The sequence below is a fragment of the Danaus plexippus genome (assembly GCF_018135715.1).
Source record: "Danaus plexippus chromosome 13 unlocalized genomic scaffold, MEX_DaPlex mxdp_15, whole genome shotgun sequence".
NCBI lineage: Eukaryota > Metazoa > Arthropoda > Insecta > Lepidoptera > Nymphalidae > Danaus > Danaus plexippus.
This window is the reverse complement of record NW_026869849.1, coordinates 3,675,856-3,792,131: the sequence shown is the minus strand read 5'-3', so window position 1 is coordinate 3,792,131 and position 116,276 is coordinate 3,675,856. Positions and strand designations below refer to the sequence as shown.

The 116,276-nt window shown below is 32.3% G+C and overlaps 10 protein-coding genes across 19 annotated transcripts; 7 read left to right on the top strand and 3 right to left on the bottom strand.

Annotated features, from left to right (window-relative positions):
• The first annotated feature begins 9,015 nt into the window (after positions 1 to 9,015).
• Positions 9,016 to 16,204, top strand: LOC116770380 (uncharacterized). Of its 2 annotated transcripts, none has more exons than XM_061527812.1 (6): positions 9,016 to 9,169; positions 13,790 to 13,836; positions 13,992 to 15,095; positions 15,181 to 15,257; positions 15,330 to 15,497; positions 16,148 to 16,204. In XM_061527812.1, the coding sequence occupies exons 2-6, from the start codon at positions 13,815 to 13,817 to the stop codon at positions 16,190 to 16,192; spliced, it is 1,416 nt and encodes a 471-aa protein (XP_061383796.1). In that variant the 5' UTR covers positions 9,016 to 9,169; positions 13,790 to 13,814; the 3' UTR covers positions 16,193 to 16,204. The 2 variants fall into 2 exon arrangements, with proteins under 2 accessions (XP_061383796.1, XP_061383797.1); XM_061527813.1 differs by lacking the exon at positions 9,016 to 9,169 and adding an exon at positions 12,072 to 12,106.
• Positions 16,205 to 27,542: 11,338 nt separating this feature from the next.
• Positions 27,543 to 31,111, top strand: LOC116770194 (SREBP regulating gene protein). The gene is made up of 4 exons (XM_032661561.2): positions 27,543 to 27,991; positions 28,073 to 28,217; positions 28,753 to 28,904; positions 29,506 to 31,111. Exons 1-4 carry the CDS (start codon positions 27,815 to 27,817, stop codon positions 29,701 to 29,703), a joined length of 672 nt encoding a protein of 223 aa, XP_032517452.2. The 5' UTR covers positions 27,543 to 27,814; the 3' UTR covers positions 29,704 to 31,111.
• A 1,194-nt stretch (positions 31,112 to 32,305) lies between these two features.
• Positions 32,306 to 47,391, top strand: LOC116770193 (glutathione hydrolase 1 proenzyme-like). 2 transcript variants are annotated; one of them, XM_032661560.2, is made up of 9 exons: positions 32,306 to 32,434; positions 42,545 to 42,709; positions 43,632 to 44,039; positions 44,445 to 44,645; positions 44,903 to 45,158; positions 45,486 to 45,676; positions 45,755 to 45,995; positions 46,067 to 46,180; positions 46,621 to 47,391. In XM_032661560.2, exons 1-9 carry the CDS (start codon positions 32,427 to 32,429, stop codon positions 46,771 to 46,773), a joined length of 1,737 nt encoding a protein of 578 aa, XP_032517451.1. In that variant the 5' UTR covers positions 32,306 to 32,426; the 3' UTR covers positions 46,774 to 47,391. The 2 variants fall into 2 exon arrangements, with proteins under 2 accessions (XP_032517451.1, XP_061383827.1); XM_061527843.1 differs by lacking the exon at positions 32,306 to 32,434 and adding an exon at positions 41,374 to 41,534.
• Positions 47,392 to 49,362: 1,971 nt separating this feature from the next.
• LOC116770277 (replication protein A 70 kDa DNA-binding subunit) lies at positions 49,363 to 60,577 on the top strand. Its single transcript, XM_032661686.2, has 11 exons — positions 49,363 to 49,560; positions 49,650 to 49,888; positions 50,055 to 50,309; positions 50,579 to 50,741; positions 51,124 to 51,328; positions 51,449 to 51,561; positions 51,649 to 51,720; positions 52,501 to 52,655; positions 59,311 to 59,566; positions 59,723 to 59,917; positions 60,301 to 60,577. The coding sequence occupies exons 1-11, from the start codon at positions 49,528 to 49,530 to the stop codon at positions 60,409 to 60,411; spliced, it is 1,797 nt and encodes a 598-aa protein (XP_032517577.1). The 5' UTR covers positions 49,363 to 49,527; the 3' UTR covers positions 60,412 to 60,577.
• A 382-nt stretch (positions 60,578 to 60,959) lies between these two features.
• On the bottom strand, positions 60,960 to 75,314 carry LOC116769966 (transmembrane protein 47). 4 transcript variants are annotated; one of them, XM_032661206.2, is made up of 7 exons: positions 75,142 to 75,314; positions 73,827 to 73,888; positions 65,732 to 65,928; positions 64,728 to 64,867; positions 64,419 to 64,481; positions 63,825 to 63,955; positions 60,960 to 61,414 (listed from the first exon to the last, which is right to left on the bottom strand). In XM_032661206.2, the coding sequence occupies exons 2-7, from the start codon at positions 73,875 to 73,877 to the stop codon at positions 61,379 to 61,381; spliced, it is 618 nt and encodes a 205-aa protein (XP_032517097.1). In that variant the 5' UTR covers positions 73,878 to 73,888; positions 75,142 to 75,314; the 3' UTR covers positions 60,960 to 61,378. The 4 variants fall into 4 exon arrangements, 3 of the variants coding, with proteins under 3 accessions (XP_032517097.1, XP_061383735.1, XP_061383736.1); XM_061527751.1 differs by lacking the exons at positions 73,827 to 73,888; positions 75,142 to 75,314 and adding exons at positions 69,054 to 69,337; positions 70,871 to 71,265; XM_061527752.1 differs by lacking the exons at positions 73,827 to 73,888; positions 75,142 to 75,314 and adding exons at positions 69,054 to 69,337; positions 70,871 to 71,263 and having other exon boundaries at positions 60,960 to 63,302.
• A 670-nt stretch (positions 75,315 to 75,984) lies between these two features.
• Positions 75,985 to 88,186, top strand: LOC116769962 (DNA repair protein RAD50). The gene is made up of 22 exons (XM_061527720.1): positions 75,985 to 76,377; positions 76,458 to 76,641; positions 76,735 to 76,920; positions 77,057 to 77,270; positions 77,525 to 77,616; positions 77,704 to 77,913; positions 78,484 to 78,650; positions 80,537 to 80,685; positions 81,327 to 81,441; positions 81,558 to 81,794; positions 82,260 to 82,418; positions 82,944 to 83,057; positions 83,126 to 83,323; positions 83,402 to 83,548; positions 84,471 to 84,686; positions 85,054 to 85,214; positions 85,307 to 85,541; positions 86,067 to 86,273; positions 86,445 to 86,641; positions 86,719 to 86,823; positions 87,474 to 87,590; positions 87,815 to 88,186. Exons 1-22 carry the CDS (start codon positions 76,123 to 76,125, stop codon positions 88,059 to 88,061), a joined length of 3,912 nt encoding a protein of 1,303 aa, XP_061383704.1. The 5' UTR covers positions 75,985 to 76,122; the 3' UTR covers positions 88,062 to 88,186.
• On the bottom strand, positions 88,176 to 90,596 carry LOC116769960 (conserved oligomeric Golgi complex subunit 8). The gene is made up of 7 exons (XM_032661196.2): positions 90,400 to 90,596; positions 89,979 to 90,285; positions 89,739 to 89,904; positions 89,572 to 89,667; positions 89,302 to 89,485; positions 89,025 to 89,182; positions 88,176 to 88,952 (listed from the first exon to the last, which is right to left on the bottom strand). The coding sequence occupies exons 1-7, from the start codon at positions 90,455 to 90,457 to the stop codon at positions 88,260 to 88,262; spliced, it is 1,662 nt and encodes a 553-aa protein (XP_032517087.1). The 5' UTR covers positions 90,458 to 90,596; the 3' UTR covers positions 88,176 to 88,259.
• Positions 90,597 to 90,802: 206 nt separating this feature from the next.
• LOC116770185 (zinc finger protein 3 homolog) lies at positions 90,803 to 99,356 on the top strand. 3 transcript variants are annotated; one of them, XM_032661551.2, is made up of 17 exons: positions 90,803 to 90,928; positions 91,647 to 91,699; positions 91,773 to 91,844; positions 92,066 to 92,238; positions 92,566 to 92,653; positions 93,215 to 93,428; positions 93,700 to 93,782; positions 93,890 to 94,141; positions 94,412 to 94,571; positions 95,730 to 95,898; positions 96,243 to 96,377; positions 96,814 to 96,884; positions 96,992 to 97,129; positions 97,406 to 97,513; positions 97,605 to 97,720; positions 97,800 to 98,069; positions 98,243 to 99,356. In XM_032661551.2, exons 2-17 carry the CDS (start codon positions 91,658 to 91,660, stop codon positions 98,450 to 98,452), a joined length of 2,301 nt encoding a protein of 766 aa, XP_032517442.1. In that variant the 5' UTR covers positions 90,803 to 90,928; positions 91,647 to 91,657; the 3' UTR covers positions 98,453 to 99,356. The 3 variants fall into 3 exon arrangements, with proteins under 3 accessions (XP_032517442.1, XP_061383767.1, XP_032517441.1); XM_061527783.1 differs by having other exon boundaries at positions 91,498 to 91,699; XM_032661550.2 differs by lacking the exon at positions 90,803 to 90,928 and adding an exon at positions 91,114 to 91,130 and having other exon boundaries at positions 91,498 to 91,699.
• A 1,451-nt stretch (positions 99,357 to 100,807) lies between these two features.
• Positions 100,808 to 101,461, top strand: LOC116770143 (BET1 homolog). Its single transcript, XM_032661495.2, has one exon. The coding sequence runs from the start codon at positions 100,951 to 100,953 to the stop codon at positions 101,287 to 101,289; it is 339 nt and encodes a 112-aa protein (XP_032517386.2). The 5' UTR covers positions 100,808 to 100,950; the 3' UTR covers positions 101,290 to 101,461.
• Positions 101,462 to 103,329: 1,868 nt separating this feature from the next.
• Positions 103,330 to 113,036, bottom strand: LOC116769996 (uncharacterized). 3 transcript variants are annotated; one of them, XM_061527669.1, is made up of 23 exons: positions 112,907 to 112,942; positions 112,405 to 112,521; positions 112,185 to 112,318; positions 111,686 to 111,880; positions 111,480 to 111,578; positions 111,263 to 111,364; positions 110,536 to 110,720; positions 110,126 to 110,258; positions 109,929 to 110,011; positions 109,338 to 109,477; positions 108,953 to 109,102; positions 108,560 to 108,678; positions 108,439 to 108,489; positions 108,207 to 108,362; positions 107,829 to 107,960; positions 107,342 to 107,369; positions 107,154 to 107,257; positions 106,875 to 106,964; positions 106,592 to 106,735; positions 106,261 to 106,392; positions 105,715 to 105,819; positions 105,167 to 105,323; positions 103,330 to 104,666 (listed from the first exon to the last, which is right to left on the bottom strand). In XM_061527669.1, exons 2-23 carry the CDS (start codon positions 112,493 to 112,495, stop codon positions 104,557 to 104,559), a joined length of 2,640 nt encoding a protein of 879 aa, XP_061383653.1. In that variant the 5' UTR covers positions 112,496 to 112,521; positions 112,907 to 112,942; the 3' UTR covers positions 103,330 to 104,556. The 3 variants fall into 3 exon arrangements, with proteins under 3 accessions (XP_061383653.1, XP_061383652.1, XP_061383654.1); XM_061527668.1 differs by having other exon boundaries at positions 107,154 to 107,369; positions 112,907 to 113,036; XM_061527670.1 differs by lacking the exon at positions 108,953 to 109,102 and having other exon boundaries at positions 107,154 to 107,369.
• Between the last annotated feature and the right edge of the window lie 3,240 nt (positions 113,037 to 116,276).

Here is a 116,276-nt window from a genome sequence, read left to right as displayed (position 1 = left end):
TGCGTAATAAAACATCAAATTTAAATGATAAACTTTGAAAAATTACGTAAAAATAACAAAATGAAAATAGGACGACAGTTGAAAAGGAGTTCAATAATTCTTGGCAATTGGTAGCATATATAGTAGGAGTGACATTATAAAATTACTTTTAAGGAATTATATAGAAACACGTAAAGGCTCTTATGGTGACTACAAAAAAAATATACTACAGTTAATTGAAATCTGATTTTCTCCATTCGTCTAGTCTGTGAAACAATTATAATTTAGAAGATTTAGAAATATATAAACAGTAATTTATTTTTATCAGGACATCGTTACCAATAAGTTAACAAAATTTCGTGAAAAATTTTCAAAATCTTGAATGCTTTCCTGACCTAAAGGAAGTAATAATAGTAAGTAAAGTCTATACAAAATAAAACGTATTAAGATAAATTTACAAAAATAATTAAGTGAATAGACTGAAAGAAATAGGGACATCTAAGCTTATCGCACAATTTGATTATTAAATAATATATATATCAAAACTTAATATCTTAAAGAAATACCTTTTAGCAAAATTCTAAGAAAATAATTTCTTACCATCTTTTCCTCACATTTGTCTTTAGAAATTTTATCCTTAAATACCTTGTCCAATATCAGCTGGAAATATTTTTAATCTATGGTCTTCTCATTATTTCTGTGACAGATCTTATAACTACTTTACTATCTAAATATTAATTATATCACTTATTCCAAACTAATTTAAATTCTATGATTCAAATGTAATTAGTAACCCACTAATTCTTTCTTTATGATATCTATCAAATTGTGGAGTGTGTGTGTTTTCATTTGCATTTGCATTGATTTGATGCTATTTCTAATATAGAAAACACAAAATCTTTTATAATATTTTGTCCACATTTTTAAATCTATTATATTTCCATCTTCTCACTTCAGTGCAGCTGGTTAAGAATAAAACAATAAGGCAGAATAAAATTAGAACATGAAGATATAACACGTAATGCGATGATAAAATAATAAAGTAATTTCTTTCTTATATTCTAATTAAAAGCTTGTTTACTGTAAAGGAATGAATAAAGTAAAATAAAGCAGTAAAATTATTATGAGTTTCCATCTTCAAACTTAATACATTCCGTTTCTAAGTAAAATATTCATAATTTTGTGTACGCAATACTGGCGTATGTTTAATTAGATGAAAATAGCCCATGTAAACTCATATTGAAATATAAATTACAAAACACTAAAAAATTAATAATAGCGGAATAAAAATAATTTATTTATTTATGTACCAAAAGAAGAAATTTTTACAAAAGAAATGTGATGCACAAAGGATAACTTATCTCTTAAAAAAGATCTCTACCAGAAACCCTTTTGATAGAGGAAACTAGATAAGAAATGTGGGGTAGGTACAATAACAAGAGAAAAGGGAACAATAAAATAAATAGATTTACATACAAGCATACAAAAAAAAAGTGTGCTTTAGACCACACTATTGAATTTCATTTTTTCTTTCGCTCCATCTATATGAATATAACAATACAAAATCCCCGAAGATATTTGTGCGTCGGCCTCCAGACCAGACATATTTATGTATTCGCGAATTTTAAAGCGCGTTGTGATGATAGCGCTTACGGTTCCTAGAGAAACCAACATCCCCAAAGACCATACCATCAATGTCAACAAATATTACGAGCTCACTAACGAACTCACTCGACATAGGTTCGTCGTGGATTTATACGCGGTAGAAGTGGGAGCGAGAGGTATAACGGCTAAATCTCTCTACAACCTACTAAAAGACTTGGGCCTGTCCAGAACTCACATCAATTCATTCTTGGAATGTACTTCGAAGGCAGCCCTAGTTTCTTTTCAAATTTGGTTAGGTAGGGAGAGGAGCTTGGACAGTGGAGGTGAGCGTTTAACGCGCGTTAGTTAGGGGCCCCTTAAATCACACTTTGGATCGCAAGTCCCAGGCACTGTTGAAGCTCCTCTCCCTGTCACGCGATGGACCTGGCACCCGCACGGTGAATCCATTGAATGCTAAGAGGTTTCGTCATGTTTAAATATGTCTAATACAGACATGTATATACATATACACTATTAATTTTGTACAAATATTTGAATTCATAATGGGTTATCATTGATAAATTAATTTTTTTAAATAAATATTTATTTTTATTTATTATTATATTCACCATCGGATACATCAGTGTAGTATCGGTAAGACGTTGGATTGATACTTTTAGGATATAGGATGTAGTATATCTTGTTTATGAAATCACAGGTCAATGGTTATAATATAGATGTTTGTTTATTCATCGGCGTCTCAAGAGATGATCCGCCTTACATCAAGTCTCGGCTAGAACTAACTAACTAACTTAACTCTAAGTACAAGTACCTTATTTTTCTACCTGGGTCTCACCCCGCTCATACTGACTTAGGTATAAGAACAATACACGTTGTTCTTATGTACAAGAACAATAGACATTCCATTCCCTCGCAATCTTATTTTTTTAACTATCTAACTTATTTCAACGATTCACAAAACATCTTGCACATTTCATCCCACATCTGTACGCAGTATGCCCAGAATGCCAAAGCTCTAATCCTATGATTTATGATACCCTAACCCTGACAGTAATAAAAGCGAAACTTTAATACTAAAGTACACAGAATAACTTAAATTACTATTTTATAACTCCACATCAGTAATTACTGTGGTTGATTGTAAGACCGAAAAAATAGGCATGTGATATGAGAAATAAGATACATATGTTTTGGAATGAAGATTAGAAAGATATCTAGAGAAAACTGCATCAATTGTTGTTCCATGTCTTGCGGTAGATTCACTTTGGTTATTATTCATTCAAATTAAATTCTGTTCAAATTGAATAAGGGATGGTAAAATCGATTCCGATTCTACCCACTACCACTACCAGAATTGATTCTGTGGTCAAAAAACTCGATTATTTACACACGATTCCCAGTTATCAGAATCGACCCAGAATCGACTAGTTTTATTTCTTTAAAAAAAAAAACCCATAAAGTTTTATTTTTAAAAAATCTTATTCAGAATCGATTATTTGAAATAATCGATTATTGAAATTGATTAATCGATTCTGAGAATCGAAATTTCTGAAAATAGAATCGGAATCGAGAATCAATTCTTCAGCTTATGTGTCCATCCCTAAATTAATTGTTTGTTCTCTAAATATATATATTTCATTCACTGGCTATGATAGGAAGCGAGAAAAAAAATGTGAAAGCGCTCTGCTTTCTCCCTTGGCCAGTAATATACTACCTCCCTTGGCCAGTAATATACTCTCTCTATCTATCTTCACTAACTTATATCTCCCTCTCACTTTTATTTGCCTCACCCGATCACACTTTTCGTAACGCTTTCTCCAGCTCACCCCCAAGTCAAGCGTGCGTAAAAAAGTTTTACTTCAAAAATATAATAATAGAAAATTTAGATATTATACATACATAGACATATACATAAATAGACACATAAAAGATATACGTAACTATACGAATAAATATATACAAATAGTATAATTAAATAAACATTACATTTCAGAAGGTAAAGAAGATGCCTCTTAATAATTTTAAATAAAGAACAATACACTTATGCCTACGAAAGTGATTTCTCATTTCGTCACGTTCTATATGACGGACAAAAAGAAATGTATTAAAACAAATAATCAAAAGAAACGAACTGAAGAAATAATAGCAAACTTTGAAATTATAAGCAAATATTACGTAGGCGGAACACGAATGATAAGAAGTATAAGAAAGTAGAATATACTTATTTATATTTCATACATACATTTTTGCTAATATGTTCCATAAATTAAGCATAGTAAATGTATGTTTGGTGTGAAATGTTTTCATTTAACGAAATTAAAATATTTACTTATATCGTACGGTTCATAGAAGGTTATCAAAAATAACCTACACATCTAAATCGTCAACGTTAATCAACAGCACTGTAAGTTGTATACTAAATATTGCTCATTTATGTTTCGAATTCAAGTCTAAATACATTTCAACCTTTTGATGCAGTATAATAAGTCTAACCTATTGTGACCCATCCGACAAGACACCGCCGACCAGTCCACCCTCTCCCGCAACACGTCCTCCGGTCACAGGTTTCCTAAGATGTTTCCTTGGCATGATTTCTAGCAAATTGGCATGGCCTTCCAAACATCGGGGGCCCAAATGATGCTTGTCGACGGCTGTATACCGCGCCGTAGTGCTGTCGCATAGAGATTTTTACGACAATTTGTTAAACGGTTATTTAGTTGTGTTGATGTTTTATTTAGTTTATTTTAATTTAAAATAATAACACATGTATTAATTGAATCTTCTTTATTTATAAAAACAAACAAAGATTAATAAGACACAAATTAATACATAAAATAGTGAAATTGAATTTAAAGTTTGGGAACAAGATGTTCATGGAGACGCTTTGTATGTAGGTATGTATGATCTGTTTCACGGTTATCGGTAGACTGGTTGTAATTTCTTCAAAGTTTAATTTCGTTTCTTAATGTCTAAGTTACTGCATTTAGAACGGATGTTTTTACGTTTCTTGATTGGTTAAGAAACTTATAGGAGCTTCAAAGGGTGTTGTCAATATGACAATAATAGAGGTGACAAAGATAGAGAAAAATGCTTTGACAGAGTGAGATAGCGTTAGTGGCCCATAAGGGTCAGCTAGCGTGGGATTTATTTATTTATCTCATGCTCTTCACTGAGGTAATTATATAAGGTGGCAACCGGAGGTTCTAGGAAAACTACGAAACATACTTATATGTATAATGTAATAAAAATTACATATTAAAACTTATAACCTATACCTAAGACAAAGTGATTGCCCCGATGTTAGGATAGCAATGTCATTCCATTGCTCGTGTGATATCAGGAATCTTCTGGTTCACACAGCTTGGTGTTGGTTCCGCGGAGTCAGCGGCGTCACTCGTTATATGATATTCTATCCATACGATGTTGCCCCGGTGATGTTCATTTATTTTATAATATGTGGCGCGTACGTAACAAGGTCATAAACAATTTTTATGAGGGTTCCAAATATGAAACAATAGACGTCTACTTAGATAAAAGAGTCTTTTCTTAAAATTTGTAAAGAATAAAATAAAATAAAATAAAATAAAATAAAATAAAATAAAATAAAATAAAATAAAATAAAATAAAATAAAATAAAATAAAATAAAATAAAATAAAATAAAATAAAATAAAATATAAATTAAATATTTTTGGAAATAACAAAAATTATTGTATTTAAATGAAACAATATATTTAGAAAATACTACGCGAATTGTATTATTTTAAAACTACATAATCCCGAAGTTTCGGTTACTTTTCAGCAACCGTTATCACGGGCAGACGAGATGTGAATATCTGTCAGTTGGTCCTGTTATTTATCATCTACCGCCATCGATTTCTTAATTTTCTGGCGTACCACTCTGGATGCCGACAGAATGCGCTTAGGGTGTCGCGAGGTCCTGCGGTTTGGTCACGTACATGGGATTTCAGATGTTTATTAATTTCAATAGCCTCACGGATTAACCTCGGTATATACTTGTCTTCCCGAGCGAAGATTTGTGGTTTATCAAACCGAATATAGTGGCCTGGTTTGTCTATTGTGTGTTCACACACTGCTGACTTCGACGCGCGCCTATTTTTGATGTCTGAGATGTATTCCTTCACCCTTGTACCGATGCTCCGCTTTGTTTGTCCAATGTATGATAAGCCACAATCACAATCGAATTTGTATACATCCGCTTGTTGCAAAGGAATGGTACTCTTGATAGGTCTAAAGAATTGGCTAACTTTCCGTCTGATGCAGGTTTTCACCGGGCACAGCTGCTTCGGTGACTACTTGTGTCGGACGGCCAGGAGAGAGCCGGGAGGAGGCTGCCATGAGTGCGGCGCTGCAGTGGTCTCGGCCCAACACACCCTCGAGGTGTGCCCGAGATGGGCTGCGCAGTGCCAAGACCTTGTGGCGGCGCTCGGCGGAGTTGACTTGTCGCTTTCGAGTGTCGCGGAGAAGATGCTCGAGAGTGACAGGTCCTGGATGGCGGTATCCTCCTTCTGTGAGACGGTTATGTCCACGAAGGAGGCATCTGAGCGGGAATGGGAGGTTGCGGCTGATGCACCCTCCCTCCGCAGACGACGGACGGGGGTGCGCTGGAGGCGATATTTGCAACGCCTCCAATAGCGCCCCTGAACTCTGGACTGGGGTCGAGCTGGTAACCCGGTTCCTGTGCAAGCTCAGCGTCGTCGGGGCGATCCTAATTGCCGGGATCGCCTCCTTTCTCCGAGGGAGTAAGTCCGGTCTTTGCCAGGACCCGCCAGTCGCTGGTGTGCCCTATCGCTGACAGATCCGGGGTGCACCAGCATAGCGACTGATGGCTTTCGCAGTGGTTTTAGTGAGTAGGGACCTGCCCAGGTCGTGTCTCACACATCCTCTCCGGCCCCACCAAGTTCGGTGAGACGGATCGTAAAAAGAGTTTCCCTGCGTCACCATAAAAAAAAAGAAGGTTTATAAGATGGTGAGTCAATCCGGCTTACTATTTTATGGATTTTAGGTAACCCATACAATTTCGGTGGTTTTGCTCACGATGGTACGAGCCACAGGTTATTGTAAAATCATAAATTTAAGAGCATGAGAGAATTTTCTATTACATTTGTGTAGTATCGGATTAATGTTGGTATGAAAATAATAAGGTTTTATTATTATATAGATACTGTTGATTAAATGAAATCACAGGACAGGAACTAAGTTATAATAATATGAGCTGCATTTATTGAAAACAGAAAGAAAGAATTACATGGAAGAGAGTACCGACGTTGGTCAGCTCTCGTCAAAGACTAAAAACTAAGTACACCCTCAACGTACGCCTAAACTCATACCTGGGTTTATTACCCCGCTCGCACACGTACAATCTTTTTCTTATTTTCTAGATGGCTACAGTAAATTTTAATTTCACCACTTACAACTACGTTGCCTACATCTGGCGACCATCTGTCCGGCACATTTTGACAGTATTGCTTATCTTAATCCTTAAATTTATGACACTCAATAATAAAATAAAAATGAAATACAACATACTAAAACTAGTCCTAAAGACTATTTTTCCCGATCTCACACTCGGCCATCCAAAAAAAAAACATTTGCCCTCAAATGTTGTATGGATGTTAAACCTCATTGTCACTATTTCTGGCACCTATTCCCCAACGTTTCATGTGGTCAGCTGAAGTAGACGTCCATGCGGGCCCCTCGTGCTCGCCGACCTTTTCAACCAGGTATCGGTCGTTGCGTAGTACCCGAGAAACGCGATACGGAACCAAGAATTTCCCCTTTAATTTTAATCCGGGTCCAAACTGAGTACGCTGAATAGCCACTAGATCGCCCTCTTCATATTTACTTGCTGGCTTACGGTTTTTGTTGTACCCTTTACGATTTTGTTCTTGTATCTTCTTGATTTGTTTTCGCGCTGCTTGTCTCAACTCCTTACGCTCTTCTTCGAACTGTGCAGTCCACTCGCGCTCAAGCAACTCCTTCAAATTTACATCTTCTTTCAGCCTCATTTCTACGCCCAACAACAATTAACACGGCGCTTTCCCTGTGCTGCAATTTGGAGTAGCGTTCAAGTGCCTCTGTACAGCGTCAACATGCCTGTACCAATATTCGGGTGTAGGAGCCGTCATCTTTGTTAATAAGGGTATGAGTGTCCGATTAACCCGCTCCACTTGGCCATTTCCTCGTGGAAGCCCGGTGGTAATTAACGAATGCTCGATATTTTGACTCTCACAGTATTCCCGGAACATATTAGATGTAAAGGCGGTACCACGATCCGAGATTATTCTTCTTGGGTTTCCAAAAATATTTGCTTGACTACTTAGTCGAGCAATCACCTCATTAGCGTCAGTAGACCTCGTGGGATATAACCACACAAACTTACTGAAAGCATCAATAACGACGAAAATGTGATTATACCTTTTTTTTGTGTTGACCATAGGACCCACGTGGTCAATATGGTAGGTATCAAGCGGAGTATCACCCTTGTCTATCGAATGCAGCAGTCCCTCTTGCTTACCTTGTTTTCGTTCTGCCAAAATACAGTCCAAACAGTTTGACACTACCTGCTCGACCTTTTCTCGCATCCCTTTGAACCAAAAATCCTTTTTAACGATAGCTTCGGTCTTATTGATTCCGAAATGTCCTCGGTCATGGGCTCGGCGAATAACTTGTACCTCCATACTTTTGGGTACTACCACTAATACATCCCCTCCGACACTTTTATACAATAATTTATTCTTTATAATAAAATCATCGGCTTCATTGCGCGTTGCGGCCTCTATAGTTATTTTGCTGTTCTGTCGTTATGTTATTTTTTTCCTTTAATAAAGAGAATTTATAAAACAAACTGTCGATGAAATTTGTGAGAGTAAAAAAGTTGGGAGCATTTATGTAATATTTATATTCTAAATAGATTGTCCGTGTTCTTTTTTGGGCTATGAATAATGTACACAAAAAAAACAATAGATAGTGTGTGGAGCGCCTCCGCACGGAAGAAACGAAACATCGTAATTGTAAAGAAATAATATCCATTAAATTTGAAAATAAATAACTGCCCCATTAAATTATATGTGTAAAAAATCAAACTAAAGAAATAAAAAATTATGAATATTTATGTATATTTCTTAATCTTTCCCTCAGTTTAAATTTTAAAACGTTTAACGCAACCTTTTTGGAAGTTGCATAATAAATTTCACATCAAAAATTAATAAATCAACATCGATCCTGGAATCAGCTATGAAGTGAGACGTATAAATTACCATAGCGCCGCGCCGCCGTCAATGATGACTCATAATGTCAAGCTGAGGTCCAGGCTTGCGAACTCTAATAATAATTCACATAAGATTTAAAAACAACCAATCACAATGCAATGAGTACTGAATAGCCCATGCTTACTATACCCGGTCAATCCTCAGACCTCAGTAGCTCTTTAGCCTTCAAGTGTGACGGATGTTAAGCGATTTCAATGTTTTTGTGTTGTTATTATAATGAAACGAAAATAAAGTTTATAGTTTTATAATATAAGAAGTGTGTAGTGCTATTAATAATTAAAAATATATTATTAAGGTAAGTCGGGTTGTCACTGATCTTTTATTTATTGTTTACGATCTTTTATTCAATATCCAATTCAAAGTTATGTTCATGCATCTGCCACAGCCAGTCAATTATTCTAGGAAAACTACAAAGACTTGCTAAAACGTAGATTCTTTAAAGGCATTGCTTATCCAAAACTTACAATTCACACCTTAGCGTTCGTTATTGTTTCGAAGTTTTTAATATCAAATAGCAATGATTTATATATTTTGAAGCGGCATCGGGAAACTTTTGTTTCTAATACGAACGTGGTGGCAGTTTGAATTTATTATATTTTGTCAAGATAAAGTTATAAACGAGTATTACGGAAATGTAGTTAAGTGTTAACATTTTACCGGCTACGTAAATAAAATCGTTACTATGTGATACATATTACGTTATCAAAAAATGTTGTTGCTATCCATTCAATTTGTCATCCGCTTAATCTGTAATGGAAAAATAACACTTTGTATTTTAATTTCCAAACAAAATTATCTGAACTACCACTTACAGTTATTTTATAACCTTAAAAACTGCCAGACAACGACACGGACGTCTGTGTGTAAGTGTTTATTACAAGAATACTCTTCAAAAGCCCAAATCCGTTTTCTTTTAAAAGACTTATATTTTATTACCTCTATTTGTATTTTAGAAAATAAAAGCAAAAGATAAAAATAATGCTAGAACAAAACTTTTTTTGCATTGAAAAAAGATACATAGACGAATTGATAACCTACTCCTTTTTTGAAGTCGGTTGAAATTAATATTTGCTTCATTGACAGCAGCGTGTCTAATACACAGACAGATGAAATAGTAAAAATATTTAATAAATAAATTCGAAATAATAAAACCTAGCAAAGAATTACGTCGAGAGAAATAATATTTAATAAAAATTATATTTTCTTTAGTTCCAAATTTTGTATTAAAATTTTGCACTTAAAAATAACACAAAGTCATTGTACAAATTTCAATCTTGTGGACGAAGTTACTCCAATGTTATATCATTTTAAAAACTAGATAATAGTGTTTCAATTGAAACCAACCTCTTTAATTCAACTTTTTTAAAATTACTTTAGCATATATTATATTTTGCAAAGAGGCCTAGAAGTGGGTAAATTAATATAATATACAACACGACGTAAGACTGTAAGTGAACTTTCAAACTTATATCCGTCTCTCTCACTCGCTGTTATGATTATTGGAACAAGAGCATAGAATTATTGTTTAGCTTTACCTCTTTTCAAAGTACCACGGCACAATAGGTAATACAATAAAAATGTGATGAAATATATCATTCAGTGCTTGTAAAGTTTCTAACGAAATGTTAGTTCATGCCTGGTCAAAATAAGGATTCATTCTGTTCATACTTATACAGTAACATAATTATAATAGTGACCTGCTTCGCTTCAATAATAACTTTTAATTATAATATTTTATATACTACCTTTTTGATATATTTTTAATAAACTCTACTTTATCCCCCACACATCGAGGTTATTTATTCGAACTCAATAGCCATAACCTAAAATTCATCGTCGGGTAGGTGGGTGGTCGTCAAAGGAGCGTAAATACGGCATTTCCATGTTTCGCAATTTATATTCACAAACAAAACTTTATAATGAAATTACATTCGTATGAGAACTATTAATGAGCAACTACAATTAACTGACTTTAAGACTTAACGCTTTGAGACAATCAGTCTTATTATTATTATTTTACCACTCGATTATTTTTATCACGTTCTAGACTGCGGCTAGTTTCTTTTCCTTACAATAAGCTTCTGATTTACGATTATTTCGGCGCCAATTTATTTACGTCCGTTATTTGCAGACTGTTGATATCTTCAATTACATATCTATATTTGAATTTTATTGTCATCTATAAAGCTCAAGTGTCTTTTTATATCTTTTATAATTATATTTTCTTTAATCTATATTGTTTTTATCAAAAGTAAATTGTAAGCTCTGACCAAATTAATATAATATACAAATGCGGACAAACATAGCGAGGCGACGCTTCAACAAGTTCAAACATCTATCAGAATTTATATTTTAGAAGTCAAGGATAACTCAATGAAACGGGACAATGCGACGCGTGTTGTGCGTAGCTAATAGTGATGTGACAAATATTCATATTCTAATTAATGATAAATCGAAAAATAATTTTAGAAAACAAACAATATATTCATGTTTAACATACAACTTTAAATCAAACTAAAAATCTTCTTCTAACCTATAATTTTATTAGTCTTTAAATAAATTATCTATTATTTTTATAAACTTCTTTTATCAAACTATAATAATATTGGTTTATACAAAACACATGGTAACTTCCATAATTCTTCTTTGAATCTTAATAAAAAAGGTAATAATAATGTAAACGATTGCTTTGATGTTTGTGTAAAAGTGGTATAATATTCCTAATGCAGCATAAGAACGTTCTGGATCCCACGGCAAGGTGACGCTAGCGCAAAGTTAGCAACTTCACTCGTTACATGACACTTTATACATACATGCAACCGTGTTTCCCCGGCGATGTTCTTTCAATTAAAAACCTTTTCATATTAAAAACATAAACTTATATTTATAAACTTCATTTAAACATTTAAATTATTCCCATATATTTTGTTTATTTCTGCCTTGTAAATAAATAAAAACATAAACATGTTCTACTGATGTTAGCAAATTTTTATTATCTCTAATTTTCATTTACTGTATTTTATTTGTCAGTAAACTGTGATTAAACGCTAAAATCGTTTGTATTAATTTGATAACACAAACATTTAAATAAAAAGATACAATATAAAAACTCTTTTTGTTGTTTTTAAAACAAACTTTTACAAAAAAGAAGTAATATAATCAATCAACTATTTAATATATCACAGTGAACTCTTGACATCTTTCAATAAGATGTAAAACAAGCGGTTTAAACGTAAGTAATATTTTTTTTTATATTTTCTGGATCTAGTTATATAATTATCGATTTGCCTTACAAACGGACATTGTTTGAAGATAATACTGAATTCGTACCGTGGAAAAATTATTATAAATGTATCACTCATGAATAAACAACCAAAATAGTAATTTAGTAAAAACAAACTATATTTATTTGCATATCTGACGAAGAATGTTCAAGGCCATCCAGTTTAAAAATTTCGTCTGGCCAATGACTCCACTACGTATTTCGTTACTGACCTTCGATACAAAACTAAACATACATGCGTAACGCTTGCCAAAAACGTAATAATAATGTAAACTTTAATAATTACTATAGTTACACATCATTTATAATTTCTATGTTTATGGTTTTACCTAATCACAGCATCTGCTGCAAACTTACAAACTGAGTCGTTTTTCTATTTATTAATTTTTTGGCTATCCCTAGACTAGGCAGAAGGTTAAGAACAAATTGAATAAAATAATTAATGATTGTGTTAATAATTTTAAATTTATTATTAATAGAATATATAACAGTACACGGAAATTAACGAAAGTTCCTAAAAATCTCCGTAGTAGAAATTAACAAGTCCCTCATCCTTATAAATCTTGTACATTGAAATGTGATAGAGCGTCTGCAACTTTGAAGATCATATATATACAAACTTTTGTTTACAAACTATCTTTTGGAAGTTGTACAATGGCCTTGAACGCCTCAATGTTTGGGTGGAAAGATTGCTTTAATCAAAGTTACTAACTTTCATACAAATTTTTTAATTCCATTTCTACTCCTTGTATGGTCAAACTTCACATTTAAAAGGATTTAAAATTAACACTTTTTATGCTCTATAATCTAGAGACAGTGAATTTTTTTGTCCATATTTTGTATAAATTTGTGTCCAGTACCTATAATTTTTGCACTTTAGGTTCTATTAATTTTGAAACTAACAAGATTTATCACACACTAAGAAGTATACAAGTGTGGTATCGGATAATCGGAGTCGTGTTGGGTAACTATTTAAAAAAACAAGTCAAAATTAAACACGTTTCAATTTACTACATTTAAGAACCAAAACATAAACCACTCGAGTGGGTTCGTTTAGGAAAGTCGCCATCGAACCTTGAGACCTAAGTAAAAAGGAGAGACTGCATCATACTTCCACATAAAGTTTGTTTACATTAATCTTATAATTTACAACCATCTATAAAACTCCACCCTAATTAACTTATGTCAATATCCTCACTTTTACAACTACACTGGTTATATCATTATATGTACATATATGCAGACATACATATACACATATACCCGTATATATAATAAGAATAATACTGAAATGTAATTTAAGTAGTATTATCTGTATGAGTAAGTTTAACAAAAATAAAAATAGTTTCAATCAATCAAAATCTTTCAAAATTTCCATATTACAGTCTCAGTCCTCTCGCTTAATACTAGTACTAGTAAAAACTTGTTGTGCGCCAATTGTGTTTAAGTTATATAGTATTTAATGTTTCAAATTAAGTTGATATGTGAAACGTTAATTACTTAGGGACTTGATGGCTTTGGAATCAAATTTTGTTTTAAGGCTTAAATAATTAAAAAAAAAATTAATATCCCACTTATATAATTTACTAAAATTAATAATATATATTAAAAATATATTTGTTTTTATTTCAGCAATTAAATAAAAAAAAAAAACAAAATGGACGAAAGTAATTTTAATGGTAAGAAGCTAACTAAATTTACTTGTTATTTTGCTAATTTAAAATATTCCTTATTATTTCTAAACATGTTGGATTCACAGTTCTGGAAAACAAAATCTGTTTTTAATAAAATTACTTACAAGAAATTATTTAAAAAGATATGTATATGTTTTTAGAAAGCCAAAAACTGATGGAGAAATTTAATTTTGATTCACCAATACAAGTCACGTTAGTCATAGAAGAAGATAACAGTCCAAATACATTTATATCATATAGTCAAAAAGCTTCACAAACATCAAGAATCCCAACGACTGATGTTGGCAACAAATTAAACCAATCGACAGCTAAAGAAAGGCAGATAACAAGATATAAAAGAACTAATAATAAAAACCTTCCAACAAAAAATGGTTTTAAAGATCTGAATACAACAAAGAATAACTCGTCGTCACTAGACAAAAATGCATTAAGAGGAAAAGGCGAAGTAAAATCGTCAGATTTCCCATGGCATCTTTTAAATCCGGTTATAGAAAATTTAATTCATATTTCAAAATTCCATTACCACAATATCCTCAGTGTTAACAAACAAAGACCTGATTACGAGACATTAAAATCCGAATACTTAATGTTCAAACATCATTTTTTCAATTTGTCATACAGCACTACACTTGCATTGCTCCTACCTTATGAGAAAGACGACTATTTTTTAAGCAGCTTTGTGGAAAGAATAATACAAATCGCTGATATGTATTCATGGAAAGAAATTGCCTATGAGAGAATTTATATACTTATACGAGATTTATTAAGTTGGACCAACAGTAAAAAAAATTACATAAATAAAAGATTTGGCCTCTCTAGTAGTACGGCTGAAGCCTTTAGTCCATCAATTACTTCACGTCTACGTAAACGTACTGTTAATCCGAACGAAAATATCCAGCGATTAAATATAAGCTCCACAGTAAACTATTCGAATAAGTCACAAAAAAATAATTTACAACAACCAACAAATCCATCTAAATTTCAAACATTCCAACGGACCCAAGGAAATAATTTATATCCAAATACTGCCTCAACAATCAGTGCAATAAATAATGATAGACAATATAATACAGAGCCAACGGCACTGGGTATTGTAAATTATCAAAATACACGACAAACAAAAGTTTTAAATTATGTATCTCAAGAAAACTGTAACTACGGAACGCCACCATCAAAGAGGATAAAACCAAACAATAGCCATAACATAGAAGAATACAATACAGATATCATTCAAACGTCTAAAGGTAGAAATCATTTTTAAAATCTTTAGCTGATGTGCAAGTGTTTTAAAAACTTTATGGCCATTTTTAAATAATTTTAAACTTTCAGATCCATTAAGGTCATCTATATCAAGAGACAGTGGATTTGCTAGTCCACCGTACATAAATTCTCCAGACAATGAATTGGTAAAGCATCAATTACATATAAAACTTCTAATTAGATATCTTAAATCAATTAAAATGGTTTTTTTTTTTCAGAATCCTATATTAAATCCTGAAGAGGTTATCCCAATTATATCTCATGTAACGTCAACAAACCCAAACGCCGTTAACATACAGAGCGGCAATTGTGTAGTCTGCCAAAGCGTAACTAACAAAATGTGTATAGGTTGTTACCAAAAATATTACTGTTCTCCTTATTGCCAGGTAAATTTTCCCAATCAAGCCTAACCTATCGCTAATTCTATAAAGTTAATATTTTTTACAAGCTTCTTATAACCAATATATGTACAATGATTGTTGTTTTGAATGTGCACCGCAAAGTTTCTTCGGCCATTTGTCACATGTCGCGTTACAGCCGGTCGCACAGTAGGAATAAAGTGAAAGCAGTCGGCAGAGCTGCCAAAGCCAATATGGCTATGGATCAAATTGACTGACCAAATATCATTTATATTCTTGCTTATTCTGCAATTACTCAAAGTTTTACGCAACTACTGTAGTTCACCAAACGGCAATAGCCACGTCAGTTAACACACGTATAAGTTGTGTCAAGTGGGGCCATGCTGATGTAGCCCTTGGACTTTGGCAAATAACGACAGCATTTGTTTGTTTTGAGTAATGATCCGTATATGAAAACTGTGTCACAAAAAAATATTTAAATACAAAACCGTTTTTTTTAGAATATAGTTAGATATACATAATCTATTGGCTAGATGAAATGAAATCAGGATAACATGTGCACAACCGTTTTGACATTATCACTGCAAGCTATTTCGAAGACTACACATAAATTATTTTTTTTTTTCACACAAAATCCTAGAAAGTAGTTTAATAAATAATGTTATTTTTTGTTACAGGAACTGGATTGGAGTTTGCACCAGATGGTCTGTAAAAATAAATGATTAAAATAGAAATTTCCTCTGTTTTCTTTACATCGTCCAAAAAAATTTTGTTACTTCAAAGATTTCGTTGTTTAAATCTTGGTAACAATTTACGTTTATGATATCAATAATAAAGAATTTTAAAGCGCGTTGTGATGATATAGCTTACGGTTCCTTGGGAAACCAGCTCCCCAAAGACCATACCGTCAAGGTCAACAAATATTACGAGCTCACTAACGAACTCACTCGAAATAAGTTCGTCGTGGATTTATACGCGGTAGAAGTGTGAGCGACAGGTATAACGGCAAAATCTCTATAACGTACTAAAAGACTTGGGCCTGTCCAGAACTCACATCAATTCATTCTTGGAATGTACTTTGAAGACAGCCCTAGTTTCTTTTCAAATTTGGTTAGGTAGGGAGAGGAGCTTGGACAGTGGAGGAGAGCGTTTAACGCGCGTTAGTTAGGGGCCCCTTAAATCACACTTTGGATCGCAAGTCCCAGGCACTGTTAAGCTCCTCTGCCTGCAACGCGATGGACCCGGCACCCGCACGGTGAATCCATTGAATGCTAAGAGGTTTCGTCTCTGATTTAAATAATGATTAAATTGCCAGTTTAAACGTTTAATAAGTGGTATACATTTTACATTCAAATACATATTTAATAGATTGAGAAAATCTTATCTCTCTGCTTGTGGTTATGGTTATAACTGTTCATTTTCTATGGTCAATAGATACAACAAGATCAAAGCTCATTTAATAGATATATTGGTCTATTTCCATGTCAATTGACATGTCAAGTGTAGATAAATTTCTATAGACGACTACAAATATTATCATGTACCATATCGACATAACTAATTCAAATCTTAATTTTGATTTTATTTCTCACAAACCATTGGAAATAAAATACCTAATTAGGACAACTAGATGAACTACATGGACGGTAATACTCAACATCTTAGCAGTCATCTGCAAGGGATAGTTTCTTAGTATACATTATATATCGTTTTGTGTAGTACTTCCCCGGTCGAGCCCATTTTCGACCTGCAGCTACTTGACCACAGCTAGGCGCTGTTACCACCTTTAAAATTCTTTTAGTAAGATTTAACAATTTCATTCATTGCAACAAAATTTCATACGCATTAATTATCATTTAACGAATCTACTCACACGCGTAAAGCTCTTAATCTAAAAATTACATTCATAATTCAAAAAAGCGGTGAGACTCTTATAAACCAATAACAAAGGAATATAGTAATGAAGAGAATACTACTTTTAAATTAAAAATATCTCATCGAAATCGAACGATCCCTTTAAGAGGCGTTTCTACAAAACACAAGTACGCGAGCACACACAAAAAGAATTTTGCGTGAAGAATTATAAAACTGTAAAGAAGTCTAGTCCTTATAATTAGAGATAGTGGCAAAGAGATTTAAAACACAACACATTTGTTATTTCACAATATAAACAGGATCAATGGTAGAAACTAACTATTTTATTGAACTCCGCTAACGTTAGAATAAAGACATTAGGATCGCATATTGTCGTCTATAAAGAGCAGCCTACAATTAGCAGCGAAAATTTTAAGTTCTCGAATAAGTCTAACGTGCTTAGTAGTTATTAATTATTTTTTTTAACAAACAAATCATGTTTTTCTAACCGTAATCAATTTCATAAGTACACTTGTAACTGTAAATAAAATATATATAAAGATTATTGTCGAATTCAATAACATACATTTGCATAAATTATAGCTTTCTATGAAATTACTGTCCGCTTTTAAATACAGAGCGATAAGGTCACTACAGCTTTGATATGGTGACGAATATTATTTAAATAAATATAAGCGTTATATGCAAAAAGTTAAGGTCTACAATTAAAAAACAAGTAAATGGAACGCCGGAAGATGATATCATCAGCCAAGCAAATGAATCGTAAACAACAATTTAAATGAAATGCGAAAAGCATGACAGTCTGCGTCTCGGGTTTATGCTTGCCTGCCACAGTAGCACCTCCTAGTTCGACTTACCTACCTTATTTTCCTTACCAAAATAAACTAAAACACTTGGAAGTTATATAAATACGTTTCTATAGAAATATCAAAAACAACGTTAACTTATTTAAGAATGGTAATTTGACACTCGGGAACGTAGCTTCTATTTCTCAAGTGTAAATCATCGCTAAGAAATAACCATAATTTATTTAAGTATAATAAATTGACACCCAGGAATGAGGTTCTTCTTTTTCAATTGTGTAAAACATAAACCAAAGTATGATGCCCATAGATCAGAAATGTTAAGTGAGACTTAAGAATTGTATAATTATACCAACATCAAACATTGTTAGTCCATTGAAAAGTTACATTTGGGGTTGCGTTTTTTAGAGGACGCAATTTTATTTTTTTGATGTGTAGGGGGGGTCAGTGTAAAGCTAAAACCAAGTTTGTGGGGTCGCCACCCTTGTCCCACGGCCGCCATCTTGAAAATAGGGGTTGAAACGGTTTTTATGATATATCTCTTAAACTATTTATTTGATAAAAAAATTTGTTAACATTTTTTGTTGCAAATTAAATTCTCTACAACTTTGGTCCTGTAACTTTTTATCGTAAAACTATAAATAAAAAAGTTATAAGCCTTTTGCCTTCACAGTTTTTATTTTATTTTCACCTAAAGGTTTTTTACAAATAAAACAATCACTCATGATGGGATAATAGAAAAAGCACGCTTAAAAAGTCTAAATGCTAATAAAAAAAATATAGTTATCACTGAAGTTTAAATCGTATCTAAAATCACTCGAAATCGTATTCACAATTAAAAACAGAATAAAATACATCCGCACGTGGAGAAATATGTAGCACAACTAAAAGATATAGGTTAAACGACAACTTCAACACAATGTTATTAGCTATTCTTACAACAACAGAGGTTAGGAATAATAATAACAATAGCAGGCAGCTGTTCTTTTGTTCCCTCATGGTCACTTGGGAATTTTCTACCTGAACAGTATTCCCGGTAACGGCCATCAGATTTAAAATTATTTTAAAAATCAATAATTGTTAAATCCTGTTATGGAGTGAGAAAGAGTCAATAATTAATTATTAATAATATTGCTAAATTTGTAATTAAAAAAGTTATAGTAACAAAAATAAAAAAAAAAAAACTGATGACATATTATTAGTACACACATATAATATAGGTATAGTTAAGAGTACTAAACAATAGTACTCACTTCGGAGCGCTGTAAAACCTTAGCTATTAACTTAATGAAAAAATGATGCAAATAAAAGTTGTTCCCCAAAAAACGATCTACAAAAAAGGTCTGATATTATTTTTTCGTAAAATGATAAAAAAAAAAGTTATATCGAAAAATATAAATTTTTTTCTCGAATTTCTGAAGATTTTCGCTTATAACTTATTTATTTATAGTTTTACGATAAAAAGTTACAGGACCAAAGTTGTAGAGAATTTAATTTGCAACAAAAAATGTTAACAATTTTTTTTTATCAAACAAATAGTTTAAGAGATATATCATAAAAACCGTTTCAACCCCTATTTTCAAGATGGCGGCCGTGGGACAAGGGTGGCGACCCCACAAACTTGGTTTTAGCTTTACACTGACCCCCTCTACACATCAAAAAAATAAAATTGCGTCCTCTAAAAAACGCAAGGTTAGGCCTAAAAAATGTAACATTTCAATGGACTATGTAGGTACAAGCTTACATCGAGTAGATCGTACATTAAGTTACATAGTAAAATTTATTTAAAAAAAACTTAGTTTAAAGTAATCTTTAGTTTTCTTTTGGCTTTCCTTCTGTAGCTAACGTAACTTGGACAACAAAAATTCGTAGACCTAAGCGACATACATATATTTTTGTATCGTTTTTATTTTGTTATAAATAAAATCATCATCATCATCAGCCTATAGGAGCCCACTGATGAGCAAAGGCCTATTCTCACATTGAAAAGGTTAGAGATTAATCACCACGCTTCGTCAAGACGGGTTGGCGATTTCAATCTTATAATTTGAAATTATAAGACCAGGTTTCCTCACGATGTTTTTCTTCACCATCCGTCAGTGGTGTCTAGTTACTCTTAGAAAGTACATATGACTCGGAAAAGATCACATTGGTACTTGCCAGGTTTCGAAACCGCGCCCTCACGTGTGAGAGGCGGACCTTTAACCTCCAGGCCACGACGAAATAAAATATCAAATACAAATTAAAACTAAAAAAATACAATACACTGTTATTGATGGAATCGCTTTCTATACATATTTATACATAAAAGCCTTAAATGATCTATAATAATTAGACCCTGAATGTTAAATAAATAACATTCCTCGACCGCAGTTACAATGATGCTGTGTTAAAAAACTATCAAGCTGTATGTATAAGCCAAATCAAAATAACCGAAGTACGGGACAGGTGCAGACGTTAAAGCAGCTGGTGTTCAGGTGTTAAGAGCAGGTGGTGAACAGATGTTGTAAACGTCCTTTATTACAAATAATGAAATGATTACTTAAAACACTGTCATGTGTAATAACATTATTGTTTCTTTTTACAGAAATAAACGTCTTCCTGTGAATATGTGAGTGTAAAATGTATCTCGGTCCACAATGGTAAAAATAGTTCAAAGCGGCGCTAAGACACAAAGGCTTTTCTAAAAAAATGTATTTATTGTAATAGAAAAGTTGTGTTTTAAGATAAAATAAACTTTCATTTTCAAATGAAACATTTTTTTTTAAAGTCCTTGTAATCTTGTATGAAATTCTAAGCATTATAAACAAACATTTGGCTTGATTGGCCTTCACTTCATCGTTTCTACATCAATTATTAATTTCTGTTGAACCATAGTGAAACAGTCTTTACAACTTATTTGGTTATCGAATAGAGATTATGGAGGATCACGATATATTAAACTATTTATATAAAATAATGATAGCAGACATAGATCTTTCTAGAATTTAAGATATACATACATTCACAAAGCACGAAAGGTAAATAAAAAGACAATCAAAAGTAAACTTGATAATAATCCTGAAGTTCAAGATGGACACTATACAATGTGAATGGAAGACAATAGCGATACCCACAGCAGATACTACGTTGAGGACAATACAGACTCTGCAATAGACGTTCATCAAAAAAAAGAGAGATGCACAATAAACAGGACATTGAAAACATTATGGGACCAATGTTTCTTCTTTAACTTTTGGGCAACTACTGAGTCTTCGGAGTCAACGTGTCACCGCTGATACCTCACTTATACTTAGCAATAAACACATTACACGCAATGCCTATTGGACAATCCCTGAGGCTGCACTAGCAACCCTAATTATAACTTAGTAGCACCATAATTGCAAATTCCAAGAGAATACGATTCATTATAGGAAAACTTCTTTACTTACAATCTTTGAGGAAATTAATTGAAAAGCTTGAAGGTAAGCCTGTGGACCACAGCTTCGGCGAGTTTGATTTGCTCGCATCTCTCAAAATTTGTGCCATAAACAATGGTTTGTCCATTTTATCTCGTGAACAATGACAGCATCCTACAACTACCACAGTCAATTTGCTTGAGGTTTAATAACGATTATGACCTACGTAGGTTTATTGGCTATGACCAATTTATTTCAATTAATGTTAATGTACCATATGCCGCTAATAACAGACGAAACCTCTTAGCATTCAATGGATTCACCGTGCGGGTGCCGGGTCCATTGCGTTGCAGGGAGTGGAGCTTCAACAGTGCCTGGGACTTGCGACCCAGGTGTAGGTTTAAGGGGCCCCTAACTAACGCGCGTTAAACGCTCACGTCCACTGTCCAAGCTCCTCTCCCTACCTAACCATATTTGAAAAGAACCTACTAGGGCTGCCTTCGAAGTACGTTCCAAGAACGAATTGATGTGAGTTCTGGACAGGCCCAAGTCTTTTAGTAGGTTGTAGAGAGATTTAGCCGTTTTACCTCTCGCTCCCACTTCTACCGCGTATAAATCCACGACGAACCTATTTCGAGTGAGTTCGTTTGTGAGCTCGTAATATTTGTTGACCTTGATGGTATGGTCTTTGGGGATGTTGGTTTCCCAAGGAACCGTAAGCTCTTTCATCACAACGCGCTTTAAGATTCGCGAATACATAAATATGTCTGGTCTGGAGGCCGACGCACAAATATCCTCGGGGATTTTGTATTGTTTTTCATACGTATCCATCATTATAGTCCAATCCGTAGCCGCTTTAAGGATGGAGTAAGGCTTGACATTTGTTTTTATAGCCCTAGTGCCCTCTCTCACAAAACCTACTGATCGCTCGTTTGTGGTTATTTCCTTTTGCGCTCTGGCTACCGAAAGACTAACCGCTTCACGTATGATTTCCTATCCTATCGTGACGACGCGAGTATTGACCGCTATCGAGGAGTATCTTACATCCCACTAACAAGTGCCTAGCAGTTCCAACTGCCTTCCCACAGATATAGCAGGTCTTTTCGGTACCTTTACCCCATCTTACTAAATTACTCTGATCTGGGAGAGTCATCTGGAACGCATTGAGATAGAATTTTAGCAATGCTGGCGACCAATCATGGATTAAGGTGCGCCATTTTAGTGCCAATGGGATGCAAAAATCTCCTATGTCTAACCACTCGTTCTGCATTTCTAAACTTATTGCATGGATCTTATATTTATCATTCTCGTCTTGCCGAATAAAAGACTTCAATATATTCGTATCTTGGACCTTCCTACTTGATCCTAACCCTACTCTGTTACTTTGCGCTCCTATCATAAACTGCTTGTGGAATTGAAGCCTTGACTCTAGTTCTGGGGCATCTTTGTCTTTTGGGAGCGATGTAACGACGTCATCCTGGGATTTCCCCAGGATGTATCTCTTGGAAACTCTTAGGTGTTTATAGAGCTCCGATGGCCTTTTTAGACTCATCCCAAAACTATTGCGATCCCTAAATAAAGCCGATGAATCAGCCGTTAGCGCGAGCCCGAGCCACAACTTCAACATCTTTATGACGCCTGCATCTAACTTTGACAAAAGGGTTTTTATTAAAATCATAAACGAGGAAAGGCCAATTTAAACGTGAAGTTAGATAATTATCGTATATCCAAGCTTTTTTAACGTTACTGATCTGTTGGCTATCTACCTTGTTGAGATCGTTTAAAAAGCTATCTACTATACCTTCTAAAGATGGAGTACGACCTATATTATCAATCTTCCGACCGAGAAATTTAAATGGTGCATTTTCTGTAACCGTAGAAATGCATTAACCGCCTAACAATAATCCCGGATCGTATGAGGTGTATCTTGTACTCCGCCTACCGAGACACAGACAGTGACATTTACTTGGTTTTGTCCTCAATCCATCGGTCCACTCACAGAATCTATCCACTTCATCTAATAGTACTTGACAGTGTTTGGAGTTACGTGTCAGTATTGCGAGATCGTCAGCGAAGGCTAAAATGGATTCCGTGTACTTATTATTAAACTTGAACCGATACCCCCATTTTTTCTCGTTGCTGGTTAATTTATCTACTAAGATGTTAATTACAATATTAAATACAATTGGAGACAAACAGCAACCTTGAAATAGTCCTACATTATAACTAAAAGTTTTTGAATGGCCTTCTTTAGTTGTTATAGAAAACTTTAATTTTGAGTAATACGAGGCGATCATATCAGTAACTAGCGGCGGAAAGTTGTACCATCTCAGCGCGAATAGCATCAATTCGTGTTGTATCGACCCGAACGCGTTCTCTTAGTCTATCCAACAAACTGTAATTTGCCTCTCGCTTTTCCTAGCATCTTTTAAACTCTCCGACAGCAAAGTGTTGTGTGCTAGGCATCCAGAAATTCCGGGTAGAAACCCTTTCTGGTGATTTGGCCTAAAATACCTGTTGCTCAGCATGAATCGCGTCATTCTCGTTTGTAGAACTGAGAAAAAGATTTTGGATATAGTATTTGTTAAGGCTATCGGTCTAGTATCTTTCGGATCTGTGACTCGATCTTTTTTGGGAATGAGGACAAAAATTGCTTTCCCGAAGCACTCCGGGATTTGCTTCCTTGACCAGATTTTATCGTATATATATGTGAGATGTTTACGAACCGATGGACATTTTTTAAAGACTATATATGGGATACCATCGGGTCCCGGCGCAGATTTAGACGATTTTTTCTTTATCTCAATACTTATCTCATCTAGCGTTGGTGGGATGCCGTGGAAATCGAAACGAGGAATTCCAGGTTTTTATTCGTTGGGATCCGCATAGAGTCTTACACTTTTAGGCACTTCGTATGTGCTCTTAAAAGGATCGTAAATTTGTTCATTGGTCAAGAGAAGCTGTCCGCGTTCTTTCTTAAAAATGGTTTTCGAATACTCAAAAGGGTTTTTATCAAAATCTACTTCCTGTTTTGCCCGGTCAAAATTATCGCGATTTTCTGCGGTTAGCGCCGATATTCCTTGAATTAATTTTAGAATTGATCTTAACGCCCTAGCTAGTTGATGACTAAGGTGATTGTAACCTAGGGCTTTGGCTATATGTAGATTTTTTATTAATTCCCGTAAAGGAATATGTTCAAAACGTAATTTTTTCAAAACATTATGTACACAACGTTAAAAAGCGAAATAAAAAATTACGTTGTGTACCGACGTACCAAGGGAAAAATAAGAGTCATATAAGGTTTATATTCATATGTATGACGCCTTAACAAGGAAATTAGAAACAAGAAAATACATTTGGCCTTCTCTGAACAAAGACTTCTGAACGTGGATTTAAAATTACAAGGAGAGCTAAAAAATCACTTGCCTCTAATTAATTCTGTCTGCATCCAGTTCTGTCTGTAATGTGACAAATAGGTAGCACTTTCATCTAGTCTGTCCGTGATCACGGTTGCTGTAAAGCTATTAAAAGGTGGAAAAAGATATAAAATAAAATTTAAAAAATGCGGGTATTACAACCAAAAATCATAGTTTCATGTAAATGTTGATTAGAACTTAATAAATCGTCGCATTGCAGGGATAGGAGCTTTAACAGTGACTGGGACTTGCGACTAGTGTTGCCCAAAATCGGTCTTGGTATTGCAGTCTTGGTCTTGGTCTTGCATTTTTGCATAGACCGTATATTTTTAGCAAGACCAAGACCAAGACTGACTGTGCAAAATTTAAGCAAGAACAAGACCAAGCCTGCAAGACTTGCAGTTAGGACCGAGGTCCGTTTTAGGGAGTAAGTATAGGAGTTCGAGTTATAGGCTTAGGGACTATGAGACCCAAAAAATATATGTTTTTTTGTTTGGAAATTTGGACTAATACGAATTACGAATACTAGGTACCATAAACAAATGTATATAGTGAAAGAACATATCCATTAGAAGAAAAAAGAGTGCATCTCTAGTTTTGACCATCGGCATTGTGTGTGATAGTGAGCGGTGCCTTGTCGGCATCATGAAAATTCGGGTACTGAGCGGTGCCTTGTTGGCATCATCAAAGGTAGGGTACTGAACTTTTAGAGAAATTTTGCAGCTATTCGGAAGTACAAGGTCTACGGTCAAGGTGCAGTGACTTCTATTGCGCATATATACTGTTTGATTGCCGCCACAGAGTACAAGTGTTCCAAAGAATAAAATAAGTTTTCGGGAGCTTAGAATGGACACGAATACTTTATGCTGATCTGTTCTGTGTTATTTTAAAACAAAAAGTGCTCACCCATTATGTGGTGGTATATGTGGTCACCCATTTAATAAATATTGAAGACACTTTTAATACATTTCAAACATGTAAAAAAATTCTATAATAGTAATCGAATAATATAAAAAGCGTGCAATAAGATGTATGTACTGTTTAGGAGCAGGAATATAATAATATATGAGAGAACTGTTTAAATAAATAAATTGATATATTGACTGTTACATCACGTTATATCTTTGCATACGTTCATTTACATTTAAAATACAGTCAAGTTCTTTAAAATCCAGTAAAGTGAATGTCCTCCATTTGTTTTCTACATGTTTAAACCATGTTTTAGTACATTGGAGATTATTAAATGTTAACGTTTAGTAAGAAACAGACTAACTCCCACGGGACACAGTTGACAGCTCACTTGGTAGTTAGATCATCGGCACATATCGCTTAGGTCGTGGGTTCAAACCCCAACCAGTGTCAGTTTATTTTTTTAATTTCTCATGAAATGTTAAATATTAATTAATTTGGTTGGTCTTTACCACGGGTATATTAATTCAAGCTCAAAATATACCTACTCTGTTCCGTTGTAATAATTTCTAAAGTAACGTTTAATAAATAACGTCAGGCTAATAATTGAAAGACTGGCAAGGCTCTTGCTGCAAGAACAAGACCAAAACTGGGAGTTCAATACCAAGACCAAGACCAAGACTAGGTATATTAATAAAAGACCAAGACTAAGACTGGCCAAGTCTCGTTTTGTTCTTGCATTTGGGCAACACTACTTGCGACCCAGGTTTAGGTTTAAGAGTCCCATATCTGACGCGCCCTTAACGCTCTCCTCCACGGTCCAAAATTTCTATCTCTACATAGCCAAATTTGAAACGATCCTATTAGGGCTGCTTTCGAAGTTCATTCTAAGAGTGAATTGATGTATGTTTTGGATAGGCCCAAGTCTTTTAGCTGTAGAGAGATTAAGGTGATATAACTCTCGCTCCCACTTCTACCGCGTACAAATATACGGCGTACCTATTATTAGTAAGTTTATATCAATGTCTTTGTGGACGTTTGTTTACCAAGGAACCGTAAACTTTATTAACTCACCGCGCTTTAAGATTCACGAATACAGAAATATGTCTGGTCTGGAATATCCTCTTGGATTCTATATCATTTTTCATACATATCCATCATTATTAGGAAATGATCCGTCAAAGTTTATATTTTATGTCTATTTATATCTCTTTTAAATATTAACTTCACATAATATTTAAAAAAATTTTTTTTTTTTGGAAGTTAAGGGTTTTATATCAAACTTTAACATTGAAATTATAACAATAATGAAGAACAATCCGAATTACTAATAAATACTTAATATTTTTAAAAAGCACATTCAAAATATAAAGAAAAAGTTAAATGATTTCAATAACATAGTTAATAATACATAATTATGAAACATAGTGAAATAAGACATTAAATTTTTATAAGAATAATGCTTACTATCACTGACAATTATTTAGATCTTAATCGTTAAGAAAGACTATTTGTAAATAGATTTTTGTATTATCACATTATATTATACAGTCTATTTTGTTGAAGAACCTAAACAATAAATAATTTTTAAAAGTACATGTAAGCTGTCACAATTTTCAAATGTATACTGTCAATGTCAATTTTCTATATTTATTAATAATACAAGATACCTACTTTATATAGACAATATTTACCAAGTTAACATGTTTCAAGTATTAAATATTTTAAAATCACAGGGTTTATAGTTACCGATTATGTCGTATATTCTTGTAACATGTCAATAATAGTTGCTTCGTTATATGTATTGTTCTTAGCATTATAAGCTACTGTTTTTTTTGCAATGTATGAATTTTAAATGCTGAGGAAAGTGATAATAAAAGTCTTAAAGCTCTAAACTGACCGAAATAATGGACAAAATAATAATTTATATGACGAAGGGATAAATGAAAATGTTATTATATGTTTCATGCTTGGTTTGTTATTATAGTTTAAAAGAGTCCATTTACAGTAGGTTTAAGATGTGGCATGCCGCTCTTTTGCGGTTTATCAGGCGACGATTGGTTTTAGGAATAATTTTTGCATCATCATTGACCTATTGCATTGTTAGTTTCCTTAAAGAGGTTAGTTTATAAAGTACATTATTCATTCGAAACACTGTTACTCAGGCAAGATTTAAAATTAAATATTTTTATATATTTCAGGGTAACAATAAAAATATGGTGTATCAAGATGTTTCTATAGAACATAAACCATTTGTGTGGAGAACACTTCAAGAGCACAACGAAACTCAAGATACTTTGTGTAGAAACTCAATTCAAGGAAAGTCTTTACTTGTGGATGACCGAGGTAATTTGTAATTCATTACACATAAAATTGTAATTTTTACCCACAATTCATTCATTCCATCTATGTGGATGGAGATCAGAGAGAAGTTTATATATTGCGTCAAAGAAATAGATATCGTAAGATACCAGCAGCAATATCCAAAGTCTGTCGTGTGATTTCTTACAAAATACAACTGTTATGCCATGACCTGTATGAACCAGATGAAATTGCTTGGTAAATTATAGATATATCTTTAATGATATCTAAGATTCATTGGTTTCATCAAAAACCATTACATAACTTTTCAGCAAAAGAGCTGTAAACATTTATACATCCCCACAAAGCATAATACAACTAAGACTAGTTTTTACCCACAGTATGGCTTGCTTGTTTAAAATTTGCAATAAAATAATATTAAAAAATTTTACATATTTATTTAATGGGTTCTTTAAACTTGTTTCAATGCTTTTCAAATATTTTCATGTCATTGGGCAAGAACAAACAATATATTTATGTTACAATAATCTTAAATAATAATAATTTGCTTACATTTAAGGTTATGTATGCCAAAGAATGGATTTGGCTAAGAATGGCTGTTGTAACATAGAAGCTAAACACACTCAGAGGTATAGCTGTAAATCATGCAAGAATAACAACTGTTGTGTTATATATGAATATTGTGTGTCCTGCTGTCTTGATCCCAGTAAGGTAAACAGAACGAGATTATTATGTATATGTCAAAGTGATAGATTTATAGAAAATCACTTCTGGATTATGATTTATATGATTCACCCATAATTGATTTTCAATTTTAATAAGTCTTTAAGGTAAAATTTTAATTATTACTACAATAATAGATTTAATAGAATTTTTATATATTATTATTCAGATTTAAGTGTTTTTGTGAATATAATATAACCAACTAAGCTTACTTTTTAATAAAAAAATCTCCAGTCATTGTCTTGTTCCGATGCAATTTTTGAGTAAAGATAAGTTTGCTATAAAATATGCCACATACATGCCTTCCAGCTCTTAATATTAAGTGATGTAACGAGTTTAAAAATTCAAACAATATTTCTTAATTACTGAGAAGATTCTATTAAAATGATAAAATACACATTTTTATGAACCAGGGTGAAAATACAATATGGCATTTATTTAAGTTAGGCCATGGCCACAAACTAACTGGTCAAATAATCATATTTTAACAGCAACTAAAGCCATTATGTTGTAATGTTTATGTTTTAATATAATTTCTATTCATGAAACTATTTATTTCTAAAATAATGTTAGTGTTTTATTCTTTCAGAGGAGTTTGTTAGAGTTGGTGCTGTCAAAGCTGTCAGCCGAGGAGAAGGTTTTGTTCCGTTCAATAAGCGACGATTATGAATTATGTCTAACAAAGTGCAGAACGAGTTCTCATAGTGTGCTTCATGAGAATTCCTATAAAGATCCCAGTCATAAGCACTGTTTTGGTGACAGAACAAATTCAAAGCCAACGGACTAGCAGTTAATACACAGATTAAAAAAACATTTATGACAAATGATCACAAAGCTGTTTGGATCATGACCTTAGTGAATTATTAGAGTGTAATATATAATATTATATTGTGACTGGATTGTGAGTGAAATATTTTTTAAAGATATCATATATCAAGTGAAATGGATTAAATATTATCAGGTATGTAATAAAATATGAATAGTAGATTTTTTATTTAAACATATTATACTTACAAGTGCACTTAATAATGAACGAAGTTTTTGTTTAAATTACTTATAGAAATTTTAATACAAGAGGCTATATGTATATGAAAAACAACAAAAATAAAAAAGATTATGAGAATGTTTCACATAATTTTTTAGTCTTAACTTAATTATAGTTACCAATTTCAAAGTAAGTTAGTAATGTTGAGGAATGTGAGCACAATATAGAATCACAAATATATTAAATAGTCAATTATTATGCTAATCTTTATAGAAAATGCATACATTTGTAATTTATTAGCTTTAAAAGATATGTTTAGTTAATGATCACACTATATATTGTATAATTTTAGATAGTAACTAACATCTGTATCCTACAGTATCCAGTTTTACTATGATTCACTCATGTGACAAACAACGTGATTATTTTCAAATAAAACCATCGTAATAGACTTAATTTATAGTTATATATGATTAAGAGTGGCTTTCCTAAACCGATACTAATAATTTCTGTTTCTCAACTGAGATGTTAAATATGTATGATAGGATGAACCCATATATAAGTTTTTATTCAAATGTGATGTCATGTACCTAACTTTATTAATGTATTAGCTTTATTTATGGCTTTTTAATAATATTCCATGGAAATAAACAAAAAATTTTATTAATAAAACATTATTAAACTATTTTAATACAGAGATAATTTTTTTATCAATAGAAACATATGATGTAACAACTTAATTTTCATTAAATAAATTGCTATTTATAATGAAACACATTCTATCATTGTAATGAATATTTAAAAAAAAAATGTTTTATTCTACATTTAATTTTAATACTTTATAATGTTTTCATATAAGAGACTCATAAATGACTTCTGTTTCAAACAATGTTATAGTTATTAGTAAGAAATTAGGGTTATTAGTAATTATTATTAAATTAATATTACTTCGTCCAATCCAATACTTTAATTTTGAAGTTAAGCGAGTTTTGATATTGTAATGTTAAATAGTTTTATTCACAATAGATAGAACATTTTGATAGAAATTGTGATATGTATTTAAATTGTATAGATAACAGCTCAGTAATCAGCGTATGCTTGTTATAAGTGTGCTCTATGCTTAAAAATAACGCCTTACATTGTTATGTGAAAGTTAAGTAATTAATATTTATTTATTTGAATAAAATATTTTTGTACTAATTTTATTAAATTTTTTTTTTTTGTATTAACCCCTAATAAGATCACATTTTTTTAAAGAAATAAGTCTAAAATGTATATTTTAGACTTATTCAATGTTTATTAAAAAACAATACTTTCCATGTCTATTTAATTAATATATATTTAAAACAAAATTTTTAATTCCGTCTGCTATCTCAGGGACATTAAGTCTATTCTATATAATGGTGCATATAATTTTGATGTTAAGATTGATCAGAATTATAATGATTAATGATTTTTATATAAATTTTAGCTAAACTATATAATTAATATTAAAAACTTGGAAAAATATCATAGATGACAAAGATTATTTGTTTTTTTTTTGCTAATGCTATTGATGAAATGTAATACGTCGTTGACGACTCCAGCGCCATCATATATGATTTGTGGGCGTCTTCGCGAGTTGTGAATAGCCGCTCATTAGTTGTGAACCTTAACAGATTAGTTGTGACTCGGTATAGTTGTAGTTCAACTTCACAAACGATTGTCATATTCAGTTCCGGATTTAGAATTTAAAACTTATTTTTTTTCCAATTACATAAGAGGTAGCTGAAGAGGCATTTGATTTTCTTCCCCTCTTTTCTCTACATACAGACGGATAAAATGATAAAAAAACTATTCTGTAATATTTCGGTTCAGGCCGATTCAAGAACAGAAATGTAAAATCTTAAACTATGCTTTTTAAATTGAGGACAGTTTCAGACATTCTGATTAACACACTGAATTTTCCGCGCTTATTATTGAACGAACTTTTGGACGTGTCCGTAATTTCAAATAGAATTTAATTTCTGAACATTAACGAATTGTTTTACTTATTTAAATTAAATAAACATCAAATAATACAAATTATTATTAAGCGAAACAAATTTTAATCTGCGTGACTTATTGGTTTCTAATAAGTCACGCAGATTAAAATTTTTAATTCAAATGTACATTAACAATTATCTATAGTTATAAATGAATATCAAAATTTACTATTAAAAACGATTATATTTACTATAACATAATTTTTACATCAAAACTTTAAGAATGTTACCGAACATGCGTGTTTATAGTATGTTAGACATTTTTATTGAGTTATTATGATTTTGCAAATATAATATTGACATTATGTATTTAAACATAATTCATTTAGACCAATATTTAGTACATTCCTTGTCAGTATGTCAGATAAATAAAAACAAACTGTTGCGTCACTGAGAAGCGAGGTGTCAGACAATCATTGTGAAGGCGAAACTACACGGCGGCCTTCCAGCAAGTGTACGCGCGATCAGTTGCTTTGTAACAGTGAATGGGAACGAATCATTATGCTCAGGTGAGTTTTTAAATATTATATATCGATACAGTCCGCTCGTGAAAAATAAAACACGTCTCTGCGATAAATTTAATTAGTTTTTAAAGTTATTACGGACAAAGTTTAAAGTAATTGTTTTTTTTTTTTGTTGTTAATTTAAGGACATGGTTTTAATAGCGACTCTTAATAACCTATTTCTCTATCAAAATAACACTGGTTACACTCTATTCTAAAGAATACTATAAAGAAATATTTGTTTATATAAACCAGTATTTCTTTACATAGGTTTTAACTTTTTCTTTAAAGCTATTTTTATTTCGTTAAATATCAACTATATAATTAAAAAACGTATCGAAAAAAAATTTAACACCTGGGCAGATTGATAAGTTAGGTAAAAATAAATGACACGGTAATACTAGTATACAAGTTATAACAGGTTTAGACAGGATATTGTTTTGAAGATGCATACCCGAAATTTCATACTGATATTTGAGTAAGTATTGCTTTGTCAAGCATTTAGATTTGACAAAATGTTGTTTCACTGTGAAAACGGAAAAAAGTGAATTTCGAGTGTTGATAAACATGTTTTTTTATTTAAAAAAATCTATCATCAAACGAAAAAATTATGGTGAATCTTCGCCGTCATTTAAGATGATTTACAAGTGGTTTACTGAGTTCCGTTGTGGTAGATCCAGCACGGAAGACGCTCCTCGCTCAGGAGATCCAATCAAGGTAACCACTTCAGAAATTATCAATGAAATCAATGATATAGTATTCTGAGATCGAAGAATTAAGTTGAGAGAGATAGATAGTCAGTACCTAATGTAAACAATTTATATGAGCGAGTTTTCAACATTGTACATAAACATTTGCTTAGGAAAAAAGTCTCTGCAAGATGGACTCCGCGTTTAAGTTATATCTTCTCTAAGGCCTACTTGAAGGCCTTGGAAAAGATTACTACAAAGAAGAGATCAAAAAACTCCAGCATCGTTATACCAAGTGTATAGCTCTAAAAGGTGATAACGTTGAAAAATAACCGACATCATTTCAAAAAAAGTAGCTCTTTGTTTAATTTTTAAAGGACTTATCAATCAACCCTCGTAAATCCATGCCCTTTAAACTTTATGTTTTACAATTTTTTTTTCTATTAAGTGGACAAGAAAATATAAATGCAAAGGAAAAAGAACACGTCGGTGTTAATAATAATAATAATAATATTCTTTATTGTACACCCTTAAATTAACAAATATTAGGATTACATTAGATAAAAATGTACAACTTGGCGGCCTTATCGCTAAAGAGCGATCTCTTCCAGACAACCAACAGTTACGGTGTTACCTACAGAACTAAAATTGTATAAGTGAAACGTGACCAATTTTATATTTTATAAAAATACATTAATAAATAAGAGATGAATTAAATACTATTGAAAAATGTTCCAGTATTAACTGTGGAACAATAAAAATAACAATAAAATAAAACAAAATGTAGCGATGCAATTTAATCTCACAAGATAACGGTAAATATACTATGTAGGTATTAACGTGTGTCTTATTTATTTGCATATGTATGTTTGGAAAGTAAATGGCACGTGTTATACATAAAATTAATTATATAAGGTTAATTTCGTTGTTTAATAGTACAGTACGAGGATAGTATTTTTATTGATCCAGTTATCTGATTGACTGCTAAGATAAATAATATTTTTTAGTATGTCATGTTTGTTGATCTAGATGATAAAGATTAGAAGCCCATGTATGAATCAAGAATATTGTATGTAGTTTCTAGAGTTAAATATTTATTGTAATGTCAACTTCATGTGATCATAAAAACGTAAAAAAAACACGTAACGTCAAATAGAAACTCTTTTTCTATTATTTATAAAATGCTGACAACACTTTGCTACATCAATTTTAACTGTAAGATATTCATAAAAGCAAGTGAACGAGGTGTTCACTTATTTTTAATGAACTGTTATCTCTTACCTGTTAGTTTTCCTTGTGTTAGGTCGTTTATACACTGGCAAAAATGTAAAATAATTACAAGCCAGACCGTTCAAGAGAGACGAGAAACTTGACATACTAAAAAATATTTTTATTTCATATATTTAATAATAGAAATAAGCCTCAGTGTGCTTAACTCAAATTTGCACCGTCACATTACATAGGCATCGTTAAGTTGTTAATTCATAAATCTTTTCAAATTATAGTATTAACGTGGGTGATTAAATGAGTAAATAAAGGAAATGTTCGTATGTAATCTGTAGATAAAAATTTGTGCTAAACATATGTGCTGATTATAGCGCAGGACCGACAATATCACATAATAAAATACATCAATAAAAAATAAGGAAAATAAATGACCGTGACAGCACTTCTAACTTTGAAACCAGTGTTTGAATTTCAATTATGTAATTATATTAAGTCAGTACCGTGAATCAATCAAAAAACAATTCTTCAATAACTTATAATTACTAAAAAAGACAACCTAATATCTCTGAACCTCATTTAATATAGATTTTGACATAAATTTAAAATAGTACATATACGGGTGAATTCAGAATCAGTTCCTATTATATATTAGATTAAAATAATAAAGATGAAGTTTTCACACACACCTAGACGTAGCTTATGATACTATAAAGAATATCACTTATGAAATAAGAAATTCAATCGATTGATGCATATATTATATTCACACGTACCGTTCCTGATAAAATCTTCGTAAGTGGCTGTCCTATCTTAGTTGAGTTCTCTGCCTGGTAAGAAATTGTTAAAATTGGGAAAATATAATGAGTTTTTCGCGAGTTTTATTCATTTAAATGAAACTAGTATTATTCGGATATACTATGCGGATTTTATTATTTAAAAACTACATAATCCCGACGTTTCGGTTACTTTGCAGAAACCATGATCACGGGCAGACGAAGTTTTAAATAATAAAATCCGCGTAGTATATCTGAATAATACTAGTTTCATTTAATTCGGAAAATATGTATATAGCTGGAATAAAGCCTTATAAAGACGATGGTTCTCGGGTATTTTACAATTGCAACTTTTCATATTTAGTAACCAAGTGACATAAATCTGGTGACGTCATTAAAAATCTGTAAACTTAAGTAAATTAATAGTTTCAGCTAAGCATTATATCGAAAATGCGAATTTCACCTTATCATAGAGCGAGATCTTAGGAAACTTCAGCGTTTGGTACTATGACTCGCCATTCTATTTCTCTGAGTGAGTCTTATTGATTATTTTGTTAGCTTTCAAATATTACAAATTTTCTATTTTTTTATCGCAAATAAGATTTTATTTAACATTCGATTTTTATTCTGGAGCTTCGATAAAGTAAGCATCTCTCAATGTTTGTAAGTGAAATACACGCAATTCTTGAACATTATTTACTTCAAATTAATCAAAATTGTTTTGATTAGTTCTCCTATTCGTAACAGTGAGAAAACGGATTCCATGATTATATTTAATTTTATATTGTCAATTTGAATTTCTGACCTTCCGTGGTACCTTGGTATTTGTTATGAAGGTCAAAAACCAATCAAAGAAAACGTTTAAAGTGCTTATTCTTCTTACATTTCATTACCCTATATGTTCTTTTATGAGCACTTGTACGAGGATAGAACTCATTCTATCTTTAACAATGCAATATTGAAATATTTTATTTTTCTCAACAAAAGGATGTTAAGATGAAACAAATTAATTACTACATATCAAAACAATTTATACACCTTCCATTAAATACATTTGTATTTACAAACACCCACAATTTATGACAGTCAAAAAGAAAGAGTGTTTTATTATTTATAAGAGTAGGTACGTATTACCTCACAAACACTGCATTTACTTACACTACGCTTGTTAAAAATTATAATGCTTCCAGTAGAATTACCGGAAAGTAATAAATAAAATAAAAAAGTTACTTTTTTTATTTCTTTTAACACAATACTTGATTAAATTGAAAAAATAAAAAGTAATATGTTATATATGTAATTATTTCGTCTACTTAGAACTATGGAAAACACTACACTGCTTAATTTTACTTTTATCAAAATCGAATGCTTTAATAGTAGACTTTAATAATACAATGATTTATTTCCGGTGACATCTTCTATACGACATAATGGGAATGCGGCTCTTCATGGTCAACTAATTCATTCAGTATAACTTACAATTGTCGACTAAAAATAGATAATAGAAAGGCAGATAGATACATACATGAACTATATAATATAAAAACATTAAACCTAAAGTAAATTAGGATTTAAACTTTTAGAATGATGTACACTAGTTTTTCCAAAAACAATTTTTTTTTTAATATTCTCTTTTAAGTCTTAAGTAATGATATATTTATGAGAAACCTTTGGAAGAGAACTTTTTTAATAGACCAAAAAAAATGTTCTTTCGAATTTTTGTCGAGGAGTTGTATTCTCAAAAAAGCCTGTTTTCCAAGAAACAGACAGGCTAGTGTTTGATAATTATGCATTCTATCTGACGGGTAAATAGAAATGAAGCCGAAGGTCGTGAACACTCCATTCTAATAAGAGCCTATGCACTCTTGGCTTAAAGATATCTTAATTGGAAAAGGCCTTCCATTTCCAATTCGGATTTCCTTAAACTGGTAAACTTTTTCCAATCCATAGTTGTGCGTATGAAAAAAGAGAAAGCGAAACGCTTCAAGAAAGATTTACAAAGAAAGGGTGGAGTCCAATGCTTTTCTGGTTGTTTCATAGTAGTTGCCAAAATGGATTTTGCACTTGTTGCAGAGTCTCGTTATAATGTAATCTAGAAAATGTCGAGAAGCTTACGCCTGTTACCAAGGTAAGGGAGGTGGTATACGATTGTGGTTTTCAACATGAATTTTGGGTGAAAAGAGGGAGAAGCGAACAGTATTGCTTTCTCCATTGTGTTTGGGGTGAGACTTCTTTTATGACCATTCTTTACATCTTGGAGGTTTTTGTTTTTGGTCCCGTATCAAGAAGGTCTATACGGTTCGACATCGAGGTTAAAAGGGTTACTTTAATTGCAATAACACTGATATGCCAAAGTAACTGAAGTCTGGAACGTGGATTACACTGGATGACAGAAAATGGAGCCAATTTCATAACGGAATAAGTAGGTAAATCGAGGAGACTACTGTTCACGATGACAAACGGAACACAACAAGAATAGAACGATATAACCCAAAGAGTCAGTGCACTCCTGGCTAGCCACCTTGTGACGCGGTCAACGTATTAAAAGTATATGCCACAATAACTCTCATATCACTCGACCCCCAGATAGCGTAATGTAAAAAACATTGTAGAAAAAAATAGTTTCTTACGACGTAACACTAAACTGGTGTCGGATAATGACCATCAAGATCTTAAAACTTCGTTCACAATTAATAATACATATATAATATTCATAGTTATTCATGCGTCCTCAACTTCCTACTCACGGATGCCGAATGCGATCCTATATCAATGGAAAGGGATCGGCGTTATAGTTATATACAAAAACTAGGTCAAGTATTAAACCTATCTGACAGATACCCTAAACTACTCAATTGCTTAGAAAAATCTACGAACGGAAAATATATAGGCGTCACCCTGAACATCACGCGGTTAAGGCCGTTCATAATAACAGTTTCAGAACGATACGCAACAATCTAGTGAACAGGGCAAAAAGTAAATAGCGCTCTCCCAAACAGTGCTGACAGTTCACAGTAACTAATTGAACAATTCATAGGAACCGCCCAAGCCGTTCGGAGCCTTCAAATGAAGCAAACCAGAGATTCTCAATCTTTGAACGTCGAATGGAATCGTAGCGATTGGAACCAAACCTTAGTACAAAGCAGCCATACATAACCATGATAAGGAAACCTTTAAATCGATTTAATACAGAGAATTGTGTTTTAAGTTCAATATTTAATTTATCGAGTAATCTTATTAATAATAATACCGTTATGTTTGGTATAAGCTTAAGCTGTCCTGACAATAGTTTATGATTCCAATTCCAAAAGAGCTGCACATCTTTTTGCTTTGAAATAATTGAAACAAACTATTTTTATTTAGTCCACCAAAAAGTTATGCTAAAAATTCATTTTTTTTTGTAAATATAAATATGACAAACATTCGTGTTTTGAATTGTTAATTTATATTACATATTTGAAAGTAGGTATGTATGATATTTAAATGGCCTGATATTCGTCGCTTAACGAAACCTATTGTGTTTATTTAGTGATAGGAAAACATAAAAAGTATATATTACAGCTCTGCTATAATCGTTTCAACAAATAATTGTAAAGATTCTGAAGAGTCCGTTTTGACGGAATAAATTTAAATGTGACACATATCATAAAAATTTCAGGCGTTTTTTAGTATTTTATTCATAATAAAATTATGACACATATATATTTTTTGTTTTAGCTTTAAATTAGTTATGTATTTCAATAAAATTCAGTCACGTACAATAAACAGTTTTTGGCACTTCACAGATACCTAGAATCCATATTTACACAAATGCATTAAACTCATTCATTAAAGAAAAACAAAATGGACGATGTTTTTGTTAAAGATAATATAATTGGTTATAAATATTTTAAATTTGTTTTCCACACTTCCCAAGAATAAACATCAAAGGTGGACATGTTACAAAAATTATAGGTACTTCAAAATGTTTATACTCATCTCTAGATGTTACGAATGGGAATTGGATTCTCAAATGATCTGACGTTTGATTAATAATTTGTAATTTCAATATATTCATTTAGTTTTGAAATAAAGGATTCGTTTATTTTTAAGCCATCAATCTTTGTTTTTGATATTTATGTATTTACATATAAATAATGGTAGGTATATGCCATATGGAACGATCCCATCCTATGACAATTCGTTAATTGTATTTTTTTGTGATTGAAATTGTGATTCATCTCAACTAATATTAGTTCCATCGTGCTTCCAGATCAAAGGAAACTTCGGACATTTAAAATATATTTTACCTATTAGTTCATATATTTTTGTATTAATACAAATATTTTTGTTAAATCAATTCAATGCCGATAAAGATCTAAGTCGTTTTGGAAAATTTTTAGATTATCACTTCTGATTTTTTTTTCACATTCATATCACCTATTAAATAGGAAAATTGTGTAGATAATAATGTTATCCTTCACTTTCGTTCATTAAGTATATTACTAAATAATAAAAGATTTTTAATTTTTTTTCTAATAAAATATTTACCCATAAGAAAATTGTTTTAAATCTACTACTAGGTGCTTATTTTTGAAATATTTATTTATAATTTTATTAGGAAACCTTGGTATATCTACAGAATAAAATTAAAAAAACTTTCCAAAGACATTATGTATAAAATATCATCCGTATTGTTGATTTATGATTAAATTAGAATAAACAATAAAAATAATACTTTAATTGTACTAAATACCACTCTTTATAATATAAAAGTTATATCATTACATTATCTTATTTTATCACAATTTTATCAAAATCTTAAGCCGCCTTACAATCTTTACTATTGTGGAGATAACACTGATAGACGTAAGTTTTATATTTATATTAAATATTTAATTCGCAGTACCATCACGGATCCATATGTTTATAAAACCTAGTTGTTGCCTCTACCAGTCTCATGATCCGAAATTTTTTATTGAGAAAATAATATGATTAGGCTGTCATTTTTTAAATAAATTAGTAATATTACTTATCTAAATTAAGATTTCCGTTGGTTCTTAACATCGGAAGTACCTACACGTCAAGTCTAGGGTTACATAACATGGTCCATGTGGTAGGGTAATCTTTTAATTAACATTCTTTGTAATGGGATAGCCATTAGAATGAATTTTACACGCATATGCGTGTCTGAGCTTTGAAAGTTTTTTGATAATGGCTATTGGCTATTGGCTTTTAATTTAATATGCACATTGGGAAGGAAAAATTTAAACGGCAACCGCAATTTGAGGAATAGAGATAATACTCCCTGTAAATATATAATATTGTAAATATATTATATCCCTGTATATATATATTAAGATTCATGAACATTTGAACTTTATACCATGACTATTCTTTTATTTACTTGAAATACGTGGATTACGAATAAACGAAACATTACTAAAAATGATTATTATACGGAATCCCGTTTATTTCAAAATCATGAACTTTATATCTGACTGACGAAAGCTATGAATGAGATTTTAGTGGCTATTGTTATTACTTTTTATTTTTTTTTAATTTATTTCTAATTAGAGCCCATACAGCGAGTGACAAACGACTTCTTTTGGTAAAATAAATAAAGCAAAAAGGTAAAAAGATAAAATATATTGTATTTAACCAACTTTGAATAAAGAATGTTAGTATTACAAATTTTGTGATTTTCATTTATTATATCCTACTCCAAAAAAAAATATATATTTTTCATAACATTTAATATTTACACGGTGTCAGATAAATCATTGGATATATACTTGAAATAACAGCAATATAATCAAAATAAATATATATGAGCATACATCTTACTGGCTACTAGGAATTACACTATTTATTGGATAAGTTATTATTGGTTATGTCATATAGATTTATAAAATAAAATAAAATAAAAAATAGTGCTTGCAGTTTCACTTCGTATTGTGGAAATGAAAAAAGGAAGGGGTAGAAATGAATTATTGTATAAATATTGTTTACAATTCAAAATTGACCCACCCATTTGCTCTTGCACCGACTTCCTACCCCCCTACCCGGGAGCGTTGAACGTTTAACGCAACCTCGTTGGAAGTCGCATAAGAAGATCACATCAATAATCTTCAAAGTTTTCTTACGTCTAAAATTTATATAAATTGTAGGATGTAATATTATAAGAACTAATACTTGTCTCTTTTATATCACTACCAACCTCCAACTTTCTCTATTACGTCATTTCACATTTATTGTCATAAATCAACCAGCTCGATTTTCCGTCTATGACATTAACGTCAAAACAAGGATTTCATTTACCGCTAGCCAAATTGTTTCCATATTTTCCGTTATTTTATTCAAATCTGAATATGCTTGGTATATATGTCTTACTGTTCCCTTTGTGACGATCTTAAAATCTTGGCATGACAAGTGAAGGTAAGTTTTATGAAGATGGAAAATAGTTTTGCTGTCGAATAAATTAATTATTATTTTATGTATTCATCCTTGAAGGAAATGAAAATTTTATTGAAAGTTTATATATATAGATGTATTTACTTGCTTTTACCGATTACTTAGTTCGCGCTAGATTTGAAAATATCAGTTAAATCTCAATATAATATGTAGGTGGCTTTTTACAAACCATTAAACTACCATGCGTAGCGGAAAATTTTGAAAATAATGTAAACTTCCTAAAAGTAGTTACTTTTACCTGTTTTTCACAGTTTTCATTGATTCACAGCTCCATATTTTTTTGTGATCATTGCGTTTATAGTAGGCAGTAATTCACAAGATAAATGAAATGAAAAATAAAACAAACAAACTTTATCTTCCTGGTATTATACTAATATAAAATTATAAAACAAAGTTTGAAATTCTCAGTTGGAATAACGGAGCAGCATGTTTTTTCTTATGCTCGTATGGTTACACTACATCCGGTCCGTTTTCTATTCATAAATCGTTGCACACCAAGGCTGGTCATTAGATGAAAAACGGGAAACTCTTCGTATTTAGTGTGAACATATGAACTTGTGCTAAGCCTACATTATACATAAGATAAAACAGTAATGGCTGTAAGCGAACTATGTTTTGTTGATCTGTTCCACAATATTGTTATCGTAAACACCATTATATCGCTGTTTCTTTAAGATTTGATGTATTTAAACCTTAAAATGTACTTTGGTTCAGTTAAATTTAAAATTTGTAATAATAAAAAAGACATGGTGTCTGACATACAGCGCCTTCTTGTTCGGTTGTCCGGTTCTTTCATATAGAATACAACTGTAACACCATTTTTTCGATATTTTATTCAGTTTTTCGTGAAGAAACAATCATCCACTCATTCATCTATCCTTTCATACAAACTCTGTTCATAATAATATCTAAGGATATAAAGACTGCTATATAACAAGCTATGTGGCAAGGTTCTATGTGTGGTTTGTTTCCAGTTGTTGTTCACGACGTTGTCTGCTAGTGAGCAGCGTGTTAACGGCGCTGTTAGTTGGCGCGCTGGTAGCGGTGCTGGTGGTGCAGCCGTGGGCCAACCACAACCAGACGCGCTATCGCCGCGCCGCAGTCGCCGCCAATGGATACGAATGCGCTTCTGTTGGACGGTGATTTATTATATGTCAAACAATGCACACCCTTGCAACTTCAACTGTTGAACACATACATATATCCTTAAGAAAGTAATCAACGGGACAAATTTTTGCTATTTACGGCCCATGACGGCGTAATTCGAACATTTCATCTCTTAAATGAATATAAGTTCTATCTATTCTATCCTTGGAAAACGTACTTATACAATATTTAGTAAAATTTACTTTTTGATTTTTATACTGCTTATCCACCTATGGGCTTATGTTCATATATTGTTTTTTTAAATAATATTGGTAGATAAGTAAAATTATATTGATTGAACACTTTGTCTATGTATCATAAATTTAGCACGTATGCAGATAAAGATTGGCAGTCCAAATATTACAAGTCCATTAATTTGTGGTCAGATAACAAATTATCTAAATTGTGCTTCCATTACAGCTTCTAAGTTTTCCCCGTTATTTTTATCTTTGATTTCCTTTATTTTAAAACAAAAAGCCGCATTCGAATATATATTTTGCCGACGACATGTACTTAAAATTAATTACATAATTCCGTTTAGTAGTTACAGATAGTAGCTTGTGTCATAGGAATTTTTAGCAGAAAATTAGATTTAAATAAGTGCTCAGTTTGTAACCTAGACTCCCTTTCTGTTGAAAGCAAATTCAACTCCTGAGTATATTATCAGGCATAGATAACAATCCTTTCGTCTCAGCATAGCGCCTGTGTGTCGTGTGGAGTATGCACAACAAGAGCCTTCGACAAACAAACAACTTTATGAGTACTAATTTTCACAATTATCTTTAAACATTTGTCTGAAATGGAATATATCTCCAACATGACCGTAATAAACTTTGGTCTGAGCCTAAGAAAGTAATACTCTTAATAAACTGTGGTAAATAATGTCTTAGCAATATATTTTTGGTATAATTTCAGCGCTATATTGGAAAGGCAGGGCTCTGCAGTGGATGCGGCTATAGCGACGTTGTTTTGTGAGGGAATTTCGTGTGCACAATGCATGGGCCTCGGCGGCGGATTCTTAGCAACCATTTACGACGCACAGACTCGTCGAGTACGAGTCATCAACGCGAGAGAACGAGCACCAGCAGCAACAACAGAAGGCATGTTCGCCAACGCGTCTTCAACCGTAGGAGGGCTGGCAATCGCCGTCCCTGGAGAACTGAGAGGCTATGGCGCTCTCCATCGGGAGTACGGACGCCTTCCTTGGTCGGAGTTGGTACAGCCGACGGCGGAACTGTGCCGGCAGGGACATCGCGTCAACGAATACATGGGTCGGGTCTTGAAATCATACAGCACCCGAATTCACAACGAACCTACAATGCGGTATTTATTTTTTTCTATACTTATTATAACATATTCTTCTACTTCATTAAAATAAATACACACATGTACGAAGCCGATAAACCTCCTTATCGGTTTCTGTTGTAAGACTTTCTTCGAGTTAATTTTAATATTTTATCGACTATAACGTCTTGTTTTAAGTACGTAACTTCAGAATAAATAAGTATCATATGGTTTGTGAATATCGTTTTGACTGGTACACAATTAGTCGATATAAATATCAATTTTTTTTTAGTACTTGATATGTTTTCATAATAAAATAAACAATGTTATGAAATTGATTAATTCTAAATACTAAATCAAATTCCTATAACGGATGGGTTGAAAGTCTCCAGTCTGAATGAGAGTATAATAAAAATACTTATGTCTATTATTATTGGCTTTCAGCGAATTATACGTCAATCCAGCGACCGGGGAGGTCTGGAACGAGGGCGATTACATTCGAGAACCAACCCTAGCTCGTACTCTCGATATCATCGCAGAGGAGGGCCCGGAGGCGATTCACAATGGTTCCTTAACGGGGGCGCTCGTCCGCGATATACAGAACTTGGGAGGAATTATAACAGAAGCGGACCTCAACAACTACAGGTATGAATCACAAAATATAATATTTACATTCCATACACTTCTTAGGCTTTTGTGGTCAGAATAAACCTTATACAATATGTACATAATATATGTGCCATTTACAAATTTCTTAACATTAAATCTTTAATAGGTTCCTTGTACGCACAGAATTTTTGTCGTTCTCTAGACTTATTTTATCTGTTATCGCTGATGTCTTTTAAACTGATCTATCGAGCTTCCCTTATAGTTAAAATTTATCAAATCGTCGTTTCCATCAGAGTGGAGTGGCAAGAGCCAATCGAAGTGCCTTTATCAGAGGAACACACGCTATACTCGGTGCCGCTGCCGGGCTCGGGCTCCGTGCTGGCCTTCATCCTCAACATGCTCAACGGCTGGGTGGGCGTCAACAGCGACGTAGCGCGCGGCTCCAACCTTTACTGGCACCGCGTCGTAGAGACATTCAAGTATGCGTACGCAAAACGAACCGGTCTAGGCGACCCTTCACGCTCTAATCTGACGTATCAAATTCGTGACGTAAGTTCTGCCGTTATTTTTTCTTGTGGTGTATCATAAACACTGTAATTTCCATTAAACTATGAGAAATTCCATATTTATTATAATTAAATCAGCAGTTAACCGTCTGATAATGTATGTACCTGTCTATATATGTCCAATGTGAAAAGATAGCCTGGTAATTTTCCTTTTTAAAACCAGTCTTTTACAATTGTATGATAATTTACATATGTATCGTGGTAACTAAAAACTTTATCTTTTGTTCGTCTCAAAGGCGGTGCGCCAAACAAAACATTTTTATCCTCTGTTTATATCTAAGTGTATGAACGCTGGGTACCTCATTTTTAGCTGGAACACAATCTCTCAAACATTGCATGGGCCCGATCGTTCCGAAATCTAGTGGATGACAAGCGTACTTTTTCTGATTGGAGGCATTATGGAGCCATATTCGAGGGCGCTGACGATCACGGCACGGCGCACATCGTCGTGATTGCTCCGGATGGCAGCGTTGTGTCGGCCACAAGCACCATTAATTATATGTAAATAACGCACAAATAAGCTCACTCATTGCTCATCACCGTCTAAACACTGAGACGTAACAATGCGATGACTTACAGTTGGGGTTCTCAGCGGAGATCCACAAGTCTAGGGATCATGTTGAATAATGAAATGGACGACTTCTCGATACCGAGCCGTGACTCCTCCTACGGAATGCCGCCGTCACCAGCCAATATGCTAGCACCGGGCCTGCAACCGCTGAGCTCCATGGTACCGAGTGTCGTACTCTCAAGGAACGGTACTGCAGATTTGGTGATTGGAGCAGCTGGAGGGACAAAGATCACAACACAAGTTGCACTGGTGAGACATAGTTGTATATTGATACTTTTTTACTGTCATAACAAACGTTTTATCGTCCTCTCTGTCACTAGGTTGCGATGCATTCAATTTTGGAAGGCGATGAATTGTCTGATATAATTCCAAGACCTCGTCTCCACCATCAACTCATGCCAATGGAAGTCGAATATGAATCTGATTTCAAACATGTAAGTCCAAATTTAAAATGTTTATTTTTAAATTTATATAACAAAAAAATGGTCACTGTAACCAACATAGATTTCAACATTTATAAAGGTAAGTTACTTCTACTGATGATACAAAACACTTAAAGAAAAACACTCCTTATTATTCTATTCACCATTGACAATACATCCACACAGAAGTCGTCAATAGATCTATGCCTTTTAACATATAATATTTTACATATATCTTAAATAGGTCTTACATTTTTTCACTGATTCCAGAAATCAATTGGTATTTCTTGAATTTTATTCAAGCTCACGCTTTTGGAAGGGCACAGATAATCACTTGTTTTATTTAACGAATTAGATCAAAAGAAGAAAAGTCTGAACAACAGACGAACTGAAGACTATTTCAAATACTATTATACAATTAACTAATATAATTAAAACTTGTTGTATTTCAGAGCGTGATTGAATCATTGCGCGCTCGAGGCCACGCGACGACAGAGCGAGGTCCGACGGCCGGGTTCGCGGCCATGGTCGGGGCGGCCAGAGAACACGGATTTATAGTCCCGCAAACAGACAGACGCCGCGTCGGTAGCGTTGATGGTTTCTAGCCTCTAGGCCTTTCACGATTGAAAATAAAATCGTGTGTGAATTTGATATGAAATTTTTAAATGTATCGCAAACAGAAACGAAAACACTGGATTCGGTTTTCCGTCACTAATTAAGCACATTTTTTTCATAAAAGCGCTGATTTTAATGGTGCCTTAAATCAGGTAACCCCGTGTTTGTTTATGAAAGTCGTGATTGTCAAATATTTTTTTTTTAGTTTTGTGACTGTTATTTGATTATCTGCAGTTTACGCTGCGTGTGAAATTCGTTTTATTTTAATATTCGTAGTATTATTTAACGTTATCATGTTAATTGCATTTTTCTGTGGTTTTAAGATTTTTAAGCTAATGCTAATCGTGTACTTAAACTTAAATTGCCTCGGTTTGATCTTCGATATTAATATTAACAAATTGAAACCGTCAGTATTAATTAATTCGATATGCCAAAAATATTCGTTATGGTCGTTTGTAAATAGTTTTTTTTTTTTAATTTATGTAAGACGCTGTGAATATATTTTAACTAGGAAATAAAGACAAATTGGACAGTAAAGATATTTATTTATTTTGTTATGTGAATATCTCGGATACTTTTGATATAAAATAAACCTTGGAGATTGTGAATAGTTTTTCATTACCTTACTTAAATTTAATGGACTTGAATCTATAGAAAGTCAATTTTGTGTCCCAGTGAGGATTATAGAATAGACCAAGTCCCAGCATCATTAAGGGCTTTTAAACTGTCTGCAAAAGTTCTACACGAGTTCCATATTTACATAAAGCATTTTGTATTAGACACCAACACAGTATCGAATCTTAAACCACGACTAATCACTCTCAGATTCTTTGATTTTGAGTCCTGACTAGAACGACTTTTAACAAATATCGTTGATTTTTTTAAATATTTTCTTCAAGATATATTTGACATTTCTTACACTTGCTACCCCTACCAGACACCCCTAAAATGTAATGAATCATAATTATACTCTGGTTATAAAATTCGTTATAAGTATAAAAGCTGACTTTTATATAGGTTACTTGGGGACCTACAAAAACATGTTACCTAAATAGCCAGACAATTTTAATGGTTTTTACATTTTTGCAGACATTGTAAGTCCACTGTAGCTGCGAAAACGAGTGAGATTGGGTGATTGAGTCTATTACGACCTTTTAATAATAGAAGTTTATTGTATAAAGAAATTATTGTACTAATTTATACAGCTTTACTATCTGTTCCGTGCCCAAGTCACCATAATCGAAACTTAATATTCGCATGTCATACTTTCAGAAACTTTCAGCTTATATACTCTTAATATAACGAAATGTTGGCCATCAAGGTCTCTTGGGCTATTATACTAATTTTATAGCATTAAAACCGTCTAGCATCTGACAGTCTATTAAAAAATGTATATTTTAATTTTTTAGTAAAAAATCAGGAATCTTGTTTAATAAATATTCCAATAAAACGAAAAAGTTCGTTTTTAAACACCTCATCTTTGAAATAATTCTTGTTAAGAGCATCTTTACATTTTTTGGAAAAATCTCAATTCACAAAATCTCAAATAGTCTTCAAAGGTTGAATATCGGCATAGTTTTACAAGTCTTCAATAACTCATTTGCTTTCCTACAATTACCTATAGTTAAATAATAGAACTCATCTCCCGTTACCCTAATTAACCGTTTTGGAATCAGAATTTATAAGTAATATAATGCAAACAAAATTAAAGACTTTTAAATGAAACTAATATTTTTTCGGATATACTACGCGTGCTTTATTTTTTTACAAAACTATATACTCCCGACGCTTCGGTCACTTTTCAGTAAAGTTTCTTACGAGAAATTTATTAGGTACTTTAGAGATATGCTTATAAGCACTAAATCACTTTCGACAGGTTCGTGGTCTAATTTATTTATCATTCATTTTATTTAAATATCAAATTTTACTGTTTATATGTCTTAGTTTGAATTTCTTTGTCCCAATGTAATAATTTCTGTAAAAGTTGCTCACCCTTTCAGCAATATCGTTAGAATATAATATTTTAAATTCTATTGGTATATATTTTTAGGATGAACTATAGTGGCTGTATCCTACTAATACATTATCGACTTAGGATCATACTTTTTTTACTCAAATATTGAGTTATCCACGGTGTAAACAAGATTGTCTTAGTAGAAGAAGCATACTGTTTCACATTCGTAACATTCAGTAAATTCGAAACACCACGCTTGGTAAATTTCAAAGTAATAATTAGATTTAAGTCAAGATGAACCATTTGTAACTTCAAATACGCGTACCCGTAATACATACTACACGTAGTATGTTTTTAATCTCGAACTACATTTAATTCTATCTACCTATAATATTGTTTAAATGGATACTCGCTAACGTCTCAGATCTCATTATAATATTGTATTCTTAATTTAGTATTTGCGACCTGACAATAGTAAATATATATAGAGATATATTATTAATATTGTATGTGTTTAAATATAACATTACTTAATAAATAACGATCTAAAATTGAAGAATCAATCTTATCTACGTTTTGTATAATTTATAATCTTTGGAAACATTTATGGTTAAATAGATGTCATGCCATACCTACATTTCCCGCTACAGTTTGACAATTCAAAAGTGTTAAATGAGAGCTTTAAATTATCAAACTTCATTTTTGCTTAAGCTGTAATTAATATAATCCAAAGCCCTTTGTCTTATAAATATTATTCTTTATTTACCAATTTCAATTTGCAAAATTCATAATGTCATATTCACTTTCGGAAGGTGCTGTGGAGGTAAGCTAGCTATAAGTAATATTTTCAAAACCATCATGCTATGTTAGTTCATTATAGATTTAATTTACATTATTTATTATCATCTTTAGATAATAATGAGTGGAGGCGAGTATGATGGCCCTGTAATACAAGTACTTGGACACAAAAAAATTCAAAGTAGAGGAGAAGATAGAATTCGCCTTATTGTTTCTGATGGAAAACATTCCCATAGTTTAGCCCTGCTCAACTCCCAGCTTAATAATAAAGTATTCAGTGGAGAGCTGTCAAACTATTCTGTAATAAAAGTAGATAAATATTTTATTTCCTCTGTTCAAAAAAAGGAAGAGAAGTGAGTATTTACAAGCTTAATTTCAATAGAATTATTTAATTTTTATAATAACAGCAATTAGAATTTATAATAAGACTAATTTTGAAGTTCTGCTGATAAATAAAATCTATTGCACAATAATTTTATAACTCCTCATATGCCATATAAACTGTTTATATAATTTCAGGAGAGTTATGGTGATACTCAATTTGACTATCATCGCTCCAGGAGCAGAAGTTGGAAAGAAACTCGGTGACCCTATACAGTGGTCGGAAGATATGACATCACCGTCATATGCAAGCACCACTAAAGCGGAACCAAAACCAGTTCCTACACCCATGAGCAATTTGTCAAAAACGACTGCTGGAATCAACTTGAATTCAAGTGTACTGAGTTCACAAATGACTCATCCTATTGCAAGTTTAAGCCCATATCAGAATAAGTAAGCAAAAGAATACAATTAATAAAGTAACTGAAATGTCTGGAGTATATAGTTAAGATAGTAAATTAAGTTAAGGTAGTAAATTCAAAATATTATTATTTCAATGACTACTCATGGAAGTCTTAGATCTCATCTAAGATCAAACTAAGGAGTTTTTAAGTAAAATTTTTGATGATTATTACAATTTAAGTGTTTCATTATTACAACATCTTAGTTGTGTAATCATAACAAGTAGTGATAAGCTTCTTGTATAGGATGCATGTTTTTAGGTGGGTAATTAAAGCAAGAGTAATGAACAAAACAGCCATTCGTACTTGGAGCAATGCTAAGGGTGAGGGCAAACTCTTCAGCATGGATCTTTGTGATGAGAGTGGTGAAATCAGAGCCACAGCTTTCAAAAATGAGTGTGATAAATTCTATGATATGATACAGGTACTGCTTTTTATTTTTTTATTACATCATACTAACTGAGGGTAGGCTTACTTTATTAAATGATGTAATTACTAACAATGTTAACAAAAAAAAATTAAAGATATCTAGGTTTTTTAAAACAGTATATACCGTGCATATCTTTGCACGGATGAAGGCCATATATAAAACAACCAACTGTGGAAAATGAGGTTATATATGAAATATGTACTCAAAAAAACTAGTAAAATGTTATGATAAAAAATAAACATAATAGATAGAGATTGTTATCATCGATCCCATATTACATAACAATAAAATATGCAATGTTTTTATACATTTCATTGTGAACATAGAACAAAGAGAATGTAATTATTGTATATTTTTAATACATTTTGAATTGCAGATTGATAAGGTATACTACATCAGCCGCTGTCAATTGAAAACAGCAAACAAACAGTACACAACACTGAAGAATGATTATGAGATGACATTCACAGCTGACACGGTTGTATCAGAATGTATGGAGGAAAGTAACTCAGTGCCATCCATAAAGTACGACTTTATGCCCATCAGTGATATTGCTGACAAGGGTCCCGATACAATTCTGGGTGAGTCATAATTTTGCAAGTCCTTTAACTGTTATATTTAGCTAGTTTCATCATTATTACTGATATCAAATCTCATTTAAATAGATACTTTAATGAAAATTGTATTTTTTTTTGTTTCAGATGTCATAGGAGTTTGTAAATCCGCATCAGATATTCAGGAGCTTACAGCCAAAAGCACAGGGAAGCTGCTAAAAAAACGAGAGGCCACATTAGTGGATTCGTCTGGAGGGGCGGTAAGTGTTATTATATTTTGACATATATATAAAAATTCTATATTTAAAAAACTAAATGCAAAAAGTAATACTTTTCAACTCTTTAAGATCACTTTAACACTTTGGGGAGCTGAGGCTGAAAAATTTGATGGCAGCAGCAATCCTGTTGTTGCTGTGAAGGTATGTTCATTGACATTATTAAAAAAAATTACGAACCTTGAAAAATTTGTTTGCTGTTCGAATAATCTTTGAAACTACTTGATCGATTTTAAAGCGCATCTCACTTGTAGGTAGGGGTAGGGGGTATGCCACAAGGAGTAACTTAAGTTACTTAACCAACTTCAAAATACAGGAAGTTCTCAATTCCACTAAATTTTTATCAGGCTATTGCTCTTCAATTAAAGGAGGATTTTCAGAATTATTTTTAATCAAAAAGGTCATTCATGAGGTAGTACTACTTTCACCAAGTCAGGGTTTAAACAGAAATGAGGTTTAATGTGAGCCCAAAACTGTAGGCACCGGCTAGTAAATATACATTATTGATTTAATTTAACAAGTATTTGCGAAAATATTCGTTAAATCAGTTTTTAATTACATTTTATGATATACCATCTCATTTAAAAAAAAAAAAAGTTGAACACTAAATCCATCCCACTAGAAATAGCAATAAATTTATATATATTTCAATATGTCTAGATGTTTTGTAAGCACATTCTGTAAATAAAAAACTATATAAATTTCTTCAATACATACTTTGATAAAAAATTAATTACATTTCCAGTGAAAGTCCTGTCAAAGATTGGTTTCGGAGCTTATTCGGAACAAACAGATGGATAGACGAAAATTGTTCTACTATATGCACTAACTAAAAGTTCTTACAAGTAGCACAAACAGAGACTAGAATTAATTTTATAGGTAAAAATAATTTCCTAGAATTAATAGTATAATATATAATGTCAGGGCGCTCGTCTGGCGGAGTTCAACGGCAGCAAGTCCCTGTCGTGCCTCGCCAGTACTATAGTGAGGGTGCAGCCGGATGTGGAAGAGGCACACCGTCTACGAGGCTGGTATGATAATGGAGGGGATTCCATGGCCATGGTACATATATCAGCCAGGTATATATTATTATCCGTTGTACTAATTATTAAACTAGTCTTTGTCCGTCACTTCGCCCGTGTTTTCGGTATAAATTAGTGTGCACTTAATATAATAGACTAGCTATGCCCGCGACTTCGTCCGCGTGAAATAGTTATTTTCGGCATCATATTTATTTTTGCAAAAAACCTACTCGGTTTTATAAATAATTTTCTGTTATTATTTTAGACAATTTAGTTTATTTATTTATTTTAAGTTTTTAAATAACATAATTATTTAAAGTACTTCTGTGTAAATAATATTTTTAGTTTTATTTTCTTGTGGCAGAAGAACATATTGGTTTTCTCCGCAACCTGATCTTGACAACGCGACATATAGTTGGCCGTGTGAAAAGCAGTCTTGGCGTAAATCAATTCCTACGTGTTTAAATGTTTGCCCCTGTGATTTATTAATTGTAACGGCGAAAGATAGCTTTACGGGAAATTGAATTCTTTTAAAATTAAAAGGTAAATCATTTGGTATCATTGGGATGCGAGGTATAAGCACTGTTTGACCAACTGCTGGACCAGTCAAAACTATAGCAACGATCACGTTATTGCGAAGAAATTTGATTTGAAGTCGGGTCCCGTTACATAAATTTGGTGGTTTAAGATTTCTGAGTAAAATTATTGGGGCACCTATTTTTAACTTGAGGGAATATGGGGGAAGATCACTGGGGTTCAAAGAATTAAGAAACTCCTGTGGGTAATGGACCGCATCTTCCTGATCCATTACATTATCAATAGATGTGTAGGTAACTATGTCTCCTGGAAGTTTACTTAAAATTAAATCATTAATTTCGTCTACGCTACTGTTTCTCGCCGCCAATATTGCCCTTTGACACATCCATTGATGATCTTTATTTTCTATTTCGCTGATGTCGGGGTAAACTTTCGAAATTAAGTCCTCAATGTTACTCACTCTTTCTCCTAAATCACGATCAATTTCAATTCTATTTTCAAAATGAGGTACTTTCCCGTCTCCTATTAAAAGTAACTTTGAAGGAAAAATTATATTACCTCCACCCAAATGTGCTCTCATATTTGTAGTTAATTTTAGGATGTTTACAAACTTCCATAATGGGGAACTTTTAAGGCAAGACTTTACAATGTCTGCTCTAGTTCCTCTTACTATTACTGGTAAAGTTTGTCGAAAGTCCCCAGCAAACATGACAGTAATCCCACCCATGATTTTATCACAGCTTCTAATATCTCTAAGAGTCCTATCTAGAGCCTCTACATGAGCTCTATGGATCATGGTACATTCGTCCCAGATCATTAAACTGACATCTTGTAAAACTTTTCCCAAAGGGCCATTTTTACGTATAGAGCACACGCTATCTTTTTGTAAAGAAACAGTTAGGGGCAGTTTAAAAGTGGAATGAGCTGTGCGTCCACCTGCTAATAAAGTTGCAGCGATACCTGACGACGCTACTGCCAAAGCTAGCATTCCCTGAGACCTTACTTTTGCTAATATAAGATTAGTAATAAAGGTCTTGCCGGTTCCACCGGGAGCATCCAAAAAAAATACTTTTCCTTCACTAAGACGAACACTTTGCATAACACAATAATACGCGGTCACCTGGTCATTAACTAATTTTGGTTCATTTTGAGTAATATAATCATTCAATTCATTTAGATCATATGGTTTTCGCAATGCTACTTCTAACGGATCCAGATGATTAAGTGAATTAATCCTTTTTGATACAGGAAGCCCAAAATCAGTTATTGATTTATCGCAAATCTCATGAATTTTATCTTCAATCATGATTAGTCCATCATTGTATATATCATCATTATATGCCAATGTCATATCTTGATTCTCATTACGCATTCTGTTTAGTATATCTTCACATAAAGCATTACGAAATTTATTCCATAATGCTAAAGGGTCAGATGGTTGGCAAAATATAAGGATGATGGTAAATAATTCTCTTAATTTTGTGGCTGGCTCGGACATTACAGCATCTGACATTGTATTCTGCCAATGTTCATCTCCCTCCAGTAAACCTAATTCCTTGCAAGCGCCTTGATAAGTTTGGCAAATAACACCATTCACGGTCCTTAGATGTTCAAATGACATTGGACCGCGAACATGTTGCAGTAACATTCTTAAATAAAAACATTCAGTTTGAGTCGGATGAATGTTGTAGACACGGCCTAAAGTTGTGTCTTTTTTTACACCGGGATATCCTTCAACATCTTGCCCACGTTTTCTTCTAGAAAATGAATTTCTTTCCCATACGTAATACTGGGGTACTTCGTGATATAAAAGGGTTTTTGCAAAATCGTCCCTCTTGCAAAGGTCAAAGAACGCTGTAAGTGTCGTTGATGAAGGATTATTAACACGATCTTGAAGGTTTTGCATTATTATCAAAATAAACTCTTTGTCCATTTTCCAAATGAACTGCTAAATGAACTACTGCCGGAAAACGTTCATGAATAGGAAATTGGAAAATTCTCCAGATCGCTTCCGAAGAACTTATATAGCGACCATTTAGATATGTTTCTACTTCATTGTTATTACTTTGAAGCGAAAATGTGGCTTGGTCAGAGCCTTTATGAATATACTTACAGATGTACTTAATAGCTTTGACCGATTGACAAAACTCTACGTTAATGTGTGCATTGAAAATTCGTGATAGAACTGGATTATAGGGAACAACCCACCTATTATCCACGCTCATTTCTGTACCCTTGACACGAATTATTGCTGTGTTTCCACCATTATCTGGAGACCTGCGCCTGTAGGTTGGGTAACCATCATCCCCGGTTTGTGTTTCAGAAATAAAATTCCTAGGGTACTTTTTAGAACAAATGTTTTCTTTCATACATGGTGACGCAGGGTTATGAAATCCGCAAGGACCATGTATCATATTTTTTATGACAATATTATGAAGAATTGGATCTTGTCGTTTGTCAGGTATTTCAGCCGATATTATTGCATCTATAGAATCTGGTTGTACTTTGATAGCCAGCCACAATAAAATGTGGGCGTGTGGTAAACCTCTTTTTTGCCATTCTACGCTGTAAACAAAGGCTCTTGAAGGCCCAAAAATATTTTTCTTCGTCAGAAGGAGTATCATATTTTTGAGTTTTAAATGAAATACTCTAGAAACCAAATCATGTCTGTCGTAAGAATGCTGATCGGGTAATAACTCAATTTTTATTTCCGGCCATTCGGAGTTACATGTAAATGTAATGAAGAGATCTGGTTTTCCAAATTTCCTGACAAATGTCATGGCATCTTGACTTTTTTCGTTCATGTATCTGGGGGATCCTGTAAATGACGACGGCAGTATAACATGCTGGCCAACATTAGAAGCGTCTATATTCGCATCATTAACCACGGCATCTCTTAAATGAATGTACTCTTCTGCTCTCAATTTTTTTTGATTTCTTTTTATGAAGTCTAGCCTCTCAGAAATCATTTTAGCCGCCATATCAACACAATACTGGTTTAATAATCCCTTGAAATAATGTATGCTGTTAAAGTCATTTATTCTCAACATGAGTCTAAATGCATAGAATTGCATACATGATACAGTTTTAGATCTAGCAGCAGTATTCTGCTGTGGAATATTTATACAGTATCCGTCATTACCAAAGGGAAACAGTAAAGGATACTGAAGTGGGTCATAAGATCTATGAAGTTCAGAAACTCGTTGAAGTCCACCATCTCTCGCCGTCAACACAATATCTCGGGGACCTTTGTCTTCATCTATCAAAAGAACAGCTACTTCATCTACTATTGGCGCATTATATCGACCTCGATGCTCATTAGGAGGTTTCACATCAGCATGAATAATAAGTTTGAAGTCATTCGGTGGCCTATTTTCCAGATTGTATTTGAAACTTTGAATATACGTATTATGATCGTGAAGATATGTTTGGAGAGCGTCGATAAGATCGATTTGCAAGCTTGGATTTAAATTTGAGCGTAAGGATACCTGATCTGCATGTGAAACAAAATATATTTGCAAAAATTCGGGCTGTGCCCCTTCAGCTGGAAGTAAGTTACCGATTAAGTGATAAACTTGCCCTTGGACTTTAAAAGTGGGCATAAAGTTTCCCTCACGAATCTCTTTGGCACCAAATGAAGTCATCTGAAATAGTGTATTATATTGCCTTGAGTGATTTAAGAAATGCTTTGATGATGGATGTGAGCCTGATATCAGTTCTTTTAAAACTGTAGTTGGTTCCGGAATTATTGGTATATTTACTTTGCCACCACTACAACACAGTCCAGGAGTTTCAGTCGCCCATTTTTTTGCTTGGCATAAGTTGCATATTTTATTCATTCTGCCAATATCAATATCATTTAGCTCAGTATAGTCAAGTGTACAATCATAAGCAAACGCAGCATTTAATAAATTATGTTGCCTGCGAGTTCTATTTCTTGCTGATCGTGCATTTTGCTGTGCTAATCGATGGGATCTTTCAGTGCTCGATTCCCGATCGCGGTTAGCCAAAGTGCGGGAATTCTGTGAGGCTAAACGTTGAAAACGTTCAGCGCTTGATTCCCGTTGTCGGTTTGCCAAAGTTCGAGAACTCTGTGAGGCTAAACGTTGAGAACGTTCAGCGCTTGATTCCCGTTGTCGGTTTGCCAAAGTTCGAGAACTCTGTGAAGCTAAACGTTGAGAACGTTCAGCGCTTGATTCCCGTTGTCGGTTTGCCAAAGTTCGAGAACTCTGTGAGGCTAAACGTTGAGAACGTTCAGCGCTTGATTCCCGTTGTCGGTTTGCCAAAGTTCGAGAACTCTGTGAAGCTAAACGTTGAGAACGTTCAGCGCTTGATTCCCGTTGTCGGTTTGCCGAAGTTCGGAAATTTTGTGAGGCTAGACGCTGCGACCGTTCAATAATCGATTCATTAGCACGGTTTTGTTCACTGATTTCTCGTTGAGTAGCCAACCTATGCATATTTTCATCCTCTGTTTCATTGCTGCGCAAAACTCGCAGCCGCTTTGCAGTAGCAGTCTGCCGAGAAAGCTGAGATCTTTTTCTAGGCATTATAATGACGAAAAAAGAACCTAAGATATGAAAAATTAAACAAACCGTAACTCGTAATCAAGAAAAAAATAAACGTATGGTAAATAATTAGGAACCTAATTATTTTTACCTGTATTTGGTACTTACGTAAATCGGATAAAATATATGTCAAAAGAATAACCGTTAAACGATAAATGTATGCTTAAACTAAAACCTAACCTAATAAGAATATTTATGTGGATAACACCTATTTTCAAGTATTATATACAACAAAACAAAAAAGTTATAATATTGCTAAAATATTAGAAACAATACTATCCTTATAACAAAAAATATTTACTATAAAGAAAACTATGACACCTACTTACTACATCAAAATTAAAAAAAATGTTGATAATTGTGAAATTATTAGAAGCAAAATATTATCCTTAAAACAAAATGAAATAGTATTTAAAAAGTATTATTACACGACGATATTATTCCGCAAAAACAAATAACGCTGCATACAACCGTTCAGAAGGGAGCCGACCGCGCGTCTGAGCCGCGCGGCATGGTACCTCGTAGAGCTACACCCCCCCCCGCTCCCTCCGCGTCGCTCGCAAGCAACGACGCCTCTCCTATGTTTTGCACTTCATGCGGCGAGCGGGTGAACTTTATATCGGTGTTATTTTAAAATTGTAATATCTTCTAAGATATTCATTGAAATTAAGTGATGTCAAAGACAATTTTGTTCACAGTTAAATAATCTTAATCAACAACACATTTATTTGGATAAAGATTTGTATTATTACGTTGATACAATAATGCATTAATTTCGACCAAATTTTATTACTATAAAAACGGTTCTAGTGTGTTAATCTTAAAAGATAGATATATACTGTCGTGGACATTTTTTTAGATCATTTCAAGAGGAATAATTCTTTCATACATATATTTTTGGTATCTTGAATCGTTTTCGCAACGCATGCAACGAAAGCCCTCAAGAATGAATAATTTACCCCGTTTTTTCCACATTTTCCATTATTTCTTCGCTCCTAATAGTGGCAGCGTGATGTTATATAGCCTAAAGCCTTCGTCGATAAATGGTCTATCCAACACAAAAAAAAAATTCAATTCTAACCAGTAGTTCCTGAGATTAGCGCGTTCAAACAAACAAACAAACAAACAAACAAACAAACTCTTCAGCTTTATAATAATAGTATAGATATGTTTTACCAACCACCAACGACATCTATCGTCGATTTCTCGTTCCTTTATGTAACTGACCTATTGTCGTGTAAATTGTATACAACAACAGGATAGATTAAAGACCTAATGATATTCAAATGTCTAAGCTATAATAATGTCATGAAAATCTGTTCATTAATATAGCAACAAACAAACATACATCCTAACAAAATTTTGCACCTCAGATATTTGTAGGATTTGTAAGAAAAACTATGGTTGATTGATTGAAAAATCTCAAATTATAATAATGAAATCTTTAATTCAAGCCGGGAGCATTTTTTTTTATTGTTTTGTACAGTTAGTAACTTATTTTTAGTTCCCAATACAAAAATACTCTTAAACGCCATCTATTATTAGCTTATAAGACGTACGATTCCCAATTTTCCTATTTTTTTTTAAATCTCCATACGTAATATTTTCAGAGTCGGTCAAGGCGGTGGGAACGCTGAATGGATGACATTCGCGGAAGCCGAAGAACGAAGACTCGGCACTGGCGATAAGGCCGACTACTTCAGTCTGTTGGGAGTTTTGACCTTCACGTTCGCGGATAACGCTGTGTACAAAGCCTGTCCGCAGGAACAGTGCAACAAGAAACTCGTGGACCAGCAGAACGGGCTCTACAGATGTGAGAAATGCAATCGAGAGTATCCCAACTATAAATACAGATTGCTGCTAGGAGTGAGTACCATACATGAATCATATCAATCGTATATAACACTACTGTACTGCGATATAAACAATCTCTGCGCAACCCGCGTCTAGTTAGTTTTTATGAATTGAAATATAATATGTACATACTGGTATGATTGTTAAATGCTATACTATGCCCGCCAGGCTACAGTGTCCGACCCTACGGGCGACCAGCGAGTGACGGCCTTCAACGAGTCGGCGGAGGTGATGCTCGGCCGCAGCGCGGAAGAGGTCGGCCGGCTCTCAGACTACGACAAGGCGGAGTACGGCCAGCTGCTCGACCACGTGAAGTTCAAGACGTTCGTCTTCAAGTTCAGGACCAAGATTGAGACGTACAGCGTGAGTCACGTGTCAGCAAACTATTTGATCTCTTAGAGGTCCGCCCTTACGTACTGCCAACATTATAGTAATGACAGCGGAAATTTTTCAATACGCACATCCCGATGAACTAGACTACCCTACTCTTCTAAAGTCATATTTATAATTATTCAAGCATTCCCTCTCGTTCTCTCTTATTCTCCCCCCCCCCCCCCCCCCGGAAAGTTTGACATTTAACGCAACCTTGTTGGAAGTCGCATAAGAAGTTACACTTCAAATAGATATAATGACAAGAGCAATCACATTTATAAATGAAAAATTGTTACACATAACTTGTAACTATCTGGCTGACTGGTCGTCGGATTTTTTAGTTCAGTATTATATTATTATATTTGATGTATCAGGACGAAGCCAAGCTAAAGACAGTGGTAATGAGCGCCCAGCCGGTCGACTACAGAGACGCTAACGCCAGACTCGTCAAGAGCATCAAGGCTTTGAGCGGTGTCGAAGTTTAAAATGATTTTTATGTTTCCCGCACTACTAAATATATATTTTTTTAATTGTTCTTAAGCCGGAAATGATTTTCTTATTTCGTTATTCCTGGTAATTATGAAACATGTTTGGAATTTTGCCTAAAAATTCTTTGTAATCAATGTTTAATATATTTTTATTATATCTCGACTTTTATTTATTTCTCTTGTAATATATATATATATATATATATATATTAAAAACATTGCAGTTTATTATAAAATAATCTTCAGATAACGATTTGATTATTGCTTAAAGCCATCAGAATATCATTCCCCGTTGATCGAAAAATCCAAAAATCTATTCGTATACAATACATTCGTTTCAGATTTGGTTAGGTAGGGGGAGGAGCTTGGACAGTGGAGGTGAGCGTTTAACCCGCGTTAGTTAGGGGCCCCTTAAACCCTCACCTGGGTCGCAAGTCCCAGGCACTGTTGAAGCTCCTCTCCCTGCAACGCCATGGACCCGGCACCCGCGCGGTGAATCCATGGTATACTGAGAAGTTTCGTCGCTTAAAAATAAAACACAAAGCACTATTTAAATACTTTTATTAATCTTATTGATATGACTTTTAATTTGATTTAGAAGAAATAAAAAATATTATACCGTTGTATAGATACAAAATTGAGTTTGGAAATGTTAATACAGAAATAATACTTATAAAATGACCAAGCATTTATATCTTACAAGATAATGATTCCCTGAAACATTTTATTTTGTCTAATACTAAATTACTTTTACAATAAAAAATATACACTTAGATCTAAAGTAAATCAAAAATGTCATTACGGTAAAGTAACATCGAAAAAAAAAAAACAAATACATATATGGCAGTGTGATTTTACGTAGCGGATTATAGAAAATAGGTTTTATATAAATCTCGAATCCATAGACAACACATTCAAATTGTCCATAGATAAAGTTAAAACGTCTAATCATAAAAAAAAAACATTATTTAAGATTAACTTTGTGATACGAACGTTGGAGCTGGAAAAGAAAAAAATAAGAAAAGTAATAAAAATCGAACAATACACATCATCTAACAACAACACGTTAAAATTGTTCAGCTAAAGACACTACTACTGTTAGGCGATCAATGTTTAAACATTAAAATTACATATGTATATCTAAAAATATCAATCCATCTGACTTTGACGTGTAAACTTTAATTAATATAATTACCGTACCGTAACTAAGTACTGTAATACATTATTATATATTTTCTAACAAACATGTAACCTGGTTATGCACACAATAAACAGGTTTCAATACAGCAGAAAAGATAGAAGATGCTCTAGAGCTCAATGCAGAATCCTGATTAAGATTAACTTACATTTTATATAATATCTTTACAAATAAATCACAAAAAAATATCTTTAAATTATTATAAATGCGAATTGTTTAGATTTCGGAATTAAAGCCATAAACGAGAACACCTGAGAAGCTGCAATTGAATAACCCCAGGATACCGCCATCAACTCAATGCTTCAGCGCTCGGTGTTTTAAACATAAGCGTTTATCAAACGTTAATACTAACTTTATAATAGATTCATTTCAATTAGTCTTCAATTCGCGAAAGCGACAAGATATTTGCATTGATAAAAAATAAATAACTATTAGGAAAATATCATAAGAAATAAGGTTCAATTCCAAAAAACATTATCATAAGAAAAACATCTAACCGATATAAAAAAGTCGTCAAATCCATATTTGTAATGTCGACAAAAGTTTCTGGCGATAGAAATGTTAACCGTCAACATTAAATTTTATAATTCATAGCCCGCAATGTTCGCGTCTCGTTTGCAAAGTACATTCACACGTAACACTAATTGTGCATAACACTGTATCGAGTCCGCCCCGGGCCTCGCCCGCGCCTGCTGCCTCCCGCGCCACGCCACGACACGCCACGACACGCCACGCCACACCACGCATCGCCACGCGCGCCACACTCGCCACACTTGCCCCTACCGCACGCTCCCCCCAGCCCGCCCCACGGATAATGCACACTGACTACACTTAACATATTTACAACTAGGACGAGTAACATAAAGCGAATAAATAAGCGACGCTCTTTGGAACGGATTACATTCGAGGTACGCGAGTACGAGTTACGTGAATGTGACCCGAACAACAAACGACGCCTCGGACATCTTACAACTAAATAAACAAACAAACATTAGTTATATATAATATGGCCGAGACTATTCTCACTCACATACATCATTTTTATCTTTACGCCTGCCGGCTGATGAGATTCCCAAAAGTTTTATATATACTTTCTCATTATGTGAGATACAATTTTGAGCATTTGTTTCAAGTAATATATTCATAAAAATATATTCAAATCGTTAACGTTGCACTTAAACTAAAATTCAATAAATTAACTAACCACAACAGAATTGTAATAAAAAGTGAATGTTAGAATACTTCAACTAAAAGGTCCCGATAATAACGAACGATGTTCGAGAGTAGTACACTATCCGAGCGGAATCTTCTCGCAGGTCACACGACCTGCGTCAGGGAAATATCGCTTCCACAGCCACACAAAGCACATATCAACAATCAAAAAGCCAAGACCGTCCGAAGAAACTTATTCTAGAATCTACTCCGTCCAAATCCTAACTCATACGATCGTATCCGAACTCATACGATCGCAGCCGAACTCATACGCTCGTATGCGGAAGCATACGAGCGTACATGAACGCATACGAACCGCACCATACACTAGGCTTCATGAGATCGTGTGTGTGTATGTGTGTGTGTTTGTGTGTGTGTATGGAGACGCGGTGTGTGTGTGTGTCTAGCGCGCTCACGGCACGAGGTCGGGCAGGCGCCCGCGGCCCTAGGGGCGCCCACCACCTTCCCCGCTCACCACCTGCGACCAACACGATACAACTGACACACTAAGCAATATACAGACACACTTGTTTGATGTTTATTAGCGATGTGCCGTACTTATAATGTTTATAACGTATATACGATATGGTTTTACCCTAAACTTTATAGATTATTTTGTTGAAATCTCTGTATAAGGATCTTATAACCAGATAATGAGGTAAAATAACCCACAATAAAAACCGACACCAAAAACCGATATCCGGCACAGCACTAATATAATACGTATGAATGGGAACAATCATTTCAAACATTGTATAATATAATAATTTAGTGCATTCATACAGGAACTGATATCTGATCGGAAACGGCTTTAACTATAAAGCAATGATAATAAGAGTTTTGCTAATAACTGAGAAGACTAAGTATAAGCCTTGATGAATTCCTCATTAACACGTCTGCTTGCACATTTAAAGCCAAAAAGCGCTTGACAGAAACCCATAAAGCAAATTTGCCTTCATTAATTAAGTATTATTTAGTAGGGGCCTTTATAATAACTCACTTTTCGCTCCTTGTAGTAGAGCTCCTCGCTCTCCTTATCACAAAGCAGAAGTACAACTGCTCCGAAAAGAAAGATGGCGGCTCCCCAACCCACGCCGTAAGCCCAACCGAATTCCCATACCGATCTGTTACCTGTAATGTATAAAAAAATAATGAAGTACATAAAAATACATGTGCTCAAATCTGAACAGAATAAAATATGTTGGTATTGAGCTAAAAGTAAATTACAACTCAAATAATCAATTCTTTCTATAATGTGTGAGGGTGTGTGCGTGTCCCGTGTGCGCGTGTGTGTTTATTATTAATGTCTCTAATATTCGTTAATCAAATATTACACGTGATTTAATTTATTGAGGAAACCTCGTTGATGTCACCATCTCTCCATTACGACGTTAAATATTTTGAACAATCAACTGAATACTAATATAGAGATGACAAAGCTTAATTAAGAAAACGATCGGGACAGGGTAAACTAAACAAAAACTAATTTTACTTATTTATTTGACTTAAACTGTAACTTTTTGTTTCCTGATTTAATTAAATAATTAATATAAAATATATATCGTAGCAAAAAGAAAAACCTTCACATACTTACCGAGATTCAACTCAGCAGCGAAACAGACCGGGTATATTACCAGGGCTATCAAAATGCACATCACTGAAACACATACATACACGTTATACGTATAAAATGACATACACACACATACATAGACAACTTATACATATAACACACACATACGTGAACAAAAGAAGGGTACAATGTCATGAACACTATTCAAAATCAAAGAGCGTATCGAACGACTAGGTTCTATTACACTATAGAAGTAATAAGACACTATGTACATACATATATGATACTATTATATTATATGGTTTATAAAAATATCAAATAATAGCTTACGTGCGAGGGACATGGCGAGAACAGCGAAACGGTAATACCGAAACTTGGTACGGTGATCAGCTGATCGAAGACCTAGACCTGTCAGAAGAGCGCCGCAGACGTCCGCTGCTAGTGTGGCCACACACAGACCAGCCGCAGCCCTTGTAGACGAAAAAGTTTAAACATGAACTCTACCGCTATACAATAGTTATTTAATACAAAGAAACATCGCAAATAACATGTGATAATCGGTGATAATGAGACCACTCATAATTTAAGAATAGCTTTAATACATAATTATAAACATTGTGAGACTTTCAGTTGGATAAAATGTTAAGTAGTCAGAGAATACGTTCGTCGTTGACATAAAATATTTTGTATAGAGCCGCAAGGTAAGGTTTATGTTATGTAATTCCGGGTCAAGGTATATTGGTTCGGGCAAGGCAGTTTACCGCATTCGTCCACACCCAGGTTAAATACATGAAAAAAACAAAGACCTCTAGCGGGTACCGATATAGTAATGACTTAAGGTCAATATAATATGGACATACAAATAAAAATATATTGTCCGTACTATGTGTTGAAAGTCTTTAATAGCAATGAACATTTGAACCACAAGTCTTATATATTTTCTATTCTTTATATTATAGATATTAAATGGACTAAAAGAAATACAGGTGAAGCAAGCTGTAAGTAATCGATCTAGCAATAAATGACGTAATATTAAAAGATAACATATCTGATGAATTGTATAACAAATATAATAATAATACATTGTGATCAAATTTCCACTATAATGTTTATTTGGTTCAAGAAATAAATAAATTATCGTACGACCAAAGAACATCATATATCAATTAATTGCAATTAAATATGTAATTCAAATGCAATGTCTGAATCTTTTTTGTGATATGAAATTGAAAGTTGACTTTGAGCTAAGTGTTAATATCGAAAAACTCCTAATAAAGAAGACCATTTTATTTTTAAGAGCAATAATGTACGCGTAATATCAGTATTGGACTCACTTAATATATGGCGCCGGTCTGGCGGCGTAGCATCCTGGTTGCGCTGTTATATCGAAGGGCAGCGGTGTTGGAGCAGCGGGGTCTATGCAGTGCATGAAGAGACCCTGCCTCCAGCCGGCCGCCATCAACCAGTCAGCGGACGCCAGACCCAAAACCATCAGAATCACCACTAATAAACCACATATTAGAGCGATCACCTGAAACGTTATATGACAGTTTGTCTTATTTATTATTGTATTGTAGTTTTTATTCGATACAAATCACGATGAATCACGTTATAGACGCTTTACATCAAATAATCAGTACTGAATATAAAGCTAAGTAGTCACAACTTAAGGTAAAGCTATGTGGTCACTGCTTAACGTAAATTTATTAATTATTATTTATCATCATCGTAATATGTCAAAACATTAAGCTAGAGATAGTTTCCTCAAGATTATTAATCCACAAAAATATAACAATGTAGACTTGGATACGTAAAGAAAACATGTCGTCTCGCACATACCCAAAAGATTAAAACCTATTTATCATCAAAGTAATCTAATTATAAATTGTTCCTTGAAAAAAAAATTACAAAGACGTTTTAACTTTGTAACAAGGAAACTACTTATGAACCCATGTGCCTCATAGAATCTAGTATGCATAATTAATGATTATTCTATACAGAAATCGATTCTAATATATTATTTAAAATATGTCGTTTATAAAACAACGTCGTTTGTTATAGAAAATACAACATTCTTAACATATATACTTTGTTAAGAAAAATATATTTCATACAGAGTTCCTACTATAATAACAAAAAAAATGTACCTTTGTTATTTCACTAATATATATTATACATAACATCTCTAACTACTTCGCTGGAATAATGTTCGTCATCAATCAGGCTCGCTATTTGTAATAAGCCAGAGTGGAACTAGCAATTACAAAATTTTACGCGCAGCTGAGACAAAAGCTAGGGTATGAAAAAACTTGGAAAGTGAGAAGCTCTAATGTCTCGAGGAGAGGCGGGGTGCTTGGGGGACAGAATCGATCGACCCCTCGGGCGAGAACTTACACCCATCAGCTGTTACAAGTCAAACGTCTAGAGACCCGTCACGTACTTACTTTCCATCATAGTGCGTTATACCCACACATACATTTACAATTCAATACACACTCTGTATTCAATACAACAATACAATAGTATCTAATAAGACATGTATAAATAAACGTATACCTACAAATTATTGCCATAATTATCACTTTAATTATGTAGTAATTCAGAAACAGTTCCGTGTGAGCTTTCAACTGAGAGCAGAAGTAAAGGCGGGATCTGATTGTTATTATTTTTTTTCAAACAAAGGCATGCTATGAATGTTCCTGCAATTTTCCGCCCCCCGGCTACGAAACTGAGATCGTCAACATACATAGTCAACAAACGCTAGCTTTCACATAAAGATTTTAAACGATGACGAAGTTGGTTTAAAATTCCCAACATTATGTATATGCTATGTACATATATATGCGTGTGTTTGTATAAACAAACAATGGGCATTTGATTTGTAACAATTGGAGCGATAGCATCTATTGTTTAATGTACAGGAAACATCTGTTCAACATTAAGGAGGAATTCAATCATTAAATCGTAAATTGAGTACACTGGTTAGGGTCTAACTTTCGAACACGTGTCCTGATATATGAGGGTCATGTGAAAGAAATTCATGTCGCATAAGTAAATCGATATCGCGCCCTCCACAAACTTTCATCATACCAATTGAAAACATCGGATATTGGATGCTGTATAAAGGAACGTTCCCTTCACATTTCTCTTTACACATATTTTCATAGCTTCTTAGAAGTCTTGCAACTTTGTCTTTGAGCACCGAAGTAAGAACCAGAAAGTATGAATGAAGCTTTAAAATTCTGTTAATTATTTCTTTCAAAGTAATTTTCTTTGTTATTTTTTTAACAAAAATATTTTATGTTCGAATAATAAGGAACAAATAAAGTAAGACATTGCTCTAACAAAGATACTTTCAAACTACCGTATTCGTCATAATAGTGAATCGAAAACAAGTAGATAATCAAAATAACATATAAATATAAAAATATAAAATATCTGTCATTATATAACAAGATCGATGCCTACACTTTTATAAATGACTCCAATTTTAATTAGATTGTAAAATCCATGTGTACCTAAATTTCAAGGTACTCGTAAGTTACTGTTAAGAGATATTTTACCTTCAAAATTAAAGTCACCAATGTGCGAGTACACACACTTAACTTTCTCCTTGTTAATAAAAACATTTTTCTTAAAGAAATAAAAATCCAAAAACAATATGTAATTTTTATATGAAAATACGAATATTATACAGTTTTTAGACACTAAAACATCTCGACAAGGATCTTCACAAGCTTTTAATTAATCAATTATATTACGTTACTTAGTAAATAAAAATACTTTTAAAGAAATATGACATTTCTATACAAAGAAATTTATGTATTTTTGCACCAACGTCCTTAGAGACTTATATTTTTTTTATATTTCAGACATAAACACACCCTGGGTCCTTTTAAGTGATTTTAAAGATAGGTACTTATGGTTCATATCATAACACTGAAACATTGTTTCTAGCAAAATATTATATACATTTATATTGACACATATATTAAAAAAAAAAAGTGGTCGTAAAAGAATTGTCAATTACAAAGAATTCCTTAGAATAAATTGAGGAGTTTTTTTGTTGGACTAAGGGATTCTGGTGAGTGAGTTACTTAAAATATTAAACAACTAAATTAAAATAATTCATTTCGACTGCCTTTGTTTTTTGTACATTTTTCTTAATGTAAGCACCAAAATTGATTTTTTTTTTTGCAGTCCATAGTAATGTCGAAGAATTCATCCTATAGGAGAGGAACAAAACTTTCTTTTCAACAAATGCACAAACAATGTTATTCTAAACAATAAGTTATGTCATATTTATTTGAAATCATAGAGGCAATTTAATCAAAAACTTCAATTTTATTCCTATAGCAGCTTGCAATATTTGGCAAACAGGAAATTGATTCAATTTCCAAAACCAATTGTGGTTTATAGGATAACTTAAGTTTTCCTATAAACGTACCTCGTTGTGCCTAAGACATATTAAAGGTAAATATTTATGACATTCCTCTGTTTTAAAATCATATCCTATAGAAGAATTCTGTACACTGTTCTACATATTGTTTGTCATACTCGGTGGTTATCTGTATATTTGGCTTCTCAGACCCAAAATATTTCCAAACGTTTGGTTTCAGTATATCCCATGTCTTGAGTCACCCTGTAACGTCTAACCTGTGCTATCTGATTGGCGGGCATGTCGTCTTGTTCAGCGAACTCCGGCGGCGGCGGCAGTACGGGCGGCAGGGCGCGCGGGTGCGAGCGCCCCCCCGCGCCGGCTCCCGCGCGCCCTGACATCACACACTTGACGAGATCTGATACCACGCACTAACAACGCATACCGCGGATCTACGCGACTCGCAGAATGATTTTACTTTTATATATAATATTTCAAAATTTGAAATTATTGCACCTTTTTCTCACCGCGTCAGTGATATTATCGATCAAAGTATAATTTGCTGTTTAAGAAGATGTCATTTATTACAAAGTTTGTTATTGAAAAGAATAGACGAAACAAAAAAAAATGCTAAATGTCCAATTACTATAGCAAAAACTACAATCTACATTAAACAATGTCATATAATTTGTCTTAAAACTGACCAAGTCCTAAGATACAACTCTTAAATTATACTTAACATCTACTTGAGTGTCATTAATAATTAATATTCAGTACGGAACCAAACTTTTTTGGGAATTTCGTAAATTTGACTGCGTGTATCACTATATCAAAAAAAAATCGAAGATAAGGCAACATCAAAAATAACTGCATTATCATTATATTTTATCACTAATACTACAAGCGAAATTACTGGCGTGCAAATATATGAAAGTTTTCTTGAGTTACATAAAACAAATGTTATACAAAAAAAATATTTTAAACACGTATAATAAAAAATATTGCGTAGTTCATTTCGAACGGAAACTCGCAATATTCGCGTGATTGTGAACTCTTAGAATTGGGTCAGATCATAGAGTAAAAGCAAAAGAGGATAACGATGTTCACGTATTTATGGAAAAAAAAAACTAGGCCAGCACCATACAGCTACAGGAGCACTCGAGTCTGACGACTTCATTAAATGCTTCACGTACGCTAAGATAGAAATCTAAATCTATTTCACTTACATCGTGATTTGAAGACGTCAATTAAATAAAAAGTGAAAACATTCTTATTTTACTCTTTATTTTAATAATGAAGAAAACTTATTGATCTTTCCAATCAACAATAACCGTTTTACATCCAGTTATTCCGATTTGTGTCAATTGTAATAGAAGAAAAGTTACTAATTTTGCTTACATTTGACTTACACACAATAAAAAAATTATAATTTCATACAAACAATCCATAACATTTGTTTCATTTCTAAAATATAAATATTATTTACTTTAATATGTAAACAGAATAATATATCACATACAAAATGCATATACAAGTTAAATATTTAGATGAAACGTAACAAAGGAGAAAAAATAAACGACAAATGAAACAGAAACTGGCTTCGTTACAATAAACACAGGAAACAAGCACAAATAAAACATTCCAATGCTGGAAGAAAGTAAAACTGACAAGCATCCGCTATTTAAAGACACGTATTTTATGTGAACGAAAATAAATTAACACCAACGAAATAACCGAATTGAGGCACAACATATCTTTATTATAAGTGTTTCATATATATATTTATTTATAAACTAGTAAGCGACACCTGGTCTGTCTCGTTGATATATCGATAATTCAATACATAGGTGGCATGAATAAAATCTGTGTCAAGAGAATTAGAGTAATTAGGCCAAAATCTGACGTTGAATTATAATTCCCACATCATTAACTGGACAAAGGAATCCACCTTGGAGGCAATCGCTTAAAATTATATGAAAGCTTTTATTTATATTGAAATTAAAGAAATGTAAAGCTTATTATTTGATTAAATTTTTGGGTCTAGCTAGCGAGTTTTGCGCATTGAGTCGCGCCGACTTCAAATTTACTCCAATACCTTATGGGAACGGTCACACAGTGATTATCTAACAATTTATTAGTCAAGAAATGTAGATATCATGTGATATTTTATAATTTGTTTTGGATGTAAATAAGTGACGGATAGGGCGGCACTTGAATTGGGCGGCTGAACCGGGCGGTGCGACGCCTGACGCGATACTGCCGCCCGTCGGAGCACTGCTGCCCGCCCTTCGCCTCAGATCCGCCACCCCCCTATCCCGCGCCAACAAAACGCATATAACGGAAACACGTTTATTAGCCAGAACGCTACTCAAATTCGATCCCACTACACCGAACCACGCTTAGCACTTTACCATACAAAGCTTTAATTTCTGTGTAACTTAAATGAAACTATGTATATACATAAAGCAATATCAACAGCATCTAATCTCTGTGTCCCATTATTCACACCTGAGTTATTTGTAAGGGCGTCAGGTTTGGCTGTCGGCGAGATGATTCTTCTGAACGCTGACCGCACACCTTTGTAAGTGCTCGGAAATGACGCGAACAATCGGATCTAGCTGGAAGTTTAAACCATTTACTGGATTTTTTAGCTCCAAAAGTAGTAACCATTCGATCAGCTGGTTTTGTTGTATTGTAAACTATCTTCGGACTTTCAATTTCGTCAGCGTTTGGTGCTATACGATATTTAGTTCCAGCCATCACCTTCCTTATTCCATATGCAGAACGATTACTTGAAGAGTCCTCGTATTGTTCTACTTTAGGTCCTGGACTGATTGATTTCAGTGGTAACGACGGCGAGTAAGTATATAAATGACTATCTCTCCTTAGCAGGCCCCTAATCCGACTTAGAATAGTAGGAGGTGGGTCAGTATTCGTTCCTACAGTACACATTCGTACCGGCACATCGCTGTCTATGGGTACAGTGGTGGAAACATATGGTCGAGACGTTAGCGATGAACAACGTCGTCTTGGTGACAACTCTTCATTCTGATACAGTTCCTGCTGGTAGGCGAGTTGCAAGGTACTGATGTTTAAACGTTCCTGAGGTGGCCATAATTCCCTTGTGGGGGGGACAGGAGAGGGTCGCTCTCCAATAATACGACGAGCGAGCTCTGCCGGCTGCCACAGCTGCCACAAAGAACCCGCTGACAGACTGCCGTTCGTTTGCATCACGATACTGATGAATACTAACGGTGCAAAACTCGGAAGCAAGTAGACTAATCCAATACTCGGCTTTTTGCACTTGTCAGTTTTCATGGATAAAACAGAATATCAACAACAATGGTCTTTAATTGAATTTAGTTGGCAGCATAGGCAGTTCAACTAAGGATATTCCACTCTTCGCGACTTGAAAATTGCTTTAAAACTTTTTAATTACACAATTATTGATCATGAGTTATTCCAGCTCTAAAGCTAACTGAACATAAAATTTTGTTCATATTGGTAAATTTCTTTTAAAATTATGGAACAAAAAAATAAATATATGTATGTGTCTCATTAATACATTTCTACTGTTTTTACATAACCAACCAAATAAATGGGTGTCAACAATTATTTTTAAATACTAATGTATTGAATGAAATAGAAGCTAAAAATCAGGTTAAGATGTTATCACCGAATAGGGTATAGAATGATCTAAATGTAAGACCTACAAGTCAGACAAAATTAACTCAATAATTGAAGGCAGGACCATAAATTTTAATGAGATATTCAAATAATTTTTTTTCCTCTAAGATATCCAATGAAATACAAGGTCATTTGAAGGGACTGGTGAAGAGTACATCACAATGATTTGGTACAATGAGGTTAGAAAACATTGAAATTATTTACTGGAAACAAAAAGACAAAGTACTATCACAGGATCAATTCAAGCATCCAAATATTATATATTAAAAATTCTATAACTTCAAACTCATACCTACACAAGGATGATTATTAGAAGCAAATTTTTTTATTAACATTATTGTGTTTTTATTTAATTATATATTTTATCTTTATTTGGAATGAGAAATTTGAGGTAGAATAATAAATTGGTAGGAAGTGGCTAAAGCAACCTTGAGACCTCACAAAATGTATCACAGAAGAAATTGTTTGTATATTCAGTGCCCTAAAACCCCTAGTGGTTAGCTTCATAATTAACAACTATCAAATAACCACAGTCCTAAGTCAATTAAATTCCCAAAAAAAAATATTTTGTTTTGTTAGCTTCTGATATATATGAGTTCATGAGCTGCCAGTTAACCGTCAGAATTAAAGACACAAAGAAGAGGCATACAATAATAAAGGTTAAAAAAAATTATACAAATATCTGTAAAACATACAGAAAATATTTTAAATGTAAGCATAAATACCATTTATCTTTCAAAAGTGTGGTAAAGACAGTACAGAAACATCATTTTGGAACTAACCAGCCTTTTGATCTTTTCTGATTATATATATTATGAATTTTGAGGCTCCCAAAGCTTACTCTAACATACATGTTTTCTTTCATAAATCTTCACATATTTTGATATTAATGTAGATTGTTGAATGGGAAAGGGGAAAAATTAAGTATACTAAATGTTCCCCATAGACTACATTGGTTTGACAATGCAAACTTGTGATAATGATTACTGAATGACTAAATCGATACTCACACTACTACTACTTTAATAGTTATCTGTTTTGACAAACTACCAAAACAAACAAATAACTATTGACAAACTATGCAATTAAAACTGCTGATATTTTAACAATACACTATGAATGATAAGTAATCATTCATTCATAAATTTCCACAAATACAAGTTATGTACAAAAAATTTAATATTATCATAGTCACACATGTAATTTAAATATTTGATGTATGTATATATATATACCAAAACATATATTTTTTTTAATTTAGTTACATAAAAATAACATATAAAAGTCAGAATTAATTTTCAATCAAAAATCTTGGGACATCTATAACTTTAAGAACAACAAATAATTTATTATGAAGTGCTTACCTTGAGAGGTCTTGTTATGGTCACGGTTTCAATCATAGTTGTGGAAGCCATTTTTGTTTCACCTATAAAAATAATATAACATTTTAATTTATATACTTAATCTTTTTTTCAAACAGCTTTAAAGATTTAAATGTATTTAGTAGCCCTGCGAAGATATTTGGCAAGAATTCTATTAATGTTATTGATAGGATATGTTTAAATAAAACAAATATTTTCAGATTTACTACCCGTTTTTTATTATTTCAACTACATAGTCCCAACGTTTTGGTTACCTTGCAGCAAGTTTTTTTTTATATGACAGGGGGCAAACAAGCAGGCAAACGGGCAAAGAGTGATCATGGACAGACGAGATGGAAATTAACCGAAATTATTTTTTGGTTGCTGCAAAAATAACTAAAATGTTGGGAGTATGTAGTTAATATGATAAAGAAATGCATAAATTAAAGAATATTCGTGTTATTTAAATTAATACTTACAAAAGTCTTTGATCTAATCATAGGAAATGTTATTTTCCTTTTGTTTACATTTCTAATATATTAGAATCCAGACAATTATTGAAATTAAACATTTTACTAGTATTTGAATAGAGAAATGAGAGATATATTTTGTATATGCAGCTAATATATATATAATATTGGTGAAGCAAAGTCAGCCAAGCTAGCAGCTAGATAAGTAGAAAAAAGAAAATGACTAAATGGAACTAGTTACTCATACCTAATATTATTTCAAACACAAACAAAGCTAAAAAATATATCTCATTTATTGTTGATAAGATTAAGAAAAAGTAAGGTAATATTTATAACAACTATCATTCAAAAAATTACTAAAGCTAAGGAGCTACATCATAAATTTAAATTAATCATATAATTGTTTCCTGTGTTTAAATATATACATAAGATGAAATATAATATATATCATTAGTGTGTTTTTAAATACGGAATTTATAAGTAAATGTAAAATATTATCAACTTGCACAAAAACATTAAATTCTGTATTTCTTGTCATCATATGTGTGTCACTGATCTACATTCACTAAGATTATGACTCACACTTTACTTTTTACATTTAAATCTTGAAGTTTATGTTAAATGCTCTTAAAAGATTCTTTTTTTTAATTTATCAGATAATGTATTTTATTCATTGCTCAAATATAATCACTTTATTTTAACTTAAACGTATAGTTATTTTAGTTATTATTTGTAATCAACAAATGATTTAAAACTTATGTAGAGTTACTATAACATGAATTGTAACAATAAAGAACAAAAGGGTAAATAGTTGATGCAAGTACATGTTAATTCCACACTTTACTTACATATGATTTGAGAACCTTCACACAAAATACGATTTAATTACTCACAGCAACATTCACAGGTATTATTATAATATTATAGCTTTATTTTTAACAATAGATACGATTTCTTTCGTTTAATCAATACAAACAATACACAATTTCTGCGATTACCTTTGTGACACTAACTAGAAGTCTAAAACCTAAATGTATGTCTATCATTTAGAAAACTCTATGGTCTTTTACCCATGAACACACTAGCCTTATTAAAATGAATTATTATATTTTCTTTTTCAAATTTATTCCATATATTTTTCAGCAAGTAACCTAATTAACTTGTTCTTAAAAAATAATGAAAATAAAAAATAAATGTAAGTAAATAAAAAAATTTTTGTTGCTAGTTTTCATGTAAGTACCTTAATTCCTTAAAAGGAATAGTAATCGTTTTTAGATATAGCTCAGTTTATCCTTTGAAATCCTTAAATCTTTCTCATTCTCCCACCAAATTTAATGCCCCCTTTTTTATTGCGTTTTATGTAAGTACTTTTTAATTTAAATAAGCAATTTAAAAAACTCGTGTAAACTATTCGTCCCATTCATATCAACATTTCTATACTGTTTCAAATTTAAATGTAAACATTCAAAAGTCCTGTCTGTCCTGTCCAAGATGACAAATAAAGAAAAAAATGTTATTCTTTTTTTGTTTATACTTTAAGGAGCAAAGATAAAGGCCATATTATAAAAAAATGAATAAAAAGACTTAAAAAAAATAAACTGTCAATCCCAAATGTCAAGTTTCAGTTGATTGGTATATCTGTAAATAATTTAAAAGTTTAAAACTTTTATTATGTTGGTATTTTTCTAAAGTAAAAAAATATTTCGTTTTTTGATTTTCTAACAAAGTCAATAAGTGTTAAAAAGTACCTAATATAAATTTAATAAATGTGACATCCTAACCAGAACCAGGTATAACATTGTTTGTTCTTCATTATATCAGTTGTTTAAATGGCGGGAATCAAATCATTAGCAGTCAGAGGGATTCGAAGTTTTGGACCTGAAGAATGTGATGAACAGCGTATTACATTTGAGAAGCCCTTAACATTAATTTTGGGTCAAAATGGTTGTGGTAAAACAACAATTATTGAATGTTTGCGATATGCTATCACAGGGCAAATGCCTCCCGGTAGTCGCTATGAGTGTTTCGTTCATGATACAAAGGTGAATAGATCAGTAGAAGTCATGGCTCAAGTAAAATTAAAGGTAGGACGTTAAGATCGTAATTTTAAAATAACATGTATAAAACTGGACACATTGTAAAGATTTTCGCCTTTATCCTTTAGATTGTAAATGCAAAGGATAAATTATTGGAGGTTTCAAGGTCTATGAAGGTTACAGCGCTTAAAAACAAAAAGCCTAAATTTCAGACCTTAGATTCATTTCTTTCAGTGGATGATGGAAGTGGAAAAACAAAGGACATTTCATCTAGATGTGCAGACTTAGACTTTGTTATGCATGAGGAACTAGGTACATTCTTTTATATTTATAATATCTCTTCACACTTAGTATAATATTGTGAGTTTTGAAGTATACTATAGAAGATTTGTTCAAATATTTTAGGTGTATCAAAAGCCATATTAAATTCTGTAATATTCTGCCATCAAGAGGACTCTAGTTGGCCATTGGATGAAGGGAAGAAGGTGAAAGAAAGATTTGATGAAATCTTTGATGCTGATAAGTACAGTGATTGTTTTGATCGCCTCCGAAAGATTCGGAAGGAGTACGAGCATGAAATTAAATCTCTTGGTTTGTTATATAATTTATTTATTTAGTACCAACTGATTAAATCAAATGAAAAGCTCTTTCACTTGAACTATATATGAATAATTTGGTTAGAGTTTGTGTAATATAAAAGTTTAATATACATTAATGTCATGTACAGGTCAGCAAGTTTCATATTGGACTGAGAAAAAAGAAGATCTTGATAAGAAAAAATTAGATCTGGTTAACACTAAAACTAGAATGTCTGAAGCTGAAGAGAAAATTTTGGAACTCAGCACTGAATTGAGACCAATATCAGAGAAACTCAATGCCATTGAAACCTTGCAAAAAAACCTAGTTTCATTTGAATCGGCCAGAGAGAAAATTAAAAATAGGTATATATTAATTAACATTTAAAATAAGATATTGCAAGTAAATGATGTTAGACTTACCCAAGTACACATTTAAATAATACTATGTTTTTCATATTTACTAAATACTAGTTATTTACTTTACCCAACATTCTAATTACTTTGCATTAACCATAATCTTAGTTATAATAAAACATGTAAAATTAAATGTTACAAGTAAACATAGTTGTATTTAGTGTCTTTGTCTTAGGTTTTACTTTTTGGCTCTTCATTTGCAGATTAGAACACCATCAAGATTCTGTGAAGGAATTGATGAAATCCATTGATAAATTGTATGAAGGTTCAACTGAAGAACTGCATGAAAGATACAGTAAGTTAATGTTATAATGTTAATAGTAAATTAACAATATTTTAATTATTAACATAAGACTCAATACAAAGATTTATTTGTTTACAGCAAACTATGGTGCCACCATAGAGGCGAAACACACAGAACTTGATAAATCATACAAACAAAACTTTTCGTTCAATAAAGAGGAGGAGCGTATTGCAAATGAAAAGACTAACAATGAAGTTAAATTCAATAAATTGATTCTTTTGGAGAGTCAAAACCAAGAAAAGATCGATAGAAGGAACAATATGGTATTGGATACAGCCAAGCTTGCTGGTAAGAAGAAAATTTATAAAAAAAAAATTGTTAAACCTTCTACCATAATTATGACACTTATTTTGTATTTTATAAAAAACTAGTCTTTGCCCGCGACTTCGTCTGCCTTAAATTCAGAATTAGATATGTATATCTGACCGCACTAACTGTTCCTCCTTAAAGGTAGTAAATAAGAACATTTTGGATTGTATCATTTCCTTTTTCGATCGGATGAAAAGTATGCTATGTCCCTTTCCTGGTTTTAAGCTACATCTCCACCAGTTTCCAGCCAAACCCATACAACCATTCTTGAGTTATAAATAGTGTAACTAACACGACTTTCTTTTATATATAAAGATTATATACTGTTTCTTTGTGTCAAATAGTCAGTATTGAAAAGTACATTATTAAATTTAATAACCCTTTAGGGCTTATGTCATGAGTTAAATGTTTTATTGATGTCAACACAACAAGACATAATGAATTTAGTTTTATAACATTAAAATTGTTTTGTAACATTAATGTTAGAAATCTTATCAGGAATAAGCATAACAGTTTATAAGGGCTCATTTCATATATTCCTAATTACAGATGTGGAAGTCCAAAAAATAGAAACAGATGGTGAAGCTGATCAGTGTAAAGCTGCTGTGATGGAAAAAATCAAAGATTTAATGAGAAAATTGGAAGAACACAAGTTAGATGCCGACAAGGCAGAGAAAGAATATCAAAAACATGTCGATGACAGTAGAGATGCACTTGTAAGTAATAATGATATAAAACTATTTTCATAGACTTTTTGTTTATAACATCCAGTACATAGATATAGAGTAACTATCTAAATTTAGTTACAAAACTCTATTAATGTTAAAAAATATATGATTAATATTAACTCCATACTATATTTATATATGTATGTCTGTGTATGCGTGTGCGCGCGCTTGTGTGGGTTAACCTTACCAAAGAAATGGCAATAATGTAAATCATGATCCACCAGTATCTCAAGTAACAATCCTATTTCACTTATTACCACTGATTTGCAGTTACAAATGTATGCTATGATAAAATAATAATATAATAAATATAAATATATTAAAACACATCCATACATTTGACAACATTTACAAATAACAAGACTGTCAACCAAGTGACAGACACTTTCACCTCGTCTGCCCGTGATCACGGTTACTATAAAGGAACCGAAACATTGGGATTATGTAGTTGTATCGGCAACCGAGAAAGTTGGTGCGGTTTTGAGGGTTAAAAGATAGTAATACAAAAATAAGTTAAATTTAGTTTTTTTTAAATAGTCACATTCATTAGATATAACCTTTTCCCATCTAGACACGAGATCATATATACCTTTTTTGTAAAAATCTGGTTTTTGTGAGTTAAAGAACTGTGCCATGTTGTTTTTCAAAGCCTCTCTATTTTGAAATACCCGATTCCGCATATGATTGTCCAATGCTAAAAACAGGTGGTAGTCACTTGGGGCAAAGTCTGGTGAGTACGGCGGATGAGACACGACTTCCCATTCTAATCGCGCCAGGGTTTCCTGCGTGACTCTTGCTGTGTGTGGTCTTGCGTTAACCTGATGGAAGACAACTCCTCTTCGATTTGCTATCGTAGGCTGCTTCTGCCTCAGAGCTACCGAAACTCTGTTAAGCTGTGCTGAGTAGACTTAGCAGTAATGGTTTGTCCACTTGGCATAAAGTCAAAGTGAACGACACCTGCTGTAGTCCACCATACACACAACAAGAACTTTTGTTGATGAATGCTGAGTTTAGCAGTCAACGGCAACGGATCTTTACTACATAAGGGTGTGAGCGCTTTTTGTTGCAGTACATAATCCATTTTTCATCACATGTCAACACCCTGAAAACGGCGCAGAGTTGTGACGAGAAAGCAATGATGTACAGATTTTCAAACGCTGTAACTTGTTTGCTTCACTCAATTCATGGGGTACCCATTTACTTAGCTTCCATCGTTTCCCAAAAAAGTGCAAATGCATGCGAATAGTTTCGTAGCTTCCATTGAATTGCAAGGCAAGAGCTTAGCATGTCTGACTTGAATCCTGCTCGATTGCCAGCTAGATATCGTCGTTGTTACTCGTCAATGGTCTTCCGGAGCAAGCTTCATCTTCCAGGCTTTCATTTCTAGAAAAAAAAAATTTTAAACCACTTCTGGCTCGTTAGTTCAGCTACAGCACCCTCCCCAAAAACAGTGCGTATCTTACGACAAGCCTCTGCGGCTTTACTGCCAAGTATGAATTCGTTAAGAAACAAGCACGAATTATTGCACTTGACACGGCCATACTTTACCAATAATTTTTCTGTTTTTTTTTAAAATGAAAAAACTTATTTAACACGAGAAATGATACTTCTTAATATAACCCTTCAAATGTATAATAAATTACCCCACCACTTTATCTTGCTTGCGATATACAGTCCGTATAAGTAAACATTGAATGTAAACCGCACGAATTTTTCTGGTTATTTTATACAATAATAATAAACGCCTTGTATCCGGAAATCTTAGCTTCATTTAAATGAGTACAAGCGAAAATCGTACATGTCGTTATCTGATTGCAATTTAACACATATACTTTGGGATAAAATTTTAAATCAATTATATCATTCTGTTACAGTCCCGCCACAAACAAAAAATATCAAACAAAGAAACAGAAATACAAACAGTGAAGAAAGAAATAATGAAGATGGGGCAGCAAATAACCGACGCTAATAAATCTAAACAGAGACTAGAAATATTGGACGCAAAATTAAAAACCGCTGAGGAGTAAGCAGTGCCATTCAAATGATTTGGTGTACATTCTTTGAGTTTTTTTAATAAAAGTTTGTAGTCACGTGACCATAGTGTGACGTCACAGTACAACAGTTGCATGTATCCTGCGGTGATTTTTTTATTATTGTTAATATTTTATTAATAATGATGACATTAGGTTGACTGTATGGAAAATATGTAGTTAAGTTTTCGATTTTTGAATTTTCATGTATTTTGTCATCCCGCTTTTTAATACTGATAACATAATGAAATTCTAAATTAACCGTTTTTATTGCTCCAGTACATAATCATTTGGTACATTACATATTTATCTATGTATATATATATTGTATAGACGATCTTATTAAACTTTAAGCTTTATACATTATAATCCAACCATCTCATTATTTATAAATATCTCTATATACACAATGCTACAACAGTTGAATGTAAATGTTTGAGCAAGGCAAACTCTTGTACTATGACATCACATACATATGCGTCAGTAGACTCAAGATCTGGCCCCTTACTTTAGAACGAAATATCATCAGGGATTGTTTGTCATATATTTTGTCTCTCAGAAATATCTGAAATTGTGAAAAGGTATATTTTATTGTTCACTTTAAAATGTAAATAAATTTTCAATCCGCTTTCAGAGAGTATGAACAAACCGTTAAAGAGGTGAACACAGAGGAATCTCAGAATGAGATCAATTCCGATGAAAAGGTCATGGAAAACTATGAGCACGAATTGGAACAACTTAACGAAAAGGTTATTTAATTTTATTAAATAAATAATATATTATTTATTCAAGAACTAAAAAAATTGCAAGTTATTAATTTTAAGACATAAAATAATAATTTAACATCATATTTTTTGCACTTCAGGTTACAAAATTGCAAAACCAAAGTACAATATTGAAAGAAAAGGATATGATCGAGGAATCCTTGAAACAGAAAGAGAAGCAACTTAATGTACTGAAGAACAAACATCGCTCTGCCATCACCGAGCTGTTGGGGAAAATGATTGAAAACAATTTTGCAATATCTATCAATCAGTTTGAATGTCAAACGAGGACCGAGCTGGAGACCATTAAGAAGAATATATCCGAGAAACAAAATGAGGTCAGATATCAGTGTGAAAATGACTTTCAATGTTTTAAATAGATTTTTTTTGGCCCATAATTGCTGTCATGGATATTATACGAATTTCATTTCGAATATTATAAGTGGTTGTAATAAGATCATTAATAGTTGTCTGATATGAATTTACATGGACCAGAAGATAGATGGCGCTGTTCGCTTTTACTTAATCTATTTTATTACACCTCTGTTCCTCTGTGTGTATAGCATTCCGAAGTTTGCACGGACTCAGTCGCATATAAAAATATTATCGAAGCGGAATATTAATATACGTTTAGTGAAGTAATTAAATAAAACCGATATACTGGATTGTAACTGACCATTTGGTAGAAAACTCCCCCTTCTGAACACGTGCCATAAGTCATTCAAACCGGCAGATACAATTTTTAATTTCTACTAACATATTCCTATATTATAATAATGTTGAATACACATATAAAATTTCAGATAACTCGTGTGGAGACGGATCGCGATCACATCAATCGCCAGCTCCGCGAACGACGCGAGGAACTTTCCGCCGCTGAAGACCGGATGTATCGCGAGTGTGGAGCGCAGACATACGACAACACACTCGCTAAGATCACAGCCACCGTAGACAAGCTACAGGTAACTGCTGCTGGTCTTTGCTCGCTTTCTTCATAGTATACAGTAATGGTATAATTTAACAGGAAATAATTGTTCTTAGTCGTATGTATGAAGATGATATCTAGATTTTCTCAAATTGAAGATGATATCTAGATTTTCTCAAATTGAAGATGATATCTAGATTTTCTCAAATTCGTTTTGTAACAAAAGTCTTTTTCTTTTCGTTTTAGTCTTAATTTTTTATACCTTAAACGATGTTTCGACTTATTTTTGGCTATTTACATATATGTATAATTTTTTTTCAATAAATCAATGTTTATTTAATACTTGTATCAAAAAACAATTATTACAGAATTTCCCTATCAAAATTATACTCCACGTGGTTCAGCTGCGTCTTATAGAAATTTTACTTTCTTTAACAATAAATTAACATCATTTTGAATTTTTTTCACATTTTCCATATAAATATGTTTATAACCAAAACGATTACTATCTTAAAGCAAATTAAACCGATAATAAACTTACTAATTTGCAGTGATCTTTCAGGATGAACAAAACGTACTGCAGTCCTCAATGTTCATTATAACGAAATACAAAGGTCAAATAAAGGACAATAACTGCTGCCCCTTATGCAGCCGCGGCTTTGATAATGAAGATGAGGTGAGTAACAAAATATATTACCATCAAACATAGAACCGTGTCTAATTAACTATAACTATAAATTTAAGGTGAATGACCTCATATCCCAACTAACAACTCAAGTGATGAACGTGCCGGCTAAACTAGAGAAGGTAACAGAGGAGTTGCAGAGGACTTCCGCTAAGAAAGATAACTTGCTAAGTATGAGGTCTTTAAATGAGAGGATTGTGGTCTTGAAGGAAAAAGATATTCCGGACTTGGAGAAACGATTAGTTGAGGCGGATAAGGTGGGTCATACAGGATTTTTTAAGATTATAAAGACAACTTTCTCTATATGTTTCATCTTAATTCTATAAATGTTACAGGTGATAGCTAGTTTAACAGAATCAGTTGATGACTTGACAATGCTCTCGAAGGAGCCAGAACAGAAAATGTCAACTTTGCGTCAGATACAGGGAGATATGCCACTGTTGGATAAATTTACCAACGAAATTAGAAGTAGTAAGAAAGACGTAAGTTATTTTTTATTTGAACATTTTATGAGATCCCCATAATTTATAAATCGTTTAGATAGTAGATAGAGTTCTGTAGTCCTCTCGCTATTGCTAGTCACCTCCTGCGGTATGTGAGCGGTGACAAGAATAACTTATCAGTGAAGTGACGCACACGAGATATTTGTGGACAATTATGTCTCAGGATAACGTGGTCATTATCTTAATGTTATGTGCAAATTGTTTCTTTATAATTTGAAAAATTCGGACTAAACAAACTATTAAAAGTATTAAACTAATATTTACACTTATTCAAACTATACCACAGACGTGAAATAATAATTTAGTAAAACTGTTTAAACACAGAATGTAATAATGTTCAGCCTATAGAACCTCATACTTATTTGATGAACAGTTTAATAAAAAAATGAATTTAAGAATGAGAAATAAAAATAAAGGAATTTAAATAACCTATACAAAAGTGTTTATGTCTTTACAAAGACTTGGTATTTAAATACATATTTCAATTAAAATAATAATAGATATTTTGAAAACTAGTTTTTCAGGGGTGAAATAGAAAAAGGTTATTTACATTTTCTATTTATTTTTCAAAAAAAATGGTCTTTTTTTTTGTTTTTTTTTATTTAAGATGACTGGCAATTTTTCATTTAAGATATATTTTTGGACATAGTAAATATTTTCTTTATTTGTCTTAGTATTGTCGGACCTATCTTAGAATGTTTATATCTTGTGCTCTAAAAAAAATTCTTTGGTGATAGAATGAGTTATGTTGACATGAGTTTACCTCGACCTTCCTGACTCTCACAGACCTCCGGAGACCTTACACATATATACTTTTCAATACTTTTTCCATATTATTTGTCAATTTTAATATTATTACTTTTGGCAAAAGATTAAATAATTTAAATGGTACATCTTGTAGCTCGAATCTGTAAAAGCAAAATGTGCCGATTTTGAGTTCGACATTTCTTTGGACACCGCTACCGTGAAACAAACTGATTTGAGACAGAAGATCGGGATTTTGAAGACCAAGATCAAAAGTAACCAAACGAAATTAAACGAACACACCAAGAAGATACAAAAGCAAGCAGAAGAGAAGAATAAACTTAAAGAAGAACTTCTTAATATACAGAAAATGGTAAATATATTTTTGTTTTAGTTTCCCTGTAATCATTATTCAGGCCTTATAAATCAGTTTTAACATTTTTAATAAGTCTCTCCACTCCTCAAACCTACGAGTGCTAGAGATTTATCGAATGAAAAGTTCTGTAATAAACCGTATGTATGATACCAAATATATTTCCCAAAAAAATCTCAGTTTTCTATATATAACAAAGTTTTCAAAAATATTGATAAAAATATTACATGGTTACCCAAACTGCTGAAAAATTATCATGTCTTATGTGAAAGCAAAATAAAGTAGACACTTAACATTTTTTTAGTCACTTATAAATGTGCTTATCCTAAATCTTCATTTTAAATTAAAATTGTTACAATTTCTACAGGTTCAAGAATTGTACAATTTACAAGAGACCCTAAAGCAAATGGAATCTAATAAAGAAAAATATTCGACGGAATTAAAAGAACTGGAAGATTCAACAGAAAAACTGGAAATGGAACTGAAGGAGAAAGAAAAGGCTAAAAATAATGCCGTAACGAAAAATAGGTAATAAATACATATATGCGTATACAATATCTATAAGTTATAACACCACTTTTAAAAACTTACAATACATTTTTCATTTTATTTTCTTATAGGCATGAGATTCAAGAAGCGAGTACATATTTAACAAGAGTAAGCAACGCCTTTGATAAGATAAAAGCAATAGACTCTGAGATCAAGCAACACAAAGATAGGAACATCCAAAAAGAAATGGATCAGATAAAAGAAGCCAACGACAGGCTGAACTGTCGCCACAAACAGATCATTAATGACAGAGACACACTCACTAAGAAAATTGACAGTTTGAAAGATGAAATTGCGAAACAGGAGGTATATTGAATATTTTAAATTTGCATGCGAACTCTGCTTTATCCAATTCGACAAATACTAGGACGGGTTTTGGTGTAAAGCCTTAATAGATAATTTACTAAATCATTTTTATATCATTCATTATACTTTAAACTAAAAAAAAATATCCTACTGCTTTTATTAATGTAAAAGTTGGTATATGTTTATTGCTCTATCACACCGAAATTACTGTATTGATTTTGATGAAACTTGACAATAATGAAAATCAGACATCAGAATAAGACCACGGTGTACTGCAATATCCGGTGTAGTTATATCCGGAACAAAATATAGCAGTTATATTGAGTAAAATGTCCTGTGACACAAATCAAAAATGCCGCTGTGGGTTGGTTCCCGTGTCCCTTGTTTTTACACTAAATGTACATTTCTCTCTAAAACCAATTCTGAAGTTCAGCTGGAGAAAGTCGCTGGCGAAACTAGTGTTATCTTATATTGACTAATGCGATGCTGCTGATATTTTTATTATCATTTCATTCATCGTTTAAGATATACAAACGTACATTAGAAGACAATATAAAGCTACGAAAAGCGGAAACGGAAATAGAAACCTGTAATAAAGAGCTCGTGGAAATAAACGATAAGTTAAAAGGTGTGAACACAGACATGATCTCAGAAAAGGAACCGCTGATTATGAAACAAACTAAGATATTTAGAGAGAAAGCGCAAACAGAGGGACAATTGGAAGAATTGAAGGTATAAAAACTTGTTATAACCTCTATTATATAATAAAAAAAAAGGTTTTGTTTTATATTCTACTTGGAAATTATAGGACAATAAAGAATGTAGGAAATTATTTGATAAGAAAAAAATAATGAAATTATTAATAATAATTAACTTATCAATTTCATTATTTTTTTCTTGCAGAAAGTTTACAAACAAAATCAATTGGAACTTAAAAAAGCTCAAAATCAAGAGGTTGAAAAGAAATACAAAGAGAAACTCTACGAATTACACGTTACGAAAGCTATAGATGCAGATATTCGAGATTATTCTATAGCCTTGGATAAATGCCTTATGGAGTTCCATAAGGAAAAAATGGAAAATATCAATCTCATTATAAGGTAAGTACATTATTTAATATAAAATATGACGGCAACCAATTATTGACACAGATAATAAAATTAAAAAAATATTTCAGAGAACTTTGGAGGAAAATATACAGAGGCAATGATATAGACTATATAGAGATAAAGACAGAGGGAAGTATGTCAGCAGAATCTGAACGCCGAAAATATGATTACAGGTCTGTAATAATTACAAAATAATTAAAAAAATATAAACATCAACATTATCAGTTAGCTAGAAATTATATGAGAAAATTACGTTTCCTTTCCGTTTACGTTCCATTACGTTTCCTATCCTTTACGAAATTTGCCTTTCCTCAAGGTTTATTCAAGCTCCACAGTGTGTATCAAAGTTCAAATGAATTCAGCAGTAATAGGCGGCATATTTATTCTCCTTCTTAATATGGCGAATGGTAACTTCACGACTTCCAGTTATAGACAAAAAATTCAATCAAAAAAAATATGTAATCTCTGAATTGCATTTAGAATTATTATATATTATAAGGTAGATAAAATATGTACGAGAAAATCCAAGTTATATCAATGTTATGATCACGTAGTATAAATGTCGCAGGCAATTTGTATAACAAGTCCGTTTACAAATAATTTTTATTTAATTTTATAAACATAAACCTAACCTAACCTAACACGAAAAAAATGCCGCGGCAAATTATAAAACGCGATACTAAATTTACAATCGGCCTTTGGCAATTTGTAAACGAGCATATTATACAAATTGCCTGCGACATTGATATAACTTGCGTTTTAGCGCACACATATCAATTTATATGTATGTATGTGTAAAAACTATAATTACTTAACTTCGTAGAGTTGTTCAATGTAAGAACGGCGTGGAGATTGATATGCGTGGAAGATGCAGTGCTGGTCAGAAAGTATTGGCATGTCTTATTATAAGACTTGCGCTGGCAGAAACGTTTAGTTCAAGGTGAGAATAAGTACCGAAATAAAAATATGTGATTACCGTTACAAATTAACTTTTTTAATTCATATAAAAATCATGGTAACATATTTTATAAGACAACCATGTTTCTATTATTTACTTCTATTTATTTGACTGAAAACTCTGGTTATTAACCACTCTAAATAGTTAGCAACAATCTAAGGATTCATAGATATTATTATTTTTTACTATAATAATGTTTATTTTAGGTTTGGTATACTAGCTTTAGATGAACCTACAACGAATTTAGACCAGGAAAATGTAGTAAGTCTGTGTTCTGCCCTCGGTGATATAGTACAAGAAAGGATGTCGCAGAGAAATTTCATGTTCATTATCATAACTCATGACAGAGAATTTATTGATACCTTGGGTAATATTGATAAGGTAACTCACTACTATGAAGTGTCCAGAAACGAAGAAGGTAAATCAAGAGTTAAGAAGATTAGATTCACATAGTGATGATAGGATTATTATTGTTCTATGTTATTCAATGTAATGTTACTGCTTACTAATAGGCTGTGCCTTGTTACTGTTATAAGAGTAATATTTTTTTTTTTATAAATTAAAAGCTTTTATATAATTATTATTGTTTAATTCTTAAATAATATCTATATAAGGGAATATACATTAATGACCAACAGATAATACTAATAATTAATTAACATCAATTCCAGTAATACTATTCAAAGGTTTACAAATTTCGTTTTGATCTAGATACAGAACTTTGCTTTCCTGCAAAACTGTCAAGGTGACACCTAACAGTTCTGCTATTTGTATCGGCGGGAAAGACAATGATAAACATTTAGCAATATAAGGAACTAAATCTTCTGTATAACAAACACATAAGGAAACAAAATTCTGTTTCTCAATGTCAGTAAAAGCTTGTTGCTCCTTGTGATAGAATGCAATCAATATTTGTGTTGCCTTGTCAAAAGATGTTTTGAAGCCCTTATACACATCCTTTACAATATTCAATGGAGCTGTGACCCGCAGTGAGTTTAAAATACTGAGCAAACCATTACAGTATTCAGCCAATGGGTAATAGTCTAACAGATTTTCCGGTGGACCCGATGCCATACTTTCATTTATTGGCCTTAATACATTCTTGATGCTCGGCACTTTGTATGATTTCATCTGATTCTCAAGTTGATTGTCAACCTTTACAATACCAGTGTTAAACTGCATTAGAATATTGTTCCTAAACAACGGCGTAAGCACACATCTCAAATCAGCACCGACTCTGCCAAAAGACAGACAGAGATACATACACTGGTTCATGATAGATTCAAAGCCTGATTCGTCTTCTTTCCATACATCTTGATTTAATATTTGTACTAAACATTCCACCTGAAAACAAAATTAATCAATTTAATTGATTATAATTGACTATTATAACATATTTATGACAATTCTACTAACCTTTTGTTTCAACCAACAAGATAAGGCACTTGGTCCATTAAGTTCATCATCTTTAGAATCATGCGTGTCTGACAGGAATATGGATTTATGCTGGGTTATAACATTAAATAAATGTATTCTATGTAACTCAACAATTTTTCGTAATAATTTTTCAGCATCTGAAATTATATGAATTAATATAATTCTTAAACATATCAGAATAATTACCACAGTATAAAAATAAACCTACTAAGTACTAATCAAATTTATCTACTAAAGTTTTACTTCTTAACCCCACCTTCAGAATTTCTTGCATCCTCCAAGGCTTTTTCAAACCATGCATTTCTAGCTTTAAGGAAATGTAAATGTAATCCATCTGATGGTATAACGTTTTTTCCTTTGTAACCAAATGATGTCACTGAATTTTGTTCATCATCGGTTGACTTAAAAACTGTGTTGGCTCTACGAAGGTAGCCAAGTATCTACTCAAAACATTAAAAAGTTAAATAGTTAATAAATTAATAAATTAATAAATTGTATAACAAGTATGATCTATTTTCAAACATACTTGCAAACACTGAGGCAGGGGAAGATCGTAATGCAGTTGATTGAACAAGTGATACAGGGTCTCGAACCATAATGTCATGATTTCATTTGTTGTGCTCTAGAAAAATCAATAGATAATATGAAATGCATGATATATTATATTTTATAATATATTTAAGTCAATATTACCTGCACAATAGGGATTTCGGAGTACCTTTTTGAAAGATTTCTAATAAATGCAAATATATCTAAGGCACTTTCATAATCTTCAGCATTTAAAGCTTCTCTCATTAATGAGGGAAGCTCTAATAGTTCTAGCAACTTATCACTCTGATTTCTAATACTAATATAACGTCTGAAAACATAAAAATGTTATATGAATATACATTTTTAATATATCAAGTAAATAATGAGCTGTTTCTGATTTACTTTTTTTCTTGAACAATACCACCAGCAACCTGAGAAAATTTTTCACACTGCTGGACAAATTCAGGAGCAGTATCGAGAAAGTTTGATATTGACTCTTTGGATTTACCCAGGTCTTTCATAATAGCTTTTGAAATACCAGCAGTCTCTACAAATGTTTTATAATTTGTAAATGCTAAGTCCTGAGTTTGTTCGGTTAAATGTTTCATTTCTTCAGTTAATCTGTCTGGTTCTTTCTTTAACAAATCCCAATTTTGAGATCCCAACTTTTTAATATATTCGGTAATATCAGCAAAGTATTCGGCATTTTCTGAAACGAATTTCAAAGTTGAAAGAAATTATAGATATTTCAATAATTTCAATTAGTTAATAAAATTTTTCCTTCTGTTATCAAAATAATAGCATTAATGATTTACAGTATTACCTGTAGTAGAATCTGGAAATAATAATTGGCAAAGATCTCTTAGCTCCTGAGATATCATACTGATTGAGTTTTACGAAATGTAACTTAGTAAATAATTCTTCAAATAATATTTAGTTCATTTATCACCAATTTTAAATTACTACGTGTATATAAATATTAACAAGACGTGAAATTATTTATCCGTTATTGTCACTTTGACTTTTGTGAAATACATATTGCTAGAATGTTAAGAATGTACAACTTATATTAGTGTTTAATCTAATACACAATAAATTATATTTTCGAAAGATATTTAAAAAATCTACGATGGTAATATATAAAGTTTTCAAAATGTTTACCTATTTCACGTGTATATTTGTACACTGTGCTAGGAAGCCCCAAACTTAAATTTTTAATCTGTAGCAAAAAAATATTTCGAAATGGAAGGGTGAAAATGTTTAACATATTCGTTAAGTTATATAAAATATTCTTCCTATAATATGAAAAATATTCAGTGTTAAAAATAATTGATTAAACAAACACCATATATGTAAGTAAAAAACAAATTAAAATTTCACTTTGGTTATATTTTGTGTTTTCATCCATGTTGAAGTATTGATAAGCCTTTGATTGCGTCATGTAGATCTATAGATATACGAAGTGCTGCTAATTATTATTTCCTTCTTGAAAGCGTTATTTTTTTTTAATAGTAAATATGATTAAAATTTCCCATTCTTCGTATTGAACCTTAAGTATGTTTATACAACTTAACCTTTCTTTTGACAATTAAATAACCTACTCTTTTTAGTGTCTTGACACCATATTTGTTACTCTTTTTGTATATATTTAGACTTTACGTCGTTGCTTTTTATGAATTGTTATTTAGTTGCTTGTTTGGAGAAACCGCTATGTATATAAAACTTTAAAGGTACATAATAAGGATATAAGGTTATGTTGATGTTTTGATTATAGATGATAGATAAATTGTTGACAGAAAATACGCATCTTTTTAGTAATATTTGATAATATATATATTTTTTTACATTTTTATTTTGTATTTGAGTTTTATATTTTACTGTATTTAATTTCCACAACTTTTTATTTTTAATTTTCATACAGGTATTTTTCAGTTAAAATCTGAAAAAGTTTTTAGGAAATCAATCAATTATGAAAATAAGAGATCCTTTATAATTAATTATTTGTTACACATTGTGATTAAATTATACAATATAAGTAATAAATATTTTATTCACTTATGGATATAAAAGAAGAGAACATAATGGAAGAGGAAGAATTCAGTTTGGAGTGGGAAGATAACAAGGTTTGTTTTACTTATTATTGAAAAAAAAGTCTTAGTATTTTGTTCTGTTACTGATGAGTGTTGTGTATTTCAGCAAAATATTGTAACAACGGAAGAAGTGATTTGTGGACTAGACAATGTTCAAAATGAATCTTATGAAAACTTGGTGATTATTTTTATTTAACTACAATACTTATCATATAAAGTTAATTATACTAATGTGAAATGGTTATAATCTTCCTTACAATGGTCAATAATGGCATGATATAGTTTAAAGCGGAATTGAATGATTTATTACATGTAACTTAAAATTAATTTAAAAAAAAAATCTATTATCTATTCTTGAATATCAGATGTAATAAATAATATTTTTTTCTTCCATACTAGACGGAAGAAATTATTGCAGACACTGATCAAATGGCTGCTGAGAATTTGATGTACTTGTCACAGGATGTTGTTAGTTATACGGATAGCGCTGAACTCGCTGTCGATCCGAGTGTTGAGTGTGTTACTGAAGAAGTCATCACCGATGACTGGGTCATAACGGGAGGACAGGAAAGGTAATAGAATAGCTGTAGACGTATAAAATCATTATAATTCAAACAACAAATATTTAAAAGGTACAAGAATTTTATTAATAAATACTTAGTTGTATTTACATATTGTTAATGTATATTTTACCATTAATTTGTGAATATTTAATTAAATTTATGAAGGGAATTCTTAAGTATAGTCACCATTCAATAACATGAATATTTATTTATACGTAATGTAGTTAGTTATTTTATTATGTACTAAGAGTTGAGGTTGTTGGCGATGGTTGTTAGGTCCATCGCTATTAAAACAAATTATGCCTGTATTAAAATTAAAAAATGATTTATTTTCAGAGTTGAAGTCCCTTTAGAACACTTAGCAAATCCAGTGCAGAATGTGAAAATTGAAAATGACATAGATGTCCCATTACCAACCGACCAAGTGAGACTTAATAATATTAAAATAAAACTCATTTTAATAAATATGTTAAGACTAGTTAATAACAGTCATAAGAAAGATACTTAAGCCAATACATTTGATGAATTGTTTTTTTATGTAAATTTACTTCTCTTAAATTAATAATTGTGATTTTATTTCCCTTAACAATATCCTGATATTTTATTTGGTTTTAAGCATTATTTTTCTTAATCTTGAAGTACATATAAAAATGTATCAAAAATAATTCAATGTTAATATTAATTTAATTTACAGTTTTAATTACAAATATTTTCTGAGTAGGCTTTCAATCTGATTGTGTGTACTCTTTATAATATAGGTTTGAACATAACTTTGTGGGTAAAAGACTATTTTTTTTTGTCTAACAGGGGATTAAAAATAGTTGAGTAATGATGAAAAGCATGTCATATATACATGTATATATCTGTATATGCTAATCCCATATCAAACATTAATATTATCTTCTATTCCGATCAATATCAAAGTAATAGAATTTATCATTATCATAATAGATATTTTTATTAATAACTTGTTATATAATTACAGGATGAATACACAGCTATGCGACCATGGCCTTGCGACTTCTGCTCTCGTCGTTTCCGCAAGAAGGCAGCTCTCATGAACCACATGGTCGCCCATCAGAATGACCGACCTCATTCATGCAACCTGTGTGGGGTGCGGTACGTCAGGAAGTGTGACTTGATGAACCATCTCAAAGTACACGCCTTTGTACCTGATAACACGGACCATATGAACTTTGGTTAGTTTATAATTAACTAAAATCATTGCACAGATAAATAATAAAATTTTGTGATAGATAGAAATGATTTTTTTACTCTCTTTGGTAATAAATTTATATTAAAAGCAAAAGTTATCATTTTAATAATTAGCTATTCACAACTTCGAAGTTTATGATAAAATAACTGATATTTAATTTTGTTCTTAGTTCATAGATTATTAAATGTGTAATAAATAAAATATAGTTTCATGGTTATCTGATGAAAAATTGATATTTTTGTAAAATTTTGCAGATGATGTATTAAGTAGCAATCAAGTTATCAAAATAAAGAAGAAGAGGGGGCGACGAAAAAAAAAACCCGAACCAGTTGAAGAGGTAAGGATATTGAAGAAATATAATTTAAACTCTTATATTTAAAGCTCAAACAATTATAGAGAATAATATTTTTAAATGTTAATAACAATATAATATTTTTAATTTAGAACGGCGTATGGGAGAACATGACGTCAGCTCGTACACAGCAATGGTCGCGCCGGGCTCGTTCTCCTCAGGCGCCGGCCGCCCCACCGCCCGCACCGCTCTCCCCTCAGACTCCCTCCCCGCAGTCGGAGCCCTCCCCTCCCCCCTCTCCCGCTCCTCCTACCCCACCACCTGCCGACCCCTCTAGGCCGTTCGTCTGCAGACATTGCGGTGTCGGTTTTGCGCGGGAGAAGGCACTGCAATCGCATTCAAGGGTAACTATAAAAAAATAGCATACCAACCTCTTAAAACTAATTCGATTTTTTTTGCACTGTAGATACATATAGGAAGAAGAAAAAAATAGTAATAAACTTAGCCTGAAATTTTATTATTACATTAATTCAGTTCGACGTTTAAACATTTAAAGACAGTTTAAACCAGTTACAAACAATATTAAGTCGGCGCTAGCTCAACTTCAATCGTTAAATATTTTCATATGAAAATTTAATGTGAATATGAAAGTTATCATCCCGTAACTAACCCAGGTTCACGGCGGCGACTCTCCCGTGGAGTGCGGCGAGTGTGGCGAGCTGTGTTGGTCGCGGGAGGCGCTCCGCTCACACGCGGCCTCCAGACATCCCCACCTGCCGCACGTCACCCGGGCGGCGCCGGCGGTCAACCAACTATACGATGACTCCAATTCCGGTATAAAATGGCTATAGTTTTCTTTGACAACGACATTATTAGTATTCATGTACTTTTTTGTTAATTAAATCATTAACGCTGCATCTAATCATGACGTTAAACATATCAGTTTTAATTCTTGTGTATAGCATATTTTAAATATATATATTTTTTATTAATTTATATTCACTTTAAATCTATTTAGGGAATTCATGTTATATTATGTAAGTAGCAAAACATATCAACTTTATACCATTCGGTCTATGAGAAGAAAGTGTTTATTCAAAACATATATAATAATCAACGTATGAAATTATTTATTCAGTACTGCGAATGTCTCTGAAGAGGTAGTATATCGGGCAGATTATAAAATATTAAATTCTCAGTATACATTTACTTGTCATATATTATTATTATTATTGAAGTGAAACTTCTTATGCGACTTCCAATAAATTGCGTTAAACGCTTTACGCTGAGGGAGAGAGAAAGAAAGATTCACAAATGTAGAAAGTAGGAGAGAGAAAGAGAGTGATTCGGTAGATTCCACGCACATGTGCATGGTATTCTTGCTATGCAGCGAAGTAAACAGTGTGAGTGTCGCGTAATTAGCTGAAATACATACCTACTTGTTGTTCATTCATTATTTTCTTTGTTCGATTTCATACACACACAAATTAATAGGACAGTGTTTTATTAGAAAATATTTCAAATTTAGTGGATAAGAATTGTTTACAATTACGAAGTTTCACTTCTTCCGCGCGGAGGGACCTCACGCACTTTTTATTATTATTGTCTCTATGAGTACTTTATATTATTACTTTGATAACAAAACACAACTGACTTTTCAAAGAAAAATAATTAAAACAGTACGATTTCTTGGTAAATCACTTGTTTATTTCCAATTTCATAAAATAATGAACAATTACATCAAAAAGGCTCTTTAAATAATTTCTCCTCCCCTCTCCTCTCCTTTCCTCACCACATCTCTCCACACCTCGCCCGCCGCCAACTCACCCCTTAGTCAATACAGCTCCTTTTATTTTTTTGTTACAACATTCTACTTTTACTGTGCAGTAAGTAGCTTCGACCACGGGTAAACGAGACGAGAGTCTCACAAGCAAATTTTCGTCTAAGTACTTTAAGACTTGTAATATAATAGAAATTATATTGTATTTACAGGTGATGATATGGATTTCCGCCTGTCACCGCTGCAGAGTGACAGCGACCGTGAGCGCGAGGTGACGAGAGACAGGGCGGATGTTCGTGGACCGGAACTGTTCTGTGGCGACTGTGGCGTAGCCTTCCAAAGAGCTGACTTATTACGAAGACACGTGGCCGCCGCTCACAGGTTACACCTTATATTACTAATCTAGTATTATGTTTTAAAAATATTAAAAAATATTCACACCGTCATAATTTGATTTTATTTTTCTTATATACTATTTCTTTTTATAAAAGTTCAGTTATCATCGTAATATCTTGAAGGACATCATGATAATTAACTTAAACAAAATTTTTAAAATACAGTGTAAAAGCTAAATAACTAACAAGTGACACAGATGTTACAAAATTTGATAATCAAAGTAACTATTTCAGGCAATAAAAAAACTTACATAAAATAATGGACTTAATTAAAACGAAATAGTAATCGTTTAAAAATGTATAACTCATCAATGTATCTGCTTCCAACAGCTATAAACGTCATGACAGTACGAGTAGCACGTGGGAGCAGGAGCACACGTGTGAGGTGTGTGGAGAGAGTTGTACGGACGCGCTGCAACTACTGGCACATGCTGAGAGACACGCCGAGAGGCCGAGGAACAACAGGTACAACCAAAACACACACACACACACACGCGCGCGCGCGCGCACACACACACACATCACACACATCACACACACTCACACACACATATACACACACATGTATAGTCCTCCTATACTTCTTCTACATATTATTATATGTTGTGAAGCATCAAAATCAGACACCTTGCCAACTAGGTATATTATGATTCAAATTCTTACTAAACGTCTATCGTTCTAAGTTCATGGTGATTCCACAATCACAGGATTCAATTATAGCCACCAGTATACAAACAAGAATGTTTCCATATTATTTTCATCTTAAACGAAAAATTTTCATCAATTAAATATACAATCTTAATCCTATTTTATTCAGATACTAACAATATATTTGACTTGAACATCCCCGCCTTGTGGAGGTACGTATGTATGACCTATAGTTGTATTTATATTTTTACAGAGTTAAAAGGATGGCGCGAGGAAGGAATAACGCCTCAAGTAATTCAAGACAGTTTCCATGCAGAGAGTGTGGTAAGAAATAATTTTTAGTTACCAAAATTGTCTTATTAAGTATTTATATAGTTATATATATATAATTATTTATTTATTTCTTAGATAACAAATACATATGTTTACAGGCAAGGTGTTTGGATCACGTAGTTCCCAGCAAATCCACGTTCGTATACACACCGGAGAAAGACCATACGCGTGTCGCTTCTGTTGGAAAGCTTTCGCAGACGGCGGGACTTTACGAAAACATGAACGAATACATACTGGTCAGTGTGAAATAATTCGTATGCTTAATAAAGTTTATATATATATAGAACAAAAGTATCTCAAAAGGTAGGTAATTTTTCCACTGACGTGAAAGTTTTGACCTTACTAGGAAGTGTTCTATTTTATTAAATTATTTTTCATCCAATATGGTACGTCTCTTATTGAATCGTCGAAGAAAGGATGCAGGAAGATTTTCTTATATTCCAATTTTTGTATTTTTGTTTGTGTAATGCTGTTTATTCTTCTCAGAATAATTTTTCAATAATTTGTTCCAGGTGAAAAGCCCTATGCTTGCGCGGTTTGTCCACGAGCGTTCAATCAACGTGTCGTACTTCGTGAGCATGTGAGATCACATCACTCCGCGCCTGACAGACGAGCTCATGGTTTGTAACCCTGTATAATGTATTTGATTTCCGAAAATATATTTAATAAATATCTTAAATTTATCATACATACTCCTTGTTCCTTCGGTAGGTGGCTACCAATATTGTTGTGTGGTGTGTGGCAAACCTCTACATTCGAGCGCCGAACTTGTTCAACACCTTATCCAACATTGTGACGAAAACACGGCAATGAAAAGGCAGCCCCAGGTAAGTTCATAAAAAGAATATTATAACTATGTCCACTTAGTTTGTTATGGTAGAATTGATTAATGCGAATTTATTTCAGAATGGGCCGCGTAAATACAAACGGCGGCGGAAATTAAAGGTAGAGGATTCACCTCCGAGTCGGAATTGGCGAGACACGCCACCGTCACGGTCGCCGTCCCCTGAGGGCTCGCCTTCGAACTCACCGACGCCGTCACGTGGTAGGGCCCCCACGGCTCGGGCTCCACGAGTGCCTCTGCCGGTTGCACCACGACGCAGAAGACGACGGGCGCCGCCTCCGCCCCGCCCTAGGATGATTCACACAGAGGAGCCGCGACCACGGACCAAACAAGTTCGTACGACTATTTGATAACCATTTCAAATTTTACCTTAGAAAGCCATTTGAATTTATATTTTATAATATTTTAATATAATATGATATCCTTTTATTATGGAAGTGCTGATGTATTAACTGTTTAAAATGTTATTGAATTTCTGAAATAAAACAAATGGTTAATATTCTAGATTCGTAGTAGAAGACCTCCTCGTCATCCCGCGGACGACTTGCGTGCGATCGGCGCTCACTCCCCGTCCCCTACTCCGGCGACCTCGCCCCCCGCGTCTCCGCTCTCCTCACACATGAACACAAGCGACGGTCCCTTCAAGTGTGAAATGTGCTCCGAAGAGTTCCCACGCCGCGATGCCTTACTACTCCACGTGCCCATACACATTTGACGTACGAGAAGTCAAACTCTAAGGAGTCGAAAAGCCGCTGAGTCGATAAAATCGCGAGCCAAATAAATATTACGAAGCACATTAAAAGACTGATACCTCTAGTGATATATGGATCCCGGATGGTACTTGTAATGTTCGTAGTTTAGTTTGGATCTGCTTCGGGATAACTGGTAGGACATTATCGTGTATTTAATTTCCGCGAACAGTCTTCGGTATCATTCCTTACTTTGGATTCCTAGTTAGAGCTATTTAGTATTTGTTAGCTGGTTCTGGCAACCAAAGAGTTAGGTAAATTTAGTAACAGAGTAAAAAGAGAAACGATAAATAAATAGCAACCACCATGGTGGGACGTTAAAATTGCAATTTAATTTTATATTAATAAGTAATATTGATTGTCATTTGTGTGTAAATATCAAATAAATTGTTATGTATTGGAATCCATATTCAAAATTCTTGTATATTATAGTATGTTGCTACATTTCCTTGTGCTATGTTATCATGTATAGATTGCTTAATGTCAGACTGTAATTAGGATGTTAAATATTTAAGCCAGGTGTCAATTGTCATATATATAATTGTAAATAGATGTATTATAATATTAATAAAAGCCATTAAATAAATTGAAGTGTCATTTTTAATATGATATTTTGAATTGTGTATATTATTGAATTATATGAATTTTATAAATGCAACCAAATGGTGCAATAAATGCTTCTAACTGTAAGATGCATAGTAACATTTACTTACTAAATTATACAGAAAAAAAAACATTAAAGCTGAAAATATGCATATACAAACGTCAGTTGTATAATTTTACTTATCTATGTGCTGTTCATGATAAGATTAACAAAATGTCAATGAAATGTTAACTAAAAATGATGTTATTAAAGTAATATTAATTTGAGATTTTGTAATTTTTTTACTCACTCAAAGCATGTTTTGATCTATCCTTCTAAAGCTTTCTAAAGGAGCAAAAGGTCTTAACATCATGAGAATACATATGGCTAGGTTATTTAATAGAAACGTGTATATTTTTTACACTCCAATGTCAATATTTAATTATCAGAGTGAAACATTCAACAGTATTATAATTAAGAAATATAATCATTACTTATTTTCCTGTTCTTGCTATAATATAAAAATTTTGCAACATTTTTAAATAAATATAACACTGGCTTTTATCTATAGTACAAAATTTTTCTTTAAATAGTAAAAAGGTTTAGGCATCTACTTGTAAACCTTAGTATTAGTAACTCGTAATCCAAAATGATAAGACATACATACAATATTTGGCCCAGTATGGTATGATCTGAACACACTTATAAAGAATATTATTAGAAACAAACATTAGAGAGGAATAGATAAAAAAGTAAAATTCACGGCTTGGACAAATTTCTATTTTAGAAAAATTTTCTACAGCTTTGAGGCGTGTAAGACGATATTTAATTAAATAAAATAGTATTTTGCCATAAAAGTGTATTTAGGTATTGGTTTATACGTTTTCTGAAAAACCTAAGTTAGGAAATTAATGTAATGGAATAGTAATAGTTTTTTAATTGAGTGAAGCGAGCGGAGCCTTATGAAAACGGTACCTATGTCCAAAAAAAAAATAGGTTTCATCTCACATGGAATATTATTTGCACGAATGCTCCGACCCAAGTCTAAAACCTAATTACATAACACCGTAAAAAACAATTTGTGTGAACTTCTTTTGGGTATTTTAGTCTGTAATGGACAGTTACAATTTGTTGAAATTTAATAGGTAAGTAGTGCCATGTTATGATTTTGTTACGTTACTTTTCCCAGCAACGATAATATATCCATATCCATATTATAGTTAGTAAAACGGATTAAAAGTTATAGAAAAAAATATATTTTTTAATATTTGAAAAAAGGCAAGAGAAAACAAAAATATTTGAAAAAAGACAAGAAAAACCAAATGTATACCGAACCACGTCAGATATAAAATTTTTTAGCTGAAAATTGTTACCTGTTTCTTACAGCATTTTTTCGTAAGCAGGGTACATAAAAATATCATTATATGATATATTATAAATCATATTAAATATATTCAAAACGTCTACTTTTTTGTAATTTTCACAATTATATTTACTTTCAAAAATCATCATTTATTTTCAAAAATTATTACAAAAATTGGTACGTTTACATGGTAATAAACTGTCAACAATATGAAAACTGGAAAGTGATGACATGTATGTTGGTTGTCATTGTCATTTATAAATTATAATTTATAACTAATTTTTATATTTGTTATTCGTAATATTTGAATCTTACTTCTTATACTTCGCGGTGTTATTTAATTAACAAGTTTAGTGAAGTCAATATTTAGTGAAATTCTTAAAATTGTTAATGGCTGCCGTCAATATAGTTTAAATATTTCAGAATACTGTGTGATATTGCATTTTACGTGATTGTGCCAATTACATTCCCTGAATAAAAGATTAGAGCTAGCCACAACGGCGGGCCGTAGTAGCAACATGCGTCGAGCAAGAGATGGTTATTCCTATCAGTCCATACCGAGACCGCCAACAGATGATGTCCTCGAACATGAAAACGAAAGGATGGCTGAAGAACTAAGTGGAAAGATTAACTCGCTGAAACATATGTCTATAGAAATCGGGAACGAAGTGCGTTATCAAGACCAAATATTACGAAATCTGGACGACGATGTTGATAGGAGCTCGGGCTTTCTGGGGAAAACTATGAGCAGGGTTCTTAGATTAGGCAAGGGAAACCATAATTATTACGTATTTTATTTATTCATTTTTGCAATTTTTGTATTCTTTCTTCTGTATATTGTGTTGAAGTTTAGGTGATTAGGAAGAAATAATAATAAGACATTTCTGGTCTCACAAATGTTTAATATTGTTTTAAGTATACTTAAAAATTATCATGTATATATTGTAATTGTAAATGGTTGCTGTATGTTAAAAAAGGAAGAATAGTTTATTATTTCTCACATATTACATTGTAATATATAAAAATGTACTCGTAGTTTCTTTTGGCAAAACCTTGTTAAACTATTTATTAGATTTTGTTTATTAAATAAAATTGTTTATAGTAACTTTTTGCGTGTAAATTTCATCATTAATATTAATGTTGCAATAAATTTAAATATTTTAGGCTTTTGGGCATTTATAATTTTTTTTAAATAAGGAAGTTAAAAGCCAACTTTTTGAGTGATGTTATTATTGTATTTATATAACAAAAACATTGTTCAAAAACTGAGGAAGAATAGAACATTTTACTATTTATCTGGCTGTTATATTACAATTATTAATATGGTTTTACATAGTGGCTTACATATTTATTAAATGAAAAAATCTTGGAATCAGTATAACAATGAATATGATAATAATAATACATATTTATTTATTTTTCCAAAATAAATGTCTGATGTGGCGATGTAGTAATAAATAATTTTTCAATTAAACTACAAAAAATGCCAACAGATACACCAGATATTAAAGAGGGAAACGGAGGAAAAAATTTATAAATACTAGGAATAAGATATTATTTTTTAAACAGTTCTCTTAATAAAATACAATTCTCTTCACTTAATGTGTCACTTTTAGCAGCAATATATAGCCTGCATGGGGATTTAGTAAGTTTAGCACAACTGTATGCGGTGTCAACAAGCAGTGCCGAAATACCACAAAAATTTTGAAAGTTATTCTGATCACAGTATTCACTTAAATCATCTATTATTATTGTTGATGGTATGTTTTTCCAGGTGGGTAAACTTACAATGCTTTCCACAAGTGATTCTAAATTGTTTGCATAAACGAAAATTAGCATTTTCATGTAATTTTTATCAACTGAAGTGATATCTTGTGATAATTCAGGTAGCTCATTTAATTCTTCTGGTAATAAATATAATACTTTGCCATATTTAGCACATGATATGGCTTTACTAAATAGAGTTTTTCTGTTCTGTACTCCGTCGTCGAAATAAAACTCACAAGATATATTATCACACATTTTAGGATTAATAGACTTACAATATTCTCTCCTCATAAAAAAAATATATTTGTAATACCTTTTTTTCTGCATCCATAGGGAAAATATTATGTATGTTATCGTTATTCAATAAATATTTTATTTTTCTTCTTACTGTACTAGCATACTATGATTTAAATTGAAATAGAATATAGAATTCTTTTTTATATTATGGCTTCCTTCGCACTGGAATCAAATATTTTGCCAATATCAAAGTTTTTATTTGTTGGACGAATTAAAATACGAACATAGAAATTCTTCTTCTTCTCTTTGGTTAGTGGCGTTTCCTTATAGATTTCGCCAATGTCATGTAATTAATGGTTAATATTTGAAGATTGCACATAGAAATTAGAATTATGATTATTACAAAACCGTCACAATTTGTCTGTCAATGTCAAGGAATTCTTGCCTGTCAATGTCAAGAATTCGTATACTTTTTTGATTAGCTCCTGGGTGTTGATTCTAATTTTGTAAGGTAAAAAATAATAATTGTTCCAGTGTTTATTGTTTTAATTCGCCATTCGTTTATCGTAGACTTTACGAATGCAAAAAATGTCGTAATTGTATACTTAGATAAACGATAAGTCTCCAAGTGCACAGACCACAATAAAACTCTGTTAACGTTTCTGGTTTTGGGTTTAATAAACGAAGAGTACGCTTTTAACAAGACTTAGGAGCACACAATTTAGAATTGTTTAAGCTTCCATTCGTAATTTGAATATATTAAATAACATGTTCGTAATTTTATTTGTATTATAAGTAGTAATATTTAAACCCATGGATAGGAAATGCATGTTTTTTTTTAAACAGTTCAAGCTGGTTGGGGCAAAAGTGAAAAAAAAATTAACGAGTCAAAATTTCGTAGTAAATTATTTTAATATAAATCAATTGTAAAATATAACTTAGGCATATTAAAATTCTAATGAGGATGACATGTCGATGAATAAACTGAATTTATTTACAAGTTTTACAATAAGATGACATAGTTATATCAACAACTACATTATACGAACATTTCAAAATGTTCAATTATTCTTGAAAATTCTGGCGTTTTAGCATCGTGTGCGTAAATAAAAAATAAAATTATACAACTTGTTAAATTCCCGAGATTTGTATTTACAAATATTGTACTGATAACAATATCTCATTGTTTTGTTTTGCTTTAAGTGCCATCGCAGGTTGTAATGAATGAAGAATATAGTATACTATATTAAAGATTGGAAACTATATTAAATAAGTGTACTCACTCATACTTAACATACAAATTATTAACTATCTTTAAACTACAAGAGGTTTTACAAAATAATATATCATAATAAGAATACAATGATATGGAATTTATATTCTGCTAAGCAACAGAGAAATTTACATTTGAATGTTTTCTTTTGTTAGTAAATAAACATAGAGTTTAATGTTTCTGCTATATTAAATCTTATGCTTTTTTAAGATAAATGAAATTTACATATACTGAAATAAAGACAATAACATTCAAGAGCTAAAAAAATTGGATGGAGTACATTAGAAATAATATTAGTGTTGAAAATTGCTTGTTATTACAGTTAGTGAAAATAATTACTGTATAATAAATAATAAAACAAAAAATATGTATGTCTTATGCTCTTAGTTTCATATGAACTTGTGAAAAATATGTCCCTGCAAAAACTTCATACTTGTTAAACAAATATGTATTTTAGATTTTCACGGGTTTTGCAATGCTCAATGTATTGTTACATGTTTAGACGCTAAATATAAAAAGGCAGTCCACATTATTACAATATATTTCTAAGATAACATTACGAAAATATTCACTACTTTTATATCTCAGTAACATATTGGTTTATCAGATAAATAAAATATTGTATTCTCACTAAATCTACATACACGTCAGCTCTGATAACATTTATATTGTGTGCAGAGTGATCTCAAAAATTGGCAATACAATATTTGTAGTCCATTCGAATGGAAAATTCTATAATAGCACTAAATCAGACTAACTCAGCACTAATATCCTAGTCAATCAAGTCTATTGAAAGTTACACCTAATTTATTATTAAGTATTATTTGTGGAGTATATTTTGGCACAATCACTCTTGGGCCTTGGCGCCTTCAGTTATTGACTCGTATTGTTCTTTATCTAGTTCTGTCATAGTGAAACTGCCGTCCGGTAATAAAAGAACGACGCGCCGAGTGCCACCTGCGAAAAAAAATTAACAATTAAAATATGTTACATATAAAATGTATATATGTGTATGGAACTAATAGGTAAGGGGTTTGTTTTGAAAAAACTGAGTTTAACTCTAAAATTGACTCTTTAGAGCCTAGAGAAACTATAACAAGAACATTAAGACTGGCGAGCATTCATTAAAATGAACTAATATTTTTACAAGACGGACGATCAGACATTCATATCTCGTCTGCCCGCGATCACGGTTGCTGCAAAGTAACCGAAACGTCGGGAGTATGTAGTTTTTAAAAATAATAAAATACGCGTAGTTATCCGAAAAATATGAGTTTCTTTTCAACAAGAACACTACTTATAATAAACTAAAGGGCAAACATATTAGGCGACGGAATTAGCTATACAGCTGGAAACAAAAAAATTACTTCATGGATAAAAGCTAAGTAATTTCCAGGACGCAGTATATTTGTAGTACTTTAAGTACTAGAAGTCGTGAGCAACCTCAGTAATCATACCTGGTGAGGGCAGGTCTGCCTGTACTAGCTGTGCTATGACCTGCGTGGCGTCTTCACCAGGCTCGCCTTCAACCTGCACGGCGACCTGCTGCAACCCGCCCGCCTCGCCGCCCGGCATCAACTGCGCTAACTGCGTCGGATCGATCGTCAACACATCCTGCCAATTGTTATTAAGTATTTTAATATAGAAAATAGACAAAGAATAAATTCTTCTTTTTAATTATCTCAAATATAAAATTATCCGTTTCTATTTAAACTTGATAGTAATGTAGTTTTTAGTAACTACACAAATAACTTTATGCATGTCTTTCAACATAGGAGTGATATATCCTTGGTTATAGTACTATAAAGACATCTGGGAACGAGGTTGGTAAATTAATAAGTTAGTCTTGTGTAACATCAAAACATATTTTAAACATAATTCGTTGTAATTTTTTCTTCTTGCTTTTGTACTAAAAACTTAATCAAGCATATTACGATAACAGTTTCCAAAGTTAATAGAATATTTTCGTAGAGTATAGCAAACAGACTTTTTTGTTTTTCATTACCTGTCCATCTTCCCTAGTAACATATGTGACTCCTTCCGCTTCCCCTTCAGCACCTTCAACACCTTGCACTGTACCATCCACACCTTGTGTTGCTACGAGTAACGTCTAAAAACATAAATTTTGTAAATACTAAATAAATACAAATATGTATTTTATCTTATTTGGTTACTTTGTAAAATTTGAAACATATTTACTAACATGGATTTTCATAAATAAAGTTGTAGTAAAATTTTAAACCAATCACTATTCAGATATTTTAAGGACGGACTATAACCTGAATTAGTTTAAAATTGAATATTTTGTAGTAAATAAATATGCATGGTTAATATTGGATTAGGACTCCATGATGAAAAATAACAAGATTACTCAATAATCATTTATGTTAAAACCCAATGAAATACAAAAAGAATCTTAATAAAGTTTTAAAAACGATATTTAAATAAGATCAGATTGTTTCCAATAGATTAGAGACAGACAGTCAAACATGTCCTGGTCCTGGTCAAATACAAATCCTCTATTTTCTATGTCGGCTAATATTTCATTTACCTGTCCGTCTTCTCTCGTGACGTACATGACTCCTTCTCCATCACAATCAGCTCCCTCGACTCCCTCAACGGCTCCTTCGACACCTTCTGCCGCTACTAGTAACGTTTGACCGGCTTCATTTTCTCCAGCCACCTATCACGATGATATTCATTTTGTAAAAAAAATATTACAAAAATGCAGTACATTTCATATAAGCCATTTACGAACAGTATGAGAACAAACTTATATAATATTTTTAATTTCCTTACATAGTTTTGATATCTTCCTTAAATGCGACGAAATCTTTTTATTATAAAGACATCATAATCACCTCCAATCAAGTCTTATATACCTGGTATAACACCCCATCCTCCCCTCGTATCATGATGGGAGTGTGTCCCGCGTGCAGCGCCAGCCCGACCTCCTCTCCGTCGTCAACACCGACCGCTTCTTCTAACAACTGTTTCACAGCACTCGCTTCTACTTTCACTTCCGTCTGGAAACAAATATCATTTTATGTAAGATCAATCGTGTGCTGTACCTAATATATTATTAAATTATTTATGTATAAATAAGATTTTAAACGTATACTAGTGAATATCTTAGAAATAATTTGACAAGACATTGAGACTTACACCATCCTCATCCGTTAAAACTGGCAATGAAGGTTGAGCTCCATCTCCTTGGACCAACATTCCCGTAGTACCACCCGGCGACATTTCTACCTAATAAAACATTAATAAAATGTTTAAACTTTTGATTTTATTTTCAATACAAATTTATATTCCTTTAAATCCTAGCTGCAAGACTTAGACGCTTATGAGTGATTAAAAGCTGCAGGAAAAAAGATTAAAAAGACATTTTCTTATAACAAAATGTAGATTAGATGTTCATTAATTGTATATTACGTATACCTTCATGAGCATAGTAGCGTGATGTTCGGGCGGTGGCGTGGCGGGCTGCGGCGGCGGCGTCGGCGGCGGGGTGGGCTCCCCTTCCGCCCTCGCCAGCCTCCTTCCTGTTAGCGGACATAGTGTCAGTTCACGCTCAGGACTGGGCGATGGTATGGGACCGAGGTCAGTAGGGAACGGATCTTCAATACCATCGGATGACTCTGATGACGCCTCCCACTATGACAAAAGTTACATATTTTTATAATACAGTCATTATAAGGATGCGTAAGCTTATTATATTATGATAATAAAATTTATTAATACTTTAATTATTTAATGGTATACTATTGTTTTTGTCAAATATGGTATCTGCTGAATAAATCTATGTAAAGAGAAATTTCATAGTTGATTTCTTACTATTATTATCTTGATATATTTGTCATATTAAAAAAAAAATTCTCAACCACTATGTTTCTAGTATATATGAAATACAGCATATATATTAAGTATATTTTAAATACTGAAATCTTTGTAGATAAACTTCAAAAAAAGATTCTATATCCTTTATGAATCCAAAATTTTATAACAAAAAGTTTACTATGTGACATTGGCTGACTATTCTTTATCGTTTTGAGAAAAATAAATGTCAAAATTAAAAAAAAATCTATACTATGGAAAAGTTATTACGTCCAATACCTCAAAGTTGACGTTGACAGGTTTCTCCCGGATGCGCACGATGTTTCCAGCGGCCGTCGCTACACTATGCCCGCCGCGTGGTCGACCACGTGTCATACCTCCGCGTCCAGAACCGCGCAGTAGACTATCACCCTGGTTTAACATAATATAATTAGATTTTTCAATATATAAACATCTTATGTAACCCATGCTTTGTGTCAGAAAGCAGTCTTTATACTACTATAATAAAGAAATAGTCTTTAATACTAGTTGACTGTCATGTTATTTTCACACAATCAGAATTGTCGAAGCGAGAAGCAATAATAGATAATATTAGTAAGCAGCAACGAACAAGGATATTTTAAATATAAAAAATTAAAAACTTTCGTGAAAACTTACTTGAGCTAATTTTTTATTAAGAATTGCAACAGGGGATTTCCCATCAGACTGTCCATACGGTCTCTGTATTGTTCTTTGTATAATCTTCTGTCCAGAAGGTGTGATTATTGTCTTTTCGGTTACTTGCTGTCCTCCAGAACTATATGTTTTCTTAATCTTTTGAACAAAAAATAATAATTAAGCTAATAAAAGAGTTATGTTTTAATGAATATCTAAAAAAACCGTAGATTACCTGTGACTGTGATGAACTTAGCGGCGACTTTTTGGATTCTTCCATTTTCTTCTGCCAAAAATTAATAATACTTAAATAATAACATCTACGTGTTAAAATCGACTCATAAAACATTACAAACCTGTTTGGCAGCCATTATCTGTTTCCTAATGACATCTTGATCAATATTCAAACCGGGTCCAAGTTTCCCCGGAGAGTCTATTTTCATTATACCAGAACTTTTCGACATTATGTAGACACCTTTAAAAGAAAATTAATACAGTTACGTTAAAAAGTATTATGAAACCATGGAAACCAGCAATATTGGGTGCAAACGCAAACAAAAAACAAAACAAACTCATTGGATAAAAGAAAAAAAATAAACAAAGCCTAATCTTTAAAGTACCTATATCATCTGGATTAATATATAACAATGTGAATAGGAAATACTATAATATTCAACATAACAAAATGCAAAGCCAGACAGTTTAGGTACCGAAAGATAAATAAATGTGGGTAAATATTATTTATTTACCAGTAGTGAGATTAGGCATGTGTTTAGGGTCAACTTTGATGACGCCTTTAATGTTGGGCATGCCTTTGCCGCCCAGACCCAGAGACTTCACCAGCTCAGGGTCTATGTTTGACTTTGGCGAAGACTGCCCATTAAGTATCTTCTTCTCAGCTATATAGAACAAGAAGTAATGACTTAATATAACACAACTAAATATCCCTATTAAGCTATGGAAGTCATTCAATGATTATAAGTTTGTCATGTTTTTGTGTAATCAATTGCACTGTAATATTTGAAAAATATATCTAAACACAATTGGGACAGTGTCGACAGCAAAATAAAACATGATTAAGAAATAAGAATTGTGGTAAAATTTTGGTTATTATTATTAAGGAAGTGGACATACCTTTCATGGAATCTGTATCGGAGTAGTCATCGTCGCTGGACAGTTCACGTTTGATCTTCTTTGAGGCTGGCTCGTCATCCGCACCGCACCAAGCCTTCACTTGGTCAAGAGCACGGGCTTTGCTGGTACGTTGCAGGCGACTGAAGTATTTATATATAATATTAGTGACTTAGTTTATTACTAAAATTAAACTCAGATCTATATATTTGTTTATTTTGCGCAAAATTGACGAATCGTTCTAATACGCCAGCATATTGTTTATGTTGTACGAAAAATATAAACGGTAGACAAAAACATTTAGTGAAACTGCGAAAAATCGAACTCTTATTACATAGAAAATGTTTGAGACTTATATATTTAAGGATTTTTTTTTATCTGTATCTTCACTATAATTTTCATAGATTAGTTTCTGATTTTTTTTTTCTCGCTATAAAACTATTTAATTAAATAAATTACTATCGGACAATAATTTTAAAAAGTTGTGATTTGTTATAGATATGTTTTATCAAAATATTATAAATTTATCATTCTATTTAAAAAAAACAAACTTGCACTAATAATACATTGTAAATAGAAAAGTGCGGTACTTACCCAGTGGGAGTTAATATGGGGCTATCAGACTTTTTCACCATTTGTTTAACCACTTGCGGCATGGGAGTGTTTATTTGCTTCACCTAAATACAGTAAAAAAAATATTATTCGCGGTTACTGTACGAGGCGTTACGTAGCGAGACTATATAATTAATCAGCGCTTTATAAAAGATATTACTATGGATCAAAATATTAACCTGGACCGGGTGTTGTTGTTGTTGTGCCCTTAATGCTTTAAGTTCTTTCTGCCTCGCTAATTGTTTTTCGAACGCCTCTAAGAGATGTTTACAAGTTTCCATATTTTCCACTGGTTCCCATGTATTCTGTTCACTAAAATAGTACACAAAGTTTTAGGTCCACTTTAAAAATATACTTAAAACAAATAATAAAACTTGGTGTCAACTTCAAGTAATTTAAAACTAGTAATTTTTTTTGTTCTTTATAAAATTAATCAAGTATTTGGCAATGACCCTAGTTATGTACATTGTACTGGAACAACAAATACAATTTGAAGAATTATAATAAGTTTCTCCAACTTTCTTTGACATATAATTCTAAAATTTATTTATCTTCAAAATGAAAAATTCAAAATATAATCTCAACTAACTGTGGATACCCCTCCCACTTGAGCAGATACTCATAATGCTTCCGTCTAGGGTTAAATCTCTTGGCAAGTATTTTCTCCACGACGTACTCCCCTTCAGCGGTACCTTCTCGTTCTGATCGTCGCGCTATACGTTCCTCGGGTGGAACACGCTCTTGTGCCCCACGGACAGACTCGTTCGACATATCCTAGATAAAGAAAACAAAAAAATACTTATTTAATATCTTTTTAATTAAGTATCTACAATTTTTTAGAGTTATTTAATTAAAATAAATTATTATTAATAAAATGGTGTATTTTGCCATGATTGATATTCATAACAACTTTTCTCTCTTTAATCATTATCATATAAAATCAATATATTAGCATCAAAATGCTTCGAGGCTAATTTTATCACAATGACACCAATTTTTGGACGGTTGTGAAATTATTCTTATATTTGTGAGAATGCTTAAAACATATGTCTAAGTGTTTCCCCCAAGCAAAAAAGTTTATTTGAAAAAATTTTACAGAGCTAATTTATGTTTTACAGGAAACAAATTGTATTTTATAAGTCGAATCTACAACAATACAATAAAATCTAAATACTTATATAGACCCCTAAAAAGGAAAAGATTGGTATCCCACAGACAATTTTATTATATAAATTGACTGCTTAGGCAGTTATGATAGGCAAAGTTAAAAGCAAGAGTAAAAACTTATTAAAATATTAAATATTCAATTCTCATACCCTAGATTTGTTAGCCTGAGCTAGTTTATTGAGAAGGGCCTTTGGCCCTGGACTTCCCTTAAAATCATCACTCTCCTCCCCGGATGGTTGGGTCTCCTCATCCTGAAATCAATTGTTAAAAACTGTTTATATTTTTATAATAACATTTGTAAATAAATTCAAGTAAACATTACGTTTTTTTTTCATACACAAATTTAAAAACTGTGTTTGTACATACCAGCTTGGTAACTTTTCTTGGCCTTCCTCGAGGTTTCTTAACTAATTCAGGAGCTGATTGTTGGACAGGAACCAACTGGTCTTCTGTTTTAAGTTCCATCTGAAATCATATTTTTGATTCCATTTATCTATTAAATACTATTTATATAATGCATATTGTTTACTAACTATGCTAGACTTTTTTGTCTTTGTAATAATCACACTTACAACTTTAGCATGTGCAAACTTAGATAAAGCCTGAACATTAGATCCAGCTGTTATCCAAGCAGTTCTCTGAGCCTCCGGCATTCTACACCACTGCTGGTAAAGCTTCCAACTGTTGTCGGCATTCGATGTTGACCCATCACGGACTGATGAACACTTCCACAAAAGGAATGCCCATACTTGAGCTTTACTTTCATTCTGAAAGGATTTATTTCAGTTGATTTATACTAGATTTTAACTAGAGGTTGGATGGACATAGATTCTATGAATCATTTAGTAGATCTACATTATAGAATAGAGAAATCAAAATACTGTACATATGCCTTTGTTTGTTTTCATATAATTAAGTTTCTAGCAACACATAAACAAATCTTTCCCATTATAAATGTCTTAATAAGCCTGAAGATTGAATTTGATTTCATAAAAACATGCAATAATCCATTTTCAAATAAGCTCTTGCCACTTTTGAGTAAATAGTCAAATTTATATAATTAACACTTACACTATCCCTAACTGGCGATTTACCAGTACAATTATTAGCATCCTTATGTTCTTTAAATTCTTCAACAAAATGGAATGCTGAATGACATTGTCCACACACAAGAACATCCAATGTGGCCATTTCTTCATGTGCCTCTGTAGAAATAATTTAGTAACTTTACTTGTAGACAAAATATATAAAAACAAAGCCTCTTTTTAGTAAAATATTATATCATAGTTACCTTTAAGAGCCGTAGGATTTTTCGTTAATTCTTCTGGATTTCCCACTGGTATATCTTCCGTAGGCGATTCTCCTTCTTCCACGGTAGTCATTTTTAAAAACTTAAGTCAGTAACTATCTAAAATTATAATTATGATATTTTATGAACGTAAATTGTTTATAACCTTATTTAGACCGACAAGTTCCCGCCAACACTTCACTTTTATTTGATTAAAAACACTTTACAGGTTCATCCAATAAAATGTTACAAATAAATAATTACTAAAAGTCCTTTTATTACAAGTTACAATTAATTTTAATCTGCCGATAAATATACAATGAGATAAACAGAAAACATTTTAAATAAAATTATGTAGACCGAAGCTTGCCATTAGCCGTGCACATAACAAAAACGACGCTTATTGACTTTCATCTTTCTAATTAAATTGCACTGATGAAATAACACCCATTTTCTATTTAAAAACAATATTTTTATATTATTCCAATTCCACTTTAACACTTACCAAAACAATGTCAAAATTTATTTTTTATACTATATAAAATTAACCCTGGAGATGGCACGCAAAACGGAACAACTTAAGCAAGCATCAAATACTTTATGATGAAAAAAAACGCTAGCCGACAAGATGGCACTGCCCCCTAGAGATTGCCGACATTCTCCGTTCCCTATTACAATTTATTTAAGCTAAGCCAATAAGAATAGCGTATTTTAATGTTTCCGCCAATAAGGCACTTTTCATCAATTTGGCATAGCGTAACAAACTTACTGTCACAATGTTTGCGTCACAATTCGCCGTAAAATATAAATACGCCGACACGTTTTGCCGATAATTAAAAATATGGTATTCCATTTACATTAATTCTATTTTAATATTTTACTGGGATAAATGTTCCATGATATTAGTGATACATTAGTATATTCAGTTAATAAAATAAAACATAACTCTGGATAGTGTTTTAAAAAAATACTGACTGTATTGAATATCCTAAAATGAAATATGATTGGAATGTGACATGGCCGTAATTCATCAATTATATCTGATAACAATTGTAAAACAGTTATATCTTAAATAGGTAAAGGCAAGATTTTTCAAACGTTAGAAATTTAATTAATGTCTCAAGTTTTATTAATAGGTGATTCATAATAAAGAAATAATAATTTTTAAATTTGAATTGAAACAACGAAAGTAGTTAATTAAATGTTATTAATTATAATTTGATCTGATTTGATCTGATCTTCGTTTTAATATTTAATCATAATAATTTTACGTACTTATTATAAAAGATAGGGCATATCATTAACATACCATTCGCAAAGGCATCAATGAACGTATTGTTAAATGAAACTTGGTTGCACAATTGCACGACATATCATTAATAATTATCATGAGAAATTATTAAAATACTCTCATAGAACGCAGCAAATAAATAAGATATACAATTAAAAAATATTTGGTGTATATAAATATTAGGACCTATAAATCACAGAACTTATTATTTATGGCAGCAAATTTTATTTATAGAAATATATATATTTTACTTAAAGATGGTCATGGATTAGTTTTTAACTATCCTCTATTTTATATACTTTGTAGTTGTATCTTTTTTTCTTGTCGAGTTGAGTTAACCTCATAACTTCTTGAATTACAACTTTAAACATATTTAAATTATTTTTAACTTTTAAAAACAACCAACGAAGTAAGTATGATGTATTAGAAATATCTAGACTAGCAAAGCTAGTATATAAAATATATAGCTGTAAATTATCGATAAATAAATAAGTATTTAATAAGCAAAAAGTCAACGTCTATTTCACTAATTACTCGATGCTAAATTAGGATACTTTAAAATTGATACAATAAATATGATCTAAAATTTCCTAAAAATTATTTAGGTTGAATTTCACTATCTATGTACATTGTCAATGTTTCTTTAAAAAAAGGCGGTTCAAGAAACGTGGTTCCGTTAAAAGCAGTTATTTTAATGAAAGACAGAAGAATTATAGCGCGAAAATTATTTTTGTCAGGTGACTAATATAGAATGACGGTTGAAGTATTGTATTTCGTATTATTACATCAACGCCATTATAAATGACGGAATATTAACTCTTTAAAGTCGTATCCTTGCAGATCGAGTCACCAAAAAATACTGTTCCTTCCATAGAAGTTCACTGCCAATTAATCTTAGAGCATACTGATTTGCTTAAGTTTTTGCAATTATTATTTTTTTCAGAATGCAATATTTATGTCTTGATATATTAATTTTGAATGTACGAGAAACAAACTTCATGTTATACAAAGGTAATCGTATCATACTATAAAACATTTAGTGACGCATATAACAAACTCATAGGTTAAATACTACATTAAAGTACATAATTGATTTATATCACGTAGTGTTAATCTCTTATTTTTATATTATTATTGCTAAGAATTTAATGACAAACACTTAATACTCTTGTATAAATTATACAAGTAAACTATGTATTGAAAAAACCTTGGACGCAACATTATTCGGCAGCGTTACTACTCGCATGATGTTAGTAGAACATGAAATTATTTATTTTATTGTTATGTTGCAACACACGTCTAATGAAAGCCCGGGAGCTCAAGGCTACACAATACTTAGTATGTATTGTTAATACCCTATCAAAAATACAGGTATGGCAGGCTTCTCTTGAGTTTAATAACACCTTGAATTATATTTTAATATATAAACTTATTTAGGTTTTGCCGTTAGCTTATATCTTAAGTTGGCGTAAAATAAACTACACAATTATCAGTTTCATAAAATTTGATAATTCTAAGTATATTGCTAGTTCCAAAGTTTTTACCTTAATATGAATAAGGGTTAAAAGTATTGGGTACATGGCTTTATGTAATCAAGGTGCAAATGAAACTTTTTTAACAATCGTAAGGATGTAACTCAGTCTAAAAAGTATGATATGAGGTTAAGGATATTAGAATCACGTTTTTCATGTTTGTTTATTAATTACATAAATATAAATTTTATTTTCAAATTGCAAAGTAAAGTACGAAATGCCTAATAAATTCATTCTGCTATCTGAATAATAAAATTCTTATTTATAGACTCGCCGGGTGTCAAACAGTAATTACAAAATTTATTTAAATCTCTGATACAATATAAAGTGAAATCGCGAATCTTTTGTACGAATGGGAGAACACAGGAATACTAAATGGCGAGCTGCTTCCATTTCTTTATCTTTTTTTATCTTTAATTCAACCCTATTCCGTGCTTGTTTGTAATTCGACATAAGTGAGATGGATGAATTTGTTTACGGCGATAGCATAAAAGTTTTAACTTGAAATCTCGTGAACTGTTTTCAAATATGGCACTTATCAATAAGTTCAATGTGTTTTCTTATTAACAATAAACTTTTAAAATATATTTAAATTAATTTTTATACAAATAGTAAATTTTGAAAATTTTACAAAATTTAAGTTTATCCAATTTATTCCCAGTCGGTGTTTATTGAACAAAATTCGTTTAAAAGACACAAATATGAGATGAGGAAATATTGCAAAAGTAAAAATTTTAAAACTAATTTTTATTTAAGTTCCCAAGTTTTTTTAAGTTGTCAAAAGTGTTTGAAGTAATTACTTTCTATATTATAAAATTTTGGTTGGAAAACACGCCTTTCAAAAACAGGTTTGACATACCTAAACATTGGGTATAAATTATTATAACCAATGTTTAGATCAATCATTAAATTTCGTTTGTTTACTGATACGACAGAAGCAGATGATTGTTGACCTTCCAACAACAAATTGCTGTTATTGTTAATGAAAATGTGAATTTGAACAACAGACACGTATGTATATGTGTATAACAACTTAGATGAAAAAAAATCAT

Coding starts and splice junctions, on each gene's coding strand:
- LOC116770380 (XM_061527812.1), top strand. CDS start 13,815: ATGGACGAAAGTAATTTTAATG. Junction 15,096..15,180: donor TATCATTCAAACGTCTAAAG/GTAGAAATCATT, acceptor TTAAACTTTCAG/ATCCATTAAGGTCATCTATA. Junction 15,258..15,329: donor ATTCTCCAGACAATGAATTG/GTAAAGCATCAA, acceptor TTTTTTTTTCAG/AATCCTATATTAAATCCTGA.
- LOC116770277 (XM_032661686.2), top strand. CDS start 49,528: ATGTCATATTCACTTTCGGAAGGTGCTGTGGAG. Junction 50,742..51,123: donor AATTCTATGATATGATACAG/GTACTGCTTTTT, acceptor TTTGAATTGCAG/ATTGATAAGGTATACTACAT. Junction 59,918..60,300: donor CCAAGATTGAGACGTACAGC/GTGAGTCACGTG, acceptor TTGATGTATCAG/GACGAAGCCAAGCTAAAGAC.
- LOC116769966 (XM_061527751.1), bottom strand. CDS start 69,176: ATGTCAGGGCGCGCGGGAGCCGGCGCGGGGGGGCGCTCGCACCCGCGC. Junction 65,929..69,053: donor CCGCCAATCAGATAGCACAG/GTTAGACGTTAC, acceptor ATAACGTTTCAG/GTGATCGCTCTAATATGTGG. Junction 63,956..64,418: donor CGCTGCTGAGTTGAATCTCG/GTAAGTATGTGA, acceptor TATACATTACAG/GTAACAGATCGGTATGGGAA.
- LOC116769962 (XM_061527720.1), top strand. CDS start 76,123: ATGGCGGGAATCAAATCATTAGCAGTCAGAGGGATTCGAAGTTTTGGA. Junction 78,651..80,536: donor ATGACAGTAGAGATGCACTT/GTAAGTAATAAT, acceptor ATTCTGTTACAG/TCCCGCCACAAACAAAAAAT. Junction 86,824..87,473: donor CGCCGAAAATATGATTACAG/GTCTGTAATAAT, acceptor TTAACTTCGTAG/AGTTGTTCAATGTAAGAACG.
- LOC116770143 (XM_032661495.2), top strand. CDS start 100,951: ATGCGTCGAGCAAGAGATGGTTATTCCTATCAGTCCATACCGAGACCG.
- LOC116770193 (XM_032661560.2), top strand. Junction 44,646..44,902: donor GCGGACCTCAACAACTACAG/GTATGAATCACA, acceptor CGTTTCCATCAG/AGTGGAGTGGCAAGAGCCAA. Junction 45,677..45,754: donor ACAAGCACCATTAATTATAT/GTAAATAACGCA, acceptor GATGACTTACAG/TTGGGGTTCTCAGCGGAGAT.
- LOC116770185 (XM_061527783.1), top strand. CDS start 91,634: ATGGATATAAAAGAAGAGAACATAATGGAAGAGGAAGAATTCAGTTTG. Junction 96,885..96,991: donor GTTTCCATGCAGAGAGTGTG/GTAAGAAATAAT, acceptor ATATGTTTACAG/GCAAGGTGTTTGGATCACGT. Junction 97,514..97,604: donor GCCTGACAGACGAGCTCATG/GTTTGTAACCCT, acceptor TTCCTTCGGTAG/GTGGCTACCAATATTGTTGT.
- LOC116769996 (XM_061527668.1), bottom strand. CDS start 112,495: ATGACTACCGTGGAAGAAGGAGAATCGCCTACGGAAGATATACCAGTG. Junction 107,961..108,206: donor TTAATAAAAAATTAGCTCAA/GTAAGTTTTCAC, acceptor ATGTTAAACCAG/GGTGATAGTCTACTGCGCGG. Junction 106,393..106,591: donor AGGATGGGGTGTTATACCAG/GTATATAAGACT, acceptor TCATCGTGATAG/GTGGCTGGAGAAAATGAAGC.
- LOC116769960 (XM_032661196.2), bottom strand. CDS start 90,457: ATGATATCTCAGGAGCTAAGAGATCTTTGCCAATTATTATTTCCAGAT. Junction 89,668..89,738: donor CCGAAATCCCTATTGTGCAG/GTAATATTGACT, acceptor TGATTTTTCTAG/AGCACAACAAATGAAATCAT. Junction 89,183..89,301: donor GGATGCAAGAAATTCTGAAG/GTGGGGTTAAGA, acceptor ATATAATTTCAG/ATGCTGAAAAATTATTACGA.
- LOC116770194 (XM_032661561.2), top strand. CDS start 27,815: ATGAAAATGTTATTATATGTTTCATGCTTGGTTTGTTATTATAGTTTA. Junction 28,218..28,752: donor TTTACTTGTGGATGACCGAG/GTAATTTGTAAT, acceptor CTTACATTTAAG/GTTATGTATGCCAAAGAATG. Junction 28,905..29,505: donor GCTGTCTTGATCCCAGTAAG/GTAAACAGAACG, acceptor TTATTCTTTCAG/AGGAGTTTGTTAGAGTTGGT.